Source organism: Phodopus roborovskii, unplaced genomic scaffold (assembly GCF_943737965.1).
Source record: "Phodopus roborovskii unplaced genomic scaffold, PHOROB, whole genome shotgun sequence".
Classification (NCBI taxonomy): Eukaryota; Metazoa; Chordata; class Mammalia; order Rodentia; family Cricetidae; genus Phodopus; species Phodopus roborovskii.
The window spans coordinates 18,566,034-18,687,929 of NW_026126480.1; the positions used below are offsets into that span (position 1 = coordinate 18,566,034).

Below are 121,896 nucleotides of genomic sequence, written 5' to 3' on the forward strand. Positions count from 1 at the left end.
ACAAGGGAAGGCCTCGTGCTTGCCTGTTACCCTTTGAACTTCACTTGTATTGCTCAGGTAGTTGGGCCAGCAAATATGAAATACAGAGGACCTCAGGTCAGAGGTGAAATGCTGCATCTGGAAGTGGTCCATGGCACTCTAGTCATGGTGCCTTGGCCAGAGCTTATCATGGGGCTCCACTATGGGATAGGAAGCCCAGTCTTGCTAGATGATAAGGAGAAGAGAGGAATCATAACTGACACCAACAAGCAGGGCTGGGGGTACAGCGTTATGGCGGAGTGTGCTAGCATGTATGAGACTCTGTGTTCTATGCCAGACACAACAAAAACAAATCTAAACAAACACGATAACATAACAACCCAAGTCACACTAATATCTGTTCTGCAGCCTCTAATACCTAACCTGCCCCCGACCTCCTTCAATCCACCATTGCTGTCCCCAGGGCCTCTTCAAAGCCTGGGAACACTGAGTCAACTGTGAGAATGCCCTGGGCTCCCTGCCTTGACGCTTTCTTCCATCATCACTAACCCACTGCCTGGGGTGGCATGAGGGAGCACTGCAGGGCCCACCTGGGAGCACTGCAGGGAGGGAAGAGGTCACTGAGGATCTGGTCATGTTCCTTTATCTGAATCTCCATCCAGGCAGATAATTAAGATAATGCCCTCAGAATGAGGTACCCTACACCCCAATATACAAGTAATCCCCAGGATAAGATATCTTGTTCCCTTATCCTACTGAGCTAACTCATCAGCCCCTCTCTTTATTCCTATTAAGTCCTGCTCAGCCCATATTTGGGGACATTCGGTTTTCCCTCCTCAGTTAAATCTTTCTGGAAACACCCAAACAGATAAGCCCAGAGGTGTGTTTTTATAGTGATTCTAAATCACTACACACATCCTAAACCACCACATCCACCCTGAGACCTGGGTCCTGATTCAAGTCCACAATTACCAGCTGTCCAGGGCAGGCTTCACTGCACTACCTGGCAGCTGACAGCGCTTTGTGCCCCATCCTGATGGTTGTGTGGTCCCATTAGGGCTACAGACACTCTGAATGGTTCTGACCATCCCTGTACGGGTGATGAATGATCTCCAGGGTTATCGGCACCCTGGGAGGGAGTCACCAATTTCCCGGCCTGTCACTTCACCATAATTTCTAAGGCACAGGAAGCTGATCTCATCTCTGGACAGCATTTGACTTTGACTCTGTTTCTGCTCAAAAGGTGTGTGTGTGTGTGTGTGTGTGTGTGTGTGTGTGTGTGTGTGTGGCCAGGCTCAGAAGGGAGGGCCAGACATGGCAACAATTTCTAGATGCTGACAAGCATTTTTTGCTGGCTTTCTGGACAGATGGCATACTAGGTCTACCAGGTCCTGGCTCACCTGAGACCCTGATGTCGCCATGAACACCAACATTGGTGGAGCTGCAGGAGGCAGGTGAGGCAAAGGTCACCAGGGCTATCACACTGTGCAGGCTGCCCCTCTAGATGTGACAGAAGTCCCAAATCCTCCAAGGGACCAAGTATAGAGACCTGTCAGAACAGGAAGTCTTGTGTGATCTCAGTCCCATCACAGTGGTCCCAAAAGACTGAACTTGAGTTGCCACTGCTTCTATCAAGGAGCCCAGGGCAGTGGGCAGGGCTGGAGGGTAGAGGTTGTGTAAACCCCTTTTAGAGCTGGGCACTATTTGAAGGACACATGGTAGAGGAAGCATTCAGGTAACAGGTAGGGTGTTCTGAGGCTGGCAGGACCAGCCCCCAGGTAATGGAACAGGCTGTGAAGGCCAGTCCACCTGGAAGACTAAATCTGCCAGGACAGCTCCAGAGTTTCAGGTCTAAGCTCAGGAGCAGACAGGAAGAGATGAGAGGATCTCTGGGGTTAGGACCTCGGGTCTGTGTTGCCTCCAGGGGTAGCAGGCCAAAGTGCAGGTTGGGAGTTAGAATCCAGGCTACCTCCTCAGGTCAATAACTAAGGAAACCAGGGACTCCAGGCTGGCACAATGAGGAATAGGGGTGTGGGTTGGGAGGCTTCATCTCAATACAAGAAAAAACTTCCAACTGTCAGAGCATCCAATTTAGCAGAGACTCTAAAAAGAAGACATCCCGTCAACCCTCTGATTGTTTGCAAGCTTTGAAGACTGCCTGTAAAACCTCCTCGGTAATTAAGTAGAATGACTCCATTTTGCCACGTAAGTATGGTTATTGCTCCTTGGTGACTGCGATTAATATAAAAGCAGATTAAGGAAGCCATCATCAAGGCATAATGAGTTTTTAAATATTAATTAATATGTTAATAACCATTCTAGGTTGAGGGTGAGGTTTGGGGGCTGTTAGAGATTATTTCTGCCAGGGAACCAGGAATGCTAGTATCCCGCCCCCCCCCCACTACACTTCCCATGGGCTCCATAGGGAGTACTAGAAGGATGGAAATCAGGGCTCTGTTTTATTAATAGCCATGTGCATGTCCAATGGGTCCTTTCAGAGTGGTTTCCAGCTCATGGATCATGGAAGTGTGTGTGGAAGACCCTTGTTGGTGCCCATCACTTCCCCATGCTTCACCATAGCCTCTGCACCTCCAGTGGGTCTGATTACAAACAGCCCTAGGAGAGGTTCCAGGTACACTTTTTCCAGCAACCTGCAACCAAAAGCTGTGAGCAGAGGAGAGCCAGCAACACGGTGTAGAGCTCATTCGGTAAGATGCCCACTAACACTGTGCCTGTAGCCCACACAGCATTGTGGGTTCTGACCAGCAAGCTGTAAAAGCAAAGCCACCATGGAGGGAACTGGGAGGACAGTGATCAGGGGATATGTGACATAAGAAAGAAAAAGGAATGATGTTTTTGCAGCACTCTTGACTTCCGGTCTTAGGACAAGCCAGTGAGATACTTCTGTTCCCAGCAGGGTAAAATTTTTCCCAAGTACCTGAAGCCAATGAACTGGGTTAGAACTGGACTTGAACCAATCGCAAGGACATCTTCACACTTGGACCAAGATTTCACATCCTCCCCTTCTCCTTTCTCCCCTATCTCAAGTAACAACCAGCCACACTGTCCTGGCTAGTTCATCCATGTGACCCTCCATGAACCTCACAGATGCTAGGAACCCAATGTTATGAAAGGCCCCTAGAATCTGAAACCTCCTCCTTACTCTGCCATTAAGTTCCTACAGAGAGCCTGGAAATAAAACTGAATTTCATTTCTACATGTTTGAACCCCATGTTCAACGTTCTTCCTTATGGCTTTTTTGGCTGTGTCAGAAAGAAGCCCCTCCTTGGAGGAGGAGGGAGTTTGGGGGTCAAGGTAGGCACCTCTTCATTCTTGCAGCCTGTATAGCATTCTCCCAGGGTCATTTGCAAGGCTGATTTGAGTTAATAACAATCCCTTACAATGGCAAGTCCAAGTCCTTTGGAAGCATATGTGACTGCTGTGACACTGACCTTTGCATCTATAGCCAAGGCTTCTGCAGGTGGTAGTAACCCAGGATGGAAAGCAAGAGCACCAGGCCACATCTAAACCCTCCCGCTATGTGGCACCCCCAAAACCAGTTTCTCCTGCAGAATGGGATGACAGCCCTGCCCTGCTGTCCTGCCAAAGTAATGGAAATGAATCAAGGAACTCTTCACTAGCTACAGAGGGAATACCAAGATGGGGCCAGTGTACCAAGTTTCTCCTTCCATTCTAGAGCATGCTTCCTACCTAGGGACCCTCTTCAAGAGAGAGGCTACACTGCTGAGGAAAGGTCCCTGCCCAGCCCAGCTGTGCTTCCCACCCTCGTTCCCACCCCTACTCCCACCTTTAGGGTTCACTTTTCTGATCCCCCACCACATCCTTGCTTCTCTGACTAAAAGGACACTCATGTTTGGATCTGAACCTACATGCTCATCTCTAGGGCTAAAAGCTCTGGTTCTTAGCAGTCCAGTATTCCAGAACACATCTGTGAAACCTCATTTGAGAAATATGCCCTCAGGTACCCACATTGTGCTTAGCCCACCCAGCTCAGGTGCACATCCGGGGAGCCCCAGGGGAGGTGATCCCAGCATCCTGTCCTGGCATTCTGTCCCAGGCATGATGGAATTCTGGATGCTGTGAACACAGAACCACCTTGTATCCAGATGGATTTTAACCTTGCTGAGACATGAGTAAGCCCATACCAAGAGCAGCAACTGGACTTGGTGGGGCCTAGAGAGGCACAGAGAAATTCCTCTGCATGTATTAGAAGCTGATCAGCGGGGAGCGGCAGGTGTGCTTTTGGTTGGGCCCCTTCCTCTCCCTAACTGAAACCTCGTTCCACAATGGGAAGCCCCGTCTATCATGCCCAGCCACAGGCTTCACGCATGGAGGTTTCACCCAGACCCAGACTGAAAGCTGGTTTCTGATCTCTTCTTGCAGCACAGGGGCCATGTTGCTCAGAGGGAATGGTGCCAGTGATTGAACAGGGCTGTCCCCTGCTGATAACAGCTTCAAATGTCCATCTGGGAGGCAGGTATGCTGGTGACTCTAAACACTGATTTTCAAGAGCACCCCTCACCACCCTCACCATGCAGTTATTGTTGAGAGGTCCTCTGGGTACTGACTAAAAGACCTCTAAAGGTTTGGAATCAAAGTCCTATTGGACATTGGAGGCCCACATGCTCAGTAGGGATTGGCTGATAACCTCGAAGGCTAATATTCTATGTGTGACTACTGAACACAGAAATGCAGCTGGTGTGAATAAGGAGCCAAACTTTCAAGTTTATTTAATTCATGTAAATAGCCCTGTGGGGTCAGTGGCTATGAGATTGGACAGCACAGCTCTGGACAGAAGTCAGAAAAGCTGCCCAGATTCTTCATGGGATCCACAGTTACTGGCCAATTTGTTGAGACTATGAGGAACGCCATGGTTGTCCTCTAATCCTATCCTCTCCATCAACCAAACCAGAGGAGGGAGGGAAGTGGCTCAAAACACTCAATGATGAGGGAAATGATGCTAATCTTTGAAGGACAGAGGGTTTCCCAAGGTGGGTTATAGGAGTGCAGACAGTTACAAGAACAATACAGACAGATATATAAGTACAGACAGACAGTTATAGGAGCAATGCTAATCGTTACAGGAGCACATATGCGAGATGGGAAGGTAGGTCCAAAGCAGAAGAGTAGTGGGGCCCACAGTTCCTCTGGGAGGCCTGTCCAACCTGTAGGCCACAGGCAGCAAGCATCCCAGGGTAGCCATCAGCATGCCAATACATCTGTAGATGTATGCACACTGAAATGTGAAAGGTCATACTCATAGACCACTGAGAATGGGTAGAAGGTTTAAGTGACACACCTTGGAGACACCTCATTGGAGCGTTCTTATGTGTCCGTTTGAGTTATCATGGAAATGCCTGGCTTGACCTTTGCTAAAGGAGCCCTTTAGAGTTGAGCAGGAGCCTGGGTTAACAGGCTAAGCAGAGGACGCTGCCCCTGGGAGGGGCGGGGCGGGGCGGGGCTCACACAGCTGGGTGGCATCAGGACTACAGAAAAGTGGATCCACACTGGCCCCTAGAGGCTGGGTACGAGTCCCAGGTGCTCAGCCTCCTCGCTGCCCTCCATGCAGCAGGGCTGTCATCAGACTCATTGGCTCCCAAGTTCCGAGATGAACTCTGCTCTAAGTAATTACAGCTCTTCAAGTTTCCCGTCCTCTGTTTAAAGAATTCGTCCTCTCGCCCTCAATGCCCCATCAGTTCCCTAATTAGCAGCGCGCAGCGCGATTACACATTCTCCGCAGCTCGCTGGGTCCGGCCCCCCTAATGAGTGTTTGTGGACAGCTGGGAGCCCTGTCCGCCGCCCACGAACCAGGAGTCAGGGCCCAGGAGTGTGAGCTGTCAGCTCCGTGATGGGGCTGGAGCTGGACGCAGCCCTGCGGGCCTCCAGGAGGAAAAGCCTTGAAATATAAATGAAGATGAATATTCATATTTGGTTCAATAAGTGCCAACTATTAATATACATGTCTGTCGGGAAGAGGAGGTAGCGCCGAGCCAATTGTGCAGGGCATAATTGGGCTCCTAATTCACAATTAGCCTGGAGCTCCAAGCCTCTGCACAGCCAGAGCCTGGGCTCAGGCCCCGGGGAGGGGAGGAGGTGCCTGCAGGGAAGGCCAAACACCCTGGAGCCTCCTACCCTTAAAGCTCTCTAGAGGAGAAGGGGAGGAAAGAAAATGAGGGAATTCCTTTCAGAAACACTATAGGAGTTACTGGGAGTGCAGCCTTGGGGTGGTCCCTGTTTCCTGAGTCACCTTTGGGCAGATACAATGCTCCTGAAAGCTGGTGGCCGATACATGGAGCTGGGGGCTCAGGGGCACTGGTTCTCCACGTGCAGAAGCAGCTCATACTGGGACCTGTGTGCAGATCCATGGGAACTGAGGCCAGAATGCTGGTGCTGGGCTCTGCTGGGCCGTCAGCCACTTTGAAGTCTGGCTTTACAACCCCACTAGCCAGAAAGACTGGTACCTTCCTCATCCAGGTTCTGGTGTTATTCAGCCTCTCTTACTGACTGGCTCCATGTCTTCTCTTAGTTCCCCAGAATCTGCCCACCATTCCTCCACTGTGACACAGCTGCCACTCTGCTATCTCCATCTCTTCTCATCACTGCCCGAAAGTGGCCCAAGAGCCATGATGAGCACCACCTTGCCCTGTTCCCAAAGGGAAGGCCCCCACACTCACACTAGCAGATATCCATCAGGGTTTGGGGCAAGGAACTCACAGCCCCAAGGGGGAGAGTGTGTCCCACCTTGGGCAGGAGCTACAATCCTGGGTTGCTCACACCTGAGGAAACTGGATACGTGTGTGTGTGTGTGTGTGTGTGTGTGTGTGTGTGTGTGTGTAGAGAGAGAGAGAGAGAGAGAGAGAGAGAGAGAGAGAGAGAGAGGAGCATGTGAAGGCCTGAAGTTAATGGCATGTATCTTCCTCAGTTACTCCTCACCTTAATTCTTAGCCAGGGTTTCCCACTGAACCTAGAGCTTAAAAACCTGCTAGACTGGCCTGCCCCAAGGATTCTGTCCCATTTCGTGTTCACCCCCCTACGCCCATCCCCCACCCCACCCCACCCTCCCCCAGTCCCCCCATCCTACCCCCCTCCCCGGTGCTGAGATATAGGCACCTGATCCCATGCCCATGGCAAGAACTTTACTGACCCATACACCACCCCTGCCTGGGAGACTTTTGACCCGAAAGCTCAAGTGTCTAGACACTTGGTGCCCAGCTGGTTGTGCTGTTCTGGAAGGTTTAGAACCTTTAGGAAGCAGACTTTCTAGAGAGAGTAGGTCATGGGGGGGAGGAGGGACTAGACATTCTATAACAGCCTCACTTCCTGTCTACTCTCTGCTTCCTGACTATAGATATAAGTGACAGCCTCTTCATGCTCCTACCACCAGTATCCCCTCGAACTGCAAGCCATCATAAGCCTCTCCTTTCATCAGTAACTTCTTGTCAGGCAGAAAAGTAACAGACACAGACCTCTGCTCAGGCTGGAGTTGGGCTGAGCAGTGGTAGCAAGCTGGATATTGAAGCCAGTTCCATGATAGATAAGGAGGGCAAAAACTGGTCTAAGGTGCACCATGTTGATAAGTAGCAGGTTTGGAGGTCTGGCGTGCTAAGTGTGTTTTCCTCTGGTTGCATCTCAATTTAAGCTACTTTTAACAAGGCAAGTTTAACAACACTATGGATCTAGCTTAGGTGATAGAACAAGCATAGATGTAATATGAAGTCTGGATCAGGAGTCTATGCTGTTATGTTCCCTAGCATGGTCTACTGAGGACACCCAGAACAGTGATACCCCACTACCAAAACAATTACCCTGTACTCAGATCTTGGTCTCCAAATATATGTACACGCTAAAATGAGTCAGGGCTTTGTGGGAAATGGCTGCCTTCCCAGCTGGGGTGGGAAAGTAGAGCCAGGCACAGCTTGCTGCCCTGAAAGCAAATGTATACACGGTGAATGACAACTGTCGAGAGGACCCAGGACATAGCACTGCCTCAGAACTTCTCACAGAAATAAGAAGCTGATTCCTTGCCAACATGAATGAGTAAGTCACATGACCCAAATGGGGCACCATTGAGGAGCCCACAGCCAAGCTACCCAATGAAGAGTCTGCAAACCTGAATCCAGGAACATTCTACCAACCTGCCACCTCAAGTGCAAAGCCAGGGAAGGCCAAAGAACTGCTCTGCATCGAAGGAGAATAAAGACACATGACAATCAATTGAGACAAATAGTGTATAAACAGGTTCCTTTCACTATAGACACCATGACTGTGACAACCACTGAAACATGAACAGTAGTCAGCGAATCTTTGGACCTTGCCAGCTGCATTGAAAGACCCATACTGAGGCATTGATGAGCTGGTGTGTGTGTGTGTGTGTGTGTGTGTGTGTGTGTGTGTGTGTGTGTTGGGGCAGAGGAGAGCCATCTTATTCTCAGTTGGCTCAGGTGAAAGTGGTTATGGGTACTGACCTGCCACTTTAAAGCTCAGGTTACTTCAAAGCAAATTATAGAATGTCAGAGGTTGCTCTAAGTCTACGCTAAGGCTCACAGCTAGGAAAACAGAGGCCTAGATGCCCAAATCCTAAGGCAGGGGCTCCAGGGGCAGCTTGCCAGGAGGAGCTGCTCAGGCTCTGGGCCGCTTACCCAGGCATTTGCCTCCAGGTGGCAAGGGACATGACCAAGGGCAATTTTATAAGTGAGACCAGGCCCGAGTTGTCTCCTCCTTTATCCCCCCCCCCCCACCCTCACCCAGGATGGGGAATGATTCTTGGCAAGAGGAATTATTTTTTTTATTAATTTATTTTATTTTATATAACAAAGTCCAATTAAATGAAAACAAACATTTATACACAATATTTGGGAATTTGGGCGTTGTTCTTTCCAAACTACTTCCTGCTGGTAAGGGGCGCTGTCATGGGGGATTCGAAGAAGATTCAGAAATCCTTGCTGTAGTCTGTAAGGCTGCTTTGTCCAGCTGTTTTGAATGTAGGATCACCTTGTACTCTGTTTCAGGTGGTCTGGCTTGATCAAACCACATTAGTCTGGAAGGAATCCACATCTTTTCATTTTCTGTGGAAACAAAAATAGAAATCCTTTTCCTCAGTACCTTGTCCTTCAATTTAAATTTTGGAGTCAAAGCATTTTTTTAAATTTAATTTATTATTTACATGTCGACCCCAGTTCCCTCTCCCTCCCTCCCTCCTTCCCTCCCTTTTACCCTCTCTGCCCTCTCACATGCACTCTAACCACCCTCCCCTCCCATCCCCCCACCCCAATTCCATATGTAGGGAAATGCCATCCAGTTGGGGTCACATAGATGTGACAGGTCATGTGAAGTAGGGACTAGGGCTTCTCTCCTGTCTCTAGATTAAGGCAGTTATCCCTCCATGGGGGATGTGTTCGCAAAGTCCTTTTGTGCACCAGGGATATATCCTGGCTCCACTGTCAGTCCTTCTGGCTGAGACCCATATTCAGGGGGGCCTAAGTCAGTCCCATGCTGGCTTCCCAGCTATCAGTCTAGCAGCCGTTAGCTCCTCCTTGTTCAGGTAAGCTGTCTGTATGTGTTTCTGCTGCCTGGTCTTGTCCTCTCCATCTGCATCTGGGTTCTAGTTCGACTCAGTGTTTATGTATGGGTGTTTGATCCTGTTTTCAACAGGCATTAGTTGAGGACTCCATGGAGAAGTTAGTTGTTAATATCACTCTCCGGGAAGGGCATTTATGATAGCCTTTCCACGGAAGCTCAAATTGTTAGTTGGGAGCAGTCTTGTAGTTCTCTTGACCTTTCTTTGTGTTCAATTTTATCTTCAAACCAATAATGGCTCCCTCTTTTATGTCTCTCTCTCTGTCTCTCTGTCTCTGTCTCTGTCTCTGTCTCTGTCTCTCTCTCTCTCTCTCTCTCTCTCTCTTTCCTATCTTCTATTCCTAACCAGGCTCAATCTTCCTGGTTGCTCATGTTTTCCTTTCCTCCCCCTCATTTTCTCCTACTTCTCTCTCCATTCGCTGCCCCCCCCTCCACTTCACCTGAGCTCTGGGGGACTTGTCCCTTCCCAGTTCTGTGAGGGACTTTATATGAATCTCTTAGAATACACCTTGTATCTTAGTTCAAGAGGAATTATTTTTGTTTTGTTTTATTTTTTAACTTTTCTTTCTTGTTTTTTCTGTCTGCTCCTGGCTGCTGCTTGCATGAAGGTGTCTGGGAAAGTTACTAATGGCTTTAACATTTCTGTGTGACAAAGCACCCTGAACTCCCTGGGTGAGAGACAGAGCGTTGATTCTGTTCCCAGATGTGTACATCACCTGGATAATTCCTTCTCAGGACACAGGTTGGCTGGATATGGCTGCAGGGTTTTACTGGTTCAAGGCTGCCCCTCCAGCCCAGCAGAGGGTCCATTATTCCAGGGCATGAGGTCCTCAGACCATCATATAACATATGAGGCTATGCATAATTGTACAGTGCCTTGACCAGAGCTCATACTATTATTGCCTCTTGTCCAAAAGAAATACTGGTGCATATTAGTCTTCCATTCCTTCATAACAAACCACCACTAACTTCATGGCTTACCCTGTCCATATACTCACAAAGTCCATAGAAGCTATAACTCTCTGTCCAGGCTAGAGTCAGGTGTCTACTGGCTGTGTCTAATGGAAACTGGGACTACTCATCTAAGTTCATTTCTGTTACTTTGGCAGCAGAGGTATCCACGCCTCTTACAAGACTAAGGGGAGCAGAGGACTCCAGGCTTCTGTCAGAGAACCTGTCCTGGTGTCAGACCTCTATCCCAGTCCCACAGACTCTCCTGAGCCCCTTTCCTTGGGCTTCTGGCTTTCCTCACTATGGACCACTGTTGAGCCTTCGCTTCAGTGCTCATTGAGCTTTTGCTTCAGAGCACATCGAGTCTCCAGTTGTTGGAATGCCGGTTGTTTGAATGTGACTTATGCCCTAGAGGCTCAAGTGCTTGAATACTTGTTCTCAAGTTGGTGGCACTGTTGGGACCTGTTGTGGAACCTTTAAGAGGTGGAGCCTTGCTAAAGGAAGTGGGTCGCTGGGGGGTGGGCCTTGAGGCTTTAGAGCCCACACTTCCTGTGTACTCTGCTTCCTGACTGTGGGTGTCATGTCATTGGCAGCCTCTGCTCCTGCCACCCTGGCAGTCTTGGTTAGGGTTTCTATTGCTGTGATAAACAGCATGGCCAAAAGCAACTTTGGGAGGAAAGGGTTTATTTCGGCGTTCATGTCCTGATCACATCAGCATGAAGGGAAATCAAGGCAGGAATGCAAGGCAGGAACTGAAGCAGAGACCATGGTAGACTACTGCTTAGTGGCTTGTACATTTTGCTTTTTTTTTCAATGACAATCATTTACTGGTTTATTTCATCTTTACTAACACATCGGTCATTCACCATTTAAATACCTTGTAAGACCCTCAGAATGAGGAGTCTTCCAGTTTCGGTCGTACCCCCAAGAACTCAATGACCAGTCCAGTTGCTGCAACACACAAGAGGCTTTAACGAACAGGAAACGTTTGTGCAAACGGGCTCCTCCAGCAGGCAGGCTAGAGAGAAGCCCCCTCCCCCGGGCACGGGTATTTTTAAAGGCAAACCCACAAGCTTAGGGAGGGGGTGGGACCCTCTGTCCTTTGAGTACGTGACCTTTTGAGGCCGGATGGTCTGCTATTAGGGTCAACAGACCTTAGGGCCTCAGGGTGTGCTAATTAATCTTCTCTGGGCAAACCGGAGTTGCAGCTATCTCTTTGTTTCCTAAGGACCCTATTCACCACCTGCTGACTCACAAGAAAGGAGGGGCAGTGTGAATTCTTGGTATCTTGTTATCTCAGGGCCTTGTGAGGGGAAATTAGCAAATTCTAAGGAACAGATATTGGTTTCCAAGTTAGTCCTTCATTTCAGGGGGGGGGGGGAGTTTCTTTAACTTTACTTTTTTTGTCTTTCAACCTGACTTCATTAGAAACCTTTCGAAAACTTTTTTCTTCCTCCTGTCATAAAAACACAGTAATATGCAAAAAACAAACAAACAAACAAAAAACTATGAACAAGCATCCTGGTTCTGCCTACTTTCCAAAATGCTTCTGAGATAGACATTTACAGCAAGTCAGCAGGAAACAGGAAAGCCAGTCTTCTACTTGAAAGTGCTGCCCTCTGGAATCTCTTCTCTCCCACCTTCTTCACGTCCTACCATAAGTACAGCTGAAACCACCAACTTCGAGCTACTACACACTGCTCATTTCTCTCTGCTCTGTTAAAGTTAACACAACTTACCTCTAACATATTCAGAAAAATACTTAAGCCTCAAAGTTCCCAATCATTTTGAGTACTGAAGTAGATCCACCCTGACACTTCTGACAGAAGTAATGTACTACTTAATACGAGGTCTCCACAACCTGCTGTTAGAACCTATGCATACACAACACTGACAGCCACTCACTGTTCATGAGGTTTACTTGTCAGGCAGTCCTTTGCCATTAGTCAGCTTTAACCAGGTGGTGCACCAGATCCACCATCTCTTCGGTTGCTACTGTTTTCTCTTCTTTACTGAAAGGTTGTACTGAGGCAGGCTTTACCCATGACAGGCCAGCAATATGAACACTTTTATTGTGCTATTCTTCAGGCTTTTCTGAGTCAGCATCTTCTCTCTGGCCTCATCATGTACAGAAGGATTTTATGGAGAAAAGCTAATTGCACAGGGGTCTTCTATTTTCGGTTGGTCAAACAAATGAGCAGTACATACTTCAACACTGTCAACCACTTTACTCTTAAAAAGCTGAATGCCTTTTTCACACAGTACCACAGCCTCTGGGTTTAGGGGTCTTGTGTCGATCTTGTAGAAGACTCTCCTTACGTACATTGAGACCTACAATATATGATTATGGTTCCACATTGTAAATGCTCTCTTCACATCAGTTCACCTGAGGTGGAATCTACTAGCGGGTGAAAGATGGGAATGTAGAAGAGTGGACAGTCGTCATCTGGATAGTTATCAGGAATATACACCGTAAACTTGAACACACCATCCAGATATAGCCCGTGTTCATATGAATATTATGCCAAACCCCACTAATGCAGAGTGATATGATGGCTTTACATAGATGCCTGGTAGCTTCTGCTTCACTACCAATGTAAATTCTGCAAGAAGCGAATATTCCAGGTAGAAGGAAGGGTCCCTAAGAAGCATGGGTACTGTTTGTTGACTGTGCTCCTGGGGCTGGAGATGCAGGCTTCATTGTGGGCATAGCGTTTTGGGGAATAGCTGGCAGCTGCTTTTTTGGTGCAGTTGGTGGAGGACTGTTATTCACATCCCTTGTTAACGTCTTCTCTTCACCTTCAGCCCGTTTGTGTACAGAGCTCGCAGACATGCTCCACAAAGGGTTTATAACATGTACTCCAAGCAAAAATCTTCAGTGCTGTGGCATCAAACTCTTCTGTCCTCAGTGTTCACGCTGCCTGGACGCCCTCATTGCAGAGCTCCAGTGGGCCAGCGCCACTGCGGCCTGACAGCATCTCTGGCCACAGTGCAGGCGGTACCCTGCTGCTCCTCTCTCATTTTGCTTTCTTATATAATCCCAGGACACCTACCCAGGAGCCACCCCACCCACAATGGGCTACTAGTCCCCTCACATCAATCACTAATTAAGAAATGACCCACAGGCTTATTCACAGGGCAATCTTATGAGGGCACATTCTCAATTGGTGTTCTCTCTTCTCAAATGACTCTAGCAGCAGCAGCATGTGTCACTTTACATAAAACTAGCCGGCACACCTTCCCTGGCTGCAGTCATGTCCTTCCCACCACGATGGGCTGATCTCCCTAGAACTGTAAGCCTAGATAACCCTTTCTCCCTTAGGTTGCTTTTGTCAGGATATTTTATCACAGCATTTGGAAGAGAGACTAAGACATAACCCTCCCAGGCAGCTATCAATCATCCCAGGCCAGACTAGACTACTCTGCCATCAGATGTCCCAAGTCACTCTACCCAACTCTGTGCTAGAATATGACAGAAGCCCTCCCTCCACTGCCCTCCTTCCAGCTCTACCCTGCCCTTCGTGCCCTCGTCTCCAACTCTTTCAAAGCCCAGGGCACCTTCTAGCCCCTAGGCCTGTCATACTCTGGGCTATGGCTTTAGTGATTGTTTCTTCAGACCTGCCCTAGCTGTCAGGGTCTAGTTAGTCTGCCTTGATCCTTCAGCCAGTCCTGCTCCATAGGCCCCTGGGCCCCATCAGACCTCGCTGAGGTGATGCCTCATGCACCATGTCTACCTGCCACAGCCCTGTTTAGGTCACCAAGCTTTGTCTATGTACTCTGGGATGTCCCCAACAATGCCTCAGGAAGTGACAATACCATCTTTTCAGAGTAGTCTATGTCTCCTGTAGCCCTGGAACTGGCCCATTGTGAGTAGAGCAGGCTGCTGGCTTCTCTGGGTCCCCTGTAGATCCTTAGGTAGCAGAGGCAAAGCGGGGAAGGCAGCAGAGCAGCTGAGGGCTTCAAAACCAAGGTCACATCTCAGCAACTGAAACCAGCCAAGCTCCCTCCATCAAGTTTTTAACTAGAAAAATAGTGTGCCCATTTCTCTGTAATACACCTCTGGGCTTTTTTATTATGACTTCATTTCCCCTTGTAATATTGGAACGCCTCTATAATTGTAAAAGTGTAATAGAATCTAATAGAATTTCATTTGGCGCCCGGACTGCTCTGTGCCATGGCCGCTCATTCGGAGTGAAATAATGGCGTCTAATGCCCACACACGGCTCCCTGTGACCTTATTCAATCTTGGGGCTGATCGGGAAATATATTGATTCAATTATACACTGATGACAAATGAACTCAAAGAAAGAGGAAAAAAAGGTCAGCATATATTTGAAAATGTAAATCTTAGCAATGTCTTTGGGGTTTGCCCAAAAAGAAAAAAAAAAAAAAAAAAAAGCCATTTCAAAATGCCATTTGTGGCTAATAGTGTGGAGTTCCAGACTCCATCAGGGGGACGCAGGGCAGCTGGGCAGGCCTTAATAGGGTGTCACTTCTCTAGAGCTGGGATCAGGCCTAAATCCTCTCTGAGATGCTCCTGCCTCGAATGACTTCTAGCCTAAACTGCCTCCTTCAGCCTGGTGGTTCGAACTTCCTCCTTCTCTTCTGCCTTCCCTCCCTCCCTCCTTCCTCCTTTCTTCTTGTTGCCCCTCCCCTCTCCCTTGCTACCGTCTTTCTTCCCCTACTTTCCCTTCATCCCTTCCTTCCTCCTCCTGTCCTCATCCCCTCCCCTTCCTCACTTCTTCCCATGTCTTTTCTCTCCTTCCCTATCCTGCTTCCTTACTCCACCTGCCTTCCCTCCCTCCCTTCAAAAAACCACTGACCAGGGATGAATCCCCAGAGCAAGGGCATCAGCAGGGGACCAGTGAAGGGAGGAGAGTCAGTAAGACAGGAATGAAGCTAAGACAAGTCTAGAAGAAAGAAAATACCCACTATATCTAATGTCTAACAGAAGGAGCCATACAAACTCCCAAGGCACTCTCAGAATGTTCCCACATTAAAAAAAAAAAAAAAAAAAAAAAAAAAAAATACCGGGGCTAGAAGAACACTGGCCGTTCTTGAAGACCTGGGTTTTATTCCCAGCACCCACATGGCAGTTCACAACGGTCTGTAATTTCAGCCCCCGGTTATCTGACACCCTTTGCTGGCTTTGTGGGTATGAGACATGTAAGCGGTACACAGACTCATAGGCAGGAAAAACACCCTGCACATGGTAAATAAACAAAGGGGCTAGTGCTGTAACTCAGTGATAGAGCCCTCACCTACCACACGTGAGACCCTGGACTCCATCCTCAGCATCACACACACACACACACACACACACACACTTTTCCTGGGAATCATGTTTAAAGATACAGATCTTATCTACCGTAAAGTACAGAAAACTCAAGTGCATGACATGGCAATGTTTTTTTGTTTTTGTTTTTGTTTTTTTTTTAATAAAGCTGGAAATCACCACCCAAATCAAGGTCTAGAATATCCAACACTTCAGCAGCCTGCCTCTTGACCCCTGTCTTTAATCCCCACCTCCCCCTGGCAGCCATGGTCTGTCTTACACACCACAGATTGGTAATGCCTGCTTTTGAATTTTTAAGTGTGTATATTTAGGCACCTGGATTTTTTTCCTCTCCAAATTGTATCTGCTTGGTCTGCCTGTGACACTGTGTACCAGCCATGTGGCTGGCCATGCTGTGGGAGGGGACTGTGAAATGACTACAAAGGTTGAACCCACCCTGTCAGTGGGGGCATATAGGATTATTTTTTCAATCTTTAAAAGCTTTTATCAAAACTGGAACATATGTATAGTTGGTTAGAAATGTAGAATGGCATTTTGAAACTGCATAGCTGATACATTTAGTGCAGTGCAATGTAAGGCATTAGAAATATTAAGAATTCAAATGCTTTATTTCTTCATAAAAGACTTTCTAAGAAAAGAGTGAATAGCAAGTGTGTAGCTTTCAGTGTGGACGAGTTTTGCACGTCTTAGAAAACCATCATATTGTTTTTGAAATTTGAATGTTTCTGACATTGTATGTGGGGGGTATGCGCATGTGTGTTCCTGTGTGTGCAGGTGTACATGTATGTGTGGGTACTTGTGAAGGCCAGAGATCAACCTCAAACGTCATTCATTCATCGGGTGTTTTTTTTTCTTTTTAATAACTTTTAAACATGTATTAATTGTATGTGCATGAACATGATTAAAATTGGCATGGCACATTTGAGTAAATCAGAGAAAAGCTTGCAGGAGTCAGTTCTCTTTTATTTAATATGTATGTGTGAGTGCTTGCATAGATGTATGTGCACCATGTGCTAGCCTAGTGCTCGTGGAGGCCAGAAAGGAGCACTGGATCCCCTGAACAAGTTACGTGCAGTTGGGGCCACTTGTGTGTGAGAGCAGCAAGTGCTTTTACCCACTAGGCCATCTCTCCAGCCCAGTGTGTGTTCTGTTTCCACAGGGAGGACCCCAGGGATCAGACTTGTGTCATCAGACTTGGTAACAAGGGACATCTTTTTGGCCTTGTTTTTTTTTTTTTTTTTTTTTTTGTGTGTGTGTGTGTGTGTGTGTGTCTTGGGTTTTTTGTTTTGTTGTTTTCAGACATGATTTGTCAGTGGGCACCGAGGCTCACAGATTAGACTACCAGTGAGCAAGCACCTGGGGTCATTTGTCTCTACCTCTCCAGCTCTGGAATTTAAGGTAGGTGATACCACACCTACCTTAGAAAACAAAAAACAATGTTTGTATATTTTTATATGTATAAGTATTTTACCTGCATATATGTCTATATATCATATGTGTGCTTATTGGACACCCTGAAACTGGAGTTATAGACAGATGTGAGCTGCCATATGGGCACTAGGAATTGAACTTAGGACCTTTGCAAGAGCTATGGTGCTCTTATCAACTGAGTCATTGCTCTAGCCCAGCACCCAGTGTTGTTTTGTAATTGTTGGTTTTGTTTTACATGGTTTCTGGATGAACTCAATTCTTGTGCTTCAGAGACAAGTTATCCCCTCTCCTCTCCACACCCACCCTCATCTCCAGTATTTTACCCTATGTTTCCCATGTTCTGAAGCATTTCTGAAAGTCAAATGTTACCTTCCTGGAGACATCAACTTCTTTGTCACAACCACACTCCTTGTGTGTGATGGAGCTTTCTCCACACATCTCCAGTCAAGTGGTGGCAGCAGCAGCATTCTGCCACTTGTTCCATAATTTCATTGCCTTCCACTCTCCTGTCACTTCTAGTGTTATTGCCTTTCATTCCTTTGCCTCACTTGAATCACTGTTAAACCCTTCTTTCCCCTAGCCATTTTTGTAAAAATATGAGTTTCTGACTTGGAAATGAGGAGACAACATAGTCTCAGCCTTCGGTGTCTGTGCATGAAGTGAACAGTGGATACCCAGTGTCCAACCACTGACCCTAAGGGATGTGACAAGATTAGTCGCAGCTCAAGATCTGCATCTGCTATTTATGTGGCAACCTGAAGAACTAGCATGGAAATTTGTGCTTTAAGTCATTGCTCATGGTCAATGGTGCTCCACACTGGTAGCTCAGTGGCCAGAGGGTTTTCCTACTATGCACAAAGCCCTCAGTTCAATTCCTAGCAGTGCATAAAGCAGGTATGGGAATGGGTTTCTGTAACCTCCACATTCAAGAGGTTGAAGCAGGAAGACGAGAATACCCCAATTTCCTCATCTCTTCGTGTGGTACATAGACATCCTTTCCAGTTTGATTCTGTCATGAATGACACCACTTTGAACTTTTCTCAACTTGAATGCTCATTTCTGTTGGCTGAAGATCTCTCTACTTGAGTTCCCTAGTTATTTCATGTGACCCTAAGTAAGTTGCTATTCTCAAAGAGTTGGGAGCACCAGAGCACCTGTGTAAAAGGAGAAGATATGGTTGTATTGAGATGGGAGGGAGAGTCACCATGTTCTTCTAGACCCATTTCACAGATAAGAAGATAGACTCTAGATGCAGAGGGAGTTGCACCAGTTCACACAGAGACAGCCCCTTGGCTACTCTCTCCCTCTTGAGGCCCCTAGCTGTGAGGTAGGACCTTGCCTGTTCTTGAATAATGGAACTAGGGCTCTATTTTTTTCTCCAAGGGAGATAAGCTCCCCAACTCATAGGTGAGCAGAAGCCAAATCAGATGTGGAGAGAGAAGCCAGGTAACTTCCTTCCCTCTGATACCATGAACATTTTCAGCAAAGGCTCATCTCAGCCCAGCCCTTAGCCTAGGCTGGCTGCCTTATTTAATTCTCATAATTAGCTGACAGCTCATTACCAGCTCATTAGAAGCCCTGGGACTATGGTGACAGTAACAAATTCAGTGCATCCAGGCAGTCTGGGGGGGAGGTGTCTCCAGAGGCCTGACCTAGGCTGGGCCTCAGGGAGCAGCTGGGGATGGGCCCAGATGGGTGACACTGGCTGGATCCTCAGAGTTCAAATCCTGTCTTACAAGCAACATGAAAGGCCCTCCCCAGCCCACTCATGTTGCTATTCTAGCTTTGGGGCTCTCAGCTCTGTTCCTGAGAAGACAAGTTAGAAGGAGGGATCCTGGCTCCAAGAGAGGCAGGAGGAACCCCAAAGCCTTGAGAAGGCCAGAGAACCCAGACTCCCAAGTGTGGGCACCAACAGAGCCCACATGTTCCCTATGTCCCTGTCATTTCCCCACTTCCCTAGATTCTCCCTCTCCATCTGTCTCTCAGTCTGTCTACACTAAGTCATTGTCTGTTAGACCCCTACCACTTGTCTGTTTTGGCCTGTTTGAAGCAGCTATAATGGTCAACTAGACAAGTTCTGTCTGTAAGGCACGTGTGACACGATGGGGAAGGAGGCCACTAGTTCCCACAAGAAGGGCTGGGGAAGAGTCAACACTTCGGGAATCAGAGGGAGGCTTTGAGAAAGAGGCTGCACTTGGAAGGGGCAGGAGTTCACTGTCTGTCATCTGGAGGATACCTTTACCTTTTCCCTTCTCCCAGAAGGCCAGGCCCCCACCTTGTGGTCTCAGCCTGTTGAAGGCAGAGGACAGAGACTGTGAACAGAGCCGGGGAGTCAGGTAGGGTCTGGAAGGAAAGAAGGAATTGAGTGATTTTGTTCATAGACGGTAAAGGGGGTGGAATGGAGATCAGAATGGGGAGGAGGTGGGAGGAAGAGCAGAAAGGGAGGGGGAATAAAGGGAGAAGGGGAAGGAGAGGACCAGGAGGAGAAAAGGGTCAAAGGAGGTGCCCTGTACTGCCTAGCCAGTGGCCCCAGTCCCTGGCAGCCAAGTGACCAGGTTAAGTTGCCCACTGTCCTGGCTTTACATTTGCATCTCCCTCTGTGCTCTGACTGCAGAGAGACCCCACCCTGATGAGTGTAGAGGAACCAAAGGTCAGGACGCAGCAAGGGAGGCCTGGACCCAGACCTGGAGCTCCCAGCTCCAGCCATACATCTGCCACAGGGATCGATGGAAGTCATTATCATTGCCACATGTTAATGATACCAATTAATTCCCCATCTGTGGGCCCAATGCAGCCTTCAGCGCTGAAGGTTAAAGAGAGGGGACTTTCTCAGGGTGAGTTTCCCCAGGGTGACAGTTCTGGGCCTGCGTGTGTGGTTTGAGAGCTAGGCCTCGCATCAGGGACTATATCATGTGTGCACTAACCATATACTATCCTGCCTTGCCTGTATCATAATTAATGAATATGTCACCTGTGTACACACATGTACTCTAAGTATGCCTGCATTGTGCATGTACAGTGTTTGTGCCCAAAGTATAAATTCTGTATACATGTGTAAACAAAGTGCTGTATGTCCACACTGTGTGCCTCATCCGTGTCCATAGCATGTGCATATAAATCTTATTTGTTCACAGTGAATGGCTTATGTTAGTGTGCAGAACATGTGTACAAAAACTGCCTATTCTAGTCCTGTGCCTGCAAATGCTGAAGGTCAAGCCTCTGCCTTCTGGCAAGTGAATGGTACCCAGGTGTCCATCTTTTCCACATGTATTGTATGTGCAAGCCCAGGTCCATGTTTCCCTATACTATGTAACTTCTCCCTTATCTCTGCTTCTTTACATTCTGAGGTCCTACCACGGAGCCTAGGACTCAAAAAAAAAAAAAAAAAAAAAAAAAAAAGAGATCTCTTTGTACTGTGACATATACTTGGTGCTGCCCAATCTTGGAGGGTCAATATGAGTTTACCAAGCAAATGAAGTCAAACAGGAGGGAAGGAAGTCCAGGCTAGGCATACTGTTCAAACTACTAATGCCAGGCACTTCTGTATGCTAAACTAGGCCCTAAGTGTATCTTTGATGCCATGAAGCAGGTCCAATCAGTATTCCCAAATTACAGATGAGGAAAATCTGTTACAGAGATATGAGTAGCTTTCCCAACAATACACAACCTGGAAAGGTTACTGGCATCCATACATACTCACAGGCACACATTTGCACACACACAATGGTGTGCATAACAGCATATAGATAGTGAACACACACACACATCACTCCTACATTCAGGCTGTCTCTGGTGTCCTTATTGGCTCCGAGCACCCTAGGACAGAATCCACGCTGAGCCCTAGCTTTTTTGTGGTAATGGGAAGAAAGAAGTAAACATGTACAGTAACAGAGAAAGTATCTAGGGGAGCTAGCTTGCAATCCTTCCCTAAAACCAAGAAGCAAAGACCATGCCAACCTACCCACCACACCCAGTAAGTGGCCATACTTGGGTGCTGTCAACTCAAACTCCATTTCTCCATCTGCTGTGGAGGAAGAATGTTGTTACCTTCCCTTGGACAAGTCTGTAGAGGGTACTCCCTAGGAAATTGGAGTTCCCAGGTTCTCACTAGACCTAGAATGTGTGCAGCATCCTAGAGGGCTGGTAGCCACCAATAGTCACAGAAAGAAAGACTAAATTTAGCTACTATCTGTTCCTGGACAGGGAAGCTCCCCAAGGGCCAGGCTGTCCCTAGCCTATGTTATCAAGGTCACACTGTACCCTGGTACCCCCAGAAAGCTCAGGATGGGCAGCTTGCCAGGCCTGCCAGCGCCAGAATGCCTGGCCCGCTGCCTCCCCTGGGCTCCAGCTCTTCTTAATTAACAGAACACCATTGTGAATACTAAAGAAGAAATTAGCACATGCCAGTCATTTCCGGGTGTTTATAGATTTCTCAACCCATCTTTAATTAACCCCTCTGGTCCTGAAGCCTGGCCCTGCCCTGTTTTCCTGCTTGCAAGTGGCTTCCCATCCATCTTAGGACCAGAGGAAATTTCCTAGCCCCAAAAGGGCTAACCCATTCCAAGATATAGGATGATGATGAAGAAGATGCATACCCTTTGACCTTCAAAGCCACATTCAGGAACTGATGGAGAAGAGCTATTTACCATGGAAGCAACACACAGAAGATCTGAGCCTGAGTGGATCATCACAGCATCTATCAGTGTGGTCTCAGAGCAGTGGGAAAGAAACCTGTGTGTATCGATACAGAATGGCCTTTGTGCACTGTTCGGGTAAAACTATAGGCTACTAATATTTGCTTATAATGTGACATAACAAAAAATCATATTCACCGAGAAGCACAGGAGATGGGTGTCTTGAAGTCATCCAGACATTAACAAGGTGTATGAGGTCACTCCAGGGGAAGATGCAGGACTCTGAAGACCAAAAGTGACCTGGGAGTGTTCAAGAGTTCAGGTGATTTGCACAGTAGGTACTTCTGGTGGCTGCTGAGATCCATATCTCTTCTCTGAGGACCCAAATCCTGAGGTTGGGACCTGGTAATCTGGCTGGGTTCTTTTCACATTTCCTGAGCCTTCTTGGGCATTCAAAGTACCACTGGTCTCTGTATCACATGATCCCCACCTCATAAAAGATGTATCTGGCTTGTTCTCATTATAAGACAGAGAATGGTGGTTCAGGAGGCCTCTGTAGGCTTAAGCTCAGAAGTGGAACATGTCTCAGCCATAGCTCACATGGACTACAGAAGCTCACAAGCCTGGCCCAGATACAGAACCACAGATGGACTCCAGCACTTGAGAGGAGCGGATAATTCCCACCTAGACAGAGGATCACACACAACTTTCTGAGGTTACATGGTCCTGCACACCTTCTGGGAGGTTGTGGGTTAAAGGTGGCCTGCGAGTGAGGAAGATGATGGAAGGGTGGCAGTGTGAAGGCCATGATGGTGAAGACACAGTGAGGAAGAATATGATGAGAGAAAAGTAGGGAAGAGTAGGTAGTGTGGCCCTACCAGCCTCACCAGGTGACCAGTTCTGCTGCCACTGGGACAGATCCTCTCATGGGAACCATTCTGGTATCAGAGACCCAAGCTGAGGGCTAAAAAACAAAACAAAACAAAACAAAACAAAAAAAAAAACTAGAGAACCCAAAGAATATGACTTATGATGACCTTCCAGGGAGTGGTTCCTGAAGAGAACACCCCGCTCTTACCACTTACTCCCCAGCTCTTAGCTACAGTCACTAGCCTGACTTTCCCCAGGTACTTCCTCTTGGGTCTCCTTGCTGACACCCAGTTATATAAGTGGCAAAAGCTGTCATGAACAAAGTCCTTGTGCACATCTCTGGCTGTCCACCGAGTCCCTTGCTGCCACGACAGCGCCACAGTCAGCAGCTGATGGTGTTCCAGAGCTCTGTTGGTTTCTGAGTATCAGAGATAGCTTTCTGGTGCTTCACTCCATGCGGGCTCACCCACCCCTCTCCTGCCTTGGGGCCTTTCTAAACTGCTCAGCTGTCGATGCCAAATCCCCCTCCCTGCGGCCCTTCCATGCTTTTCCCACAAGCCCCTTGAACCTGGGCCTTTTATGACAGTTGGTAGATGCAGGGGACTGTCTTCATCATCTCAGGAGCTGTAGTGGAACACCACACTCATGGCCTAAACCATATGCACCCATTTTCTCTCATCTTTAGAAGCCCAAGCCTGAGGACCCATAGGCTGTGTTTCTCCAGGGCCTCTTCCTAATTAGTAGCCAGATGCCTTCTTGTAGTATGGAGGGAGCTCACCAGCATTGAAGAGACTAGAATCCTCTCTAGTGTCTCTTTTAAAAGCATTGTGTGTGTGTGTGTGTGTGTGTGCATGCGTGCGTTGTACCAATGCCACAGTTTGAGTATGAAGGTCAGAGGACAGTTTACGAGAGTTGGTTCTTTCCTCACACTATGTAGATCCCAAGGATTGAACTGGGGTCATCAGGCTTGTACCTTTACTAGCTAAGCCATGTCACTGGTCCTAGGTCTCCTTTTATGACAACAACTGTTGGGTAAGGACCTCATACTTATGACCTCCTGTAAGCTTGATGACCTCTGTACTTCTGCTTCCAGGCAAAGTTGAATAGGGGGTTGAGGCTCTGACAAGGATATTTGTAGGGACACATTTGACCCTTATCGGATCTTTATGCCTAGGTCTCCTAGCCAGGGGAGGCTTCAAACACCTCCAGTTCCTCTCTCACAGCAGTGGACACATTATCCCCCACCCCATGAGTGTACCCCCCCAACCCCCTCAGCAGCCTTCCAGCCTGTTGAGCCTAGGGGACCATATACATTATTTTGCAAGTAGTATGCTTCCTTTTTGGAAGGTTTTTTTTTTTGTTTATTATTTTTATTTTTAATTGTTCTGTATTTTTATTCTGCAGACATTGGGTTATATAAGGACATTTTCATGTAAGTATACAATGTAATTTAATCATATCCCCCATGTCTGCCCCCACCCTCTCCTTCACCCCCCTCCTCCTGTTAGTCCCCTCTGTTCCCTTACACAGTTTCCTTTCTCTGTCATGCCATATGTACATGCATGGCTTTGCATATCTATATAAAATCTAGGATCCACAAATGAGGGAAAACATGCAATATTTGTCTTTCTGAGTCTGGCTTAATTAGTTTAATATGATGGTCTCCGGTTGCATCCATTTTCCTGCAAATGATACGGCTTCATTCTTCCTTATGGCTGAAAATTTCTATTGTGCATATATGCCACACTGTCTTTGCCCATTCTCTATTGATGGACATCTAGGTTGGTTCCACAATTCAGCAAGTGAACACTGATGTGCCAATATCTCTCTGATTCGATGGATGGATTTGGGGTTCTTTGCATAGATACCCAAGAGTGGTTCAGTGGGGTCATCAGGTAGATGTAGTTTTAGGTTTCTGTGGAACTCTATAGAGTGTTGACAAATGACATCCCCATCACATAAAGCAGACTAGACGCCTTGTTTCCACCTTATGGAGGACCATGATGCCAAGCTTTCCTAAGTCATCTGGTAGCACTAGGGTATTGTGGGGCTCCCCATAAATGGCCACTTGTGGGGATTGAAAGGTTACTGTCCTGAATGTCAATGGCTTTAATTAGCTGCTATTGCTATTCTGCCTTTTAATTAAAGACTACTATTAATTTAGCTTCACCATTACCTGTTAGGTTGTTTGTCAGTTAACCCTGAAATGTGCAGTAATGCTTAGATGCCTCCAGGGGTCCCAGAGTGCACTTTTGCAAACATGAGCATTGAAGGTAGGTCTTCACATCCCAAGGTGGCTCTGAGGTGTACATTCCTCCCCATCCCTCCCTGACTGCTTATACAGAAACTCATTATTGGTGATAGACTCCAAATTTGTGTTACTTAGGGAACTAACAATACATCATCAAGGTAAAAATAATAGAACTACTAGATGATTTTCAAGTTCACAGAAAATTGCTTTATAATGTGCTTAAGCTTCTATTCTTTAATAGGATCCAAGGAGTTCATACCCACTGCCCGCAGCAAATTGTGCATGGCTTACCTCCTTGCAAATTTTTCATTCTGAGAAGTAGAAGCAGATGTTCAGGTCCTCAGCTCATAGAAGAGGTGGGAGACCACCAGCCTGAGCCCCTGTATTTGAGGCACTTAAGGATTTTAAGACTCCCAACACACAAATGCATTTTTTGCTTCTTTCTGTCCTGAGCCAGACACCTATGGACTATTCCAAAATGGCCCCTTGGAGCAGGCTTGAGGAGATGCATTTCTGATCCAGGATCTCTGAGTCTGTCCTGGTAGGGTGGGGCTCCTGGGAACAGAAATCACAGAGGAGCCCTGGAGGCTGTACTGGTAGGCTAGAAGTTCTTGGATGTCCAAGCTCCTGTCTGTCCCTCAAAGCAGTGATGGCTGAAAGTTACACAAGGATGTGTATCATATACACATGGTGGATAGCAAATGTTAGCACCTGCAGCTGGAGCCAGAAGGCAGAAAGATGGGGGACACAGGGCAGTCCTCAGAATTCTGTGTGGCTCAGAGAACAGTTGTAGGAAGCTGGGATTTGTTTTTGCAATTTTGTTTTGTTTTTCAAGACAGGGTTTAGCCTATGTAGCCTTGACTGTCCTGGAACTCAGTCTGTAGGCCAGGCTGGCCTTAAGCTCACAGAGATCCACCTGCCTTTGCCTCCCAAGTGCTGGGATTGAAGGTACACACATTTCTTTCACATAAACAAGATGCCATCTTCTGGCCACCACTACCCACTCCTACCATCCCCAGTGCCAGTCAGTCTCAGGACAGAGAGGCCTCCTTCCTAGTGGCTGAGGGTTAGGGCTTCTCCTGCTGGTCCAAATAATGGGGTAGAGCCAGCTGCTGGACTATAGGGAGACTAAGCCACATGAGCTAGCATCTGCCTTGACTCTGTGTAGTGGCCCAGTCCTCAGGGGACATGCTGAATGCTGAGTCTCAAGAGACCCCCTGGCACCTGGTATCCATCCCTTCCATTCTTGCTCCTCGACTGGCTTCTGATTCAGTCAGCACTAAGCCACATCAATATTTCTTCCCAAGCTTTGCTGGATCATTATTATTTCTCCTATAGGCCCTGTGTTTTGAAAAGATTTTTACAACTCTCCTAATGAGCCAGACAACTTAGACAGATAAGCATTTTCTACTGTATTCCTGGGAGTTTGTATTGAGCCTGCAGATTCCTGTGCTTTGGGGTTCCAATAGAAAGCATATCATATGGATATCAGAATTACTGGTAACATTTGGGAATCCAAAAGTGGGGCTGGGAAAGCCTAAGAATTTGCTGAAGGCTCTTCCCACCCATGGCACATAAGACACCCCTACCCGTGTAATCTCAACCCATCTTGTACATCCCATGCACCCCAAAACTCCATTGTAATCCACATACAGCCCACCTCACATGAACAATCCATGGGAGGGACTCTGCCACAAAGGATATGAGAGTATCTGAGGGCCAGGCTGCTGCATCATGCCATGTTAGATGGGACCTAGCTCTTGTCATTTCGGACACGTGGCAGCTTTGAACCTCATGGTCATGGCCCATCAGAGCCTGCACAGTAGCTTGGAAAACCGAAGCCTTAGTAGTAAAAATGAGGAAGGAGGACATCTGAAACCACACTTTGTTTAGAGGGTCCTTGAGCCTCTGTATCAGGCAAACCCCAGCACAGCAGATAAACAACACTGTGTGGTCACATGGGAATCTCTGGACCCTTTGGGTAGAGTGGGGGTCTCCCCCTAAAGACTGGATTCCCACTAGTAACAAGAGAGAGGGCTCAGAGTCACCAGATCCAGGTACATGTATCAAGTGCCTCCCAGTGTCTACAAATGAGGATGCTCATATGCAGAGGACACCTGCGTTGTCCTGCTGGGGACCCGGGACAATGAGCTTGTGGCTCTTTTCTGTTTCTGACCACTCCTCCACAGCAGGCCTTCTAATGAGTTCTCTGGCAAGCCATCTATTAATTATGCCTGTGCCTTCTTCTCTCTCCATATATCTCCTCTCATAATTAGCAAGACAGACACTTAAGGAAAATGAGTCTGTCTTCCTGGGTAATCTCAGGGCTCTGTGACTCAGATACAGCCCAGGCAGGGCAACACTCACACAGGCACACGGTGAAAAGGCCCTTTAGTGGTCACAGGGAGCCTGGCAAAGGACACGGAAAGGAAAATAGTCATGCTTCAGGGATGTGTTCTCAGGAAGTCTGGCTGCCAAAGATCCTTGCTGACAGAAGAACAAGGGCCACTTGACAGAGATATAGGCCAGGCACATGTGAAAGGGCTGGAAAGAGCAAAAGTGTCTGGGCAGGAGAGAGCTGTCATCACTGTCTGGTATCAGAGGCCATGTGGCAGCAGGGGAAGGATTTGTTCACCTGTGTGTGTTTCCAGAATAACATTTATCTGCCTCTGGGGAAAGGCAGCTCCCATCCCAGGAAGCAAGTCCTAGAGGTGGGAATTCATAGGACAGGAGCTGAGCCAACATCCAGATAGTCCCAAGTTTGCAAGTTTGAGTTTAGGAAAAAAAAAAAAATAAGGTCTACTATCTTCTGATTTAATTTACTTTTTGTGAATGTGTAGTGTATTGTGTGTTCATGTTTGTGTATGTGCACATATGTGCACCTGCATGTTTAGGCCAAGGATTAACATCAGGTGTCTTTCTTCTACCACTTTCAACCTTATTGTTTGAGATAGGGTCTCTCACTGAGCTCAGAAGTCACTGATTGGCTAGATTGGCTGTCTAGCAAGCTCTGGGGACCTACTTGTCTTGACTGCCCAGCACTGGGGTTACAGATGCATGGCACCTGTTTTCAAATGGGTACTGGGGATCCAAATTCAGGTCTTTATGCTTGCCTCTCAATTCAATTTGACTTAGTAAATATCATCTGTCATTTATGTTGCTTCCAGCCTGATCCTGATCACCTTGGATTAGGAATATGAAAATGGTGGCCACTCTGTCACTGCCCTGCCAGCAACTAGCATGTCGTGTAGGAAAGACATGCCTGAGATTTAACATGCAGTGGGGTTCTCAGTCATGTTCTTAGTCAAGGACCAGCGATCAGAATGTTGACATGAAGTGGTGGTGGCCAGACCACTTAAGGTCTCAGATGAAGTTCTGTATTGTTGGGGGAAGAGAACTGAGGATAATGTCAGGTAGGTCATTCTGGAAGAAAAGCATCCATTGGAAAAAACTACCCACTTCAGTGGTTGCTATGCCTCTGAAAGGCTTTTTCTCTCAAGACGCCAAACTAGCAAGGAGGATACTTTGTGAGAAGTGCCTTTTTCCACCTGGGGTCTACGCCACAGCAGAGGCATGGGCAGCACTAGGAGGCACTTCCATGCTCAGCTGCAGTAGCCCCTATAGCAGACTCCTCTATCTTGTACCATAAATGGGTACCAGGAGTACCCCTGACCAAGGAGGACAATGGAGGGCCAGGGGGCAGAGGTGTTTATGAACCATCTCTGTAGGTAACACTTCCTAAGTGTGTGGTCTTAAAGAAACCTCTTACTCTCTCCATGTGTTAGCTTGTTCCTCTGTGGAGATGATTATAGCTACACAAGCTTCAAGGTCATTGAGAGAAAAGAACCAAGGTATGTGAAGTGCCTGCCACTACTGTTACAACATCATGACTCTGGAGAGGGGCTTTCGGAACAAGACAGGTCCCCAACATCACCATACTTCAGATCCAGCTCTAAAGATCAATATGATGTCAAGTAAACTCACTGTAACCCAATGCAAGAGCCAGATGAGCACACACACAAATATGTACAAAAAGATACAGTCCCCATGGATATGCTCCATAACCTACCTCCTCCTAAGCTCCATCTCTCACTTTTCAGAGTAGGAATCCACTGGGGAATTAATCCATGCACTAGGTTAGAGCACTTGTGAACTAACTGTCTCTGGAGATAGCCCCAGACATACCCAGAAACGTGCTTCATTAATCCCCTAGAATATAGGCACCCGCTGGAATTAACGTGATTCTGAGCTACTAGACATGGGTATTGGGAATCAAACCCAGGTTTTCAGTAAGAACAGCACCCACTCTTTAGGATCTGAGCCATCTCTCCAGTCCTCAAGATCTACTCATTTAGTTCTCTTATTAAACAATTCCAGGAAGTAGGTACCATCATGGCTCCTCATTTTGCAATTGACTGATACCAAGTGTGAGGATTAATATTTGTTGCCAACTTGAAGGAATCTGGAATCACCTAAGGAAACAGTTCTGGGCACTTGTGTGAGGATTTTCTAGATTAGGCTAACAAGCTACCTTAACTGCAGGCCCTTAATCACTGAGCCACCTCCCCCAAGTTAGCATAGTTAACTATCACAAGGGGAAATGTCTGTATTGATGGTTGGTTTGCCCCTGAGGCCCACTCTCAGGGCCAGGACAGAAGCTACTGTGTTTGGGGGAGGAGGACTTCACCTTTGGCCCCTGGGTCTAGCTCATATGTTTGGTACAGCTCTGAGCAGCATGGTACCAGGAAATGAGGCTGGGCACTGGCGCTATTCATCTTCCTAGTAGCCTACTTTCTGCGTTGTGCCACTGTTCAGAGTGAGGCTGATCCTGGGGCAGAAGTAGAAGCACCCACCTTGCCTGTTCCCCCAGAGGGCTGCTCTGGATAACTTAGGGAAATGCGGAGAACTGGCATAGCAAGTCCCACACAAATGCAAGACAGCCACTCAATGTGGCTTTCCTTTGAAGAACAAAGGCAAAGAAAATTGGCTCACCAACGAGAATTAAGTGGTAACAATACATGGCATGGAAATCAAAATCAGTTCAAAACTGGCTCGCTCAGAAAAAAATATGATTCTGAAGAGGAAAGCTGAATTATGTGAGGCCTTTGAATGGTGGTGTTTTAGTTTAAAAGGTTTTTGTAAGGGGATTTTAGTGTTTGGAGAAAGGGGAGGTGGTAAAGCCCAGCCCAGGGTTCCATCTCACTGCAGGTCTCCTGGAGTCTACCTGTAGCCCATCCGTGGAGGCTCTCTCCCTCTCCCTCTCTCTCTCCTTCCCCTCCCTCCCTCCCCCCCCCCTCTGTGCACATTTGTGTGAGTACATGTATATATGTGTACACACAGAAACTAGCACCTAGGCCATTTTAGACCTCAGATTCACTGGCCTGGTTCCAACTCCAGCAATAGCACCCCTGTGTCCCTCCTCCAGCCGCTGTGGCCACCCAGGCACATTGTGTCTTCAGGAAGAACTCATTTGGGCTTTGTGTTTCTCACTATCCTGTAATTTGATAGGAGCCTGGCAACCAGGGGCAAACTGTCCTAGGTCAGGACTACTGAGGGGTGAGCAAGGGCAGAGTGTGGGTCGCATTGAGTCACAGGAGGCAGACACACACTCGAATGGGAAGGAGACTGCTGGGGGAAGAGCTGCTATATGAAGGGACTGAGCAAGTTGCAGTTCCCAGTTCATGGCACTGGTCTTGCCTTCAAGGCACCCACCAGCAGCACACCAGGAGGGGTCTGGGCCATCGAAAGGGATGAGACAAAGTTCCACAGGAGGGACATAGGCAGGGGTTGGGGAGCATCCAATGTCTGGATCTCCAACCACCCTCTGACCTATTGACACCTCTACTAAAAGAATCACAAGCAATCCAGGGACTAGGAGAGCCCAACACTCTTGTCCCTAAAGGTCAGCGGAGATGGCGAAGCAGAGAGGGCATTTTGGAAAGACAGGTAGAGGACTGTTTAGTGACTTTCCTTCTTGTTCTGACAAAATACCTGATAAGAAAGGGAAAGAAGGTTTATTCTGGCTTCTGGCTTACAGCTCAAGAAAAGACATACCACAGAGCAAGGGAAGGCGCAGGGCAGGGAAGGGAGGCTGGCTAGACACCCTGCACATGCAGTCAGGGAGCAGAGAGTGAACAGCAAGTGGGTCCAAGTTATAAGACTTCAAGACCTGCCCCAAGTGACTCACTTCTTCCAGCAAGGCTGCACAACCCCCTAAAGGTACTACAACAAACAGCACCACCAGCGGAGGACTGAGGACCAAATGCTCAAACACTTGTCACTTGTGGGATATTTCATATTCAAACCACAGCACCAGCCCAGGGTCATTTCCCAGAGGCCACAGCTTCTTGGCCTCCAGCCAAGTGCAGCCTTTATAAGACACAACTTCCCTGGCCAATTTCAAAGCCAGGCTTCCTGCTGGGAATACCTGTTTGAACAAAGCCTTTATTGTCTGTTCCAGCAGCAGGGCCGGAATTTAAAAAGCTTCATTTTCAAGACTGACTGGCTTTGGTCTGTCCAACCTGAAACTTACATTTTAGAGTCAAATAGAATTATTTAAACAAAGTATTTCTATGATAAGCACATAGTGCTTTTTCCCCCTAACCTGCTGCCCCCTCCCAACATTTCTAATAAGAAACCTCGGCCCATTCTGTGGCCAGCTCTTAAAACCCCTGTTTCTCTCAGCTTCTATTTGCCTGCTCTTTGTCTTTTTGGCCTGTCTGGTTTTGCTTATGAACAGACTGTGGAGGGGCTCATCTGATGTCACCTGGCCCAGAGGACACACTGTCCTTGAGCAATGTTCCTACCTCTGACATCTGCTTCTGAGCTTGACACAGCCATGTGCTGGCATCTGGTTTCATAGACTACACGCGTTCCCTTGTGTCCCTCTCTTTCCTTTCCTAAGGCCTCTTCTCTGACAGCAGCTTTCATTCTCAGCTGCCTGTCCCCAGCTCCAGGCCTATATTCCTCTCTGCTAGTCTTCATCCCTTACATGCCATTCAAGTGAGAGTGTTGGTCAGTTTCTGCTGTCTTGGAAATCACACTCGCTCTGACTGTTCTAGGCAGAGGGTGTCCTTCCAGGTGACAGCCAAATGGCATGATTCTCCATGCTGTGGGGCCCAGGAAGTGCAGAGAGGTTGATGTTGGTCTTGAGAGGTGGCCTACTGGTTACAGAAAATCCATAGGACATGGGGGAACTGCTTTCCCACAGCTATGGAGGCAAACGCAGACCAAAAGGCCATGGAGCTCAGACACCGTACAGGTCCATCAGCTGGAGACTAAGATCACAGAGCATCTGTCCTACATGGCTTCCATTCAAACAGATAAATGGAATATGGACACCTTCTCAGAAGAGAGAGCTAAACTCTATCTTAATGCTCCATATGAGCCAGATGGAGGCATGCTGGAGGCTGACAGAATGTATGCTATGACAGGAAAGAGACCAGCGTCGACTGATATAGGATAGGAAAAGACACAAACACACCAGGCAGAATCAAAGTTGCTCTTTTCTAAAGGGAGACAGACAACTGGCCGTCCAGAGGACCCCAGCTCTTCCCACTGAGGGGAGGTGTGCAGCATTGCTGTCCACTTCCCAGAGAATTCCCTGAGGAGAGCCCTCTCCTGAGCTGTGCAGCCATGGCCCTCCACAGGTGGACAAAGTCTGTTCCTCAAAGGCTCCTGTAGGACTGCAAATATAATTCCTGAAGCAAAGAGCTTGAAGAAGCTGAGTCAACTCCCAAATTAGCTTTTTCTTTCCTTTTTTCTGTGTGTGATCTGATGTGTGGTGCATGCAGTCATGAGTGTGTATATATGTGCATGTGTGCTGGTACATGTACATGCGTGTACATATACACTCAAGGATGACATTGGGTGTCTTTTTCAATTGTTTTCAACTTCATTATATTTGTTGGTTTGGTTTTTATTTTATTTTCTGTTTTTGTTTGTTTGTTTGAGGCAGACTCTCTCTGTGTACCCCTGGCTGTCCTGGAATTCACTTTGTAGTCCAGGCTGGCCTCAGACTCACAGAGATCTGCCTGCCTCTGCCTCCTGCATGCTGGGATTAAAGGTGTGTGTGGTCATGCCAGGCCACAGTTTGACTTTTAAAATTAATTAATTGTGTGTGGGGGGGGCATACATACTTCTACCTTGTGGACTGTTGAAATAATGTCATTAATTTGGGTGGCAACACCTTTGCCAGCTGAGCTACCCGCTAGCACTCTACCTTACTTTTGATGAAAGACCCTGGAACTTGCCACTTTAGCTAGACTGACTGGCCAGCAAGCCCCAGGGTCCTCCTGCTTCATCTCTCCAGCACCAGGATGACAGGCTTGTGTCCCGTGCCTATTGTTTGTTTTAGAGGTGGCTTCAGTAAACTCAGGTCTCCATGTTTGTATGACAAACACCCTGCCAAATGAGTTATTTCCCCAGCCATCAACTTTAATTTTAAATAAGAGCTAATTTACTTTGGATGTTTGAATGGTAGTTTCCCCATGAGAAGTGTGAACATATGAAGAATGCTGGGGTGTGGCGATTTGAATGAGAAAGGCCTCCACAGGCTCACATATTTGAATAGCTGGTCCCTGTTGGTGCTATTCATTGAGAAGGGTTAGGAGGGGTGGCCTTGTTGGAGGAGGTGTGTCACTGGGGGCAGACTTTGATGTCTCAAAAGCCAGCACCTTTCCCAGTGTTTCTTTCTCTGCCTCCTACTTGTAGATCAAGTAGTTCTCAGCTGTTCCTGCCACCATGCCTTTGCTCTCCGAAACCACAAGCTTCAAATAAACTTTCTTCTATAAGCTGACTTGGTTCTGGTATCTTCCACAGCAATAGAAAGAAAAGGAACTAAGACAAAGAGTAATGTGGCTGACCTGACTGACCACTGTGGTTCCTTGTGAACTCGTAACAGGAGGGGTGCACACACCTCTTTTAGCTTCTGAGTCAGTTTATGGGTGTGGTTCTTTTGGAGACAATTTGACAATCCTGTGGGGTTTGGAATACAACGGGTTATTACTTTATAAAGATAAACAAATTCAAATTACTTTTTAAAATTTTGTTTGAGAAGCCGAGAGAGGCATCTGCTTACTCTACTTAACCTGCAGTGGCAGAGCTGTTAGCCGTGGAGGAAAGAGAACCTCCAACACCAGCTCATGACGTGTTTCCTGTCCAGTCTCCTCCTTCCCTAGAGACAACAGGCCAGCATTAGCTGTCTGGGAAGCATTCGGAGGACTTTCTAAAGTCACCTCTCCTTAACATTAAATGGCATGCATGAAGACATCAATACGATGGGAGTATAGCAGGAAGCCAATGCAAGCAATTATAAAATGTCCCACTTTTCTATGTTTAAAATAACTTGTCTTAAATAATCTATAGCAACTAGAACAAGGACACGTGAGGGACTACATCGCTTCTGCCACAATGCCTGTGGCCATTTTATTAGTAACCTAACCAGGTCTCCTAGTGCTAAGCGCACATAATCGTTTAGAACTTCCATCACTGTATTTGGCCTCTTGTTTTCCCTTATAAATAACTGTACCTAAATATAAGAGTTTGAGTGGAACTGAGCAAGTATTTTCCCAGGCTTGCACTGAGAGCAATTGTCCCTTGACCCTGGAACACCTGGAGCTGATGAGCGCAGCAGCCTGCCCCAAGCATGCCCGCACTGTCCTTTAGTGCCCCATGTAGGTTATGTATGCTGCTTTGGTAACTAGCTTCAATTTTAAACTGATGTAACCCATGCAGGACTCAGCAGAGCCAAAGGCTAAAAGCTCATGCTACGCTGTCTCCCTCCTGCCCCCTCCCTTCAGTGCTGGAGGAGTGGTCTGTTCTTGTACTGGCCAGCACAGGACAGAGCCTTAGAGCTTTTTCTTGCCTCGCAACAAGGCAGAGGCTTTCATGGTGCCCTTAGCCACCACTGCCTGGTTCGTAGTCCCGGAGCTTTTCTCAGGTTCTGCTTTGAGTTCAGCAGAGAGGAGTTTGCTGGATGTTGAGTTTGAACAGCTCATGTCAACATCATCTGCATCTGGCTTCTTGGCAGCAACGGTAGGCTATTAATGAAAGAAAAGACCTAAATTAATTTTCAGATGTAAAAAAGAGAGCAGGAGGCAACAGTATTCCACAAGACTGTGAGGCAGGGGCATCTCCAGCTTGGGTAATAATGGTCAGTCTGTCAAATTATCCCTACATGCCCCAAAGGCTCTTTGTGATGAAATAAAAGTGTTGTTTAAAGCTCTGCCCTGGGAAATTCACTAAAGACCCCTGAAGGTCTGCACAGGGACATCCACTTGAACACAAATGCACCATCACATTCCATTTCTTCAGACTTCCAGACATTCTTCCTAAGGCAGGCACAAAGTTGCTGCACTCAGCCTGCTCTCTCTATTAACCCCTTTCCTGCATTCATTCCAGTCAAAGCAGGCCGCTTTGTACATTTCTTTTGAGTCTCAACTTCTCACTGGTCAAAGGGGTAAAACAACATTTGAATGTTCACTTCAAGGAGTGTTGGTGGGGATGAATTGAGGAGGTGGCCAAGAGACCTGCATGAGGTTTGCAGCAGGAAAGCACCAGTCAGAGGTGACCTTGTGCTCTCAGGTCATCCCACTCTGCAGGACAGGAAGCAGCGGCCTAGATCCTGCAGTCACAGGGAGACAGGGTTCACTTTGACCTTAGGTTCATTTAAAGAGTGATCATTTTAATTAAGTGAAGCTGAGCAGAGAGTTCTAAAGCGTAGGGACTGTCCCAGGAGACCTGCAAAGCAGGTCAGAACAAGCTTTCACTACACAGAAAGGCTTGGGAAAGGGCATGCACACAACACTTTAGATAGCTGAACACTGCTTTCAAAGAATGGGGAAACATCACACACAGCACTAGACAAATTGCTCGGGTGTCTCCTTGATCTTCCTGGTTTTATGTTATGAAAATTTGTACTTATACATTTGTCCAATGAATAGAAGTTCATGTAAGCTGCATCAAAACTTCAGGACACCTACACGCTGGTACCTGTATTTTAAGAAAGAGGTGTGTGGTAGGTACTGATTGTAGACATCCCTGCTGTAGGCTTCCTCAGAACATACCTCAGGCCTGACTCTATAGGAACGATCCTTGAGCAAATAACACTCTTAAGAATGTTCTGTACCTTGAAAACAATTGTATAAAGTTTGAAATGGAAAAGGGTTTCCCCTCTACTCATCTTAAAATATGCAAGTTGCCTCCACTGAATTCTTTGCAGAAGAATCTTTACCATTTGCTAAAAGAGCTCTTGCCACCTTGTTGAAAACTCACATTCACTAATGGCACTGACACCACCCTGACATTCTGGTGTCTGCCTAGGGACCACTTGCTTTCCTGAGACATGGGATCCATCTGAAATCTTCAATTCATAAAATTTAACTAACTTTACACAAATACTAGCTAAAGCTGAAGCTAAATGTAACCTTCATCCCATTGGACAGTCCAACTTGGATACTGAGTAATTAAGGAAATGCTTTACAATGTTTCCCCTACAACTAGCATTCTGTGAAATAGGAGCAGAGGTTCAGCCATTGGCATTGACATGTATATTCATGTCTGGCTCAATGTTTCTATTCTTCAGTGTTCCCCTTTTGTGTTTTTTATTTAATTTACATTTATTTATTTATTGGCTGTTTGACTAAGTATTGACTGTGGGTGTTGTGTGTACACATACCACGGTGCACGTGTGAAGGTTGAAGGAAAGCTTATAAAAAAAACCAGTTCTCTCCTCCCATGTGAGTTCCAGAGATCAAACCTGGGCCGGTCATATTTGGCCTTTACTTGCTGTGGTGGTCTGAAAGAAAAAATGGCTTCCAAAAGGAGTGGTACCATTAGGAAGTGTGGCCTTGGAGAACAGTCATGGTCTTGTTGAAGGAAATGTGTCACTGTGGGGGTGGGCTTTGGGGTCTCTTTTGCTCAGACTTCAATCAGTGTGACATTGAGACCACTTCCTGTTGCCAGCAAGATATAGGACTCTCAGCTACTTCTCCAGCACCACATCTGCCTGCATGCTGCCATGTCCCACCATGACGGAAATGGACTAAACCTCTGAAGCTCTAAGCTGCCATCTTAATTCAATGTTTTCCTTTTATAGGAGTTGCTGTGGTCATGGTGTTACTTCACAGCAATAGAAACCCTAACTAAGACCCTGCTGACTACCTAACAGGCCTCACCGTAACTTTCTATGTACTTGACTCAGAGGCTATAGTCACCAAGAGGTGACGTTCTTGAATCTGACTCTATATGCTTTAGAACTTGCTTTTTGAACACAGTATCTCAATGTAGTTTTTGGAATTTTATGAAAAAAATGTGGTAGGAGAAATGAGACAGCTAAGATGTCTAGTTGCTTTTGGTGTGGAAACAGGGTATTTCTGTTTCCTTATGTAGCAAGAGGAAAATTATACCCCTCAGCCACATGTGCTGATTTACAATTTTAGTGATCTTTAAAAAAAATACATAGAACATATTCATGATTTAATAAAAACCTCTTCCTTGCCTCTTAGTTAACTCAAACCCAGCCTCATAAAATACAACCAGTGTTCATCCATTTACAATGTACATCTTCTCCATGTACCAACAAGCAAACTGTTCAATTTCAATTGTCACTTCCATGGGGAGCAGGTCAAAATTTCCAGTGTCTTAGCCTATCTCATCCCCAGCTTTCTTTCACCCTTTCACACAAACCACAGTGCAGTGTAAACATTCCTTACACCTTGTTGTCAAACTGATGGTTACCTTGCAGATCACTCTGTCTAAATCCATATGGCTCACTTGTTCTTTCCTCAGGTTGGGCAGTGAATCTCTGCTTGGATAGGCTGTCAGTATTTGGCCAGTCCCTTCACGGTAGACATTCCACTTATCTCCACTATTTTACTAGTACTCATGGTACTGAAAAGTGCAATTCTGAGGCAGTTGTATAAATTCACACTTTCCCTCTCAGTAGAGGATACCTGTTTTCTTTATCAGTCCTGTGCTTGTGCACATTAAAGTTGGTATAGGCAAAGATAGGGATTTGTTTTTATTTATGGGTATGTGTCTAAGTGTATGCTGCACATGTGAGGGTACTCATGGAGCTGGAGGAGGACACCAGATACCCTGCAACTGGAGTTACAGCACTCTGTGAGCCACATGGGTGCTAGAAATCTAACTCAAGCTTCATGAAGAGCAATCAACAAGGTCTCTTAACTGATGAGCTCTCTTTCCAGTCCCAACAGCCATATTTTAAATAAGTCTCAGCATTTGCATGAAGTCATGATATCTGTTCCTCCACTCCCTGTTAGCACCAATGCAAACACACTTGCCTCTATGCAAACGTTTACTGCGTAGACACTTCTGTGTCTATGGAGGAGATCCTCTGCATTTCTGCCTCTTCTTTTTGCACATTGAAGTTGCATCAAGGTTCCTGGGGAACTGTTTAGGAAGCAGAGTCCTAGGGGTGTTCAAGAGTCAGTGTGTCTTATGTGCTCCACAGATAGCCAGCACACCACATGGCTAGAACCATTGTGCTCTTCACAGAAAACCAGCCTCTCCTCTTCTTAGAATAGAAAAGGCCAAGGCAAATTCCAGCTCCAGGGTTTTTTCTAGAATTGTACCAATCTTAATTTTTCAGGGATTTCTTTGGTTAGGTTATAGATCATCTAAGTCTGGGCTTCACCTTTTCTTCTCTCATGGCTGCTGGGATTCCCACAGGAATCTTTGTTGTCGCTGATGCAATTTTACAGTTTTGTAAGTAATAGGACAGAGAAATGAAGAGTGAAATTGCCAGGGCTCTGAGATCTTACAGGTCATAAAAGGCAAACAGAAAGACAGGCATTCCTGTAAGCTTGCCCAGAGCAGGAGAAAGAGGGTAGAGGGATCTTTATCAGTACAAGGGGAAAGTCCCTAGATGATCATCACTAGACTGCAGGCCATCTAATTGTCAACACACGAGAGAACTGAAAAATCACTGCAGACTGTGTACTGCAGATAGTGCATGTTAAAACAATGGCCAACAATCTGCCATCAGAAAACATATGCAGAACCAGGAGGAAACCTGTATCCTTACACAGACCACGATGAAGCCATACCAGCCTGCAGAGATAGAAGGGACCAGAATCATTTTACCACTGGCTACTAATATGACTACAGGTGGAATTTCTTTAGAAATTCTTCAGCCTAAAAAGATAGAAAATACTATATAAGAAAGAAAGTGGAAAAGACCTTAGGTCTGGGGAGATTGCTGCACAAGTCTGAAGACCAGTGTTTAGATCCCCAGGGGCCATGTAACATTTGAAAAGCCACCCATAATCATAGCACTTGGGAGGCAGAGTCTGGGGATCTCTGAATCAAGTTTAGCTAAGTTAGTCAGGCTTAGCAAGCATTGGGCTCAATAAAAGAGCTGAGCATTGCCAAGAAAGGTATTTAGCTCAGGCCCCCAAGGTACCTGTACATACACATGTGCTCACACATATAAGAACACACACACACACACAGACATACACAGGGAGAGAGAGAGAGAGCACAAACACACTACATATGCATGCAAAACTAATAATAGAAGAAAAACAAGGAGATCCTGCTTTGACAGACTCCCTGATCAATGTGTTTCTCCCTGGTAACTGGTAGCTGGGAGTGAGGAGGTCTGAGTCATCAACACTCACCATTCTGCTCAACCCTGGAGGGTCTGGCAGACTGGTGCCCCATCTTAGGAATTCTCTAAGACCGAAGAACACTGATGGGCCAATCAGTCTTCAGGTGAATGTACCCCCATGAATTATGGGGAAGTTCTTGTTCAAACCAAACCCCCAGTCCCTTATACCAGCCTGAGCCCTTGTATCCATCCCTAGACCCTTTTAAAGGTGCTCATTGGCCTTCTAAGGGTCCAATACTTCCAAACCTCCTACTAATCCTTTCTGGAGGCCCTCTGCACCTCTGCCTTACTTTGGGGATGGTGTTTTCAGGGGAGGAATGACCAATCTCTTCCCAGTCAATGTTAACCCCAGCAACTGCCAGGCAGCCAGATACCCCTGGAAGCACATGATTTAAAGGACCACAAAAAGGCTGTCTCTGAGGATGGTCCCAACTCTCCATGGGCTAGAATTCAGGGGATTCTCCTCTGGGGGGGTCCCAAAAGGTATCATCCTCTCATTTATTTTCCTCAAATCATGTAAAAGTCTCCAAGAGCCATTGGGCTTTTTTAGAACAAAACCAAGGAGATTCCAGGGGCTGGTGGAGGGCTGAACATGTTCCAAGGCCAACTGCTATGTTCCAAGGCCAAGGAGCAGGCCAAGCACAGCAGCTTCCTGAGGGAGTGTGGCAGGTGAGTGCACCTGCCCTGATAAGGAGGAGGCTCACTGGTGACATGTTGCATACCAGCCATTCCCAACATCCATTATTTAACTATTATTGATATTAAGGATTTTTTTCTATGCCATTATATCCAGATGATGTAGAAAAATTTGCATTTTCCATACCTTCAACAATTTTTGGGGGGCCACATTGATCCTTCTTTCTGTAATTCAAATATGACAGAATCTAATGCTCAATGCTACCCACCTGTTCCCTCTTTTGATTATATTGGAGGGAGACCTAGAAGAGCCATGCAGATGATTCCTTTACTTGCTGGGTTTTAGAAATATCTACAGACACAGCCACTGGGGCTGCAGGGCTAGGCACAGACGGCTCTCTACCCAATTGATTAATGATATAAAGGCCGTGTCTAGTACTACCTTGATCTCCAACAGCAGCTAGATTCCCTGGCTAATGTAGTCTTATAGAACTGAAGGGGATTGGACTTATTATCAGCCAAAAAGGGAGGCATATGCTTGTTTTATAGGAAAAGTACTGTTTTTTACACCAATAGATCAGGAATCATTCAGGACAAAATCAAAAGGCTTCAGGAAGACTTGGAGAGGAGACAGCAGGACCCCCAGGACAATGGGCCGTGGACTGGCTTACATGGCTTCCTACCCTACCCTCTCCCCCTGTTTGGGCATCTCCTTCCCCTTCTCCTCAGTATCGGACCCTGTATGATTAATAAGATCATACAGTTCATCCACCAGCAGCTAGAAGCAATAAAACTCCATTAGGTCAAAGTATATTATCACAGGCTTGCTCCTCAGGAGCCAAGATTCTCATATGATTGGCCATCCTCATATGAGAGTCCCTCCTCTACCCTCCACCTGACCAGTGACAGATAAGATCTCAGATAAGCTGGGCCAACCTAAGACAGGAGTGGACTCTCCACAACTGGACACATGGTACCCAGTGATAGGTAAGATTCCCAATAGAGGACAGCCTAAGACAGGGGCCATGATTTCTGCTGTTCTTACAAAAACAAAAGGGGGAGATGTTGGGCCTAAAAAGGCCAGGACATGAGGCTTAGTAGAACTTCCTGAGCCTGGCTAAAGTTTGTCTACCTGTCTTAGGCCTGTAACCTCCACGTGAGAGTGACTCAGCAAGGCCTGATGTAAGACTGCCCCCTGTCTAGCTAACCGCTAGCTTGGTGGAATATTATTGGCCCTTTCTCTTCACATCACCTTACCTCATCCTAAGATTCCTCCTACCCCCTACCCCAACCCTATATAAGTCCCTGCTTGATGCAATAAACTGAGATCCTGCTTTTACAGGGGGGAAGAAAGAAAGAAAGAAAGAAAGAAAGGAAGGAAGGAAGGAAGGAAGGAAGGAAGGAAGGAAGGAAGGAAGGAAAAAACAAAAATACAGCATGGCATGAAGAAGGGGCATATCTAGCACTGTGGAGCTACATGTCAGTTCTGTGTGCTGTGGTCAGGGTGATCATAGCAGAGCCACTCTAGTGGATTTTCAACTGTTCACCTGTGACAGATTCTTATCATTTAAGACATCTGGAGAGTAGGCGATCTGACTCCGTATAGAGAGATGAGAAAGATGACCTCACAAGCCACTTCCCCACCCTACCCCACCCCCACCCCCAGTTTTGCCTTTTTCTAACTCAGCACCCTTGGCCTGATTTCTGCAGTTCATGCTATTAATCATGAAAGGGGTTTGTGTGTGCAAGGGAAGCTATGTAACAAGAGACTGGGCTGAATACACACATTTCACTGCTCACTGGTCTAACTTAAACCTGACGAACTTATCTGGTGATAATGGATGCAAAGCCTGTGAGCTCTCGGGCACATCCTGCAAGTTAATACCAGAGTGTGATTACTAGAAACTGTTACCATTCCTCTGAATTTTGAGTAAAATACATGCTATTTAAGTAAAGTGGTTTATCGCCATAGCAACCACTTCTAGAGTCACACATTCAAATTATAGGCCTGCACAAGGTCCAAATGACAAAATTCTGATACAAGTTTTCTGCTGTAGTTTTGCTCACAATGGTCACCCATCTTATGTTCATGTGGTTTTCAGAAGACAGAAGAAAGGAAAGCAGGAATGAGAGAAATCAACTTGAAAATATACAGACTTTCTTTTACAAGGTTACCACATAAAGATCTGGGTCCTGTCTGGAGTTAATGAAAGTAAAATTTAACTTGCAAATTAGAGGAAGATGTAAATAGCTTTCTCTTCTTTGCAGCGAGGGTATAATTTATATACAGTAGAATACAGGAATCATGAGTATGCTCCAAGGAGCTCTGACAAACACACAGACTGGGATAACCGGCACCACAGTCAAGAGACACAGCAGCTTAGTGTGAGCACACAGGACACACGGGCCCTGGGTTCAGTCTCCACCCTGAAAATAAACCCTCCCAAAGATCCTCTGTGTTCCTGCTCCTTCCTCTTATTTTATTTCAGGGCCAAAGTGTTCTGATATTTTTAGACATAATTAGTTTTGACTCTTAAAACATCATATAAATGAGAGAAGAGTACAATGTGTGAACCTGTGTGTCTGACTTCTTTTGCTTAAAATGTTAGTTGCAATTTAATTAAAAATTTTGTGGAGCTGGGGAGATGGCTCAGCAATTAAGGGTGCATACTGCTCTTGTTTGACAACAGTTTGGTTCACCACACCCAGGTCAGGGGGCTGAGGATAGGCTGTAACTCTAGCTTCAGGTTAACAGACACCTCTGGTCTCTGCACTCACAGAACCCCCCAAACCCCTCCCCAACACACACACACTTTAATGTTTAAAATATTGAGTTTTAAAATTGTGTGTAGATGTGCAGTTTATGCATTTACATATACAGGTGTCTGTACCCACGTGTGTGACTGTGAAGGCCTGTGGTTGACATAAATGTCTTCCTCTGTTTCCGTCACCATATTTGTTATATATATTTTTATTTTATGTGCATATGTGAGTTTCTGAATGTATGTATGTACACCATATGCATACAGGTAACCAAGGAAGCCAGAAGAGGATATTGAATCCCCCTGGAATTGGAGTTACAGGAAATTATAAATGACCATGTTGGTGCTGGGAACCAAACACAGGTCCTCTGGAAGAACAGTCAGTGTTCTTAACTGTTGAGCCATCTCTCCAGCCCCCACCTTATTTATTTCTTTTTTTAATTTAAATTTGAAACAAGGTTGTTTTACATATCTATTCCGGTTCCCTCACCCTACCATCCTCCTCTATCACCCCCACCAAACCCCAGCCCATCCCCTTTCTGCCCCCCCACCCAGGGATGATGAGACCTTCCATGGGGGAATCTTCAAAGTTTGTCATATCATTTGGGGCAGGGCCTAAGCCCTCCCCCCATGTGTCTAGGTTGAGAGAGTAACCCTCTATGTGGATGGTCTCCCAAAGTCCATTCATATGCTAGGGATCCATTACTGCTGATCCATTATAGAGGGCCCATAGACTGCCCAGTCCTAACTAACACCCACATTCAGGGGGTCTGGGTCAGTTCTATGCTAGTTTCCCAGCTATCAGACTGGGGTACATGAGCTCCCCCTTGTTCAGGTCAGCTTGTACAGGTCTATGGGTTTCTCCAGCCTGGTCTTGACCCCTTTGCTCATCACTCCTCCCTCTCTGTAGCTGTGGGTGTCTGCTTCTGCTTCCATCAGCTACTAGATGAAGGCTCTAGGATGGCATATAAGGTAGTCATCAATCTCATTATCTGGGAAGGGCATTAAAGGTAGCCTCTCCATTATTGCTTAGATTGTTAGTTGGGTTCATCCTTGTAGATCTCTGGGCATTTCCATAGTGCCAGATTTCTCCTTAAATCTATAACAACTCCTTCTATTATGGTACCTTTTTTCTTGTTCTCTTTCCCTGCCTCAATCTTCATGTTCCCTCATGCCCACCTCTCCCCTCCTCTTCTCCCCTTCTCTTTCTCCTAACTCCCCATCCACTCCCTCCCTGTTCCCAATTTTCTCAGGATATCTTGTCCCTTTCCCCTTCTCCTGGGAATCATGTATGTCTCTCATAGGGGCCTCCTTGTTTCCTAGCTTTTCTGGCCCCCACCTAATTTTTTGAGACTGGGTTTCTCACCAGTTCGCTAGACTGGTGGTCTAGCAGTTTCCTGGGATCCTCCAGTCTCTACCTCTCAGTGCTAGGATTACAGGCATGTGTCACCACTCTTGGTTTTCTACATAGGTGCTGGGAATCTGAACTCAGGGCCTTATTTTTGCATAGTAAATACTTTACCCACTGGACCATCTCTCCACCCCTCCTTAAATTCTTTACTGATATATATGGCGAATATTGTATTATTTTAAGTATTCATCTAGGCATTGGTAATTAAATTTTCTTGCCAAGTAGTACTCTAATAACATGCTATATTCCATTAAAACAATATACCATTATATGTTTACCTACTGTTCAGTTAATGAACACTTGGACTACTGCTTTTAGGCTATGTAATATTTAGTTATAAACATATCCTATAAATATTTTGGGGTAGTTTACCAATCTTTCTATAAATTTAGTATTGCTGGGTAAACAGCAAGTGAATATTTAACTTTATAAGTAACACCAACTTGTATTTTGGAAGGATCCTGCAGAGGGGACTTTTGAATTTCTATCAGCAATTTAAGAAAAGTATACTTGTTCCACATCCTTGCCAACATTCGGACTGGCTAGTCTTTAATTCTGTCGATTCTACTATGTATATCTGGTATCTTGCTAATGCATTTACGTTTCCCTACAGCTGTGATTCGGGGCATCTGTAAGGTACTGTTGGCTCCATCTGTAATGCCTATGCAAGTCTTGTGATTTTTTTTTTTTTTTTTTTTTTTTTGAGATAGGGTTTCTCTGAGTAGCCCTTGCTGTCCTAGAACTCTCTCTGTAGACCACACTGGCCTTGAACTTACAGAGATCTGCCTGCCTCTGCCTCCCAAATGCTGGTATTAAAGGCATGTGCTACAACTGCCCAAAACACTAAGTTGCCTTATTATTGTTTAGAGATAGTAACTGTCTTAATTATTGTTCTATTGCTGTTAAGGGAAAGCATAGCCAAGGAAACTCTTACAAAAGAAAGCATTAGTTGGATTAGTTCATTATCATCATGGCGGGAAGCAAACAGGCATGACATTGGAGCAGTAGCTAAGAGCTTTACATCCTGGTCCATAAGCAGGATGCAGAGAGACAAGGAGACTTGACCAGGCTAGGGATTTTGAAACCTCAAAGCCCACTCCCAGTGACACATCTCCTCCAACAAGGACACATCTAATCCTTCCCTAAACCATCCACAAACCAGGGACTAGACAATCAAATATATGAGCCTATGGGGACCATTTTCATTCAAATCAATACAGGAAGAGTCAGCATATTTTGGATAAAAGTCCTTTGTTAGATGAATTTTTGAAAGTATTTTCTCTCTGCTTGGTCATTGCTTTCCTCCTATGCTTCCAGTGAGCAGGTGTATTTACTTTTATGAAAGCCATCTAATCAACTTTAAAAATTGTTTTCTGTGTCCTAAAACATCTTTGAGTATTTATTGGATAAAAATAGTCTCTTATGACTTATCCTAGGAATTTTATAATTTAGCTTTTAGATTTATATCTAGCTATCACAAACTAACTTTCATATTCATTTTCAGCTAGGAGATCAAACTTTATTTTTCATTATATAGATGGCCTAACATTCTAGTGCTATTTATTAGTAAACATTTCCTTCTCCATTGACTGTTTTAAAAGACTTTTAAAGCAACTGGTCATGTAAGTAGTGGGTTTCTTTCTGCATGCCTACTTTTATCTATTCATCTACTTGTTTGTCTTTAAACAAACACTACTTGCTATTGACTACCACAGCTACACAGTAAGTGTTAAAATCAAACCATGTAAATAAATCCTGAAAATCTAGAATCTAGGCGTTTCAGTTTAGTTTGGAATCCAGCTCTTAATGTACTTACAAATAAATCTTAATTAGAAAATTTTTAATTTTAACCAGAAAATCAAATGTTGATTATTTCAGTTGGCATTGGTTTAAAGTTATAAATCAATTTGGGAAGAACTGACATTCTAATAGTACTGACAATTTCGATCCATTAACATGGTATATCAGCTCATCTTAGCTCAACAATATTTTGTAGATTTGGGTATAAAACATTTTATGCATGATTTGTATTCTTAATTATTTTATTTTGAAATAGAATTCTAACTTTCATGCTAAGTTTTTGTTTCAGGTTTCTGTGTCTGCATTTATGAGAGATACTGGCTAATAATTTTCACTTGTAACATCCTTGTCATGTTTATGTTAATATTGTTCTTACTATATAATTTTTTTGTGTAAAAGTCTCAAAGGTTTATGCGTTTCCTCTTATTTCTTTATTAAACATTTAAAGGAATTAACCATTGAATTCATTTGAGAATGAATGTTTGTAGGAAAAAATTATAATTTAAATATTTTATTTACAAATAAATATAAAAGTATAGGTTTCCCATTATGCCTTTTTAGTAGTTTCTAAAATGGCATTGATGATTTCACTTTTTTTGTTGTTGTTGTATTTATTTATTTTCAAAACAGGGTTTCTCTGTATTGCTTTGGAGCCTGTCCTGGAACTCACAGGCAACCCAGAGCAGAACTGTTGTGAAAAACATGCTTAGCAATATCATGGAACCAAAGATAAAGAGAAAATCTTAAAGAGTCCAGAGAAAAGTGACATGATACACATAAAGAATATCTTCATTTAACAGACCCCTAAGAAAACCTGACAGCCAGAGACACAGTAACAACCTTTAAAATGTGGACCCAAATCACTAACCAAACAAATAAAACAGACAAAAACCTGTCAGACCTAAACTTCTACCAACAAGAAAGCTCCTAAAACATTTAAGGCAAAAGAGAGATGCTTCCAGGTGAAAGACGATGGAGGGGACTCAGCAGCAGACAGCCGCACAGGGAATGAAAAGGAGCCTGTGGACCTGAAGGGAAATAGTGCCAGATGGAAACCCAGACCCAGGAAGGAAAGAACAGCACAAATGCAAATATCTGCATAAACAGAAAAGACATTTTTGCTTAATGTACATGACAGTTTAAAATTAAAATGGTGCATTTTCTGTGCAGTTTATAATTGTGTAGATAAAATACATGCAACAATTATAGTATAAAGGCAGAGATGAAAAGACCAAAAAATACACGTGAAAAGGAAGCATAATTCATTATAGTTAGTTCTCTGTCAAATAGCTGTAGGCCCCAAGAGCATCTGAGCAAAAGGTGGGCTTGGGAGGCAAGGAAACAAGGGATTCCCTTCTACTATGGGACAGTGGGGAGTGAAGCCTAAGCCTCATCCAGGAAGCTCTTGGGTGGGAGTAGGGACCAACAATTTCTTGGAATAGAAGATTTGCTGTGGACAGGAGTCAGGTTTGCTTACTCACAGGGCCACCTTCTATCACAGTAAAAGATGCAAAGCATGATCAGAAAAAAGAAAAAGTACACCAGGCATGGCAGTGCACACCTGTAAATCCCAGCACTCAGGAGGCAGAGGCAGGAGGCCAGGTAGGACTATACAGTGAGCCCCTCTCTCAAAATGAAGAAAGGAAAGGGAAGAGAAGAAGGGGAAAGTACATGAGTGAAGTCTGGTGACACAGGTCACAAGCCTCTGAGTGTTCTCCACCCTTGGAGTCACTCAGGTTACATGACATCTCCTGAAGTTGTAACTGTGTGCAGGAGCAGATACAAAACCATGGAAGGGTGCTGGTCACTGGCTTGCCTGATCCCATCAATCACTAATTATGAAAATGCCCCTATAGCCTGATATTATAGAGGAAATTTTCTTAATTGAAAACTAGAAAGTACAGATACAGATGATCTATCGCAATACTGCAATACTAGAATATAAACGTGGATACAAAATATGGAAGTATCATCATATTTCCACATTATAACTAATTCTTTTGGACTCAGAAGCTAAACTTTAATTTTTTTCAGGAAAGAAAATCTTTTATGTCATTCAACTAAAATTCCAAGAAAGCTTGGCTTTTTCATCATGAAAGTATCATCATAAAGGACCTTGTCAAATGCCACCCATTTGAAGACAAATTTGAAGAAGTGTAGGGTGAGACTTCTGCACTGATCTTCCCACCATGCCCAGGGTGAGTGGATGTAGGGCACTGTCACTCAGGAAAGAAAGGAGAGCCCTCAGTTCAACTGTTCTGGTTTTAAACAAATTCTCACTTTCTCTGTCCTGCCATTGTCTTGTTTTTTATAATTAGCTCACAATTTTTCTTTCTAAGCTATATGACTGAAATATAATATATACTTCTTTTATTGTTATTATTGTTTTTTATTAATTTATTCTCTCATATTCTGACTTCAGTTTCTGCCCCATCCCCAACCCTCCAACTTCTCATCCACTCCTTCATTTCTGTTCAGAAAAGGCAGGCCTCCCAGGGATGTCAACCAAACACTGCATGTCAAGTTGCAATAAAACTATAGGCAGTAGGAGGAAAGGGGTCCCAAAATCAGGCAAAAGCATCAGAAACAGCCCTGCCGCCTCGGTTAGAAGTCCCATGTAAACACTAAGCTATACAACTCTAACATACATGCAGAGGACCTAGGTCAGACCCATAAAACTCCCTGATTGTTGGTTTCATCTCAGTGAGTCCCCTATGTGTAGGTTGGTTTTTCTTTCCCACCAGCAAGTTCCCAAATAACCACACATAGACTTAATATTAATTATAAATGTTCAGCTGGTAGCTTAGACTTGTTACTAACTAGCTCTTACATTTTAAACTAACCAATACTTCTTATTTACACTCTGACACATGGCTTGGTACCTTTTCTCAGTACTGAAAGTTCATCTTCTCTCTGCATTTCCTCATGATTCTTAGGCTCCTCCCTTCTTCTTCCCAGCACTCTCTCTGCTGCAAAAATCCTGTCTAGCAATTGGCCAGTTTGTTCTTTATTAACAATGAGAGTAATGCATATTTACAGTGTACAAAAAGGTTATTCCGCAGCCACCTATGAGTGCAGGTTAGTTGATTCTGTGGGTTTTCTTGTGATGTCCTTGATCCTTCTGGCTTCTACAATTCTTTCTCACCTTCTTCTACAAAAGTCACTGAGTTCTGTTTAATGTTTGGCTGTGGATCTCTGTATCTGTTTCCAACAGAAGTCTCAACAGAAAAATCTCAAACTGTCAAGAGGCACTTGAAGAAATGTTCAACATCCTTAGCCATCAGGGCAATGAAAATCAAAAGGGCTCTGAGATTTCATCTTACATCTGTCAGAACGGTTACATTAAAAAAAAAAAAAAAAAAAACACCAGCGATATCTCATGCTGGCAAGGATGTAGAGCAAGGGGAACACTCCTTCATTGATGGTGGGAGTACAAACTTGTACAGCTACTTTGGAAAGCAATATGGCAGTTTCTCAGAAAATTGGGAATTGACCCAGCTATACTACTTCTGGTTATATACCAAAGTACACACCATCCTACCACAAAACACTTGCTCAACTACGTAGCTTTATTTGTAGTAGCCAGAGACTAAAAACAACCTGGATGTCCCTCAACTGAAGATTGAATAAAGAAAATGTATTACTCAGCTGTTAAAAAAAAAAATAACGCCAAACTACAAAAAAAAAAAAAAAAAAAAAAAATCATCATGAGTGAGGGATCCCAGACTCAGAAAAGACAAACATGGAATGTATTCACTTATACACAGATACTAGCTGTAAGTAAATGATAATCACATTACAATCCACAGACCCAGAGAGGCTAAGCAACAAGGAGGGCTCTGCCGGTGTCTTAACAGTGTGATTACCTTGACTTCTGAGAGACAGAATTTGAGAATGTTAAAGATTTCTGAGACTCTCCAGAAAGGGACAGTGACAGAATGGAAGGCAGACATGATGGGGACCTTCCTTTTCAATTAAAGCCAAATTTCAAATATTTTAATGAACATAAATCATATGTGTGTTTTCTTAGTTTTGTAGGTACAAATTACATAAAAATCTAATCTAATATTAATGGGTAAAACTTTTCCCATAAAAATATGTCAAAAATCATAGAAAAATTTTAATAAATTTAATTTTCACTTTTAAGTTTGATACTGCATGATCCCTTATGGATGTGGTCACCATATATATTTCTGGTTATCATTCCAGAATTTTACTTTATTTGTACATATTTATCATGTACAATGTGATGTGCTGATTTGTGATATGTTGGGTAATGATTAACTTATGGTAATTAGCCTATCTATCTGTCACCTTAAAGTTTTATCCCTCCTGTTTTGTGTTTTACATTCTTCAGCTTTACTGTGTCATTTTTAATTTAAACACTTCTTCAGTGAAGTCTTTATATACTAATTGCACAAAATAATGTATTTTATTGTGATATTTTTACATATCCTCTATAACATACTTTGATCATAGCCACCCCATAATCTATCCTAGCCATCCTCACCAATTCCTCTGATTCTTTTTTCTTTCTTAATAGTACCCGGTTTTCTTTTATGCCACTGTTCCTGTAAATTTCACATACTGAAGTAAAACTTTTAACGTGTCTTTCTGAGTATGGCTTGTTTAGCCTAATATGATTATCTTCAATTATTCAGTCATTGTTCCTGAAAATCACAGGTTTTCATTCTTCTTTATACCTGAATACTGTTCTATTGTACATTTCTTTATTCTTTCTTTCCTTTTCTTTCTTTCTTTTCTCTCTCTCTTTCTTTTTCAAGACAGGGTTTCTCTGTGTAACCCTGGCTGTCCTGGAACTTGCTTTGTAGACCAAGCTGGCCTCAGACTCACAGAGATCCATCTGCTTTGCCTCCCAAGTGCTGGGATTAAAGGCGTGCACCACCGCCTCCTGGCTATTGTGTATTAAGCCACATGTTTTTTGATACCACGTTTTCTCCATCCATGACCTGTACTTCCCTATTGTAACTAGTGCTGTAATACACACAGATGCATATATATGCCTACTGTGTGCTGCCTCTGACTCCTTGGGGGTGTACACAGGTGTGGTACAGCTAGATCCTATGGGAACATTTTGAGAGATCTCCATATAGTTTCCATAGTGATTAAACTAACTTGTGTTCCCACTAACAACTATATGTGTTACTTATTCTCTGTATTATCAGTAGGATTTGTTGCTTTTATTTTATTGATGACAGAGATTCTATCTAAGGTCAGATGGAGCTTTGGTTTACATTTCTCTGGTAGCTAAGAATGCTTAACATTTTTAATGTGTTTATTGTTACATTGTTGCATTTACTTTAATTATATTTATCATTTAAATATATTTATATTTCATTTGTTTACTTACTGTGTGTGTGTGTGTGTATGTATGTGTGTACACCACTGTGCATGTGTGTAGGTCAGAAGACAACTTGTGGCATTCGGTTCTTTTCTACTGTGCAGGTTCTGGGGATCAAAATCAGGTCCTCAGGTTTGGCAGCAAGCACCTTTAACACTAAGCCATCTTGCCAGTCTTTTGTACTTCTTATTTTGAGAATCTCTGTTTATCCCATCAATTAATGGGATTATTTGCTCCTTTGCATTTAATTTTTGAGACTCTATGCATTATGCATATTAGTCCCTCACCAAAAGAACAGCTACAAAGCCCATTCTGCAAGCTGTCTCTTTACTGTACTAGTTGTATTTTCTGTGCAGAAATTTGATGCAAATACCATTTGTCAGTTCTTGCTGTCATTTCCTGAACTGTGCCTGTCTGTCAAGACTATTTCATTTATCTCAGGCTAGCTTTAAACCCCTATGTAGCCAAGGATGGCCTTGAACTAATACTGAGAATCATAGATGTGAGTTTCCAGATCGAGTCAATGTGGTGCTGGGTAAGGAAACCTGGGCCTAGTGCATTCAAGACAGGAACTTTACTGAGTTACACCTCCAGCCCTACTTGTGCCTTTGAGTGTTTCTCCATGTTTTCAACTTCGATTTTCAAGCCTTACATTGAATTAATTTGTACAGGGTGAGACACAGATCTAGTTTCATTCTCCAAAATAGGGATGTTTAGTTTTCCCAGCCCTGTTATTAGAGGCAGCCTTTTCCACAGTGTAATTTTGTAGCATCTGTTAGAAACCAGTGGCTGTACCTGAATGGGCTTATGTCTGGAACCTTTACTTATTCAATTTGCCTACATGCCTATTTCTTTGCTGTGAACATGCTGTTTTATTCAGAATGGTTTTGTGGTGTAATTAAAAACTAGGTATTGTGATTCCTCTAATACTACTCTTTGTGCAGGATTCCCTTAGCTATTCTATCTTCTGGGCTTCCATGAGAATTTTAGGATTGCATTTTAGTTCTGTAGAGAATGTTAATGGAGTGTTGCTGGGGACTGCATTGAGTTCAGAGACAGCTTTTAACAATGAGGTCATTTTAAGAATATTAATTTTTTCAAACCATGAAGCTGAACTTTGTCAAAGGCTTTTAAAAATACCTATTGAGATTATCATGAAGGAAAAAACCAGTAAAGTAAAATGAGATTATCATAAAATCCCCCATACTGTTCATGTGTGTCATATTACACTTATTGATTTGTACGTGATAAGAACAACTCCATCATGGCTATGATCTTTTTAAGATTAAATTTGGCTAATGAAGGTTATTTGTTTTGAGACAGGGTTTCTCTGTATTGCTTTGGAGCCTCTCCTGGAACTAGCTCCGTAGACCAGGCTGGCCTCGAGCCTTGAACACACAGAGATCCACATGCCTCTGCCTTCAGAGTGCTGGGATTAAAGGTGTGCAACATTGCTTTTCTATTTTATAAAATAGCATAAAGGACATTGGTGTTAATTAACTTCTATGGGTCTGGTCCAGAGCTTCTTATTGATGGGGGACTTTGGTCTTCAGCTCCATTGTTAGGTTCGTATCTATAGGATTATGTGTCATTTTAGTTTGATCTTGGAGGATTATATTTACCCAGAAATTTGTTCAATTCATCTAAATTTTTCAATCAATTGAAATATTGGTGAAAATAATCCCAAAAAGACTTTTGGGTTTCAGTGGTACTTTTTCATTAATTTTTTATTTTATGTATGTGGAAATTTGCCTGTGTGCATGTCTGTGCACCATGTACATGCCTGGTATCTATGGAGGCTAGAATAGGGCATTAGATATCCTAGAACTGGAGTTATAGACAATTATGAGGCACAGTGCCAGTGCAGGGAATTAAATTCTGTCTGTTTGGTGTTTTTAATGCTTTCTGTGTCTTGATGTACATATGTTGCCCCCAACTTGGGAATTTTTATGCTATCATTTCAAGATTTTCTATGTTATTGTTCTGTATCTCTACATCTGAGTCTTTGCCAAGAGTCATAAGCCTGTCTTTTAATCATATCACAGAGTTCTTTCAATTTCTGTTTATAATTTATTTTTATCATAATACTATCTGAATGTTTTAATTCATAAATTTTCTTACAAGCCTTTATATCTTCCCCTTGACCCAGTCATTGGTGAGGCTTTTAACTCAGCCTTTTATTTGATTTATTGAACTTTTCATTTCCAAGATTTTTACTTGATTTTTTTCCAGAATCTCTCTTTTTTGATTTGCTCTTTTATATATTAAATTGTCTTATTTTATTTAGCTGTCCATCTGTATTTTCTCTGTGTGTACATATACTTGCAGTCCAAAGAACAGCCTTGGGTACTATTCCCTGGATGTTTCCTACTTTGTCTTTCTCTTCCTCCTCCTATTCCTCCTTAAAAAAGAAAAAAGATGGGGGTCTCTCATTTGCCTAGAACTTTCCAAGTAAGCTTGCCTGATTGGCTGAACAGTGAGCCCCAAGTAACCATCTGTCTCTCTTTCCTAGTGCTTGAATCACAAGCAAAAGACTCCTTTCTTCCTCCCTTCCTCCCTCCCTTCTTCCATTCATCCCTCCCTCCCTCCTTCCCTTCCTTTCTTCCTTCCTTCCTAATATGGGTTCTGGGGATTGAACTCAAATTCTTGTGCTTGCAAAGCAATTGCTTTGCAAACATTTTTCAATTGAACTATCCACATAGCCATCTCCCTACCCCAATCATATTCTCCTCGGGTTTGTTGATTTTTAAGTTCATGTTATAAATTCTTTGTGTGGTAGTTTATCCATGTCAGAATCATTAGATTCCAATATTATGGACAATCAATGTTGTGGGGTAGTGGGGATCATGTTGCCTTGCTTTCTCATATTTCCTATATTTCTACATTGAGATTTCCATACTGGGGTTAAGTTATTATCTGGGTGTTTTAATCTTTTGAATTTTAAAATTAGAGTACTTGCCACAGTTCAGGTAGGATTAAGTCATACGTTGATTGGGGTTTGTTATATCTGGGCTGTGATGGGGGTGAGCTCAGCAACAAACTCCCCTTAAAATGCTCAATTACCAGTGCTGCCCAGAAAGAAGGACACAAACTGTAGTAACAGTCACAATATATTAACAAACCAAATACGAAAATGTAATTAACATTTAAAAACCACTACCCACCACAACACAAATAACAATAAATGAGAGGAGATGAAGATAGCACAGAATGAACTAAAAAGATGCTGGTCAATGAAGAATAAATACAGGGAGGGGAAGAAGAATATAGGAAGGACAAAATGAAAGGTGGATGAAAAAGAAGAGAGACTATTCAATAGAAAAACTAGAAAAATAAAAAAGGGGGAAAAGAAGAAAAGAGAGAATGGCCCAATTAAAGGTGTTTTCAAAGGGGGAAATGGAAAGAATTTAAGACTGGAAGAATATTAAAATTAAATTGTGAAAGGAAGAAATTAGAGAAAAATGTTAGATATAAATATTCAAAGTAAGCAGGTATGGTTCAAAGTCTTAAAAATTACAAAGACAAGAAACCCACAGGTTCTCTTTCTAGCAGTGAGGTCAAATATATGTTACAGGAGATGTGAAAATTCTGTTTGTGCTGAATAGACCTTTCTATAATGTTGGGCTGTGTACTCTTTGGGCAGCACCTATAGGCTGAGTTTGATTTGTCTTTTTGTTCTTTGTTTTGGGACATACCACTATAATCCACACTCAGCTGTCCTGACTGGGGCAGAAAATGAGGCCTCTGCCAGCATTAGTTCCCTTTTGTTTCATTTGTACATTCCTATGGCTGCTCAGGGATGAAGAGTGTCTAAGGGATTGCAACCATCCATATTAAATGGGGAACGGTAGTGGTGGATCCCACATGGCACCCTCAACCTTCTGACTGGTGTTCTGAAACTTAGTTATCACATATGATTACTTGCAATGGCTCATTCTGAGTCTGGCCAGCCTTCTTAATCAAGTTCCTAAATAAATGTCCCTAGAGGGCAAGGGACCTTTGTTCCCTTTTGTGTCTCTGTCTAACTTCCCACTACAAAGAACTCTCAATGATTCTGGCTCCAAGTATTTCTCCCTTAGCCATACTAGACATCTTGGCCATCACTTACTGTATCAGTTTATAACTATAAGCTCCTGGAAATAGAGAAAATATAGAAACCTTTGAATCCCCAAACAGGAAGCTCAGACAGGACCTTAAAATGGCTTCCTAACACTGCAGGGGGGTGCTGTTTCAAAAGAAGGATGTCCTCAGGAGCAGTATGCAAATTACTGAATCTCTCCTTTAAATGATTAGTCTGCATTTCTTGTTTTGTTGTTATTGTTGTTGTTTTGTTTTGTTTTTAGATTTTATTCTATATGCATGTGTCTTTTGCCCATATGCCTATATGTGCACTATGTGTGTGCCTGGCACCTGCAGAGCCAAAAGAAATATGGTAGATCTCCAAGAACTATGGTTACAGGCAGCTGTGAGCCACCATATGGGTACTAGAAACAAAACCTGGATCCTCCTCAAGAGCAGCAAGGGCACTTAACCACGGTGCCATCTCTAGCCTGTTAGCCTTCACTTCTGCATAGCAAAGAGGCCCATGCTAACTGTGTTCTGTGAGTTTTTCTCTTTTTCTCTCTTTTACTGCTGTCCCCACCCTCTATCATACAGCTGGTTCTGGGGCACCCTTTTATGCTCTCTGTTTCACTCCCTATTTCCTCAAGCCTGTTTATTATAGCTCTTCACCACCTTCCCATCACGCAATTCAAAGGGTGGCTGCTCTTATGCTGTAGTTACTCTCTTTCCTGCAGAGAAGTAGCATATGCTGTGAGCCTCTGATTCCCATCTTGGAGCTTCCCTAGCAATTCTATAAACAAGATCATGTCGACATACTTGCAAACTGGGCATGCTGGCTTGCCCCTCCTGTTTGGCTGCTCTTTGCTTTCTTCTCTTCCCTGGGTGATCTGGCTAGGGCTTCCAGTACCATTTCAGCGGAAGGACACCTTGCTCCCGATCTTAAACACTGTCTGATTTTCCTAGTTTGCTTTATTTCACATATGGTCTTTATTGTGTTGGATGCACTTCTACTATATTTAACTTGGAAAGAGTTTTTTTTTTTCATCACAAAACTATGTTAAGTTTTAGTGACTATTTTCTGCATCTATTAATGATTATTTTGTTGTGTGATTGATTATCTTAATACCATGTACCATATTTACTGAATGGTATGTGTTGAACAATCCTTTTACCACTGTAATGAATAGTAGATATAGTGAAAGAACTTTTTAAAGTGCTATTGATTTAATTTCCTACTATTCAGTTGATGTTTGCATCTATTTTAATCAAGAATTTGGCCTTTGGTTTTCTGTTTACACTGCACCCTACTTGTTTTGGGTATTAGACAAAGGTTGGCCTCAGAGAATAAGTCTGGAGGGATTCCCTCACCTTTCATTTTGTTGAAATTTTGTGAAGAACTGGTATTAATTTCTCTTTAATGATACAATTCAACATGATGAATGATACATTCAATATGATACAATTCAACAACAAAGACATTGGATCCTGGGCTTTGATGTTTTATCCAAGACTTTTTTTTTTAAACTGATTTGGTTTTGTTCTTGTATTCTGGCTTTCTAAATACTTAATGATTCATTTTACTAGTTTGCACAGTCTGGGAATTTATCCATCTCTTGTAGCTTTTCTAATTTTTTTGGTATACAGTTGTTCATGTTGGTGTCTGATGTGGTATCAGTAGGAATGTCTCCATTTTCATCTCTGATTTCAAGTTTTCTTTTTTTCTTACTCCAGTTATGCCTACTTTGGCTTTCTAAAGAATAACTATTTTGTCAGGGCAGTGGTGGCCCATGCCTTTAGTTCCAGCACTCGGGAGGAAGAGGCAGACGGATCTCTGTGAGTTTGAGGCCAGTCTAGTCGGTCTACAGAGTGAGTTCCAGGACAGCTAGAGCTACACAGTGAAACAGTCTCTATACACAGTCTCTGTATAACAAAACAAAACAAACAAACAAAAGAATAATTATTTCATTGACATACACTTTTAATCCCTGCAGCCAGAAGCTAAGAGGTGGTGGTACACACCTTTATTCCTTGGACTCAGGATTAAGAGGTAGACAGATCTCTGTGAGTCCAAGTCCACCCAGGGATACACAAGGTTGATCCAGTCCTAAAGAGAAACAGCTCACACAAAGACTATCTCAGCAGTTGGGATCACTAGAGGGATATAAAAGTTAGGAGCAGGGTCTCCAGTAGTCAGTATCAGGGATTCATTTTCCAGGCACATAGAGGATACAAAGACACTGAAGTCTCCGGATTTTCTAGCCACAAAGAAAAGGCTTCAGTCTGAGGTTTGGTGGAGCCAAGATCACATTTCAATCTGAGGTAGAGTAAGAGCTAGTGTCCTGCTGCTTTGCTTTTATAACCTTCAGCTTGAAACTTGAACCCCAAAATCTGTCTCTGGGTCTTTTATTTATCATGTTACACATATCTGCTTGGGTCTGAAGAGTTCCCTTCAGGCTTATTTGAACACTTCATTGGTTCCTGGGTGCTGCTGTTCTAGGAAGTTACTCCTTTAGGAGGTAGGCCCCATGATTAAAGTAGACTTGTAAATGAGAGACTTTGAGAGTTTTATTCCCTCTGGTTTTGGTGCAGCTCTGTCTACTGCCTATAGGCTGCCATGATCTGACCATGTTCCAATGTCAGCAGGGAAGTACCTCAGTTGCTATGCTTCCCCTACCATGACAGACTGCATCCCTTGAACCAGGAACCAAAGAAAGCCTCTATTTACTTCTGTGGTTTCTGTCAGGTATCTACTTGAAACAATAAGAAATGTAACTCATAACATATCTTATAGTTGCAATAGGTTATTTTAAATGAACAACAACTTTAACACCAATCAGAAAAAGGTACCCTACATTTTAACTCTATTGCCCCCACATTTTCAATTTCTGATGTCTCTCCATTTACATCTCTTTGATACTATTAGTTATATTGTAACTATACATGCTTTGTCTTCTTACATTCCCATCTGGAATATAAGTAGTTTATCTTACAATGGTGGTGTAGAGGGGTAGTTGGCTGGTTGGTTTTTTCAGGTGTGGGTGTGTTTTGAACTGGGAATTTTGTATCCAGATTTTTTTTTTGTTTTTAGCATAAACTTTGACACAATTAGGAAATAGTATATTTACTTGCAAAAACCAAAGAAATGTATGAGAAATCTGTCTCTTTAGGGGCAACAAACTTCAGAAAAAAAAATCCCCAATGTTAAATTCCTCCCAAGATATCACAGACAAGCCTAAGCAAGGGAAAATTCTTTACAAGATACTGAAGGAAAGATGCTGCCTGCATTTCAGGAATAGCTACAGAAGGGCTGCAGCCAGCAAACTGTCTATCCATCCTGGGAAGGGGCTGCTGCTATGGCCCAGCCCCTGTTCAGCAATGCTGTGAGCCCTGAGTGTGGGACAGCTCTTCTTGTTGAAGTGAAATGCTATGTTCTCAGGTTTGTGACTAGTTAAAGTCCTAGAAATAGATGACCAAACCCCCATTCTAATCCCTTTCTTTCTTAGGTAAAGTAGCCAAGACCAGAACAGGTCACATTAGCCTGTGATTTGCAGGATGTCAGGGATAGAGAAGAAAGCATGACGGAGTGATGGAAGGAGAGGGAGTGCATGTGACCCACAGGGGAAATTTATGTCACATTCATTGATAAACACAGATATAACTCAGCACCACAGAAAACATGTGCAGTGTGTATCTGTGTATGTGTATACATTAGATGCATGCACATATGCACTACACAAACATGTACACATACTGTACATATGGATGTGTACATGTGTAACTGTGTATGCTGCTATGTCAGTCAACAGAAAATCTTCAACCTATTTTCAACAAAAGGAAATGTAAACATGAGTTTTAGGATACAATTTTCAAAGAGAATATAAAATACACATTGTGCTAAGCAATGTAGGAGTTGTTGTCAGATGAAATAAGAAGGGAATTCAATAAACTCATGTTTACATTATTGTAAAAGTGTGATTCTATCACAAAATCCAAGTCTCTGTGCTAAGCTTCTTATCCAGACATTTACTGTCCAGTAGACACACACACCCCAGCCAGGAGGTTGTTCTCCCTGGACCCTTCTGCAAGGGTCTTGGCTGGGAGTGGCGCCAGTAGGACAGCACATCCCTGGGCATGGGGCAGGGCTCACCCAGACAGTCCCCCTTGTGCTCTGCCTATCTGCTGGCTGTGGAGGACTGACTGGAAAGCAACAACAAAAGAAGAAATCTGGACTCTCCTGAGCACAAAATGCAGCATTTAAATAAGAGCTAGGACACAGAGGAGAGAGAACCCAAACAGAAAAAAATTTGTACTGACATATATACATACATACATACATACGTACGTACGTACGTACGTACATACATACATACATACATACATAACATACATATGTATATATGGGGTTGTCTGGGCAAATCATCTGGATATCCAGTTAATAGACTGTAATCTAGAATCACAATGTTAACAAAACTATATCATAGACATGAAACTGTTCAGACCTAATCAGGTAATACATCAAACTTATATAGTTTGAGTTTTTATGAAACAATACACAAATAACTGTATAATATAATAAGTACCTTTTTCACATAATATATAAACTAATTCAAAATTCTATAGCTGGGTAGAGTACAAAACTTATTAATTTGGAGCCATGGGCCAAATCTGGCATACCATCTGTTTCATCAGAAAAGGCTTAGCTGGAACAAAGTCATGTTCACTCATTGCTGACTGTGGCAGTGCTCATACTGTACCATGAGAGCTGAGTAGTTACGACAGAGACTAATAGGGCCTCAAAGCCTACAGCACTTACTACAGTTTGAATGTCCTTCATCTGAAATTGCTGGATGTTCAGATTAGGGAAGCTCAATCTATATGCATTCTCTCACAGAGAAAGTTGAAGGCCCCACTCCAAATAGCCACTGATCCTAAATTTGAGGCGCTGCTGCTAAATCACATGGCTTAGAAGACAGAAGGACCTCGCTTGCTGAACGATGCAGGCCTTTGTTACCAAGTCACAGTGAAATGATGGAGCTGCACACAGGGTCCCCAGTGAGTGACAGTGCTGAGCACTGGAGTGTGCCACAGTGGTTCCTCCTACCTGTTTTGCTGTCTTTGCAGATGAACTGTCATTGACATCAAGGACCTTTCCCCTCATCTGGTTACTTTTCAACTTCTCTTTCATGGGCTGCGTAGTCTTCTCGTCTGTTTTGGTGTCCTCATCACTTTCTGGATTATTTTTCCATTCTTTCATCATTTCTAATACATTGGCTGGTCTCACTGAAGAAAGTGTATTGCCCTAATTTAAAAAAAATGTTCATGTTATAAACAGTTCAGATAACTGAAAGATTCTTAAGCCTCTTACTAATATATTCTCCCCCAAATCAGCAATAGTCACACAGAAAAAAATTATAAAGCTGTGTAAGTAGGAAAATTTTTGGTGTTTGCTGGAGCATACTCCCTGTCCCACAGTGGGTAACTCCCATATCGCATCACTTATGGTGTGAACAAGGTTAGAGGAAAACACTCTCAATAATGAAGCAGTAAATGTAGCCTGCTTGTGCCAAGGACACAGCATGGTAATTCCGTGGTAGCCAAGACCCCTTTAGCACTGTTCTTAGGAAACTGGTAAGACACTACCCAAAAGCATTGGGTCCAATGCTAAAGGTGAGTCTACAGAACATGTCCAGGAAATAATACACACTCAGTTATTAGGAAAACAGTATGTTCAATAATATAGATCAGCTATTTGAAAGCTCTTGCCTGGAATATTTCTATATAATGTGACCATTTGGCTATAACTGACTCAGTGTGCTGTTCCTATCCCAACTATGACTCTATCAAACCAAAATTGTTACACACTAACTCTATTTTCCAAATATCCCATCTAATGTGCCAAGACACACAGATGTAAGTTCAGATGGCTCCTGCTTGACTTAAATATTTTTTATTCTAATTGGGACTGTTAGAGAACATTTGGACAGGATATTTGGATCACCTTTAGATTAAAATGAGACCACATGTATGTACCAGTTCTAAGTAGTCTTTGTATGTGGGTAGATTTAAGTATTACGCAGTAATGACACAGAAAACTATGAGACAGGGCACATTAAGGGCAGCCATCTGAATAAACTGTGGAGGATTTATTGAGTTTAATATAGTCATGGTTAAAAATAGATTAGCATCAAGAACAGAATGGTAATAACAAGAGATCATTAGGAGACCCTGAGTCCCAAGCTCTCCTATTCTGCCTTCCTAGAAGGTCAGACAATTACCTATCTGAGTACTCTACACTGGCTGTGCTCTTGTCTCCTCTACCCCCTAATTTATCATCCCTTTCTGACAACCATGGCCTACACTGCCTTCAAGACCCAATTTAAAAATCATCTCTATTAGGTGTCCCAGAATTGGGAGCACATAGAGAGCTAAGGCAGCAGCCATGAGAGACTAGAGCCATTTTAAAGTGCTTGCTTGCCTCAGAGCTCTCATTGAATTCCTTCTGATCTCCAAGACTGCAACTTCTTAGCTTCAGCCTGACTTCTGTCATAATTCTCAGTACCCAGGCTCCTAGACTTTGGATATACACATCCTGGGCTCCATTAGCAAACATACAATCTGACATAGCTGTCTGTAACCTCAGTCCTGTCCAAACAAAAGTCTTCAGGTTAACTCTTTGGATACTGTGGGCTTCACTTCTCTATCCTCTTTGAACAGGATTTATGGCTTTGTCAGAATATAACTATCACTTTTAGGTGACATATTTTGGGAGATACTACATATTGCATCATGTCCCCAGTTCCTACTAGGTACCCACAAAGGTCTGGAGCCTCTCTTTGTCAGAGCCCTGACTAAGAACAAGGCAACTCTTACCCCTACCAGGCAGTGTGCAATGGGAGATACTGAGCAGTGGAGCTTAGAAGTTATTCTTTATCACAGGACATACAGCCTTTCCTGATAGGGAGAACAAAGTCTCCTCTAAAGTCACCTCTAAAAAGCCTTAGCAAGATGAGCCTGTCTACACATGACCATGCCCAAACAAACCATAATCATGGTGGAGTCCCTATGCAATCTGCACAATATGACAGCAGCTTATTACATCAATCTTTGCTTTGCAAAGTCCTGATAAACATATATTTAGTTATTATGATTTAACTAACAGCATCAGTTCCTCAAGAGCACACCTCAAACTTCACACACCATGGTATATTAAACATCTTTATATAAATTGCAAACCTTACTGCTGGCTTTGCAGCCCCCACACCAAACAGGTGGCCCATTGTGATCAATAACCAACTGGGTGACTTCTTTCAAAGTGTTTTGGTTCCTAGATACTAGGTATCTGCTGGTCAGCTCATCCATACATCTCCTTGTCTCCACAAAGATAAAAGTGCAGCAAAGAAAAGAAAATGTTGATACTAGGATCAAAATGTAAACCAAACAGAAGTGAAATAACCAAAAGAATAGTTTGTACTGGGGACCCTGGCACTCCCTTATTTGCATACAGCCAAAGGAAGTAGTAGAGGCACATTTGACAAGTGAAGGGGGTTGTACCAGAAAGGATAGAAATGTTGCTGAGGAAGGCTGCCTGCAGAGAATTCTCACAGGTGTCTCATGACAGAGAAAGCACAGGAATACAATGTTGGAAGCAGATCAAAATGTAGCAAACTGTGGGCAAGTTTGCCAGACACAACACTAGCCCTCACTCCATACAGTCACAGGACTACATAAACCAATCTTAGTGGATGTTTACCAACAGTAACACCACCACCAACCTCACCGTCTTCATATTTCTAATATTCTATAATATACTACCGCATGAATATTACCTGAATTTATTTCACCTTTACATATGTCTGCAATGAGCAGAGAGTTTTTATATTTAGGGTTCTAACAGAGATATTTGGGTATAGTTTTTTACCCCAATTATTAAGATCATTTGCAGAGTTTTGTCCTGTGCTGTCATTTTACATCTCTATATTGTCATGTAGAGTAAGAATTGCCTATCTTCTTAAATCAGCGTTTTTAGAAAGATTTCAAGTGTCCAGGATGACCTATATGCCTACCCAAGAGTTCAGTGACTAACACTATGTGGCAAGAGTGCCTTTGTACACAAAGAAATTGCCCTATTTCTCAATCCAAAGAGATTGTGAGGAAGGGCAAGGGATCTAAACTAGAGTCATCATCACACCCACCACTTAGAAAGTTAACCCTCTACCTCCTGTGCTACTCACTTGTGCTAGCAAGCTTGGACTCAGGACACTGGGAGGTGGAGTCCATGAAGCCCATGTCTAAAACCCATTCACCGGCTGCCCACTTCCTGCTTGTGTAGTTGAAGGAAAAACTGCATCACATACTTGGAATAACCAGTAATTAATGGCCTATAGTTATAAGCCTAACAAACTAACCAACTAAAGAAACAAACAAAAATGAACTGCCAGCAGGTACTAGATTACCTCAGCACTAGGGTGCTAGTCTGGAAACTTCCTTTGTTGACTGAATCCAGGTCAGACCCTGAACTCTTTACTTCAAAGAAAGGCTGCCCCAAGTAGAGACCTTTTTGGTTACAGTATTTCCACTGCATAGCCAACAGGTAGTTGAGGCTAATATGTTTTAATATGAAAATTTTAGGCAGGGGTGTACTCTCATGGAGAAGCAATGGCCAAATGCTAAGACTTTGATTCTTTGCCTTAGTAGATAGCCCCACAAACAAAGACTTAGTGGTATTTCCTCATCTAGTGAAGTCTGACTTTCAAAGAGTGTCTGTCATTACTCTGCAAATAATTCATGTTTAATAAATGTTTTTCATGAACTAGACATGCGAACTGGAGTAAGATGCTAGGAAATAAAACTGTCAAAGCTGGAGAACACTCTGGAACTTATAGCTTAACATCAGTTTCTACTTTTGAGAACAGTTGGGACACTTCCATTGGTGATGTTCCTAGGAATACATTTTTCAACAAAAAATGGAACACTTTATTAAAAGATATAAAAGGATACTCAACTTTATAAAATTAATAAACCCCAATCCAAAAACTGAGGTGCCTAATTTTACATAATAATGTGAATAAATTAAAATGTGATAACCTGCATTCAATAGTCAAATTCTATTCTTTTTTTTCTTTAAAGACTTATTTTTAGAGAGAGAGAGTGTGTGTGTGTGTGTGTGTATTTGTGTGTATACAGGCTTCCTTCCAGAGTACAGCAGACTCTAGAAGAGGGTACTGGAGTTCCAGGAGCTAGAGTTATGTGTTTGTCCAATGTAAGTGCTATATGAGCACTCTTAACTGTTGTGTCCTCTCTCCAAGGCCCAGGCAGTCATATTTACTTCCTTCCTATAACAGGTAAATTATTGATAACCTATCAAAGTGTGTAACATGTAGTCCCCTGAGGGGACTGCCATTTCCTTGATGTCTTGTTTATTCAAAGTGGAATGTTTCTTTAGCTGTTTTAACTTGATAAAATGAGCATCAGACCTTGGAATTTTTTTTCATTGAAAATGATATCACAAAGTAATAAAACATCTGTAGTTTTAGACACAACACTGCACTTTCTTGAGAGAATCTTCCCAATATATACAAAGGGAAAAAAGAGCAATCTACAGACTATGAACCTATTTGTGTAATGTGAGAAGGAAGCAGGTAGAACATTAATTCCTTTTTTTTTTTTTTTTTGGCCATTTAAACCATTTACCATGGGCAATCCCATGGATTTCATAGAACTAATTAGCACTGTAAGCAGCAGGAAAAACGTGTAACTGTAGAGAGCCACACAAGTACTGAATGATCAATCACCCTGATGGCTTGCATGTAACAGTGGCCACTAAGGTAAGCCACTTTGTGTTGAAAACAGTCAGCCCACTGATTTCTCACAAACGTAACAGCAAATGAGAGGTTGTGACTAGTGTTGGTGCTCCTAGCCTCCAGGAGGTAGGAGCCTGGGAAATTTGCTGTATTACAGAGGTGCACCTCTAACTGCCTGCCAAGCGTTTTTAGTTAGAGATAAAGCTGAGCCTTCAAACTCAATATACAAACTCAATCCAACACTCTTCAAAGTGGGGTGTGCACACACCTGGCTGTACAGGAGGCTTTCCAAGGGACATATGGGCAGAGACGGCTCGAGGCATCAGTTTCAGGACCCTCCATCTGCTTGAAGAAGGATTTGTACTAATCCTCTCCATGCTTTACCCCTAAGTCAGCTTCTTCCACTTCACAAGATAAAGAAGGCATAGTTTTCACTATCATCAATATTACTTTATATATGCATATATATATATTATATATATATAATACTATATGTGTGTGTGTATGTATGTATGTATGGATATAATCTCTGTAATACCAAGGACAATTCAAAATTTCTGAGTTGGTGTGCAGGAAGCAAATGAACCTAATGACTTGGTAGAAAATCTCTTAGAAGTGATATGCTTTATGTCTTTGCTTCCAACAAAAACATGAAGAAATACCTAATTAAATTCTTAGAAGGTAGAGCATTCAAAATCATTTTTGTGATTTATTTTATTATATGGTTCTAAATTCCTTTCCCTGGTCTTTGCGTACACTGGAACTGCATTTATATCCTCATTGCTCAAAATGTATTTTCATCATTAGCCCAGCCAAAGATTTACTTTCATTTATTCACTCACTTATAGTGTGATGCATTTCTGGGGTGTGACTATACAAGTAGAAAATGGATGCTAAATTGCATCCATCCATTTGGTTTTCCTCCATCCCGTCTTCCTGAGGGGACTGCCATTTCCTTGATGTCTTGTTTATATTTTAATGATACCTATGTTTATTCAAAGTGGAATGTTTCTTTAGCTGTTTTAACTTGATAAAATGAGCATCATACCTTGGAATTTTTTTTCCATTGAAAATGACATTGCCAAGACCATTGGATATCCTGTCATGGGGAAATCATGAGCCTTGATTTCCATTATTACAACACAGGTGAAAAGGACTTCATGATGTAACAAAGATCTAAATGTGAGGCTAAAACTTGAAAAGCTTCTGGAGGAAGCGTAGGAGATTTTCTTCATGATCTTGGGGAAGGGGCTAAATAAAAATCTTGGGCAAGACACAAAAACTACTAAATATACAATAAAAAAATGATACATATAATTTTTACCAAAAACAGCACTAAAAAGCAGAAAAGATACATAATAGAAAAGGGGGAAATTGTATAGATATTCATATGTGTGTTTATGTATAGACATAAAGAGCTCATATTAAGAATACATAAAGAACTACAAATCTATAAGAAAAATACTTTCGTTAAAAATTTGTTTTATTTTATGTATGTAACTGCTTGCCTGCTTGTATGTGTATGTACCATATGCATCTAATGCCCCAGGAAGCCTGAAGAGGGTATCAGATCCCCTGGAACTGGAGTTACAATAGGTTTTGAGCCACCATGTGAATGCGTACACATGACACACAGACGTATATGCAGGAAAGACACTTTACACATAAAATAAACAAATAAATGTCTCGGTAGTTTATCTACCTTGCTCGTCCTTTAATACACTGTCCTGACAGGCTCTACTCTGCCTGTGCATCCTTGGCTCATTTCTACTCTTTGCCTCACTTTTCCAATTGTTTTATCTTGGTTTACTCCGTGAGGAAGTTCAGGAAATTGTAAAGCACTACCTACACACATGTATGGAATAGTCAAAGAATAAACTTAGTAAAAGATTAAAACAAATAAATGTACTTCTTATAAGTAGCTAGATTTTTTTAAAAAAAAATTCAATTTAATAATGTGACTTTAAATGGGCATTTAAATCAATTTATTTATTATTTCTAAATTTGGACATGTTTCTACCCTCTGAGTTTATTATTTCAATTGTTTTACCACCTATCTCCTTTTAAACTTTCAGTACTTTAAATTCCACTATCTTTTTATCTTTTCAAGAGTCCAGTGCTCCTAATGTTGAGAAAATAGTAATACTATCTGAACTTTTCATTCTGGATTATTATGAAAATATTTTCTACTTTTCTTGTTTGTATAACATACCAATAACCCTTACACCAGGTATATAAAGACACCCGAATATACAGCTCCATCAAGTGTGCGAAGTGTTGGCCTCTGTGATGGACCCTCTGAGGTCTTGCTTATTTAAAAATACTTTCACTATTTCTTTTCATGCCAATGACCATTTGGATGGATATAAAATTTTAGGTTTAAAGTTGTGTTTCCTTGGGTGCACTTAAAATATTACCTCAGTTATTCTCAAGTTGCATACTACTGCTGAACAGTAGGATGTGTGATTCTTCCTTACAAGATCTGCCTGTATCTTGCTTTAAACCCTACATTAGGAGGAGAACCCACATGTAGAGACTATACCAGGCTGGCCCACAGGTCCCCTTCTGTATGTAACAGTTATTCAATAAATATGGTTCAGTTTTTAGTATCAATAACTGACTAAATCTTGTGCCCTAGTTCATGAGCCTCTTCCTAACATGACTTTATTGAAAGTTTCATTAATTTGGGATGCAATAACATATTCATATATACATGCACATGTATGGATAAAATAATTTATAATTATCTTATCTACAAGAGAAACTGTGTAGTAGAATAGCAGAAGGAATTCTAAAATGTTTAAGATGAAAATATATAGGAGGAAAAACTAACCCACAATTAGTTAGGGACCATAACATTTCCATCTTCTTATGGGTGTGTCTATCGAAGCTAGCAGTCAAAAACTAATGTCTAAAACTTGAATAACAATTTGTAAATTAATGAACAAGGGCCCTGTTTGCACAGTGGGAGAGACTATCAGGGGAATGGCCCTAAACCTTGGTCACCAGTGCCTCTGCAGAGTGTGGCCACAGAGCAAAGTACACACTTCAACTCATGGGAAATGGCTTATGGAAGAAAAGTGTGTTGTTTATCTTTGAGTCCTGACAATGCCTGAAAATGTAAAGTTAAATGATACTTGTTAAGATTAGGGTCAATGGATATTGACTTATTTAAAAATAAGCCACCTTGCAAGTTTATCTCACACACAATTATTCCTCACTTTGAAGTAAAGGTAAAGTTCTTTGACCTGGGATCTAATCCCTTCACAGCTATCTTTTCTTCCCTGGTTTCCTTTCCCATTCATTTTCTTCAGCATCTACCTGTCTGTCAGATTGAACTTCCTGGCTTCACAATACCTGCCCCTTTACTTCTGACCATTTAAAATCCCCTGTGTCTTCTTCCTTGCATTAAAAGTTATGTATTACTTGCTTTCTTTACTAAGTTGTAAGTTCCTTATTTCAGAGACCATGCCTTTTATGTATACTACATTTTAATGATCAAGCACAGAGCCTGGAATGTGGTGAGTGTTAAGCAGTAGAGAAATAATAGAGAGCATGTAGCAAGGAGCAGACACATGATAACGCATGAAGATGAACTTTGTAGAAGGGGACCTCACAACCATTGGCAGCCATGGTCCAGTGGGAGAACATTAGACGACACAGAGCATCAGGACCAGAGACAGAACAAAGAGGCCTTGAAAACAGTCTTCTCTTCAAGAGTAGCTACATTAGAAGAAAAACCACAGGGGCCCTGGGGAGACAAATATACCTTTAAGTTCCAAAAAAACAAAGGGAGTTTCTGACTCTTCTATTTTCAGGGGGTAGAGGCATAGGCAAACATCATACCACACGATCTAGACTGGCCTACAAGTCAAGGGCACAGGGGCAGGACTAGGTAGAACCACAAATTTATCTTGTAACTGGAGGAGGGAGAGACTGCAAGCACAGGTTCCTTTCTTGCCAACTCTGCATCCCACAGAGAAAGAGGGGGGGCGGGGAAGAGTGTCACAAGGAGGCTGGGCCAGGTTTCTAGGAGGGGGAGGGGCTGTCAGTGGGTCTGTGACCTAACAGCATGTATTAAAAAGCATGTTGAAGGATTTACCCATGCATGAAAAATCCTAGTAAAGCTCAGAGTGGAAGCTATCTTTTTACAAATCACAGCAGAAGAAGAACAATCCCCCTAATATATATTCTCTGCATGCCAGTTGTCTTAAAATGCAAGAGGTCAGAAGAAATTCCTTGGAGATGTGTTTTTAAAATGTAAATTCTTGGTGTTAACCTGTGACCTAGGGGCTTGAAGAAAGTGAGAGGCTAACAAAAAGGTCTGGTAAAAAGTGCCTGATCCGAGCTGACAAGAAAAAGGAAGGGAAAGCAGCTGGCAGAAAATACCAGTGAGTTCCCAGCCAGAGGTCTCTTCAAACCCTGCCCCTGCTGCTGGTCATGATGGTCACCTCAGCGTCTTCTCTTCACATCTACCATTCAGCTTTTGAAACCATGGGGCACTTAGTGCTTATTTGAAATTCTGTTCACTTAAATGTATAGAGGAAAAAAAATAATTCTTTTTCTTGGAATACTTTTAAGATATGCATCATGCTTCAAAATGCACACAATACATAGGCTAAACTTCAGACACTTTTAATCCAATAAAGCTCTTTGAAAAGAAAATGTTACCAAGCATTAGGTATTGAGAAAAGCAGGCCCTGATATGAAGCAGTGAGGCTCTGAGGGGACCATCTTGCTCGCTTTAGACTATTTCAAACAGAGGACATGAATTACAGGAAGGGAGACTTCAAGTGTTAGGAAGAAACGAGTCATGCCTTTCATAAGCTTGTAAAATGCCAGCATTCTAAATTTCATGCACTGAACTTAGGAGAGTCCAATATAGTACACAATATCTGTCACTTTTTATCCATTTGGCAAAGACTTCAGAGAGACAAATGTTAGAGGCTTGAAAATGGAGACTTCTGGAAAAATGACCAAAGCTAGAAATAAAGCTGAACTAATTAGAAAACAAATAATTAAATGGCCAAACCCGAATGTTGTGTGATGCTGAAAAGAGACAAATTTCTAAAGCATGCCATCTGTTTTACAACTTTGTATTTTCCTGTACTACAGATCTACTCCATACTTTTTACAATGATCTCTCTGCTAGGCCAGAAATAATTACACCACAGAATCCTAGAAGAGATCAAAATAGTTACAGAAGAGGGCAGATATATTACATGCTTGAGAGAAAACTACGCTTTAGTCTTAAAGAAAAGGAATTCAAAGAAATGGTTCAAAGTTGTAAAAAGAAAATTAAAGAATTTTAAAACTGATACCACAATATATTTATGGTATCTAAACTTATCTGGGCCTCTTCTGGACATTGCAGTGTTGTGAGCATGTTGTGAGGCCTTTCTGTCTTTGCTCGATTGCTAATTTACCTCTAGAGCCTGGTGGTTTTTACATGGTATCTATGTACTCATAGTTTATTACTCCAGTTCCAGGCCCATATCTATTTATCTATTTGACATGTCTACTTGCCTATCGCATAGCATTTTAAACTTATCACACCTTATCCAGAGCTCTTGACTCATCACCCATGTCCTACAGGGAGAATCTACTCTTCCTTAACTGTCCACATCTTAATAAATGGAACCACTGTTCAACCAGTTGGAGCAAAATCTAGATTTCATTCAGTGTTCCTCCTACTTTTATTATTCATGCAATCCACCATCAAATTCTATGGCTCACATTTCCTCACCACCCCACCCCCACATCTTTCTCTTCCTTTTCTTCAGTGGCAAGCTATGCAAGTACCCTACTGCAGAACTATACCCACAGTCTTTCATTTACACTTCTAAATGCTCTGTCTCACATACGTTTTCTTTGTTTCTACCCTATCTAAACTGCCACCACCTCTCAGAAATGGTACTTCAATACTTATCAAATTCTCTAAGTCATTGCCCACCAAATGCCTGGAATGACTTTAAAAATATAACTACAAAAGCAATTTTCATTTCAAATATAATTGTATTTGTGTCATTGGTCCCTAAAACACTGTCTAGCTAAGTATATATTTAATTTTTAGTGAATAGTGTTAATAATGATCTCATGTAATGCTTGTAATTTCTAGTATAAAATCTCATACTTTCCTTGTGATTTTATGGACTTAATGACAGTTAATTGTTCACTGAAAAGAAATCACTCATAATTGATAATTGTAATAACTAGGATTAGGCTTGCTTGCTTGCATATCCCAAAGAATCCTAAAGATAAAAGAAATTTACATTCTGCTAAAACAAGGAGTTCTGGAATAGATTGGCATGGTGACTTTGTGAACTATATGCCCTGGTATCTTGCATTTTATTGTTGTTTGCCAATCCCACTTTGTAGTTCTGCTTTCTTGTCTATCATGGCTACTCAATCGCCAGCTATCACAATCCAAGTCACCATGAAAGAAAAAAGGCATGAAGAATGCTGAGCCTGCTCCATTTAGGAGGAGACTGCACAGTCCCTTCACATCTCATTAGCCGTCAATGGTGACTAACACAGAAAACTGGGGAATAAAGATACACTTAACTGAATAGCAATGTTTCCAGCTAAAGATTCAATAGCAGCCATACCCAAGTTCCAGCTGTGACTGGGTCCTGTTCTGGTATAGGGATGCAGAGGCCAAAGTGTCTCCACCAAGGTTTGTAGTCTAATTGTGGAAAGCAACATGCAAATAAATAAAGACTAAACATTTAAGCCTAGGTAATAAAAACCATTTGGAAGCATGCCCTCCAAGGTCCCCCAAAGACTCCCGGTATTCAAAGAGCTGAGTGAGATAGAACTGGTTCTAGAGCTCTACATCTGGAACTTGTCCCACTTGCTTCATCTGCATCAATTTCCTAAGACATTTCTCAGTTCTGTTCTACTGGACATGAAGCTTCTGTGACAGAGAACAAACAAAGTTCATTTGAATGTCTATAAATACATATGAGCAACTGTGGTGACAGTCAGAAACATTTGGAACTGCCCATTTCAGAAATGTGTCAAGACTCACTACTCCTTTTTAACTTGTCAGAAGATGGAACTAATTGACTGCTTCAAGACTACAAGACCATGCAAAATGCGTGATGTCAGAAAGAAAGTTTTTAAAAAGGAGCACTGTAACTTACTGTCAACCACTGGTTATCTAGAAGTTCCTTAGCTGTGATTCTGTGAGCAGGATCTACTTTCATAAGTTGTTTCAAAACATTTTTTGCTGCAAATAAAGGGGAGAAAAACCTTGAAATATTATTTCTCTTAACCTCAGTTAATGTCACACATTAGCTGGACATGGTGACACAGGCTGCTAGCCCCCGCTACTTGAGAGGCTGAGACAGGAGTATTGTTTGTGCCCACAAATTTGAAACAAGCCAAAAAGTTAAGACAACTCAGAGAGAGACACCCCCCAACCCTGGTAAAAAATACAAAGCAAAACAAAAATTATTCATTTCCCATTTATTTAGGTTATGATTATATAATACAAAGGATGCCAAGTATCACCAATATGAAAGTCTAATAAATAGTATTGAATACCTTCTGTTGCTAGATTATCTGGATTAATGATTTATAGTGAAAACGGTACACAACAGCAAGATTCCACTTTATTTTTTTAATTGGTACTTTTTGTTTTGTTCCTGGAAGTTTTGGCCATCACAATCACAATGAAAATATCACTATTTCCATGAGCAAATATCATTTAATCTAAAGTAGACTCTATGATTAACCAGATATTTACAAAAGTTTTATTAGTGGGTCAATTTCCATATATTAATTGTTTGCTTTTAGTAAATAATACAAATCCATACTCACCAGAATCACTTACAGATTCCCAGACTGGGTCTTCAAATTCTAGCTCTCCCTTTCTTATTAATTCAAAGAGCTTTTCCTCCGAGTTTGCCAAAAAGGGTGGCTCTCCACACAGTCTAAACAAAGGCAGTCATTTGTTCATATGTTTTCAACGTAAGACTCTTAAAAATTAACTTTCTGCAGGACTTGGAGGAGTGATGCTTTGTAGTAAGTAACAGACAGAAAGAGAAGGGTGCCTCTGGCTGGACAGAAGAAGCAATGGGGCCATCAGGCTCATTGCTGGTCTCATCTCAGGGCATGCCTAGGCACCAAGACCTCAGAACTGCAAATGCCCCCAAGGCTTCTGCGGGTGGGAGACACTAGGATTAAGGGTTACAATGCAGGAAGGTGTGTAGGGATTGAGTGCATAGTCACAGCGGCATGAGCAAAGGATGTAGTCTGGGGCAGATAGCTTCTCCTGGAAAAGCTTCTTGTTAGGGGATCAGTAGTTGTCAAGCTGTTGTACAAATTCTTACTTTAATACTTTTTATTTCTCAAGCTCATTCTGACACTTCTTTCTTCTTACTTGGTTTACTACTGCTTAGTTTTAAAATGGAATTTTAAAAGCCATAGAACACAGAAAGAAAATAACCAGAAAAATGGTTGTATGGACACTTACTATCTATTATAACAAGTACAGGCCAGCTAAGGCCCAGTTCATTGAGCCTGTTATCAAGCAGTGATATGCATGGCCCCCAATCTCTTAGCAGCCTCTGCAAGCAACTATAGCTTAAGGGCTACATTTTAAATTTTCCACTTTTTTCCTGTCCTTTGCAATTTTATTTACGCAAAATGCATCTAATGGTTGGTCAATCAGCAGCATATGGAGCTTTATGACAGCAATTTCCCAGCACATCCAGAAAAGGGAATCCAGGACGTGAAAAAATGCCTCTTAAAGCTTCCTATTATTTTCTGTTGCATTAACAGGAATTAGGACAGTAGAGGATAGGAACCATAAAGAGTATTTATTTATGTTAATTTCACCTTCAGAAAGCATGTTATCATTGTCCAATTAAGTAGAAATCAATCTGAGCTAACTGATAAACAAGGAAGTAGCCCACATGAAGAATGCAATGTGCTGTGCTCAGGGTGAAAGGAATTGTCTATAGTGCCACAGGGCTCCAACAGATTAATGAGTAGGCACTGGTGAGTTAAGGGATGGTCTTCTGTGAAGAAAGGAAGAAGCCATTACAATGATGTGCAATCACACTCTGGAGCAGAAACATTCAAATTAGATAGTTAAGAAAGAGGAAAAAGAAAAAAAAAAAAATGAAAGGTGGGTAATACACTTGCTTTCCTTAACAGCAAATTCAAAAAGTAACAAACACCATATGGATTGTGTGATGATTCACTATGCAAATTAATATGGACTTTTGTAGACAGTCTTAAGCGTATGAAAGATTTATTTAAATAGTTACATGTTAATTAAAGACGAAACTCGGGTTTTTTGCCCCATGATTATACTTCATGCTGTCTAAGCAATGACGCATGTGGACCAACCCAGTTACAGCCTCAATCACATCATCTGACTTCTACTGTCTGTGTCTTCCATTTCACACAACCATGAAAATGTAGCTACAGTGATATTAGTGTTTAGACACGATATGGAAGAGGCAGTGCACAGCAACATAACCATAAAACTAATGTTGCATTGACATCAAAGTGTTCAGAGTCACTCAAAGACAGAACAATGGTCACTAACTTTTTAGAACACCTCTTAGAAAATTCACTTAATTCAATTTAATAAGTGTACTAAACACTCAATGTGGGCTGGTTGTTGTGTTGTATCGGATGCCAGGGATGCAAAGATGAATAATTTAAACTGTCTTTCACAGAACTTAAAACAAGGAAAATAGATATGATAAATAGAATATTGTAATATTTCCATGTAATTTGACTTTTAAATATGTTATTATTTACCAGGTAGTGGTGATGCACACCTTTAATCCCAGTACTTGGGAGGTAGAGGCAGGCTGATCTCTGTGAGTTCAAGGCCAGCATCTACAAAGTGAGTTTCAGGACAGCCAGGGCTGTTACACACACACACACACACACACACACACACACACACACACACACAAACCCTGTCTTGGGAAAAAAAGTTGTTATTGCTCATATATCACAATGAGTGCTAACACTTAATGTTAAATATTTCTATATTAGAATTGTTAGTTACATCGAGACAGTCTCATGTAGCCTGGAGCAGACTATGTAGCCAAGGGTGACCTGTAGTAAGTTCTGCTCCCCCTGTGTCCATTTCCCTAGTGCTGAAACTGAAGGCTTGAACCACCACACCTGGTATATGCAGTGCTGGGGACCAAAGCAGGTATTCCTGTGTGCTGGGAAGGGACTTTATCAACTGAACTAACATCCCAGCCATATTTTTTATTTGAGTGTTACTATTTTGCATGAGTTTTTAAACAATAACTTAAATCCTCTGTGAGATGCAGAAAAAAGTTTTTATATATAATAAACATATATCTTCTGTGGTAAGGTAGGAGTTAGGAAAAAAGAAAGCTTTAGTGTTTGGCCAATCTAGGAGAAAAGTTCACAGAGGAGAAAAGGGTAGGCACTCATGGCACACACATTTGCGCATGCACACATAAACACACACACACACACACACACACACACACACACACACACACCATGCAATGCAGAATGTGAGTGACAAAGAGTAACCTAGAGTTATCGCAGAGAAAGGGCGGTACATGAAAACACACACACAGCCCAAGCCTGGAAAAGCGAGCTATATGAGGTAGTGAATGATCTGCCAAGTCACACCATGTCAGATGAGCTGGTAATTTTCTAGACAAGGAGTAATTATTAGAGAGCTTTAGTCTAGAAAGAGTATGATGCAGATGACAGTCCTGCAAGCAGTGCCAAGAGCAGAGTGGAGGGTGAACAGAAGCAGGAAAGCAGCCACAAAGATCCTGAAATGATAAGGCCAAGAATGGGTGAGAACATTTCACAGGCAAACTTTGCAGGACTTAGGGTTTGACCAAATCATGAGAGCAAGAGGGAAGGAAGGGCAAGAATTACCGAGGCTGTCACAGTGGTCAGGGAATTGGGGAATACCAACAGTCCCTAAATCCTGAAGCAACCTCTACCTAACTGTACCCACTCCCCCACTGTGGACAGCTCTGGGGCAGATGGCTCTACTTCACTATTCCTGGTGCTTTACAGGTGAAACTCTAAGCTGCAGCAAGGGACCAGGAAAGACAGATTTTCACCTAGCTTGGATTATGTGGTACAATCTTGCATTTGTAGATCAGTGAAAAGCAAAACTGAACATGGTGAATGTGCAGCTCTAACTAAATACTTATGAGATGATCCTGAAACCTAGCGAGAGAGCACTCAGGACAACAATCCAATTGGATTTTAAATTACACCTTTAAAAAATACTGTTTAGTTTTAATTTAAAATCTATGTCAATCTACAGCCAGAGACTTCCATTGTATTTATACTGGACATTCAGTAGGCTACTTACAAAAGGTACATTATGACACCTATGCTCCAAATGTCGCACTGCTGGCTGTACTCATGGGCATTGATAACCTCTGGTGCTGCCAAACAAGCAGAAATAAAATAATATTAATAATAAAATAAATGGCTTTCAATTGCTTAAATACAAAGCATGAGAAATGTGCTGATGTGTTGTAATTTATTCCTCCAGAGGGAAAAAAAGAGCCAACAGCAGATGCTGAATGAATAATGTACAGGCCTTCCAACCAATGTCACCAAATCCAAATCCTCACTCCTATCAATTAGTTCCTAATGGGGCAATGGCATAAACTGCATTGCTAAATGTGCAGTTCGTTACTCATGTAAAATGATTAAGTGATTTTACAAAGGTTGTGTAGTTGTAATAGAAGACAATAATACCTTAGACTTTGCCCCAAATAGAAGGAAACACACCACTTAAGTAAATATTATTTAAATCGAGGACAATATGTATAAATCTGAATTCATAGGAATGCTAATATTGTGGTTATGAATCACCTCAGTAGAATAATGATAATAATAATTAAATATCATAGCACTATACTGACAGAATATATATTATTTCTCACATTTTCTATGTAAGAAAACTGAGGTAGAAAGCACACTCACATAAGACTGGGTCAAAGCACCAATGAGTCCCAGTGTAGGATGAGGTTCCAAGTATGTGACTCAATTCTGTGCTGTCTGATTGACAAAGGTGTTCACAACAGGGTCCCTTCAAACAGCCTCTCAAAGCAGCACCATGCCTTTAACCTTAAGATGGTACACGCTTTAAAGAAGAGCTTTTAGGGGTTTGCTTTATAGCGGCTGGATTCTTCATAAGTCAATATGATAGCAAGGAATAGCTCTACTTTGATTTTACACACATAGATATATTTCTTTAAAGAAAACAGTCACAGACACAAAAATAAGATGCATATATAGATTTCAAAAGAACTTTAAAATTTACAAAGTGATTTTGAATAATAAGTTGTGTTCAGAATCCTATGAGCCTGTCATGAAGGCACTTGATGCCCTGTCCATGGAGGTGGAAACCATGGAGATCTGACTGCAGTTACAAACTCTGGAGCGTTTCCTATGGAAAAGCTGTGTGCTTATCGAGAAAGCATTCCTAGTTTTCTCAACTAACACACTGACCCTGTACATGTATGCGCTCACATGTGAGTGCACACACTTGAGCTCATGCATGCATGTGCACACACATACACACTCTTCTATAGCAACTGCTAAAAACAAATAGTTTTTTATTTTCCCCACTCTCTATATTAGAGAAATGGAAAACAACAAAAAGAAGCCAAAAGATACATAGGAAAATGAGAAAAGGCCAAACTACCATAGCTCACAAATTGGATACTTTGTCTCCAAATAATTAAAAATTTACAGCATTCCTCTTTTTGCAATTATTGTGTGTGTTTGCAATCTTTAACTGCATGTAAAACTTTAAATATATAACCAGCAAAGTGCAAGTTGTTCCATGGCGATGTGTCTGTCATGAAAGCAAATTCTGAGGCCAGACTCAGTGCAGGCTGCCTTACGGCTGTGCCACACACAGCAGGCACTAAAACCCCTGGCCTCCACTTTTTCAGTCTCCCTAATTATCAGGGGCATTTCTGCCTGCACTGTTATCCCAGCCCTCAGGGAGGCAGAAGCCAGAATATCTGTGCCAAGGAGCCATTTAGGAAGTCAGCAAAGCTCCACAAACCATCTGTCTTCCCTCTTGTTCTCTCACTTGTTATCAGTGTAGACAACTAATAAGCAGGCATAAAACTCAGGGTGCTTGGATATATTTTCCCCATGTAACTAAGACCAGATGTCTTTTGCCAATGGAAGGATATGAACAGAATCTAAAGTAGCCTTTTCCCAAGTAAGATAAAACAATTTAAAAACTTTATGTGTCAAGTAGGCAAAAAAAAAAAAAAAAAAAAAAAGAAAAAAAAAGCAATGAATAAAGTATACTTTTCAGCAATAAAAACAGATAAACTACTGGTACAACAACATGCATAAAATAGCATAACAGTTCTGTGGAACAGAAACACGAATAAGTGCACACTATGATACAAGCACGACTGAATTTAGTGATAGAAACCACTGGTAATTACTGGGACACAAGAGAGGAATTGGTAGAGGAAGACAGGGTAACAGAAGTGCTGTGGTCTCATTGGCATGGTGATTTTATAAATTAGAGCTCACTGTGCAGATTATGGCAATCCTTTTGTCTCAGCCTCCCAAATGCTGAGGTCATAGGTACCGGCTTACCACCCTTTTCAGAGTTCTACCTTTTTCAAGTCTTCTCACTTACCCATATAGATAGGAGTGCCACACGTGGTCTGCATCATGCCTTCACTCCTGGAGCCATGCTTCTTGACCGCCAAGCCAAAATCAGTCACCTGAGAGCAGATACACAACTCAGTCACTCAGTGACTTCCATACACTGTAGCTGCATTTAATCCTCACTAGCTGGGGACAGGCTTTTCCCTGTATTACTAATAAAGACTTGACCTTCCTTCTCTTCCCACCCAATCTGGGTGCAGAGAAACTTGGTAACAAGAACCCAGGATGTAAACTGTTCATGCCTTTTGTTAATTCTTCTTAGTAAAGATTTTTTATAAGTTCTTTCATTGCAAAATACAGCCTAGCCTTGGATGTGTTATCTATTTTTCTGTTGCTGGAGTTATGGTCCAGCAAAAGCACTGTTTAAATAAAAATAGTTATCATTATCAACACTTACTAAGACTCTTTTTTAACATGTATAACTTGTTTTCCATTACTATTATTATCATGTCCTTTGTGAGTATCGAGTATACTACAATTGCTACACTACTTAAAATGAAACAAATTGGCAAAGATAAAAAGGCCCACACCAACATGGCCTGGTCACAGAGGGCCTGAAGGCCTTTGTTGCAACTTCAGTCTCCTGCCCCACTCTAAGTCTTGGTAACTACACCTTCAGATAGTGAGTATTTGGCATGTACCCTTTGGTTGTCTATCAAAGTGGAATGCCCTTGGACCCAAAGCAGACACAAAGGCACATTTATGGATCATACAAGCAAAGCATAGGTTCTTTGTTCACACTACATGCAAATTGTCAGTACCTTACAAAGTGCAAGGAAATGTTCCTAATTAACATGTAAAATTACCAAATCCATCTCTTTTTCTTTTATATAGGGTTTCACTCTGCAGTCCAGGCCAATCTAAAACACACTATGTAGCCAGGCTTGCCTTAAACGCATGGCAATCCTGCTTCAGCACCTCCTGTGCTGGGAATACAAGTGTGCATCAGCATGCCTTGAATCAATTACTCCAGGACTTGGAACTTAAATCTACCTTTTTCCACACAACATCTATGCAGACACAAAACATACTAAAGCCTTCATAATCCAGTTCCACTATTTGGAGAGCAGAGTGTCTTGTTCACAAGAGGTTAACTGAGCATGTTGTCTCAGGCTTTTCTCCACATTCCAACAAAGAACAAAATGGCTGAAGTTCCTGCCTGCATGGAGGTTACAATGGACTATGAAGAACAGTCACCAAAGGTTGTCAGCAGTGTTGCTGAGTCTGTTTCTACTGCATATGGATTTAGCTTCTGCAATGGCAACTTACAGACACATTTGATTCTAAAGTTAACACTTGCACACATTTTGAAAGCAGCCACTATTAAAGTGCTAAGTAATAAATAATGTATTCTATCATTTATTTGACATTACGGAACGCTTAATTTGAATAAAATCTTCAAGAATAAACACTTGGCACATTAATTGTGGTTAAGACATAAATATTAATACCCAGGAAAAATTTCAATGAGAAATACAGACTGTAGCATTAATTTAGTATCAAAAGCACAGCCAAGGTGTGTTTTTCTCTAAATCTGTAACACATTTACATCAAATTACCAGACATAATTTTGAAATTAATTAGAATTCAGAGCATCTGTTTGCTTGCTATTAACTAATGATTTAGAACCATCCAAAAGAATATGCACTTTGAAAAACACAATCAGTAGCATCACTTAGCTTGTAAAATTATTTTTATCAGTTACAACTTCTTTTGTGAATTTTTTACTCCTTAGCATAAATGGCTTGGATTCGAAAGTCAACAAAGTGTGTCCAAGATGTCTTTAGCTTCATTGTTGCTGGATGTTTTCTGAGAAATCATGAGTAGTAGTTCTAGGCTCTTACCTTTATGTTTAAGTTCATTTCATTGTTATCATCCATAAAGCTGCTTTTAACCATTATGTTTTCCAGCTTCAGATCTCTGTGCACTATATCTACCAGGAAAATAGACAAGCAAAGCAAATATCAGAAAGACAATGAGGACAGAAACAGGACAGATAAAGTATGAGGAGAGGCCAAGTACAATTTTCCCTGTTCTGTTTTTACTTACACCCCTCTTCTCTACATTTCTATCAGAAGCTATTTTCTCATCTCTGTATGTTCCCTGTTGTGACAAACTAACATCTCAGCCTGGTGAGTGTGGAAGGGGATCTATTTGAGGATACACATTTCCAGGAGCACAAAGGCAGCCTGGGTCACAACATAGGCCAGCTAAGGTTTTCTGTATCCTTGGGCCTCTAAACAGGAATTTTGTTTCTGTTATAACATTACTGTCAACATAAACATTTTAACACATTGTAAGTTGGCCACACATGCATACACTGTATTTCAGTGTGTTCTAAAATATCAGTATACATTTTCATACTGTTCATATGTTGAAATAAAACCCACAACTCTTGGGATACAAACCTATGTTTAAACAGGTCAGATCTGAGGTAAGATTCCTGTGTACATCCAAATAATGTACCAAACACTCCTCTGCAAATAACTGAGTTCACATCCACAGCAAACACTTCCAGAGCTGTAGAAAGTTAAATGTATAACTTCTAGGGAAATGCATCTCAACTAGACCCAGACTGGCAGTTGTACCTAATCACTTACAATTCTTAAATATCCCCCAGGCTTTGTCTTTGGAATTCTTCCTGATTCTGTTACTCCACCTGTCTCTACTTACATAAATACCATTCCACTTTAATTAACATATTTTGTGATGTTTTTATCTTTGGTGGGAGCAAATCTCCCTAATAGCCCACATTTTTATCTTCGATATTCTCATCCTTTTTAGAATAATTTTTAAAATCTCACCCCCAAAAAATGCTGTTAAGATAATATAGAAATATACTGAAAAAAAATATCACTTGACAAGGGAGAACAGAGACAAGCATGGCATTCAGCCTCTGCAAGCCTTTCCTCACTGAAATCCTTCTCTTGTCTGGGCCTGTGTTCCTAGAACTAATTCTGACACCCGGTTAAGCTCCCTGCACTTCACACAACTCTCCACACTGGATTACAAGCTGTTTTCTGTACTCCATCTCCTACTAGCCTAAGCCACTTGAGGAGCAGGGGTCTTAATTTTTTTCATCTTTGTAACTCTAGGGCTGAACACATACAGTAGGTACGGATGAAACTGAGATCCCAAAGCCTGTCACTGACCTTTGCAAACAAGTACTTTCTCACCTATAAAATGAGGATGTTCTAAAGTCACTCCTAATAACATCAAAGGAAAGGGGAGCATGGAACAAAGAGACAGCACTAAAACTGGAGTCAGTTAAAGCTATTAGAATAAGCAGAGTTCTTTTTAGACATTTTTTAAAGCATTGGTAAATTACTCCAAATGTCGTCTTCTTCTCCTCCTCCTCCTCCTCCTCCTCTTCCTCCTCCTCTTCCTCCTCCGTCTCTTCCTTCTTTTTCTTCTTCTTGTGTGGTCTTATTTTTATTAATTATATTTTACATTTTGATCCTGGTTCCCCTTCCTTCCTCTCTCCTTCAGCTCCTCCCACTAGCCCCTCCACCTCCCATCTGCTCCTTGAAGAGGAAGTCTACTAAGTCTGTCCCATTATCTCACTGAGGCAGGACCAAGGCACCTCCTCACCCCCACCCCTGTGTCTAGGCCAGGCAAGGTATCACTCCATATAGAATGGGCTCAACTAAGTCTGTCTGTGTGTTAGAGTTAGATCTTGGACCCACTACCAATGGCCTCATATATTGTCCCAATAGCACCATTGTCACCTATATTAAGGGAGTCTAGTTCAGTCTTATGCAAGTTCCCCATCTGTCAGACCGGAGTCAGTGATCTCTCACTAGCTCAGGTCAGCCAGTTCTGTGGGTTTCCCCATCATGGTCTTGACTCCTTTGTCCATATTTTTGCTCCTCCCTCACTTCGATTGTACTCCAGGAGCTTGGCCCATTGGTTAGTTGTGAATTTCTGCATCTGCTTCCCTCTGTTTCTGTAAGAGGGTTCTAGCTTCTCTGGTGTTATGGATTGTAGGCTGGGTATCTTTTGCTTTACACCTGGTATCCACTGATGAGTACATACTGTATTTGTCTTTCTGGCTTGGGGTTACCTCATTCAGGATATTTTTTTTTCTAGTTCTGACCATTTGCCTGCAAATTTTAGGCTGTCATTGTTTCTTACTGCTGAGTAGTGCTCCATTGTGTAAACATACCACATTTTCTTTAGCCATTCTTCAGTTGAGGGGCATCTTGTTTCCAAGATCTGGTTATTATGAATACTGTTGCTATGAACATAGTTGAGTGATGGGAGATGTCATTCTGTAAATATGTTTCTCTTTTTGGTTAATGAATAAAGCATTGTTTGTCAATAGGAAAGTAAGACAGGTGGAACTAGGAGACAAGGAGGATTCAGGAAGTGGTAGGAAAGAGTTTCAAGATATAGGACCAACAGGGTAGAACTCCGGGCCCTCTCGCCAGTAAAATAAGACCACGTGGAAATACTTAGATTAATAGAAATGGGTTAATATTTAAGACAGATAGCCAATAAGATAAGAAACTAGTAACAGACCAACAGCATTGTATCGAATATAGAGTCTCTGTGTGTTCTTTGGGGTTGCCGTGGGTGTGCCCAGGCTGGTGGGAAAACATGCTCCTAACAGTTGAGCAAATGTCCTTGTGGTATGAATGTGCCTCTTTGGGTATATGCCCAAAAGTGGTATTGCAGAGTCTTGAGGTAACTTGATCCCTAATTTTCAGAGAAATTGCCATACTGATTTCCACAGTGACTGTATAAGCTTGGACTCCTACTAGCAGTGGAGGAGTGTTCCCCTTTCTCCACATCCTATCCAGCATAAGCTGTCATTGGTGTTTTTGATCTTAGCCATTCAGATAAGTGTAAGATAGAATTTCAGAGTGCTTTTGATTCACGTTTCCTTAATGAGTACAGATGTTGAGCATTTCCTTAAGTGTCTCTTGGCCATTTGAAATTGTTCTGTTGAGAATTTTCTGTTTAGATCTGTACTCCATTTTTAATTAGATTCTTTGGTAGTTTGATGTGTAGTTTCTTGAGTTCTTTGTATATTTTGGAGATCCACCCTCAGTCAGGTGTGGGAATTGTGAAGATCTTTTCCCATTCTGTAGGGAGCTGTTTTGTCTTGTTGACAATGTTCTTTGCTTTACAGAAGCTTCTTGGTTTTAGGAGGTCCCATTTATTAATTGTTGCTCTCAGTGTCTGTGTTACTGGTGTTATGTTTAGTAAGTCTCCTGTACATATATGTTCAAGTGTATTTTCCACTTTCTCTTCTATGATGTTCAGTGTGGATGGATTTATATTGAGGTCTTTGATCCATTAGGACTTTGGTTTTGTGCATGGTGATAGATATGGATCTATTTGCATTCTTTGACATGTTGAGAGCCAATTATACCAGCACCATTTGTTGAATATGCTTTTTTCACCATTTTATATTTTTAGCTTCTTTTTCAAAAATTAGATGTTCATAGGTATATAGGTTGATATCAGGATCTTTGATTCAATTCCATTGGTTCACCTGTTTGGTTTTGTGCTAATATCAAGCTGTTTTCATTACTATAGCTCTACAGCAGAGCTTGAAGTCAAAGATGGTGATGCCTCCAGATGATCACTTATTGTACAGAATAGTTTAGGCTATACTGGGTTTTTTGTTTTTCCATATGAAGTTGAGTATTGTTCTTTCAAGGTCTGTCAAGAATTGTGCTGGAATTTTGATAGGGCTTGCATTGAATCTGCAGATTGCTTTTGGTAGAATTGTTAATTTTTATTGTGTTGACCCTACCTATCCAAGAGCACGGGAAATCTTTTCATTTTCTGATATATTCTTTAATTTCTTTCTTTAAAGATTTGAAGTTCTTGTCATACAGGTTTTCCACTTGTTTGGTTAGAGTTACCCCCAAGATATTTTATGATATTTGTGGCCATTGTAAAGGGAGATGTTTCTCTGATTTCTTTCTCGGCCTGTTTATCATCTGTATTAGGAAGGCTACTGATGTTTTTAATCAATCTTGTATCCTACTACATTATTGAAGGTGTTTATCAGTTATAAGAGTTCTCTGGTAGAATTTTTGGGACCACTTATGTAAACTATCATATTATCAGCAAATAGCAAGAATTTGACTTCTTTTCCAATTTGTATCCCCTTGATCTCCCTTTGTTATCTTATTGCTCTAGCTAAAACTTCAAGTACTATGTTGAATAGATATGGAGAGAGTAGACAGCCTTGTTTTGTTCCTGATTTCAGTGGGATTACTTTGAGTTTCTATTTAGTTTGGTGTTGGCTGTTGGGTTGCTGTGCATTGTCTTTATTATATTTAGGTATGTCCTTTGTATACCTGTTCTCTGCAAGACCTTTATCATGAAGGGGTGTTGAACTTTGGCAAAGGCCTTTTCAGCATCTAATGAGATGATCATGTTTTTTTTTTTCTTTCACTTTGTTTATATGACAGATTACATTGATGGAATTTTGTATGTTGAACCATCCTTCCATCTCTGAGGTGAATCCTACTTGGTCATGGTAGATGATTTTTCTAATGTGTTCTTGGATTCAATTTGCCAGTAGTTTTGAATATTTTTGCATCTATGTTCATGAGAGAAATTGGTCTGCAATTCTCTATCTTTGTAGTATCATTGTATGGTTTAGGTATCAGGGTATCTGTAGCCTCATAAAAAGAGTTTGGCTATGTTTCTTCTGTTTCTATTGTGTGGAATAATTTGAGGAGTATTGATATTAGCTCTTCTTTGAATATCTGGTAGAATGCACTGAAACCATCTGGGCCTGTGTTTTTGTTTTTGGTTTGTTTTTGTTTTTGGTTGGGAGACTATTGATGACTGCTTCTATTTCCTTAAGGGTTATATAGGTATATTTAAGTTGTTTATCTGTTCTTGATTTAATTTTGGTATGTGTACTTATCTTGAAAATTGTCCATCTCCTTAAAGTTTTCCAATTTTGTGGAGTACAGGTTTTTAAAGTATAACTTGATGGTTCTCTGGATTTCCGCAGTGTCTGTTATGACCCCCTTTTCATTTCTGATTTTGTTAGTTTGGATATTTTCTCTCTCTGACTTTTGATTATTTTGCATAAAGGTTTGTCTATTTTGTTGAATTGTTTCATTGATTCTTTGCATTGTTTTCTTTGTTTCTATTTCATTGATTTCAGCTTTCCATTTGACTATTTTTTGCTGTCTACCCTTTCTGGGTGAGTTTGTCTTTTTTTTTGTTCTAGCACTTTCAGTTGTTCTGTTAATTCACTAGGTTGGAATTTTTCCAGCTTCTTTAGGTAGGCATTTAGTGTTATGAATTTCCCTCTTAGCACTGCTTTCACTGTGTACCATAAGTTTGGGTTTGTTATGTGGTCATTTCCATTAAATTTTAGGAAGCCTTTTATTTCTTTCTTTATTTCTTCCTTTACCCCGTGGTGGTTCAGTTGATCACTGTTCAATTTCCATGTATTTGTGGGCTTTCTGAAATTAATGTTGCTACTGAATTCTAACTTTAAACTGTGGTGATCAGATAGGGTACAGGAGTTTATTCCAAATTTTTTTTTCTATCTGCTGAGGTTTGCTTTGTTACAGAGTATGTGGTCGATTTTTGAGAAGGTTTCCATGAAGTGCTAAAAAGAAAATATATTCTTTTGTGTTTGGGTGGAATGTTCTATAGATGTCTGTTAAGTCCATTTGAGTTATACTATCTGATAGTTCCCTTATTTCTCTGTTAAGTGTCTGTCTGGCAGACCTGTCCAATGGTCTGTTGAAGAGTAGGGTGTTAAATTCTTCCACTATTTGTGTGGGGGGCTTGATTTGTGATTTAAGCTTTAGTAATGTTTCTTTTACAAATATAGAAGCTCTTGTGTTTAGGGCATAGATGTTCAGAATTGAGATTTCCTCTTGAGGATTTTTCCTGTGATGAATATGAAATGAACTTCTTTATCTTTTTTGATTCATTTTAGTTTGAAGTCTATTTTGATAGATATTAGGATATATACACAAACTTGTTTCTTAGGTCCATTTGATTGGAAAATATTTTCCCAACCCTTTACTCTGAGGTAATGTCTGTCTTTGAGTTTGAGGTATGTTTCTTGTATGCATCAGGAGGATGGATCCTGTTTTCATATCCAGTCTATTAGCCTGTGTCTTTTTATAGGTCAATTGAGACCATTTATACTAGTGGATATTAATGACCAGTGATTGCTAGTTCCTGTTATTTTTGTTTTTGTTGTTGGTGATGGCATTGTGTGTTCAGTTCCATTCTTTGGAATTTGCTGCTGTAGGCTTATTTATTGTCTGTGTTCTTGTGCATGCAGGTGACTTCTAGTACTTTCTAGAGGGCTAGGTTGTGGATAGGTATTGTTTAAATTTGGTTTTATCATGGAATATCTTGTTTTATCCATCAATGGAGATTAAAAGCTTTGCTGGGTAAAGTAGTCTGGGGTGGCATCCATGGTCCCTTAATGTCTACATAACCTCTGACCAGGGCCTTCTGGCTTTCAATGTTTCCATTGAGAAGTCAGGTGTAATTCTGATAGGTCTGCCTTTATATGTTACCTGGCCTTTCTCCTTTTCAGCTCTTAATATTCTTTCTTTATTCTGTATGTTTATTGTTTTGATTATTATGTGGTAAGGGAACTTTTTTCTTTCTTTCTTTCTTTTTTTTTTTTTTTTTTTTTTTTGTCCAATCTATTTGGTGTTCTGTAAGCCTCTTGTATTTTCATAGGCATGTCCTTCTTTAGGTTGGGAAAGTTTTCTTCTATGATTTTGTTGAATATATTTTTTGTGCCTTTGAATTGGACTTCTTCTCCTTCTTCTATTATTCTTAGGTTAGGTCTTCCATGGTGTCCCAGATTTCCATCATGTTTTGTGTTAAATTTAGTTGGATTTAAAATTTTTCTATTTCCTCTATTGTCTCTTCAATGCCTGAGATTCTTCCATCTCATATTCTGTTGTTTATACTTCAATTTGTGATTCTTAATCATTTACCCAGATTTTTCCATTCCATTTCCAGGATTCCCTCAATTTATGTTTTCTTTATTGCCTCTATTTCAGATTTCAAGACTTAAATCATGTTCTTCACTTCTTGATTGTTTTATCTTGGTGGCTTTTTTTTTCTTTAAGGGAATTTTTCATTTCCTCTTTAAGGGCCTCAATCATCCTCATAAATTTATTTTTAGGTCATTTTCTTCTACTTAATCTGTTCCGGTCTTGCTGTTGTAGCACTATTAGTTTCTAGTTGTATCATATTGCTCTTTATATTGTTGAGTGTGTTCTTACCTTGTATATGCATCTTTTCCTCTAAAAGGTATAGGTGGAGCTTGTACTTCAGGGGTCTCTCTTTCTCCAATTGGTATAGTTGGGAGCTGTGGCTCTGTTGTTCACTCCTGGCGTTGTTCACTCCTCTGCACAAGCAGAGCAGAGATTCTGGTGAATGCTCCTCCTGGTGGAAGTGGGCCTAAGAGGTGCAGGTGGGGCTACCATACTAATGGATGCTCCTCCCATTGGAGGTGTAGATGGGGTTGAGGATCCAGTGATTGATGTAGCATCAGGTTATCTCCAACTGAGAAATAACTGGGACACTTTCCCCGAGAAACTTCTTGTGATTATTTCTGGAAGCCACTGCTGAAAATTGCTGCTGTTATCTCATCAAGTTGATGCTCCTCATTCCTGGGGCTGAAGCTTGGACCTTCCTCTGACACTGCTCCTTGGTAGGCTTGTGGCTCCCTCTGACCCCCTCCAGGGCCTGTGGCTCAGGCCTCCCTCTGATGCTGCTTTTGTGTTGGTGGTTCAGTGATGTTTCTTCCAGGCTGGGATTCTGGCCTCCCACTAAAGCTGCTCCAGGCCTGAAGCTCAGGCCTCCCGCTGACCTCCAAATCATATCTTAATAAGTAACGTTACTACACATTTGTCAAAACCAATAGAACAAAAAATACCAACAATGTGTAACTCATTCCTTAAGGTGGGATGCCATGCTCAGTGGCAGTAGGACCACAATATAATCACAGTACATGAGCTAGCTTGTTAGAGCCCATTCACCAAGGTGGGATGCCATGCTCATTCTTAACACATGGGAGAGGGGCCTGACCCTGCCCAACCTATTGGGCCAGACTATGTTGACTCCTCATGGGAGCCCTTACCTGTAAGGATAAGTGGACTGGGGGTGGGGTAGTCCTGGACGTGAGGGGAGGTAAAGTAGGTGAGGAGTGGGAGAAGGGGTGGGAGGGAGAACTGTGGTTAGAATGTAAAATGAAATCAAAAAGTGAAAAAAAAAAGTACCAATAATGAATCCTAATGTAAACTACAGGGCTTAGGGGAACATAATGTGAACCACTCTGCACATGTGGCACCGAGGTGTACACTGTGAACTTCTGTTCCTTCTGTTTTAACCCAAACTGCTCTAAGACTGAAATGTACTATTTCATGGGGCTAGAACATGTACATTTCATTTTTAATGATATTAATATACAAATATTTTAGGAAAATTCACTTTATCTACTTTGATTTTGATGATATTAGCCACATTTTAAACTTCTAGAATAAGGATGGTCAGGACTGTTTGCTCTCCCATATAAAGTGTATTTATACACCTGTATTGTCACTAAAATGTCTATAAATACAATTAAATGGAAAAATATGGAAATGTACTTGTTATCCAATTACATTACCAAGTTCTACCAATGTGATTATGAGTCCTAAAGACCATCCAACTTAAATAACAGTGATGTCTTCATTTATGCAGATGGTGAGGTGCACAGTCCTCGTCTTACCTTTGTTATGAAGATATGCAATGGCTGATGCAAGACTTTGAATTATCAACCTTGTCTCATTCTCTGAGAAATGCCCTTTTTTATCCAGAACTTCTTTGAGTTCTCCATCCTCACAAAGCTCCATCACAAGGTACATTTGCTGACATTACAGATTTAAAAGTCAGAATATAAGAAAGTTACAAGGTTATGTGTTATACACCACAACTATGATCACAATATCACCTTATTCATGTAAAAATGTCTTACATGTTATATACAAGCTATTATACTGAATACAAGGGGAACAAGCCACATATACTGAATACAAGGGGAAATTCAACAGTTACAGTATCATGTGATATGCATAACAGTCCAACATGCTGTGGGGCTGTGGAAGAGGCTGCCTCTGCATAAAGAATACTCACCAAGAAGAATTAAGACTGAATGTGTGAGCAGTAATTTCTGGGCAGAAAAGGTGGAGAGAAATCAGGCAGATCTGATGGTCAATATATAAATCCCCTAGAGCCTGAACAAAACAGCTATTAAAATAACCCAGAGATCTCTGTTAACAGTACTGGGGGCTATAGGGTGGAAAAGAAGATAGCAAAGGGTGAAGCTAACAGTAAATGTTGGAACAAGTTTGCAAAGAGCCTTGAATAGCATGCTCAAGACTATGGATTCCCCAAGCCACATATGAAACAAGGCATTGGAGATGTTGAAGCCAGAGTCTTGAGGTAAAAGTTGTATGGTGTCAATTTTGCATTTCTAAGTCAACACTTCAACAGTAATGTATAGCAGAGCTCAGCAAAAATTTTTCTATAAAGACCAAACCCAAGAGTAACCATTATGGATCTCTGTGGACAACATGGTCTCTTTAATAATAGCATAACACAGCAACTGCCTTGAGATCAGCCATAAGCAACACAATGCTATATTTACAGACTCAGAAAACTGAGTTTGGTGAAACATTATTCTTTTACATTTTGTCATTTATTGGGAAATGTAGAGAACTTATCTCATGGGCCCTATAAAGGCAGGCAGCAAGAAAGACTGACTTCATAGGTTGCCTGTGTTAACAGGGGGACCTGTGAGACATGGGCTAAACACAAGAAAGGGGGCGATTTCTTGGTTTTACTGTTGTAATAAACTTTCCTGACAAGGGTAACTTAAAGGAGAAAGTGTATATTGTAGCTCACAGTTCAAGGTACAGTCTATTATGATGGGAAAGCCACTGACTGACTGGCCACAGCAGAAGTACAAGGTGGCTGACCACACTGTATCCAATCAAGAAACAGAGAAAAGTGAGTGCTAGTGCTCAGCTTACTTTCTCCTTTAATTGATTTAATTGTCTGTCTGTCTGTCTGTGTGTGTGTGTGTGTGCGTTCCTGTATGCCCCAGCATACCTTTAGAGATAAAGCACAACTCATAGGTTCTCTTCTATACTGTAGATCAAACTCACGTCAGTAGGCTTGGAAGCAAGAACCCTAGCCCACTGAACATTATCACTAGCCCCCACTTTCTCCTTTTTATTTGGTCTGGGACCCTCATAGGCATGACCAAAGGCTCACTTAATGTAAATAATACCTCACAAGTGTGCCCAGAGGTTTGTCTCCAAGATGGTTCTATACTCTATCAAGCTTATAATATTAACCATCACAGGAGAAAAGAAAAACACATGGAAATACCAAAGATGAGACAATGGAACTCAGTGACCAAGAAGCAAAGATGAAATGCCTCTCTGTGTCTGTCATTTCTTTATTAAGATGTATTTAGACATTCTACAGTAAGGCCACTTACTGAGTCAAAGATTTCTATTCAACTAAAAGGCAGACTTTTCCAAAGGCACGGCCATCAGACATAATTACCCTCCATGTTTCCATTCTAACATATATTCTAGAGTTTTGCTGTTCTGAAGATTGGGGGGGCGGTGTCTGATGCTGTTCTTGTAACAGCTGTTAATCCAACATCTACGTTGAGACAGTGTGATTAAAGCAGGGAGAGAGGTAAGTATCTTTCTTCCTAGAGCCACAATTCTGATTCAATGAATTTCGGGCTGCTTTATGATTTTGAAGTGTCTGAAACATCTGACAAATAAGCCTTTGAACTGGGCCATACTTTCGTCATTGACAGCACTACAGGATGGCTAGGAACATGGACTGGAAAGTGAACTATTTGGAAGGAAAAGTTGCATTAGCAGTAATTACAATATAAATTGATGCCAATTTATAAAATGCACAAGGGACTGGACAGATGTCTGTTGTGAAGAGCACTGTGAAGAGCACTGTTGTGAAGAAGACAGGTTCCATTCCCAGCACCCATATGACAGCTCACAGGCATCTGTAACTCCAGTTCCAAAGGAATCCATTGCCCTCTTCTGGACTCTGAGGGTGCTGCATGTGGGTGGTATACAGCCACATAAAATAAAATCTATTTTTAATGTTAAATGTGTGTTGATCAAAGTTATAATGATATAGTGTATTACTCAAGTCTTACAGTTCTTAGAAACAGTTGTGCATAACTACAGCACAGGTATGAAGAGTATCTATGGAATTAGGTGGCAGCACAGAGCCTACAGAGAGCAGCAGCAATGATGCAAGGGGATGAAGTTGCTCAAACTGCCAAGGTCAAGTGTGCAACCTACAGGAATATTCTTTGGAAAACTTGCAGGTCCAGGAGCCTTCATGAATTCAGGAGATGAGAGTCCAGAAAAGCCAAGACAATTAAAGTTACCAAGGAAGAATGTCAAAGTGGGGGAAATCTGTACATACACAGACAGAGAGGGGGAGAGAGGGGAAAGGGAGGGGGTGAGGAGAGAGAGAAAGAGAAGAGGGAGGAGAGAGAGATTCTTTCTCAAATCTTCAGCAGAGTATTAATCAGTATGTGCATTGTCCCCAAACTGGGAACTAACCATGTGGTAACCATGTGAAAGGCCAGAGAAGGGCAGTCACTGGTGCTCACGTGGGTCAGGAATGCTGTGTTCCCATTAGCCAGAGAAAGAAATCCCATAACTCATGTAACATTAGCGGGTATGAATACTCAGAGGCCACACCTCAGTAGAAGGGGACAACTAGCCCTACAGAGGACACTCTGTTGCCCCTCACAAAGGACAAATCAAGCCCCAATGGCACTGAACTGTCTCTACATGACTCACTATGTTATAAAACAAAGTCCAAGAATCATCACTAGAGCCAGAAGTGGTGGCACATGCCTGCAATCCCAGCCACTGGAAGCTGAGGCAGAAGACTCACTAATTTCAGGGTTATCTAGTAAGACCATATAATCTCTCCTAAAAATCTAGCACACAAAATGGTAATTTTTACAATATCTGGCATCTAATTAAAATTAGTTGACAACCAGGCTTGGTAGTATACACCTGAAATTCTTGCACTCAAATGCTGAGGAGGAAGGTTCACAAGTTCTAGGCCAGCCTGGTTATGTAAGAATTTCTGGACTACCCTGGCCTACATAGTCAGACCTTGTATTAAAAGACAAAAATAGGAAAATAAATATATAAGTAACAGGTGTACATAGTAAGAAAATATAACCCAGAATGAAGGAAGAAAGTCCCATCAAAACTGAACAATGATGTACACAATACAATTAGTAGGAAAAGGACTTTAGTTCTTATCACTATATACATGAAGTGTGGAAAAACTGAGTATGATAAGGTTAAATGTTGAATATACACATGAAGAAATTTGAATTTCCACTGGGTGAGATGGTAAAACAGTAGATGTTATAAAAAAAAAATTAGTGAATCTGAAGTCATGGTAAAATACAAATTACACAGATTGAACACAGAAAATGCTGGAAAATGAGCAAAATAGCAGTGTATCAGGTCATCTGGCATATATACCAAGTCCTTCAAAGTAGGGGAAGAAAATAGAAAAAAAATTACTAAAATTTTTCTAAATCAGATGAAAATCAAATTCACATACCCAAAAAAGTTCTATGAATCCCAAGAACAAGAAACATAAAGAGAACTTTATCAATAGTCATTGAAATCCAACTGCCTAAAACTAATGATAAAGAGGCTGGAAAGCTGGTTCTATGGTTAAGAGCACTTGTTACGATTGCAGAAGACTGGCTTCTATTTCTAGCATCCATGTGGTGCTATCCACCCCAGATCCAGACAAGCTGTAGCCCTCTTCTGACCTCCATGAGCACAAGGCAAGCAAAAAGGAAAACAGACATACATACAGACAAAAATTCATACACATAAATAATTTCTTTAAAGCTGATGACAAAGAAGAGAGTTGTTTAAAGAATATTTGGGGATAAAAGAAATCACAATTCAGGATGGAGGTATAGCTTGGTGGTAGAAGTAGGACATCACTTAACATGCACAAGGCCAGGGGTCTGACATTCAGGACCACCTAAAAGAAAAGAAGACAGCTTCGGTCCTGTTGCCAAGCACTTTCAGCTAATAAAGTGCAATGCATAACCCAAATTGATTATTAGTATGTAATTCTGAGTTTGGCAGAAAAAAATGAAGAACAATAGCTGACATCTGATGAGACTGATGCATTATGCCCACAGTCCCATTAATCTTTAATCCTTCAACAACCAGACGAGTCAGCACTTCACAGGTGAGACACTTACACAGGGAGAAGTTGAATAACTTGGCCATGTTCTCACAGCTAAAAAGTGGCAGAATCAGGATTTAAAGAAACAGACCATCTGTCCACATGCCTAACCACATAGAGTATTGCTTCCAGGTAGTGCAAATGATCCCAAGTTAACTGGAAAAGAAAAAACCCTACAGTTAAGATTAGAGAATGATAATATCTAGGAAAGAAAGGAGACAAAACACGCTGGAAAAGACAAAGATAAAAGAACTTGTTATTCCCTGTTTGGTTGGTATCTCTGGGAGGCCTGCTCTTTTCTGAAGGGAAACAAGAGGAGTGGATCTGGGAGAGAGGGGCAGGGCAACTGAGGGGAGGTGGGAACTGCACACTGGATATAATGGATGAGAGAATTTTTTAAAAGTATTTTCTACACCATGACAAGTAAACTTCTTCAATTTGATCATGTAGATAACCTTACCATATCCTGACAATAATCAAATGGTCTCTAGTAGAGAGAGTAAGAGCAAATGTAAAAGGATGCCATCTAGGAGGAAGCTCGACTCACTATTTGTTTTGCATGAAACTATTCTAATCTTAAACATTTGTTTCTAACATGTCACCCACAACATGTAACTAAAGACATCAATCTAATCATTGTGCACCTAATTATACAATCAATAATAAAAGTCCTTGAGAATGTTCCCATCAATCTCTGTTGACAGGCTTTGCCAAGGACATGAGCAACTGCACCCCAGAGGGCCACTTCGGAAAGGAATAATATTCATTTTGTGATAATAACAACCTTCAAACTGTAGCACCTGGGGGAACTTTACCTTAGGTGTCTCAAACACTTGCTCCAGATGGATGATGTGCTTGTGTTTGACACTCTTTAGGATGTTCACCTCCCGCTCAAGTAACTTCACTGCAGAGCTTCCAGCCTTAATCAACGAAGAAACAGATTGCATATGGCAATATCACTCCTTCTTTCTCAGTATGAAAGATAGGTATTTTACATCTTTTCCTACAGTTTTGAATAGTGTCTTTCTCAAATGATAACAAGCAGTTTATCCCATAATCAGATCAAATTATGCCCCTTCTTTCCCTTGTCCAATTTTAAGTTGTATTTCATTTGAATTCAATCAATCTCTTGAACTGTTTCTACAACTGCTAGCTACAACACGGCCTTTGACCCCTCAAAATTTTAATATGTCTTTTTAATATTCCCTTCAATTGCAGTGATCCTTTTGCATTAGCATAACAAAGACAAAATCATCTAGGGATATCAATCAGAGAGGGCTTCATAACAGAAAAGTTCTTTTCATGTCATGTTTTGATTTTGTTTATATGCATGATATACAGAATAAATAATATATTATACAATATATGCATATGACATATTATATTTTCATTCACACACACACTAGGCAATGGGATCTTGTTTTTATCCTTGTATATGTTACTTTCTAGTCTCTGATTAACTGAGGAGATAGAGAGACTAGCTTGCTTCAGACTAGCTCAACAGCTCCTGTGTGTCCTAATATCTAATCCTTACCATGCTTGGGACAAAGGGTAATATGAAGAGATCTTCAGGGAACTCATGGACGTCTTTCAGATGTATATAAGATTGTCTAATCATCTAGAAAAATTTAGGGTGTTCCCCTGATACTGAAATTGCCATTATCTTATAATAAATATTCTTGTTTTTAGTTATTGTCTTTCAATTCAAAAATATTCTTGAAAGAGATAACAAGGACCTATTTCTGCACACACCATTTTTAGACCCAATTTGGGAAAGTGTAATAGTTCTTAAAGAAACAGACTGATCATAAGGCAAACATTTTCTAGTTAAAAATTAACCTAGGGCCATTCCTGCTTCCAATTACCTTTCCTGTTGGACCTTCACTATCTTTGCATGAGAAGGATATGGACCACTCTGTTGCACCCCACCCAAGGAGGGTAAAAGCACATTTTAAGCTTAGCCTAGAGCTCAGAGAAATAGTGACCATGGGGAGTGAATTCCTGTGAAGAGCAGATATGGAAAGTTAGCACAATTTCTCCTGCTATTCATCTCAACTCTGTTCCTGTCTCTTTCCCCCAAATGGCTTGACCTGTATGGGCTAGAATCATATACTGTCCAGTTCCTGTGTTGACAGTATCGTTTTAGTTTGGTGCTTTAGTATACTGTACTCCCAATATCAGTATATCAGTATATGAGTAACAAATTCCTAAAGTTGCAAATACAATCCTCAGACTGAATCTTCAAGCCTAACTGGCAACAAAAAAGCAAAAAAACCCAGCATGTCAAGCAGCCCTGTGGCATGTACCACCTAGAGTTCAAAAGAATTGCAAAATATGCTAGGAAGGTGCTTAGTTGCTTTATTAAAGTTGATATGTCACCTCATTAAACTTGGAAATTTGCTACAATTACAAAAAAGTTACTATGTAAATTTTTATAGATCCAATACTTGTTACCATAAATCCAAGAAGAAAACACCATAACAGTATCATTTTGCTTCTTTATCCAAACAGAAGTTTTTAAAGTTGATAATGAGCTGATGTAAAGTTTGAAATCTTGGATTCTGCCTTAAGGAGAAGCTAAGTCCCCTGTCAACAAGTAACACAGAAGGAGTACAGCACATACACAAGTACATTAGACTAGATTGGAGGGGGGTTGACCAATAGTAAGGAAAGAAAATTAAAGGAGACAATAGAAGAAAGACATATCAAACAACTCAGGAGGGGCAACAGAATTTACTTCCAGTTGAGACATCCAGACTTACAGCCCTACACCTACATATACTGAGCACCAGTTCTGACTTCAAATTCACTTGTGAAGTTTACTTGTTTGGTTATACTGACTATATTGATGTTTTTGCATTTTCCAGACTGCACATGAGTGCAGGATCTAGGCCCTTCACAGGAGACTAGAGCAGTCCCCACATCTCTCCCGCAGTAAGTCCAGCCTAGGCCCTCAAGAAAATAAACAACTTGGGTTAGTGTGGAAAGCTGTACTGCCCACCCCTACTTTACCCTGGCACGTACACTGGGGATGCTGTACTGAGGAGCCTTACCTTCTCTTTATTCACTTTTTTAATTGCCCACTTAGCTCCTGTTTCCTTGTCTGTAGCTTCATTGACCATTCCGAAGCTCCCCTGTCCCAATATTCTTCCAAAGGTATAGAATTCCTGGAAACAAAACAAGAGTTGTTCTGTCTCTGTGGCATTCATCAGGCATTAAGAATAAACACATAATACTGAAAGATATCAGCCCAAGGGAGGAAGAATTCTGTTCTTGGGTAAGAGCAAATAGTGACATATGTATTTGCTTCAGTAGTATCAAATACTTCTTAACTAGCCACAGTCAAGTTTCAACAACTTTTAATAATTGTTTGCTTTTTGCAAGAAAACCACAAAAGTTCTAATGGTAAAATGTGGGAAAGTTAAAAAATATAGAAATTGATTTCTTTCAATCTACACATTATAGAATAATATTAATTTAAAAAAGGGACCTCAGACAGTGGAGCCAGGATGTATCCCTGGTGCACAAAAGGACCTTGTTAACACATCCCCCATGGAGGGATAACTGCCTTAACCTAGAGACAGGAGAGAAGCCCTAGTCCCTACTTCACATGACCTGTCAGACCTACTTGACCCCAACTGGATGGCATTCCCCTACATATGAAAGTGGGGTGGGGGATGGGAGGGGAGTGTGGTTAGGGTGCATGTGAGAGGGCAGAGAGGGTAAAAGGGAGGGAGGGAGAGAGGGAGGGAGGGGGAACTGGGATCAATACGTAAAATAATAAATTTAAAAAAATGCTGTGACTCAAAAATTTAAGTGCAAGGACAAGTTACTGGGGAAAAGGATTTCTATTTTTGTTTCCACAGAAAATGAAAAGCTATGGATTCCTTCCAGACTAATGTGGTTTGATCAAGCCAGACCGCCTGAAACAGAGTACCAGGTGATCCTACATTCAAAACAGCTGGACAAAGCAGCCTTGCAGACTACAGCCAGGATTTCTGAATCTTCTTGGAATCCCCCATGACAGTGCCCCTTACCAGCAGGAAGTAGTTTGGAAAGAATGACGCCCAAATTCCCTAATATTGTCTATAAATGTTTGTTTTCATTTAAATGAACTTGGTTATAATAAATAAATAAATAAAATATAAAAAAACAGTTCCTCATGTTATAGTGGCCCCCAACTATAAAATTATTTTGTTGCTACTTCATGACTAATTGTCCCACTGTTATGAATTGCAATATAAATATCTAATATGCAACTACTAAATGTGTTATGACTCACAGGTTAAGAACCATTGACCTAAACCAAGAATATTTTTGACTCACCATTTAACTTCTGTTTACAAAAAGAGAATGGACTGGTTTGGCCAACAGCAGAGTTCTGGTTTATAGTGCAAAATAAAAACCACATAACTCACTACATTTTCATTTCTTGAGGACTGGCAGGAGTCAGATTCTGTGATGCAAATCATCTGCAGAGTCCTGGTGAATTTCTGAAGTCATCACACACAGGGACTAACAAATGGGGTTGGATTGCCAAACCTCCCTAGAGATTCCACTCTGTACGGCCCCTTCACCTGCCCTGTCAGTATATGAGTGCTCACACTCCATTTTGTTTTTATTTCTTACTTGCTTTTCTAGAACACTGAATGCCCCGTGAAGGGTTTCCCCACTGAGCTGCACCACGGAGACTGTCCCTTTATTTTTATTCTCAGCTTGACTGGTCCTCAAATACTACTACCATTCCTTGCTTATTCTGGTTCATTTTTAATTCTAAGATGGCTGCTCATGGAACTATTCCTTTTGTGTCTTTTGAAAGCCTCACCCCTTCTTCCCCGATACCATGTAATAGCATAGTAATGAGAATAGAAGTCAGAAAGCTTAGGAAATTGATTACAAAAACAAAGACATTTAAATTTCATTACATTTATATGCAGCTCCCATCTATGCTTTATATATTATATCTCTCTTTAATAAAATAGTCATTTACCTGGATTTTCCCCCTCAGGACAAATTCATCTTTTTTTTTTCTTTTTTTCCAAAAATTCCCCCTAAAACATATTTTTCTCTCTCTCTAAACATACAGAACCATAATTTGGATAGAGTATTGTAACACTGATGTAAGTAGAGTGTTTAAAGTAGAGAATATCCAATTATATTTATAATTTGAGCTTTTCTTCAACTAACTGCCTGATACATCATCCCCAAAATTACAAAAATAAAAAGGAAATGACTTATGGGCTCTACTAATTTTAAAGGGATGGGACACAAAATGGTATTTTAGAGAGGTTTGTATTGATACAAGAAATTGTAATAGTATAAAATACAGTCCCTTGGTAAACATGGGTCTCTGTGGAGGTGTTTATGTCTAGAAAGATGCTCACCAAAAAATGAAGGATAGCTATGGGCAAAATCATAAACAACTAATTATAGCTTTGCTCATTATTCTCTCCCAAATAGTCAAAGTATTTACAATGAGCCTGTCCATGTTAACAGGGAAAGAAGCCTAAATTTCAACTATCTTACTAAAGGTTACTTCTCTAAAGTGTATGTAAATTTAAATATTATATAATTTAATGAAGAAAATAGGGTAAAATGAAGTAAAGGAAATTGGTCATCTCTAACTCACACTAAAAGTGAACACATTTTGCTTTTAGAAAGGTTCTTATGGCTTAGAAAGGTTCTTATGGCTAAATTTAAAACTTGGTAAATTTATATATTGCTTTAAGTACAGGACTTTTATTTCAGAAAAGGCTTACACTGTCCAAGTCAAAATGTTTCGGGTTTTCCTAATAATTTCAAATAAATTAACAAAACCATTTTTAAAGTTACATAATATGAATGCAATATTTCTTATAATTATTTTTTCATAGTTCCTTTAATCATATTTTAAATCATGTTTATATATTTAATCATGTTTTAATTTTCAAGTAGCTATATTTTTTCTCTTTTTCTGATTTTGTTCTTGGGTGTAACATGTTTACATGTGTGGATGTGCATGTACATGTGTTCAAGAGTGGGTGGAGGGCAAAGGTCAATCCCAGGTATCTTTTTCGATCATTCTCCACCTTAATTTTTGAGACAAGGCTCTCACTGAACCTGGCAGTCAGTTAGTTCCAATCTTTCTGTCTGTCTCCTCTTCTCCAGCACTGGAACTACAGGTGCCACTGTACCCTACTTTCTACACAGGTGCCAGGAATCCAAATTCTAATTCTCATGCTTGCCCTGCATTTCCTTTAGAAAACTCCAATGTACTTAAGATTTTTACTGCAGTCTTTACTTCCTTTCCTCAGAGGCTGTTTTCAGTTGTCTCTGGTCTGCCAGAGCCATTGGCTTTGAGGAAGAAAGTTTCTGCTATATCTTTATCCTTGGAGTCATCCATCACTTCTGGCTCTTGCAATCCTCTGCCTCCTCTTGCACATAAATCCCTGAATCATAAGGGAGGAGTCTAATGAAGCCATCACATTTAGAACTAAGTATCTGAGCACAATGTCCAGTCATGGGTCTCTGCGTTAATTCCTGTCTATTGCAAGGAGCTTTCCTGATGAGGGCTGAGCAAGATACTGGTCTATGGGTATAACATTATGTCATTTGAATTATCTTATTGCTATGTTCCTTTAGCAGAATAATAGTGTTAGGTTTTCCTATGGGAACTCTTAGGTTCACATGTGAACTCACAGAGACTGTGTCAACACTCATAAGACTTGCACAGGTTCATGACATAGAGGCCCCAGAACTGAGAGGGAGAAGTGAGTGTAGAGTCTATCCCCAACCAAGAAGCTGTTTGCAGTTGATACCTGCTGGTAAAGAGACAGTTTCTCCAAACAAGCATCGCTGAGAATATTAACCACAATCCAGGACAGGTCTCATGCCCAGGAGTACTTGGCCAACACAAAATGGACTCAGTGTTTTTCTTTGTTTTGGTGTGTGTGTGTGTGTGTGTGTGTGTGTGTGTGTGTGTGTGTGTGTGTGTGTATGTGTACTTTTCATATCTGGGGGGGCATTTTTGTCTTTTGACCTTCTACTTGTTTATTTGTGGTTTTGTGTTTTGGTTGGGAGTTTATTGATTTTGAGAGAGAGATAGAGATAGAGAGAGAGAGAGAGAAGATCAAGTTGGGTGGGTAAGAGGTGGGGAGGTTCCAGGAGGAGTTGAGGGAGAGTAAAACATGGATCAAAATATATTGTGAAAGAAAATTTAATTGAAATAGTAAATTCTGTTAAAAAGATGAAAGATAAAAAGAGAATTCTAGAAAGAAGAAAGCTGACCATCTCTAAGAGCTGTAGCTTGCTCTCTGCATACCTCGATGTCGGCCCCGTTCTCCATCCTTATGTGCAGGACTTTTCCCTCTGTGACAGTGCCCCGACCCCACTGTTGCTGAGAGGTTTTTCTCTCCACGTTTGTTCTTGTGGACTAAGACCAAAAAAGAATTATGAGAAATGACTCTTAAGATGTAACATTATTATTAATGATGAACTCTAAGTGGGATCAGCCTTAATGTGTGCCATAGTATTTACTGTATACAAGAGTTTACTGTCTTTTTCAAACCCAGAGTGCAGGGCAAGTCATTGGCACATTAGGCTAAAGAAGACCTTCAGGTGAGGGTGCAAAGGTCTAAAGGTTCCGGTGAAGAATGAATGCCTGACTTTCCTTAAACTTCCTGTTCCTTGTCACCAAAAACTGTGCTAGATTAACTTCAGCCTTCCACTGTGATCTTCATACCGATGAATACAGCCAACTCAGTTTGATTGGAAGACCTACATTATTTGAAAATCATGTGAACAATCTTGCAAAGTATATTTTATACTCTAGATAGATAACTAGAACTTCATTTTTAGATAATGAAGCCACAGCCACACTCTAACCTTTGTCATAAACCTCGCTGTATCAGTTGAAGAAAACTACCAAAAAGCCCTATTTGGTTAAATTTGAATAAGAAGATTTTTTTTTTCTGTATAAAAAGCTTTTAAGAGCTAGAATAATAATGTTAATTGTTTGGTATCCTGAGAAATAATTTTGACAGTGACTGAAAGTATCATAAAACAAATAACTAACCAACTTTGCACATCTCTGCTGTGGAAAGCAAACAGTTCTCTAAGGACTGTAAGAAGCCACTGAAATAGCCAGCAAGGGCAGGAGGACAGGGAGAAGCCTGGGGATGAGAAGGAAGAAAGGGCTGTCAATGCATGTTGTAGAATATCCCATATTTACCAGATCTTTCATAGAAGGTTCTCTGCTGGCATTTCTTTCTTTTTTTCTTTCCTGTGAAGTAAAATTCTCTGCACTACCAATACTTGATGTCTGTGACATTTCCACCACCAGAACTGGAGAGTTGACCCCTGAGCACAAGCAAAACCGATCGTCCTCCGAAGACGCACAGTGGGGGCACTTTTTAGGAATTTCATCCAAGCCATGGTCAGCCATTTGCTTAAACGTATAACAAAAATAACTTCAAAGAGAAGCTTCCACTTTGTGAAAGAGAAAACCAGGTCAAAGGGGACGTGATGGATTGCTGGTAAAAAATGACAACTTCCGGTTGGTGAGGTCCTTGGGCTAATGAGGCACTACGCTTCACGTATAAGAGCTGTGGGCAGAAAAAAAAAAAAAAAAAAAAAAAAAAAAAAAAACAACATTTAACAAACTCCTATCACCTTCCTGCCAATCACAGCAAAGCCAGCAACCAGAACCTAAACATTCCACCAAGAAAAGTTCATATTTAAAAGAAAATTGGACCATACCATGGTTACAACCAGTAACAATAAGGCTAGCTTAGTATTCCTTAAGGTGAACTATGGTTTCAAAAATCTTAAAATATTGATTTGGAACATATTGCTGTGGTTCAATGATTTAAAGCTTTAGCCTACAAGCTAATGGTCTCAGAGCAAATATCTCTTACACACTTCACTAAAAGAAGGAATAATTTGATTTCCTAAAGCTATATAGTTGTAAAAGTTCAAAGGCAATATTAAAAGTACCCTCACTTTTTGAGGGGAATAAATGGGTACAAGTTCTTCTGGCATTATTATGGTGTGTACAATATTTTACCTAGTTAGGCTCACTGGCTGTGTGGAAGTGAGCTGGAAAGATCTGAGGTGAAGAGAGAGGAAAGAATGAGCTCCAAGGTACACACTGGAGAATGTCTTGGAACCCTGCAGAAGGAAGCAACAAGGAGCATGTTATTATAGCTCTATGTCATTCACGTTCAGATATTAGTTAAAAGTATATTTCATAGATAGTTTCACCTGGCTTGGAGGTATAGAACATACTTTTATCATTTGAAGTGGGATAAACTTGTTAGCATAGGAAGTTAAATATTCTTATTTTGCTAAGAAATGTATTTCTAGTCTTACCTAGGACTAGTTGTTTATTTTTATTAATTAAATTTGTTCTTTGATAATTTCATACATATATGAGATGCAGATCTCACTCTAACCCCCTACCTTCTCCATCTTCCTACCACCTGGCTCTCCTCACCACTTCCCTCCATATTTCTTTCTCATGTTCATGCCTATTCATTTTGTTCTGTGACCCTCTCCTTCCCCTGATTTTAACCAGGGTTGTCTATGTGACTTTGAGTTTGGAACTATTTGTTGGAACCTGGCAGCCTCCGGGGTGGCTACACAACTGCAGACAAGGGTTCTGCCCTCCCAGAATCTACCATTCATCAACAGTTCAGCAGGAAGGGTAGGATCCCATGAGCCCTTCCAGACTCACTGATAGGGCCAGTCACGTGTGAGTTAAATGCAGTTGTGAACTGGTGACTGCAATGTATGCAAGGAGTCTAGAGGGTGGCATTTCACAGTTCCTTCACCCTGTCTTTCAGCTCTTACATCCATTCCACTTCCTCCTCTGCAATGTTTCCTGACCCTGAGAGGGAGTGGTGTAAATATCTTATTTAGGGCTGAATCCACAACTGTTGCTTATTCTCAGTACCTTGGGTACACAGATGCTTCTGTGATTAGGGTTAAAGGGGGCTTTTGTCTGGGCATGAACAAAGTTTAGAAGGCAAGTTGATACTATATAGATGATTTTTAACCAGATCTAAATGCTGGCTTTTATCAACTTCTTTATCTATTTTGCTTATCCTATTTCTTTCTGACAGGACCTTTGATATGTCATATGATATCTATATTTTCCCAAAATTAAAACATTTCTGCTATTATACTATAGACCCTAAATGATCCTAATGAATTATTCTTTTAGGATCCTGGAAAAATAACGTGTTTATATTTTGAGTTTTCCATTACATTCATAATTTAACTTGTTTTTTTTTCCCTTTCAGATATGTCTATTAGTTTTTGAGACAAAATATTGGCTAACCTTCCTTCCTATTTTACTGTGATTGATAACAACTTTGTATAGCAGGGAGGTCACCAGGCACACAGGATTTTATGAAGGATCTTGCTAGATATTTATCCAGCATTTATTCTCCAATTCTAACAGAATCCTGCTTTTGTTGGAGGCAGTGGTACTATCATTCTCTCTCTCTCTCTCTCTCTCTCTCTCTCTCTCTCTCTCTCTCTCTCTCTCTGTGTGTGTGTGTGTGTGTGTGTGTGTGTGTGTGTGTGTGTATATACTTATTTTCTGACCTTACAGACTGTCATGTGACTCATACAATAAGTAAGCAATGTTCTCAAAAGAAGATGCAGTTCTGAATACTGGAGAGATGGCTTAGTAGGTAAAGCACTTGCCATACAAGTGTGAATACCAGGTTTAGATCTCCAGAACCCACATAAATCCGGACATAGTAACACACATCTGTAATCCAGCACTCCTACAGTAAGATGGGATAGCAAGTGGAGACAGGGGAATCCACGCAAGCACAAAGGCCAGCTAGCCCAGCATAGGCCATGGTGAACAAGAGCCCATCTCAAACAAGGTAGAAAGTTGTTGACTTCCACATATACTGTAGCACAACACATGCACACAAAACATGTATACAAGCATACAAGTACTTTAAAAAAAGAAACTGTATGTTCTAAAACCTTCATGAAAGTCAGAAAAAGAATATGCTAAGCAAGCAGTCAAATTCTTTAAAAGAAAACTTTGATTAAGGAGAAAAATTTAAGATATGTTGGCTCAGATAAATAGATCTATACTACCACTTTGCTGGCCCTGATTGTGCCCAGGCTTTTGCCTTCTGCTTCCTCTCTCAAGCTGTCACTTGCTTCACTGTGGATTTTGTTCATTTCACCTCACTGAAACAGAAGGCCTGTCCCCTCAATCCCCTCACCTCACTTTAATTTCTTCCAAGTCCTGATCGCACCATTCAGGGAGTTCACTCCTACATTTAGTGAGTAAGTGATTCTCATACATACTTTTGGCGCAAGGTATAGCCATCTAGTTCCTTTCTATCCAGTTCATATAGCCAAAACCTTACCATGGCAATGTCCCTCAAAGGGAAGAAGGATTTTATTGGTCAATTTCATGAAAAAAAGCAAAAAATAAAGTGTTATACTTGTTTTTATACCATGTAATATGTACTACATGCTCTAAAAGGATTTAGAAATAAACAAGTCAGTCTAGTAAGTATGTTCTTTCATCAAAGTAGTGAGGAAACAACTTCTGTTGTCAAAACTCATAATGGCAAGTGTGAGGAAACATGCACAAAGAGTACCCTCAGGGGTCGAGATAAAGCACTAGGCACACAAGCATGAAGACCTGAGTTCAAATCCCAGAACTCTCACACAAAACCCATGTGTGGTGGTGCACATTATAATCCCAGCTCTGAGAGTCAGAAACAGAAAAGTGCCTGGGGCCAGATGGCCAGACATCCTACCCTAATCAGAGAACCCCAAGTCCCAGTAAGAGACCATGTTTGAAAAAAATAAATAAATGAAAAGTGATGGCTCCTGAAAACAACACCTGAGGTTAACCTCTGGCCTTCACATACATGTGCATGCACATGTATGCATGCTTATTTGCACAAGAACTCATGCACACACACACACACACACACACACACATAACAGAGAGAGAGGGGTAGAGAGAGAGAGAAAGAGAGCAATCTTACAAATGCCTGACTTTGTTTTTTCAAGTACATGAATCAAGACAAAGATACCTTGGAACATCCCTGCATACATTTTATGAAATTATTTAACTTCAGGCCTAGAAGAAAATGCTTTGTATTACAGGATAAGTATAAATCCTGTAACCATTAATGACTCAGAGCAATGGAATAGATTGCAAATAACAGCCTTTATGGTCAGTGCAATTAGTGCTTTTTCTTGGCGGGTGTAGAAAAGTCCCATGTCAAATGCATAAGGCATCATACTATGGATGTGTTAGTAACAATGATGCCATGGTACTTTTCTTTTTAACAGAGAAAAGCAAAAAAAAAATTTATAAAAGCTGTAAGATGTGTTCATAACATAAAGGCCTATTTGAAATGTAGCTGAGTTTCTTCCTTATAAACACTACTCCTAAAAGCATGTTTACAAAGATGGCTCAGAGGTTAAAGTACTTGCTGAGTAGGCATGGGGACCTAAGTTCAGATTCTCATCACCCAAAGCCAGGTGCAGTGGCATACATCTGTAACTCTGGTGCTGTGGGGGAGGTAGAGACAGGTAGATTCCCAAAGCTCACTGGGCCTATAGGCTAGCCCAATGAATAATAGCCCATTCAGGTTCAGTGAAAGACACTATCTCAAAACAAAGTGGAAAGTAATGAGGAAAACACTCTACGTCAACCTCCAGCCTCCACATGTGCAGGCACAGATGAATGTACCCACATACTCAGGAATACACCATGTGCACCACACATACACAAACACACACACACACACACAGAGAGAGAGAGAGAGAGAGAGAGAAAGAGAGAGAGAGAGAGAACCTACATATTCACAGATTTTCAACAGAATCCATAAAAATCACACTCCATCCCCTGCTACTAAGTTATAAGGGTTTGATGCATCCTAATACTGGTTTTTAACTGTTTCACTGTGATAATTGTTTCCCATTGCAGACACTTTAATTTAATGTTGTTTTATTTCCAAAAAGTCACTGCTGTGGCCAATGACAAGGAACTTCCCTCTGTGGCCTCTTCTACATGTATCATGGCTTTAGGACTTACATTTAGATATTTTGTATATTGTAAATTGATTTTTGTGAATCATGTAAGGGTCCAATTTCATTTGCATATGAATATCCAGTTTTCTCAGCATAATTTATTGAAGAGACTATCCATTTTGCCAAAACTTAGTTGACTATTTTTGTTCAGGTTTACTTCTTGGATATTGATTCTGTTTCCCTGCTCTGCCTGTTTTTAATGCCCATATGCTGCTGTTTTGATAACTGTAACTTTTTACTACATTTTTAAAGTAAAAGTGCTGCTAACTCTGATTTTCCAGTTTGGTTCCTACTATATTTCCAGTTGTACACAGCTGTCTTCTATAACATGATGCTTTTGCTCAAACTCATTTTGAACAAAAAATTATGGACCTAACCTCTGAAACCATGAACTAAAATAAATGTTTCTTCCCCTAAGTTGTCCTGCCAGATATGTTGGCCACAGCAACAGAAAACTAATTAATACAATCCGTAAAGATAACCACTACTTAAAACTAACAAAAAAATATTTAGGGAAATGGCTCAGTCGATAAACCTGGTTTGGAGACTTTAGTTCAATCCATGGAACTCAAATAAAAATGCTAGGCATGGCGGTGCAGGTTTGTAATCCCAGTGCTGGGGGGGGATCCCTGGAGTTCATTGACTGACCGTGCTACAACAACTGGTGAATTCCAAGCCATTGAAAGTCTTGTCTAAAAGGAAGAGGATGGTCTTCCTAAAGATGACAACTGAGAGTGTCTTCTGGCCTTTATGCTCATGCAAATACACATATGAATGTGAACTCACATATACAAAAGATGTACACACACATATCTATATGTATTTTTTAAGACAAGCAGTAATAAATCTTGCTGAGGATGTACAGAGGAATGAACCCTAGTACACCACGGATGGGAATATAGGCTGGTACATGCAGTATGGCAAGGAGTATGGTATAAAGTTTCTAAAGAAATTAAAACATAACTATTATACAAGCCAGCAACAGCAATGTTTCTTCAAGGTATAAACACACAGGGCATGAGATAAACAGCTCCTAATGAATCCTACTGACTCTGCACTCTATGGCAATGTAACAGTGTTCACAATAACCAAGAAGTGAACAACATAAATGCTGTTGATAGACAAGAGGGTAAAAATGTGATATATGGGTATAATTCCTCTTTTAAGAAGGAAATCCTGCCATCTGCCACAACATGGATGGATCTAGAAGATGGTTTACTAGGTGAAATAAGCCAAACACAAATATTCCCCCATAAACATGGAGTGAAAAGCAAAAAGATCTCAAATATACAGATGGAATGAAATGTTGATCAACACAGTGTCAGGAGAGAGGAAACTAGCAAATAAAGTTAAAGGATATAAAGCAGATGTGCAGAATAAACAAGTCTAGAGATCTAATACACAGTGGGATCTAAAGGCAATAAACCTGTGTTGTATTAGAGAATTCTGTTAAAATAACTCACTCTTAGTTTCTTCTTTCACAAAAACAACTACATAAGATGATAAATATGTTATTCTGCTTCACTATGGAAATGTATATATACTATGTAATATATATACATATATATATTCCCTACCATTATGTTGTAAGCCTCAGATATACATAATAAATTATGTTAAGTAAATGAATAATTTTCCATCTTAAGATGGATATGGAGTATCTAACATCAGTTGTTCTAGCTTTGTTTGGACAGCATGTCCTTTATGTCTTCCCCAGTTCTCCATAAGTCAGCATTATGGTGTCATCCACACTGACGTGAGCTTCAGAATGCTTTCCTGCTCCAGCTTTCTGATTTGGCCCCTGATTAGAGGCATTTAGTGGCTGCATTCAGGAAGCGGGAGTTTCTGAGTCATCCAGGAGCTTCATTTCTGCTCTCTGTCCTAACAGACAACACATTTGCCAAAGCAATGTCTACCTCTTATCACAGCAATTTTTGAAACAACAGACTGAATAGCTACATGCAGAATTTCTGGACAAGAGCCCAAATAGGACAAACGTTTACTCACATACATTTCTTTCTCATTTGTAAACTGATGTGACAGATTTATTAACCAAGTAAATCTACAGTCTGACCAGTCAAATGTTACTCATATTTTAGTTGCATAAAATTAGGCATTGAGACCTCTTCTTTATGTAAACAGGAAGATTGATAGACCTTTTTCTATAGAATCATGAAATTATGTTCAAATGGGCATAAATATGAACAGATTTATTAGACAAAGATACTTCTGATATAATGTTTCTGTGTGTCCCCAAAGGCTAGAGCTATGTTTTTTTAAAAAAACAAATAAATTCAAATCCTGTCAGTATGACAGGATTTAGTTAATGTATGAGCTTTCTTTGGGGTAAAGATTTTCCCTTCCTTTTCAGAACCAAGTCAAGTCAATGGAGCATTTTTGATACAGAAAATCACTAAGTTTTTATTTAATCATAAAAAGGTTTCTTACATATTGGCCCTAGAAAATACACTTACAGCAATTTCCTCAAGAAAATGAACACAAGAATGGTTTTATGAGATATAACTAGCTACAATTTTCTTTGCCAAAAGCAATTTTTCAGTTTTCTCTGCTAAGACTGTGTCTACAAGAAACCTAAACAGTCAGTCAATTCAATCAAAAATGTGTTCTATTCAAGTCAAGAAGAAGAGCCTTATAGGCTGTCTGACCTTATGCAGAGTGACTGACTGCATACTCACTGTTAACTCTGTGCCTTCTAGTATGGTCAAAAGCCTAGAAAAGAGGCAGGGAAGCTTTCCAGGCCATTCCTTGCGCTTATAGACATGAGAGCTTGTCCACCATCCCACCAAAGGTATGCCACAGAAATTATAGTCTTATAAAATTATTTTTAGTAGAATTAAATTTTGCATTGTTTCAGAGAATATTTTTTTAAAATAGTTAATAGGGGCTGGAGAGATGGCTCAGCAGGTAAGAGCACTTGCTGCTCTTCTAGAGGACCTGGGTTCAGCTCCCAGAAACCACATCAGATACCCTCTTTGAACTCTACAGGAAGCAGCATGCATATGGTGCACATACATGCACTGAGGCACACATCGATATATGTAAGTTGTTTTTAAATTGTAAACGGGTAATGTGAGTGATCAGTTTTTTTTCTTTCTATTTTGAGTTATATAAGCTGCAAATGGAGGACAGTGTCAGGTGTGGTCCCTAACTGATAGTTAAAGGTAAGAACAGAAGTGTTATTAAAGATAGCTTGGTAGGACTGAAGGGACAGCTCTGTGCTTAAGTGCTCATACTGCCTTTGCAGAGAACTCAAATTCAGTTTACAGCATCCATGTCAAAGGATCCACAACCACCTGGAACTCTGACTTCAGGGGTGCTGACACCTCTTCTAGACTCTGTGGGCACCTGCACTCATACATGTACATATATAGACAAAATTTAAAAATAAATAAATCTTAAAGTTTTTATTTTTTTACAAAAAAAGGAAGCTTGGTTTAAAGAAACAGGATAAAATCAGAAATTGCTCTCCTCTCTGCTCTTATCAATGTCTTTTATGCCTCTATCAGCATTATCAGGAAACTTCATATGCACACAGGCCATTCCTTGCACACACTAAGCACTTGGTGAACATTTGAGTGTGAATTTTGTGAGTGAGGGCTATAATTCCAAATCACCCATATCTTTTAAAAAGTGCAGGAACACTATCAAGAAAAGGAGCACGCTGTACAGGGTAAAGGCCTCTCAGAGTGGATTTGAGGGCTTCCTCATGGAGCTGAAAATAGGCCACAAAGGATTAGACCTTTCTGTGGCTGAGGAAGAACATATGGGACACTTCAACTCAACACAAAGGGCTTCCTAACATTCACAGTTGTCAACCATGCAAGGTAGGGTATCCCAATCACCAGAAGTACTAAAGTTGATAGATGTAGAAAGGCCAAGTGGTTAGGAAGCCATAAGGGAGGTTAAGGCTGGGACATCTATCTTGAGGTTCCTTCTATCCCTAAAATCTGTGAAAACAAGTTATTCCTTCTAAGAGTGACCTGAGATGTAGCAATCAGTGTGAAAGAATGAAATGGCAGTGCAATTCACCTCTGTTGTAGTTTCAGTATTACAGTGGATATCTTGCTTTCCTGTCACAGACCAAACCCATTACAAGCTAAAGTTTACCTCATCCAGTTTGAAGGCAACTGTAACAAAGAGGCCACTGTAGATTTACCATGTGATAATAAGATGGAGGGAAGGGATGAACTGAAAGCTGAGTGTGCTGAGAAGGGGCCCTTCTAGAAAAGAAGAAACGAAAAAGTAGAAGACACTGTCGGGAAAAGGAAATAACAATAGGTTTGAAAGTAAAAGAGTAGCTCAGTTAGTAAAGGCACTCCGATGACCTGAGTTCTAACCTCAGGACCCACATGGTAGAAGTCAAGAACCCAGCCCTGAAAGTTCCTCCTGATCTCCACTCACATGCTGTGGCATGCCCACATCCACCCACACATACATACATAACATATACAATAAATATAATGTAAATATTTTAAAGAATGAAAAAGTGGGCCCAAATACAATTGTTAGGTAGATAGATAGCTATAAAAATAAATATACAATATAAAATGTTGTGGGGTCTGTCTGTCATCTGTATCTTGAATGTCCTCAGGAGCACTCAAGAGAACTTCCAAAAGTCAGCAATTTTCCATGAAATCACTTTGTTAGCTAAGAAAATGTGTGACATTAGCTCCAACTCAAGAAAAGCGTTCTGACCTTCATACCATGATCGAAGATGAGAAGCTTATCTCAGAAGGGTCAGACTTTACAAACTAGGAAACACCTAAATGCCTGTAACAGATGTCACAACCAATTTTAGAAAAAACAACACTAATAAAATGCAACTAATATGGAAAGCTACTTCTCTGAACTATAAGCTCCTCCAAGACAGAAACCATTTCTTCTTCAGCTCATTTGCTTATGTCAACAAAATGTTTCCCATTAAATAGAGATGATTGACAGTGATTCACTGGTATGAATTATCGTGGTTTAATAAGGACCAGGAGAAACAAATAGGCCGAATAGATGTTTATTCAGACAGATGAACACCAGCAGGTTTCTGGTCCCAAGGATGCCTCCAGATGCTCTCCTGTCCCCATACTGCAAGCAAGAGAGCCCTTCAGGGCTCCTCCTCAGACCTAGTTCCCCCAGGTAACTTCTGCCCCTGTCTCCACCCCCAAAGGGCATGGGCAGTGCCACAGATATGGGCAAAGTGAATATTTCACTACAATGAATAGTGTTCAGAACTTAAACAGAGTACATATTATGACTCATATAATATGCTATATGACATGCAAAGCCAGAACCTGTAAAACAGAACCCCTGGACAGCCTCTGATTCATTTTGTAGTTGTATTCCAAAGGAAAACATACTAAAACCTACAGAAGTCTGGCTGCAATTGGGCTGAATGAATTTTCACCTGATTCTGGGGTTTACTCTCACACTATGTTCTTTTCAAGACTTGTTTTTCAGGCATCCAGAAGAACATAACTATTTTGGTAACTTTCTTATTTTTACTTGTTCTTGTTTGGTTTGTTTATTTGTTTGTTGGAAAGACAGAGAAAGAAAGAACATAAAGTTGGGTGGGTAAGGAGGTGGGGAGAACCTGGGAAGAATTGGGAAAAAAGAAAACATGATCAAAATATAGGAAATTTCAATACAAAAATAAAACCTCAAGAGAGAGAGTGTATTGTGAAATACTATCTTAAGATGTGTTACATTTATTTATTTTGTGGAATATCTGTTTAATGATGCAAAGATGTTTAACTCTGTGAAGCTGTGTTACTGTGCCTCTCTAAAACACCTTATTAGTCTAATAAAGAGCTGAATAGCCAGTAGCTTGGCAGGAAAGGGTAGGCAGGGCGGGTGGGTAGAGAGAATAAATGGGAAGTAAAATCTGAGAAGAGAAGATTGAAGGAGTGAGAGAAGAGGAAGGAGAGAGAAAAAAAGGGGTACCAGCCACCCAGCCACACAGTCAGACAAAATAAGAAGGAAAGAAAAGATATACAGAAATAAAAGTCCAGTGGCAAAAGGTAGATGGGATAAATCAAGAAAAACTGGCAATAAACAAGCCAAGCTAAGGCCTGACATTCATAGAGAAGAATAAGACTGTGTGATCTATTTGGGAGCTGGGTGGCAGGCCCCCAAAAGAATAAAGAGTAAGAATCAAAAAAAAAAAAAAATACCACTAAAAAGGTGGCATGACTATTGGGGTGGGAGGGGCGACCAACTGTTTCTGATTGAATTTCAGGTCTGATTTACAGGAAGGAATTCATGGTATATTTCATTTTCACACAGGAAACAAAGAACAGGAAGTGTTCCTTATCTATGTACCCCATTTATAGTGGAGACAATCCTAGCCAGTCCATGCAACTGTTGTAAGGATTAACTAAGCAACACTTGTAAATACCCCATATTTTGACCATATTAGTGCTTTAAAAATCATTATTACTGGCTTGCACTGGCACAGGAGGTTTCAGGAGACACATCTTAAGGTACACTAACCTGTCAAAAGCACATAATGGGATGAGAATGTCCTTATGAGCTCATGTATTTGAACACTTGGGCCCCTGTAGATGGAGCTTTTGAGAAGCTTATGAAATCTTTAAAGGTAAAGCCTTGCTGGAGGAATTATGTCACGGGGAAGTCTGGGGGTTATAGCCAGGCCCCACTTCCTGTTCTCTGTTTCCAAGGTCAGAATGAAATGGGACCAGTTTGCTACCTAACTGTCAGCTGGCTTCAAGCTCCTGCTGCCATGCCCTCTCCACCATGATGAACTCTGGAATTGTAAGTCCAGGAAAACCTTTGCTTCCTAAACTTGTTTTTTTGGCAGGGTATTTTATCACAGCAACAGAAAAGCAAATGATACAGATGGAGAGGTCACAGGTCTGGGCAGAGCCTACTGTTATTCTGCTACACAGACATGGTATCTATCAACTGCCTTCTATGTGTTTTTGCCTTTACCTGTTAATTCTTCTCTCGGCCTTGATCAGAAGAAAGTCTTTTTTTGCAGTTGGCAGTAATCAGTGCAGGTTTATAACTGGTCAAAGTGCTGAAAATAAGTGACTGTTGAGTGTTCATCCCTAAAGAGACATCTATAGGAACTCCGTGTGTCTCAGGGAGCACCACAGAAGCAAAGGCCAACAGGATGGAAGAGGCATATGGTAGGGAGCACTGTTATGAAATGCTGTCTTCTGGACATGAGATGGATATTGCACTCATGAACTCATATGGTTATCTTTATATGACATGCACAAGATCAAGCTAGTTAATATTTTAGCATGAATGTGGGGGATTCCTGACGTTCCACCCCTAGCTGAGGTGCTATTGGCAATTAATGGATGCTGGGAGAGAGGGGGTCATGCTTCTTCAGAAGTGTAGCCATGGGTAGATTACCCATGCTCACACAGGCAGCACTAATTGGACTCAGTGGGTTATTAAAAAATAAATGAGGGAAGAGTGAGTCATGAGGGAGACGCCATGGAGCTGCCATTGAAGAAAGAGATCTGGGTTTCACCAGTAAGCATGACCATGTGGAGATACATAGACTGATAGAAATGAGCTAATAATTAAGAGAGAGCTAGCCAATAAAAAGCCTTAGCCATCAGCCAAATTCTAATTTAAAAATAAATAAATAAATGAGGACATGAAGGTGAGAAGGACAAATTTTGGTGGATATGATCAAGATACATTGTATATACACATAAAATTATAAAAAATGAATAAGAATATTTTAAGTGAGCCTTAATGAGATAATAAGTATTGTAAAGAACGCACACCAAAAAAAATGGTAGAAAATCGGAAGTGACTGAGAATCAATTGCTAGAATGAGAGAGACAAGGTTTGAATTCAATGTCTATCATTGGCTCTGTTACCCATTTATAACTGAGACAATAATGCTAACCAGTTTATGAGACTGTTGTAAGGATTAACTAAACAACATTTGTAAATGCACCATATTTTGATCATTGCTTTAAAGATCATTACTACTGACTTGCAGTGCCACAGGTGGTTTCAGGAGGTATATCTTAAGAGCATGGGTTAGATTATATGATGAACAAGTCAAAGAATGACTCCCCAGTCAGAGAAAACAAGAGGCAGTTCCTGTGGTAGAAAAGATAGTTTTCTTTTGAAAGCAATATCAAAAGAACAGAGAAATCTATGTCTTAGCTGAAATGTAAAGGAAGAAGCATTTCTAGGAAATGTTAAGCAATAGTGTCTTCACTGAAAACAATCCTACCAGACACAAAAAGGGGGTATTATAGTGAGGCAGGTAAGCATAGGGAACAGCTTAGCTATTGGGAACTCCACTTGATTTGGGCTATAAATACACCCTCTCCTAACAATGCATCTAGCAACCTAGGACCCCCCCAACTCTGGACAATGGAATAAAACCCTCTTTCTCCTAACAACTCTCAAAAATGTGCCTATTTGTGGACAATTCCTATTCCAGTGTATTCTAGATATGTTTGATTATGAGAGTAAGGGGTCCAATCCAACCTATAATAGTTTTGGACACATGCACAAGAAGGCAAGCTGTGTCTTCCAGGTAAATGTTAAAAGGCAATCCCCTATTTACTATCTTAAGCCTATGAATATTTGGGTATGCGTATGATTAAAATCAGGCATGTTATGGAAAGGACATACACAGAGAAAGCAAAAGCTCAAATAACCCAAACCTGTCAATCAAAACACAGAACTGCCCATACCATACCTTTTAGCAACCAATGCCCTCCTTCTTTTAGACCCTATAAAAGTCCTATGCAATAATCTTTAGTCTTTGCATAATCTCTTGCTCAACTGGCCAGATATCATTCTTGACAATGTTTCTGATTAGTACTATAGTTTTGCTTTCTAATAAAGTTTCCTTTCTGCTTTAGAATTTGTATGCACTTTTATTTCAATTATTTGAATAAGAAGCCAAGAATCTGGAAATACCCAGACCAGACACCAACCACTGTAACAGTGGAACGGGATGAAAAATTCTTGTCCTGAGAGAGCTGCCATGAAGAAATGGCTGCAAGAGACCAATCTTCAGGCAGTATGTCTAGCTCTGACAGTAGAAATAAAACTTGAATGAGCAGAGAGTCTGCAAATTGCCTACAGTAACTTTCAGCAAATAGAAGCTCAGCAATACTGTGCCTGCTGAAAATACAGACATACAAAAGTGTAGAGACTAGGCCCAGCTAGCACTATCAGTCCAAATCTATTGCCATATTAACACATTAGTATTCAGTGACAAATTCACTGAGGCCAATATTTCAGTGCCATAAAATATATAGCTTATTTGTGTCAAAATAACAAACAAAAATAAAAAACAAAGGAAGAATCCCCCTGTAACTTTCACGATAAAATATTAACTTCTTTGTTTTATACACACACAATACACACTCCTATTTCAAATTCAGCACCATTGTCAATAAAGCCATATCAATCCTAAGCAATGTACTACTGTTTGGGAGTCGAAACCCCTCAACTCTTAAACCAAATGTCGGCATTAAGTATCAGAAGCTATGAGAGGCAATGATTCTGTCTCACATGTACAGAAACTGAAGAGCACTTGCTGATGTTAAGGGAAGAAGAAAACAAATTCCAGCACTAGATTGACCAAGACTCAGATTCATAGGCTCTCAGCTGCCTCATTTGCAACATACACATGTAGTGACTATATGCCTGCATGGCAGGACTGTTACAAAGGCACAATGCAGGCAAGAGCCTGACACAGTTTGTACTCTCAATAAATGGAGGCATTTATTACTACCATACATCTATACCAAAACCCAATGGATACCAGCAGCAGAAAGATATTTTACCAGTTTTAATCTCGAAATCTACATGGATTCTGGGTAACACACCATCATCTAATGAGCCCATAGCAAGTTTAGAATGCAGCCTTGGGGAAGTCTGCCCTGGCAGGGTGCAGCTGCAGAAGAGGGGATTTTATGAACTACCCCACGAGCAACATGTCTTATGCTAAATTAAAAATGCACAAGGCACTCAAATATCACATAAGAACTTTAATTCTTAAATATGTAAATGTTTGATATGAAGGGTAACATTTTAGCTTAGCTAAGACCATGGATTGTTACAGAAAAACACTGCTAATGTATATTATAACTTAACCACTGATTGAGAAGGAATGCTATACCAATGATTGGGTTTTCAAGGTAAGACATCATCAGTCCACAGATTTACTTATTGGGTGAATTTCTGAAGCCCTGCAATGGTATGAAGAAGCATGTGATTGAAACCAATAGAGCACACCATTTGCCAGCACTGTTGCCCAAAGAAAGGCAATAAGCCTTGGGCACACTATTAGTAGATTATATGATTTTACTGACAGGTTAATTATTATTATTTTTTTATTTTACATGTCGATCCCAATTCTCTTTCCCTCCCTCCTTCTTACCCTCTCTCCCCCCTCACATGCACCCTGACCACCCTCCCTTCCCATCCCCCCACCTCAATTCCACATATAGGGCAATGCCATCCAGGTAGGGTCATATAAATCTGTCAAGTCATTTGAAGTAGGGACTAGGGCTTCTCTCCTGACTTTAGGTTAAGGAAGTATCCCTCCATGGGGGATGTGTCCGCAAGGTCCTTTTGTGCACCAGGGATACATCCTGGTTCCACTGTGTGAGGTCCCTTTAGACTGCTCAGTCCTTCTAGCTGAGACCTATATTCAGGGGGTCTGAGTCAGTCCCATGCTGGATTCCCAGCTATCAGTCTGGGGGCCCATTAGCTCCTCCTTGTTCAGGTCAGCTGTCTCTATGTGTTTCTGCAACCTGGTCTTGTCCTCTCCCTCTGCATCTGGATTCTAGTTCGACTCAGTGTTTAGTTATGGGTGCTTGCTTCTGTTTCCAACAGGTACTAGATGAGAGCTCCATGATGGTGGATAAGTTAGTAGTTGATCTCACTATCCAGGAAGGGCATTTATGGTAGCCTTTCCATGGTTGCTCAAATTGTTAGTTGGCGGCAGTCTTGTAGGTCTCTAGACCTTTCTTTAGTTCAGTTTTCTCTTCAACCCAATAATGGCTCCCTCTTTTATGTTCTCTCTCTCTCTCTCTCTCTCTCTCTCTCTCTCTCTCTCTCTCTAGGTTTTTAAAGACAACTGAGAATAGAAAGGATTTGTCTTTTGGAGCCAAAGGATTTTTTTCTTCATTTAAAAGGGAATAATCATTGTTCCTTTTATTGTGAAGACTCAAATGTCCTCTGTAACATCTGAAAACTAATACTAATATTACACTTTCTTTTACTTCCTAAAATAATTGTCGAGCATACTGACAACAGTCTGTAGTCCCTGCTGCTTGGGAGGGTGAGGAAGGAGGATCATCTCAGCCAGAAGTTTGAGGCCAGTCAGGGTGAAAACACAACAAGACCCCATCTCCAAAAAACAAAAAAAAAAAGATAACTCTGATTAAAATTAAAGCTGGAAGCCACTTTTTTGTTTGACAGTTCTATATCTCACTTTACATCCTTTACAACAAATCATTGTGTAGGGAAGAGTAATTATAAAATTATTTATAAAAACCCCATGCAAATGAATGTAAAAATCCAAACATCTGGGCTCCCAGACCAATTATATGTTCTTCCTATGCTAATGATGGAGTGACAAACTTTAGCCAACCCTTCAAATTCAAAAGGTTTGGTGTGAGCAGTTGGACTACATTTGGTAGCTTTTCCCAGATGTCTGTGGTTGTTTAAGGGAGCTTATGTGGAATTTAGTCATGAATACTTTTTAAAAAAGGAAACTATATGGATGGGCATAGTTGTGCACACCTTTAATTCCAATACTCAGGAGGTAGAGGCAGGCAGATGGATCTCTCTGAATCCCATGCCAGTCTGGTCTACATAGTAAATCTAGGCCTAGTAAATCTAGGCATAGTAAAATAAATCTCAGAAAAAAAACAAAAACAAAAAAACAAAAAACTGCCACCTGTGGTAGTTACGGAGCTGATCTTTCCCTTTGCCAGATGCAGCACTCAGGAAAGTGGACCCTGCACCTTGCCTGAGCAGCACAGTGTGAGACCTGACCCTGTGTGTGTGTGTGTGTGTGTGTGTGTGTGTGTGTGTGTGTGTGTGTGTGTGTAAAGCAATCAAAGAAAAAGAGGCTATCAACTTGAGAGGAAGGAGACATGGAGGTATTTGAGAGCAGGCTGCTGGGGGAGCTTGAGGGTGGAAAGAAGGAATAGTTGTAATTCTATTTCAACATTAAAAGAAAAAAGAGAACACTCCTACATACATATAAACCAAGTAGCAGGAGAGAAGCAACTCATTATATACAAGGGCTTCTCAATATTTTATAAGATTCTCAATAGAAACCACAAAGGTCAGAAGGGAATGAAATGACATACTAAAGTTTCTGGAAGGAAAAAAAACAAAGAAATCTGTCAATTACTATTACAACAATAACAGTTAAAGACATCACACATACTCACACATGTACACACATCTTATTAATAAAAATATGAAAACTCAAAAAAATATGAAACTTTATCTATCAGAATTTTAAAGTGAATGCAAACTGTGATAGAATGAGGTTTATCTGAGATTTGAGTCAACATATAAAATTCAATGTATGTAAAATAAATAACATATGTAAAATGAGCATGGTCATATTGACACATGTAGAAAAACACTTGATAGAAACCTATATTCTCTCATGACAAAAACTCCCAATGAACTAGTAACAGAAGGATGCTTTCTCAAACTGACACAGGACAGCTGTACTCCTCACTGCAAACATGGATAGTGTTGAGGCTGACCTCTTCCCCTTTCAGTCAGAGATGAGACAAGCTGACCTGTCCTTGCCAATTCTATTTAACAGTGTGCTGAGGTTCTGTATCACAAGGTAATCCATCAGCCAAATAAAATTATAGATTATAAAGGAATTAAAAGAGTATAAAGATTATAAAGAAATAAGCAGAGAGTCATCTCTATTTTGAAAAAATGATATAACCTTGTATATACAGAAAAACCTAAGGAACATACATATACACAAGTTAATAAGTGACACTAGGTTACAGGTCAGAAGATCTATATATAAAACACTCATATTTCTATATACTGGCATTAAACAACAAGAAAATGAAATTAAGAAAACAACTGAGCTGTGTGGTAGTGGTACGTACACACCAGCACTTGGAGGCAGAGGCAGGCGGATCTCTGTGAGTTTGAGGCTAGCCTGGTATACAGAGTGAGTTCCAGGATAGCAAGGGCTAAAAAGGGAAACAAAACAACAATAACACAAAAGTCAATTCTTGGAAGGCAAAAACAATAGAGGTGGTCTCAGCTTCTGTCTGTATTAAAAAATGATGCATTTCACTAATAGTAGAAGGAAAATTATATAGCATTAGTGAAGAATAAATGGAAATTTATATGTAGTTTATAAATGTTTATCTCCTATAACCATCAGTTTCACTGGCAGGAATCAACACTATAGAAATGTTCATAAATACAAAGACATTTATTGAATTGTTTCATATAGTAACATGTGGTGACAGAAATTAAATTTCTACCTATAGGAAATGGTTAAATCTAGTAATTTATTCATACCATAGAACAAAATTATTTTTAAAATGTACATATCAAAGATCTCTAAGAAATTAATTTCATCTTAGTTTTTTAAGTCTTTTTATTGAATAAGTTCTTTTCATCTATTTTACCTCACAACCACAGTTTCCCCTCCTTCCTCTCCTCCTGTTTCCTCCCCCTGACTCCCCTCCCCCCATCCATTCCTTCTCTGTTTTAGTTCAGAAGGGGTAAGCCTCCCATGGGTGTCAACAAAGCATAGCATATAAAGTTGAGGTAGGACTAAGCTCCTCCTTTTGTATTAAGCCTGGGCAAGGCAACGCAGTATGGAGAATAGGTTCCCAAAAGCCACCTCAAGTGTTAAGGACAGGCCCTGATCCCACTGCTAGGAGTCCCACAAATAGACCAAGTTACACAACTGTCACACATATATAGAGGCCTATGTTGGTCCCATACAGGCTCCCCTAGTTATTGATCTAGAGTCTGTGAGCTCAGGTTAGCTGTTTCTGGGGCCCCCTTGTGATGACCTTGACCCCAGGCTCTTATAATCCTTCCTTCTCTACAGCAGTACTCCCAGAGCATGGCCCAGTGCTTGGGTGTGGATCTCTGCATCTGTCTCCATCAGTTACTGTACAAAAGCTCTCTGATGACAATTCATCACTAATCTGATCACAGCAGATAGCCAGTTCAGGTACCCGCTCCACTATTGCTGGAGTCTTAGCTGGGGCCATCCTTGTGGATTCCTGAGAGGTTCCCTGGCACCAGATTTCTCCCTAACCCAGAAATGCCACATCCCATCAAAACATCTCTTTCATTACTCTCCCCCAGG

At 41.3% G+C, this 121,896-nt stretch overlaps 1 protein-coding gene and 1 pseudogene across 1 annotated transcript; both read right to left on the bottom strand.

Annotated features, from left to right (window-relative positions):
* Window positions 1-12,469: 12,469 nt before the first annotated feature.
* On the bottom strand, window positions 12,470-22,696 carry LOC127227627 (AKT-interacting protein-like; annotated as a pseudogene).
* Window positions 22,697-34,777: 12,081 nt separating this feature from the next.
* On the bottom strand, window positions 34,778-103,045 carry Stk33 (serine/threonine kinase 33). The gene is made up of 13 exons (XM_051192651.1): window positions 102,682-103,045; window positions 101,773-101,883; window positions 97,526-97,639; window positions 95,288-95,392; window positions 89,908-90,046; window positions 81,014-81,102; window positions 79,138-79,225; window positions 76,825-76,900; window positions 73,299-73,411; window positions 72,620-72,705; window positions 60,849-60,973; window positions 60,776-60,800; window positions 34,778-35,049 (listed from the first exon to the last, which is right to left on the bottom strand). Exons 1-13 carry the CDS (start codon window positions 102,892-102,894, stop codon window positions 34,858-34,860), a joined length of 1,476 nt encoding a protein of 491 aa, XP_051048608.1. The 5' UTR covers window positions 102,895-103,045; the 3' UTR covers window positions 34,778-34,857.
* Between the last annotated feature and the right edge of the window lie 18,851 nt (window positions 103,046-121,896).

What these genes read in the sequence shown, in the direction of transcription:
- Stk33 (XM_051192651.1), bottom strand. Translation starts at nt 102,894, where the DNA reads ATGGCTGACCATGGCTTGGATGAAATTCCTAAAAAGTGCCCCCACTGT. An exon ending in TGCATATCTTCATAACAAAG is followed by an intron (nt 81,103 to 89,907) that starts GTAAGACGAGGA and finishes TTTTCCTGGTAG; the next exon opens with ATATAGTGCACAGAGATCTG. An exon ending in TAGATAACCAGTGGTTGACA is followed by an intron (nt 60,974 to 72,619) that starts GTAAGTTACAGT and finishes TTTTTAAATTAG; the next exon opens with GGCAATACACTTTCTTCAGT.